Source organism: Myotis daubentonii, chromosome 1, assembly GCF_963259705.1.
Source record: "Myotis daubentonii chromosome 1, mMyoDau2.1, whole genome shotgun sequence".
Lineage (NCBI taxonomy): Eukaryota > Metazoa > Chordata > Mammalia > Chiroptera > Vespertilionidae > Myotis > Myotis daubentonii.
Window position 1 is genome coordinate 93,397,873 of NC_081840.1, and position 142,983 is coordinate 93,540,855.

Sequence of the window (142,983 nt, forward strand, 5' to 3'; positions counted from 1 at the left end):
TTTAATTATGCCCAGTCTTAAAAAGGCAAAATTTCCTACTTCTTAAATAGGAGCAAGGGGACAAAAGAAACTGCTTTTAATCAAACATAACATCTATTGTCCACTCGTAACTATATTCAAGAAACAATGACATCAAAAGTCAAGAAAAGCAAACATAAACAAGTGGAATTATTTCAAACTAACATGCTTCTGTACAGCAAAGAAAACAATCAACAAAACGAAAAGGCTATCTATCTAATGTGAGGAAAATATGTGCAAACCTTATATCTGATAACGGGCGAAAATATATAAAGAACTCATACAGCTCAGTGGGAAAAATAATCCAACTAAAACATGGGCAGAAGATCTGAACAGACACTTTTCCAAGGAAAACATACAGGTGGCCATAGATCAGTGCTTAGCATCACTAATCATCAGGCACTTGCAAATCAAAACCAAAGTGAGTTTATCACCTCACATTTTTTCAAAAGGACAAGAAATAAGTGATGGAGAGAGGATGTGGAGAAAAGGAACCTTCATGCACTGTTGATGGGAATGTAAATTGGTATAGTCACTATGGAAAATGATACGAAGGTTCCTCAAAAAATAAAAAATAGAATAGCATGAAAAAAAAAGAGGAAAAAACCGAAATGAAAGCACTATCTGGAAAATGTATCTGTACCCCACATTTACTGCAGCCTTGTTTACAATAGCCAAGATGTGCAAACAACCTAAGTGTGGACCAGTAGGTAAAGACAATGTGGTACATATGTACACAATGGAATATGCTGAAGCAGTCCTCCAGGCAACCACGCAAGGCCAAATTGGTCCATGCCTGGGGGCGCCTGCCCCAGGGCCCACCTCGGGCCATGCTGTACCCTGCGGAGGCAGGGGGGAGGCCGCCTCCATTAGCAGCATCCTCGGCAGCTCCTGCCAGTCCACGTGGCCCAAGCAGGGTGACCCCGAAGACGCCCTGAGCCAGCCTCGTAGCCCCACTCAGGCGCCTCGGCAGCCCCGCCACCACCCCGCTGCTTGCACCTCAGGTTCAGCTCCCGCCCCGACCCCGGGTGCTGCGAAGTTCCCCACCCCACGCCCACTGCGGGAGGCCTAGTGGAGGCCTGTCAGGAGCTGGCCTTCTGCTGCAGCCTCCCTGTGGGGCTGAGTGCACTGGCCTTCAGTTATCTGCACGAAGCTCAGGTCAGTGCTTCTGAAACTCAGCAACCTTCACCCCACATCAGTGTTCTGAGCCTGCAGGCCGCCCACCTGAGCAGCTCCCCTGCCCAGAGCCCCACAAGCCTGGCCTATGACTGCACAGGATGGGATCGGAGGAGCAGGAGAATGGGAGGGAAAAGGGGGGTGTGGGGAATGTTCTCTGGCTGAGGTGCCACAGGGGGTGCAGGGCAAGTGGATGGGGAGACAGGGGGCGCAAAAGGGGAAAGGGGCTGGCGGATGCACTTCAGTAGGCCCCACTATACCCTGACAACCAAGGGGTCCAGGCTGCCTGTCACCACTTGAGCCAATTAGGCAGAGACAGGGTTGACTCATATACCGGTGTTTATTCCAATAATGCCAGCAGTATGGGAGAGCAGCAGTTATCCACAAAAATCTGCTCTACCTCTCCCCATAAGCCAGCTGCTTATATTGGGTAGAAGGGCAAAGATTAGGTGGAAAGTAAGAATTACAGGCATGGGAAAGTAGGTGAGGCATAATGGTTAAGCCTAGGGGTTGCAAAGCGTAGATGCCTCCAGGACTGTTAGGTCGCTAAAGGAGAAATGCAGGAGGCCAGAATGGTGAGGGATTATGAATTTATTCGATCATCTGCACACCAGGTGGCTGAGCCTGGATGGCTCCAGCACCCAGTGACCAGAGTTAGCGGCTTTTAAAGGACTTTTGGCGGGATTTTTCTGGGCATACTCTGAGGGGAGATAATGGAATGTGGTCGCAGCAAGCGAAATGTAGTCTCAGCAAAGGGAATGTCCGTAGTGAAATGGCCTGAAAAGCCAGCTCCCGGGGGAGGGGTATCGATTCAATTGCTTGATCAAACCTAACAAGGACTAGATTGTTTCAGCCACAAGGTTGTAAATCGTTCCATAATGATAGGCAGTTCTCTGGAAAGGAGGATGGATAGCATTCCAACGTTAGCTCCTATACAACTCTCGGTCAGGTGAGAATGTGTTTTCTCTAGTCAGAATGAAGCAGAATTTTTGGACTGGAACATGCGTGTTCCCCTGGGTAGGATTGTTCCCGGATTATTTGTCTGTGGGAATCGAAGAATGAATCCACAGACATAGGTGGTGTAGCAAAGGTGGAAATTTATTGAAGAACAAGTACAGATTCCCACGTGGGGAGGGGGAAAGAATCTCACAGCACAGACTCCCATGTGGGGTGGGGGGAGAGTCCCAATGAATCTGTTTCCATCCTATATAATAAAGAGGTAATATGCAAATTAACTCTCACACCCTCACGAAATGGCTGCCTACGACCAGGCCAGCAGGAGAGTTAGTGAGGGACAACAAAATGACTGAACAAGCAGGCTGCGTGGGGCGACCAGACCAGCAAGCGGGTTAGTGAGGGACAACCAAATGACTGAACCGCAGGCTGTGTGGGACAACCAGGCCAGTGTGGGGGGGAGGGGAGATGAAGGGGGGGAGGGCATGGTGAGGGGTGACCAGGCCTGCAGGAGAAGGGCAGTTGGGGGTGACCAGGCCAGCAGAGGGGAGCAGTTGGGTGCAACTAGGCCAGCAGAGGGGGCAGTAAGAGGCGACCAGGCTGGTGGGAGGGGCAGTGAGGGGCAACTAGGCCGGGGGGGGGGGCAGGCTGGGCTGAGGGGACCACCCCCCCACCCCACCCCACCCCTGTGCACAAATTTTGTGCACCAGGCCTCTAGTGGTTTATAAAGGCTGTAGATCTTGGTGCCTTGATAACCTCTCTGATTGGTCACTATTCCCTTAGGCTAGTTACTATAGTAACTCCTGGGCTCAAAGGTCAACCTCACATGGGACATGTGAGGTTTTCCTCCCCTCTTCCTTATTGTTTTCCTATTCCCTTTGGGGTTTCTTTTTCTCTTTTTGGATGAAGGGCTTCCTTCACTTTATTTGGTAAATATAGACCTTTTGCTGTTCCCAGCTCCCTCATTCTATGGAAATGTACCTGTTGCAGCTTTCCAGCTTCCCTATTCTATGGAAATATACCTTCTGCTGCTCTGCAGCCCGTACTTCTTCCATGGTCCTTTTAATTTCCAAAATTTCTAAAATTTCCTAAATCTGTCTTTTTCACTCCTAAAAATTCCTGTTTCAAGAACAGAACCATCACAATTCACAGAGCATGATTAATATTTCTTCTAATTCTAGCTAGTCCCCTATATTCTATTTCTGCCCCTAACACTACCATGAGAGGGGCAGTGCACAGCAGCTGGGGGCCAAGAGGACATGCTCAGGCCCAGGTTTCTGTGTCAACCGAAGTAGGGCCCAGTGGCAGGGTTCCAGGGAGGAGGGAGGAGGAGGAAGAGGAGGAGGGGTGGAAGTGGGGCCAGGATGCTCTGGGGTCCCAAGTGCTGGCACCAAAGGCATGGGGTGGTGGAGAGCATACAGCAGGCGTCTGGGGGGTTGATGTGGGGGTGATAGGGGCAGAAATAGAATGTTGGGGACCAGCTATAATTGTAAGAAATATTAATCATGCTCTGTTAACCATGGTTGTTTTGTTCTGATTGAAGAAGGCACATTCTAACCTGGCTGGCAGGACCTGGGAGCTCACTTGGAAATGCAGCCCATCCTCCTCATCAGGGAGCTGCCTATTATCATGGAAAGATTAACAACCTGTTGCAGAAACCAGAGCCGCCAGCCCTTTGAAGACCCCCAGCCCTCTGCTTGCCCGTTAACTGCCATTTGGTATGCCCTTTGGTTGCTTCCCCATGTAATCTTCGTCCTTCTACCCAATATAAGCAGCTGGCTTATGGAGGGGTACAATGAAGATCTTTGTGGATGACCTGCTGCTCTCCCATATTGCCAGCATTATTGGAATAAACTCTCATATATGATTCAACCCTGTCTCTGCTTAATTGGCTCAAGTAGTGACAGGCAGCATGGATCCATTGATTGTCCAGGCACAGAGGCACAATCTAGATTCTAGAGAGGGTTCCAACTGGCATCAGGCAGGAGGGCGTGGCTGGGGAGGGTAGTGGTGAGGGGATAGTACTGAAGGTGGCCAGAAATGCCCCAGGATATTTCTGGGAATTCCCGAAGAACCACCCTCCACCAGAACCTCTTTCTTCCCTCATCTTGAGGAAGCAGCCCTGGTTTCAGGCCTCAAAGCAAGCCCACTGAGGTATTTTCTTCCTGTTGTGGAAAAAAGGGGGCCACGTGCTAACCTGACTAGCTCAGGGAAGGCCTCTGTGGCTGCCTTGCAAACTCAGAAACCTAAAGTAACCACAAAGGATGGTCTGAAATTAAAACTTTTTAATTAAAAAGCAGTTTATGGTGGGTAGTCATGTCCTAGGACAGTATTTCCCTGACAAAGGTCAATCTTTACCTTAACTGAGTCTATTGTCTTTTTGTAGCTACAATAACATAGCATTGGGATGTCAAAATAATTTTTCTTTTTCTGAACCCCTCAAAGCATTGGCACCACTTGTTACAGAATTTACCAGGCAACCGAAAAATACACAGGAGTACTTGGAGATACAGGAAAAAGCCATTTATTTCCAGATGTACTAATACCGTGACTCAGGGGAGCCTGTTTCCAAATCCTGAGCCAACCAATATGGAGGAAGCTTTCTCTTTATACCCTTTGGTTTCTTTGTCCCCCAAATATAGATCAGACTTCCAGACCTTTCTCGGGCTTTGCAAAAGGCCCAGTGTGTTGGGATGGAGGAGGTGAGACCACACCTAAAGGACTGGCCTGGAGCCAGCACTGATAACCCCCTCTGGGGGCTGTGTACTGTTCATGGGTTATGGCCTCTGTAAAATGTGAGTATTTGGGTAACTACGTCTTGCAAGACCAGATAATTAAGGAAGGGGCAGTGACTTGATTATAGGTTAACAAGAATATGCATTAGGGATACTGATTAACTAGGTACAGAGTCAGGCTGTTAGCCCTCCCCTCTTCTCCCCCCGCCCCGCCCCCCAAAAAAGTCTTATTTTCATCACACTCAGCAGAGACCACATGGATTTTGATGGACCCATATGAGTCAATACTGTCAGGCTAAACCAAGTCTAAAAAAAAAAACCTGTGAGACTGGAGGGACACCTCTGAAAGAAGTCCATTTGCTTTGGTTACTGAGCTCTCTCCTTTGTGTAACTGCACGTGTTCATTGGTTTACACACGGACCTCTTAGAGTGCAGATGCCTTACCTGAATTGTCATCACAAAATACTGGCTGTAACTTTTCAAGTTAACTGGAATTATTTTTACCAAATTGGGCCATTAACTTTCTGTGTCCACATCATTGATACAATTGTTCATTAAAGTTATTCAGTTGACAAATAACTAACCTTCCCAGCTCTGCTGTTTACACCTGTTTATTTTATTTTCTCAACTGGAAACATCTGTGGCCGGGGGGGCCTGCATTTTCTTCCGGGCATGATTTAAAGGAACTGACGGATGAGCAAGGTCTAGAATATCATGCTGAAGTATTTCAAACCTGTTCTGAAGTAAGCCAGGAGGGTGGTTAGCATTGCAAACCTGAAAATGATAATTATGCACATTAAATGTGAATTGGGCTTCTAGTTACAGGTACGGTTTTATCTATGAGACCTAACCACTGCAGAACTACTGAAACCTCTGTTGTCATTGGTGAATCCTTCATCCAAGCAACAATTTGGTTTAGACTTTTAGGAAGCGACCATAGTTTGCTATTGATACTGCGATATGCCAAAGAAAGTGAAGTATATGATAAAGCCTTCTAGGGATCAGATTGATAGCTGCCATCTCCAGCATCATGGGTATGTCTTGTTATACATGTCTTAAGAGGTAAAGGGTGGAAATGGACATCTTTAGAGAGAAAGAACCTAAGATTCTAATTTAAAATTTTTTTAGGTAAAACAATTCTGATAATAGGAAAAGAGAAAGCATTCATAAATGGAATAACAATAACGATTTTTAAAATTATTTTCAAACCTTTCTTTCAACCAACTTTTATAATCACCACCTCCAAGTAGGAAAATTAACCTCTTCATTTTCACTTCTGTCTTTTTAACCATATTAAGAAGGGAAATTGCCAACACATACAGAGGAAGAACAAAAAGTTTGAGATGATTTATACATGTATCAAATCGACCCCTGAATTATAAAAAAATTAAATATAGAATCCAATTTACATAACACATTATGTGTTTTTTGTTTTGTTTTTTATTGATTTCAGAGAGGAAGGGAGGAGAAGGAGATAGAAACATCAATGATGAGAGAATCACTGATCGACCAATTTACATAACACATGTTCATTTCAGGAGTATTTATTGAGTACCTGCTATATGTATGTATGATACTTCCAAGATATTGAGGGAAATAGAAGGAAAAAAGAGTTTCTTGCCAAACTAAAAATGGAAATCTAATTGAGAAACAAGACACATGAAACAGTTTCATAACTTGATCCTAAGGTAACTCAGCCTAAGTTTCCACTATTTATATACTTATTCATTTATTAATTTGATCATTTGTGATCAAATAGATAATAATACCCGCTATGTAGAAAAGACAGAGGTGAGCAATGGGGGGTTGGGAAACAGACAGTGAATAGGATACCTTCTTTACCATCCTTTGCTTTTGTTGCCTTTCCAGAAACCCTCTGGAGATCAAATTATAGTTTTCTCACTTCTTGGAGGGACAAAGGGAGAAAGTGATTGGCTTGATGAGAGAGGAGAACAAGCCAGAGCCAGGACTTAGGTCTTCTGTTTCACATTAATGATTGTAACACTCTGCTCCTGTGTTTGCCAGGCTTGGTGCTTTAAAAGTTATTTTCCTATTGATCCCCAGTAAGTTTGACCAAAACAGAAAATCATCAAAGAGAACCAGTAGAGCCTTTCCATCCCAAAAGGACCTGCTTTTATCACTCTGTCGGGGGATCTGCCTGAACTGGGATCTAAACAAGTTACCGAAGGGCCACCAGGAGCCAGGCTTCTTCAGAGGATAAAGACTGATTTCACAGCTGCCTCCAGCTCACTGAAAAGGGCCCAGTGCCTAAACACTGACCCAGTGAAAATGCATTGATTTCTTTAACATTTTTTCCCCTAAGAAAATCAAATTGTCTGAATATATATGAGTGCCATAAACTTGTGCAAGATTTCAATTTTCAAGTGTAATCAACAGGCAGATTGGAACAGAATGAGCTAGATATTTCATGTTGGGTTCATGCATGAGGAAATTTGATTTCGGAAAGGAAGATAAAGATATCTGAATTAGCTCCGTCTCTAAAATCTATAACAAACTTGTTTAGACCACGAGTACGGCATGATAGTTAATTATTTAAAAAATCAGAAATAGGGCAATTTGAGAATGAGAAGAAGAAGTGCTTGGTTATGGAAGAGGGATAGTAACCTCTGTGATGATGCAGAGCTTTCCCTGGACACCTATTCTCGACTATCTTCTTCAATATCCTGTGAAGTTTGACAGTGGAAACCCCAGTCCAGGGGATTCTTCTCTTTCTCCTCACACCCCCACCCAGAAATGACAGTGGGATAGGCCCTCTGGCCTTTGGATATGATGTGGACCCTCAGCAATGCTGTTCAATGAGGGTAGGGCAGAGACAAATTTATGTCACATTTTGGATTAGGCTGGACCCTCAAAAGTGCTTCATTCAGGGGGTAAAATAGGAATAATCAATTCTTGACTATTAAAGTCTCAATTATCTGGCTGCTTTATTCTCGCAATTGCTCTCTAATTTTATTTTAATTGTTTTCTAATTATAAGTTATAAATGCTTATTACAGAAAATTTTGGTAATCTAGGAAAAAAGGAAAAATAAATTACTGATACCATACCATGATCATACCACCCAGAGTGAACTATCTAATTAATAAAAATATTCACTACATTTCTTTTTAATCATTTTTCTACATATATGTCTGAATAATCATACATAGATATGATTACATTGTAATTTTATCATTTAACATTGAATGCTTATGGTGTTACAGGTAATATTTTGAGTACTTTAGACATATTAATTTATGTAAGTCTCATGTTCTGTAAAGTTGGTATTATTATTATACCCATTTTACAGATGTGAAGATTGAGTGTTAGTCAGTCAGTGAGTCTATACTGGTCATCAAACCCCAGCAGCTGGCTCTACTACATAAGGTCCAAATTACCATGCTGATGTTTCTCTTGGAAAATTTCATTTTAATGAGATGAAATGAATATAGTCTATTTAACATAGCCATTTCCTTATTTTTATACACTTATTAGTTGTAGATTTTATTATTATAGAGTGATGATTTAGTTAACATCTTTGACCAGACAGCTTTTTACCCTTTCAGATGGTTTCTTGTTAGTACAATTCCTAGATCAAAGGTATGAGTAGTATTAATGTTGTTGATATATACTGGGTTACCTAACTATTTTCCCACCAGATAGTATGAAATCCTATCCTTTCTTAGGTGGCAGACAGGAGACAAACAAGTCTAATCACAGCCAGTTGACTTTACATAAATAACTGAAGTTCATTAGGTGACACACAGAGGTAAACAAAATTTTGTCTTTTTTTGCAGTAAGATTTCTGAAGTTCTTGTGCGTTCTTCTCCTTGTTGCTGTAGCTCACTGTGAATAAGCTGTCACTGACCATCCCCATTCTCACCTATAGTACATGAACCCCATAACCCATGAGTTGCTTGGGGTACAGGAACACGAAAGTGCATTTATGAAGAGAGTCACTAGCACCTAGATTTTTCAAAGGTGACCCCCAAAAAAGTCAAGAGCCACCACTATAGAATATGACAGCATATCCTTAAATATATAATTAGTTATCCTATATAATAAAAGGGAAATATGCAAATTGGCCGAATGGCAGAATGACTGGAATGCCTGTGGCCCCTCGCCCCGGCTGGCCCCACCCCTGAGAGGGCGTACCCACCCCAATCGGGGGCAGGGCCAGCCGGCAAACTGCCCGCAGCCCCTCACCCAGCCCAGCCCTGCCCACAGCCCCTTACCCCAGCCAGCCCGCCCCCGATGGCCCCCATCGAGGCAGGCTGGCTGGACCCCACCAATGCATGAATTCGTGCACCGGGCCTCTAGTGTTATAATAAAGCTGACAAATATCAAATGCTTAAAAAGACAAAGGTAAGTTCCTTGGGCAAAATCAATGAAGGTCTTCTTTCTTTGAGTTGCCATCATGGTAGAAAAGCCCATAGTAAGGCTTTTGGATGAAACTCCTCTCTGCCTCCCCTCCTTCCCTGCCAAGGTTCAAAGAGCAACCATCAGAAATTACCATAACAATGCAATCTGTGTAGAGCAAGCATGTCAAACTCAAGGCCTATGGACCACATGTGACCACAGTGAATATTTTTGCGGCCCAGCCAATATAATGGTATGTAAGAAACATTTTAATAAAAATTTCATAACTTAATTTTTACAATATCCTGTTATACATAATTATTAATAATGAACTACAATGTTCACTAATGACTGATCACTATAATCATGTTGCATTCATTTTCCTTACACGCCTTAAGCACAGGCGCACCATTTCTCTCCACTAATACTAGCAGCAAATATTTTAGATGCTGACTGTCATTAGTCATGTACTGACTTGTTTGGTGTGTGAAACAGGAAATATTTCACTTTTGGAGAACAAGAAAAATAGATTTATTTGCATTATACTTATTAATTTGTGTAGTTATTCAGTGTCTGGTAAGTTAATGTTCAAGAAAAAATATTTTTATTAAAATGTTCTATATTTTATATAGAACAATTACTCATTTATTTGTTAACAATTACTCATTTATTTCAGCCCTTTGTATTCAGTATGTCTCTATTGAAATGAGCCTATGTTTCTATGGAAATTAAAGCTTTTGTTTTTTTGTGGCCCACATAAACTTAAACCTTGTTTATTTGGCCCGTGTTAGCCTTTGAGTTTAATGTGCTTGGTGTAGGGTGTCACAAAGCAGTGGAGAAATAAATAAGTTATTTTGTAAGCTGCAAAAATAAGTTAAAGTTCTGGAGACTTATGAGAGGAAGGGTGTATCACATGAGCAAGATTTGGGCTGCTCTCTCTGTGACAATGGTGCTGTTTAAGGAATTTTGTTTATTGAGATGACAGCAGGATGTTCCCCACCATCTATATACAGTGGGGCCTTGACTTACGTGTTTAATTCGTTCCGGGACGGAGCTCATAACTCAAATCACTCGTATGTCAAATCAAAAAGTGAACGAGTGAGACCCGTGATGCTGGGCTGATGTTGTGGTGTTCACTGTGACGTTCGCTGCGCCAACTAGCGGTGGGGTATCTGAAGCTGGCTCGTAACCCGAATTTTAGCTCTCAACTCAAAGCAAAAAATCGGCCAAGAGACAGCTCATATCTCGAAAAACTCGTTAGTTGGGACACTCGTAAGTAAAGGCCCCACTGTACATAAAAGGCTAATATGCAAAGTGTCCCCTTGGGAGTTCAACTAGGAAACCAGGAGTTTGATCACTTGCTATGACATGCACTGACCACCAGGGGTCAGCACAGAATGAAGGAAGGCCCCGGCTGGCAGCCAGAAGGCCCTGATTGGCCCTGATCACGGGCCAGGCCTATGGACCCTACCTGTGCATGAATTTCATGCACCGAGCCTCTAGTTTTAATATAATTGAGAGAGTATTCCTGGTGGTAATTTGAGAAATTACTTTCCAGACCCTTTTCTATCTTAATTTTTCAAGGAAATTCCAAATACCAGTTTCAGACCTTTATCACTAGAACACCACACAGGCACAGAGAACAGAACTATCCTGCAAACAGAATCAGCTTTGTTCTTCTGTGGAGCCACTGGGAAAGCAGTCGGAGAGGAGGGGACTGCCGGCTCGAGGCCAGGGGCTAGGAGTCAGGCAGATGTGCGTTCAGACCCACAGCCACCCCTTGTGGCCTTAGGCCGGTTCCATCTCCCTGGGCCTTGTGTCCTGATTGTAGTGTAGTGCTCCTTCCTCCTGGGCTTCTCGGGAATCAAATGGCACAGTCTGGCCCACAGTCAATATTCAATGCAAGTTCTCTTTGTGCCTGCTGTCCTTTTTCCATAGACTCTGAGACACTAATGGGGATGAAAAGTACTCTGGAAGCAGGTAAGTCATATGAAATAAACATTAATATTGCACCTCGCTCTCGGGTGGATGTGAACTGTACTAGTATGTTTGCTCCTTCAGGTCGTGATGCTGACCAGAATCACCCCATCCCCGGGATTGCCATGGTGAATTGCTTGGCCACTGCTGCTGGCTGTCAGCTGGTTGCCAGCTGTGACATTGGCGTGGCCAGTGAGAAATCCTCATTTGCCACTCCAGGTGTGAACATTGGGTTCTTCTGCTGCACCCCAGGGGTGGCCTTGGAGAGAGCAGTGCTGAGAATGGTAATCTGACCCCCTGCAGCCTCCTATCTAGTTGTAACTCTCACATGCACTGGAGGATTGGTTCCAGAATTCACTTGAATCAGTACATCCTGCATGAAGCATAACTGCAGCTGTTCATCATCAACACCTGACATTCTGGAAGGTTCCATGTTAAGAACCTATTCTCTCTTAACATAAACAAACTTTTAAAATCAAGGCTCATAATTGAGTCCTAAAAACTTAAACATTATATCATATTTGTCAAATTTTAAATTCATTTTTTAGAAGAATGAAAGAAAATGTGGCAAAAACAGAACTTCAGTTCCCAGGAAACCCAATACTCAGAACCATGTTGCATAATTGTCTAGCATGAGAAATTAAGGGGCAGGACATTATAAAATCAAAGTAACTGTTTCCTCCCACAGAAAGTTCTGGCAGTGCCAGGCCCACTCAGAAGTCGGGAGAGGATCTCTAGTGTCCCACTCAGATCCCTGCTGTGTTCCTCCTGTCCTGATCCCAGGAGGCCTCTGAATCACTAGTCAGGGGTAGTATTCTTGTTTTGAAGTCTTGCGAGTTTTTTCCAGTTGTAACACTTGTCCCTGCACATGGGGCTACTTGGAGCTACTGGAGGCATGAGACAGAGATATGATTTCAGGTCAGTATTAATGAGCTGAAATTGTAGTATGGATCATGGGAATTTAATGTAGTAAAGAGCCTTTTGGCACTCAAGGCCTTTGCCAGGTTTCTGGACTGCAGATCTTACCTGGGTGACCCCCTTTAGGAGGAAAACTGGGGATTCACAAAAATCTAAACCTGAATGAAACACACTTACCTGTTGTCATTACTTGATTGCACCCACAGGAACACATTCATACACAGGCCCATTGACTGTGTGTGCATGTTGGGCCCGTGTCCCCATGCACATCCACAGGAAAGCAAGCAGGTGCTTTTGCAAACTGGCCTAACTGGAAAGCTTGGCCTTTTTCATGCAGGCTAAGGCCACACATGTGGGTCACCAGTACTCTCTGGTGGTCTCCATGGGTAACTGCTCAGCTGTGCCAGAGACAAAGGTCTACTGGGAGCAGAAATGATGGCATGAGGCCCTGGTGTTCAAGCCAGACTGAGCCTGGGCATTAATAATTTTCCACATTTGCAAAGTGTTTCTCTCCTCTGGCATGAGTTAAATAATGCGTCTTCATTGCACCATATAAACAACCGGCCTGGTGCAGCTGCTCCCTTCGCCTATCAGAAATGTGGAGCCAGTGCCTCATTGAGTGGCACCCCCTCCCCCCCGCATAGAGCACATGAAGATTCGAACCCCCTCTTCCTTAACCAGTCATTTCTCTGCGGTAGGAACACTTGCTGCCACTGTTTACCCATGGTTACTTGTGTATGTGTAGAATCTGATTTCTCGGTTGTCTAATTAGAACAGAGTAGAACTTCCATGCTGGAAGGAGTGTTAAGGCATTGCCACTCAGCTGGTGTGCAGTTCATCGGAGCCTGGAGAAATGCAGGTCTCGGGCCCGCCCAGATCGACTACATCAAAACCTGCACTCTAACAGTGATTCGTGTGGCCGTCAGAGTTGCCTTAGTGCCTTTGAGAACATGCTCAGCATCCTAATTCACTTCTCAGGTTGCCCAGCCAATTAAATAAGCCCCGTGATCCTGTCATCTTCATTCCTCTCTGCGTCCTCCAGCATCCCAGCCCCTCCTCTGCCACCAGCTGGTTCTTGTCATCAGTGACTGGAGGGGATTGGAAGACAGCTCTGCTTTCAGGGGCCATGATCACAGAATTAGAGATTCATACATGTTTATAGCTGGAATAAGCATGTGAATAATAGCCACTGCACTTATTAGGTGCCTACTGAGTACCCCGCACTATAGTATAAACTGTACACATAATTTCTCTAATCCCGACAATTCTGTAGTAGGATGGTGGTCCTATTCCTGTTTTTCAGATAGGGAAACAGATTTAAATGGGTTAAATTGTTCCTAAAGGCAGGGGTGGGGAACCTTTTTTTCTACAAACAGGCATTTGGATATTTATAAATATCATTCATGGGCCACACAAATTTATCAGCTTAAAAATTAGCCTGCTATTTTTGGTCAAACATTCAATTAACTCACCTCTAATGCCTTGGCAGGGCCAAACCAAATCATTTCACAGGCCTTACCAGTATATGTCCCATGGGCCACACGTTCCCCAACCCCTGCCTTAAGGTCTTGTGGTTAGTAAGGGACATCCAGACACAGCTCCACTTCCTGGGGGCTGAGCCCCATTGGCCTCCAGACCTTTCTGGGGTTTTTTTTAATGCAAATAGCCCAGGAGGAGGAAGTATTAAAACACCAATTTGTTAGGGAGACCCAAGAGGTGCCCCCTAAAATGAACAAGAGTCGACTAGGGAAAAGGAGGTATTTTCTTCTCTCTCACCTGAAGTTTCAGGGGCCCACTAAATAGAAACTGAAACAGTAAGTAAAGGTTGCTGCTGGCATGCTATAAAATAAACAGGTTTTCTATTCCTTAGGGAATGCCACTCCATTACCTAATCTGCCTGGGCAAAGTCCCCAGAAATCAACATGGTGCTAAACAGTATTACCCCACTAGGCAGGTGAGGAAACTGAGGCCCAGAAAGAGGCATAAACTGGGGGGGGGGGGGGGGGGGGGTTATTAGGAAGTCGAACGTAGGCCAGGAACTCTGGTCTCTGGCCCTGACCCTACTCCAGTCAAAACTTCTTTTCCTGAGCAGCTTTAATCCCATTAAGACCTCCTTGGTCTTCTGGACAGAGGGAGAGGCTGATAGCAGGGTCCCTCCCTGTCCTTACTCCTGGAAAGATCGATCTGTTCCTGAGAACTGGGCCCAGGTTGTCAGGAAGTCAAGACACCGACCACCTCAGCAGAGTGAAGTGGAGTGGTGGGAGTCGGTGGCAGGGGTCAGGAGAGCGCCTTCATACCCGCCCACGTTGCCTCCCCCAGAAATGCTTTTCACTGAGAAGCCCATTTCCGCTCAGGAGGCCTTGCTCCATGGGCTGCTCAGCAGAGTAGTTCCGGAAGAGCAGCTGGAGGAAGAGACCATGAGACTCAAGGAGGAGAAAGATTGGCTCCTTGAGCCGTCCTGTGGGGTCTTTGGCCAAGGCCGCCTTCTACAAGCAAGCGCACCAGACCTTAGAACGGCCAACCACCTCGCCCCCCAGACCATGGTGAACAACGTGGCGCTGCAAGATGGGCAGGAGGGAATCAAGGCCTTCATCTGGAAGAGAAAACCCGTCTGGTCTCACTGAGCCGGCCATATAGGAGTATGGAGGGTGCGTGGGCTCAGTGAGCAGCGTTCAGGATGCCCCCACCCCCCGCCTCCCATCTGATCCCCAGCCTCCCATCTGATCCCCAGCCACCACTGCTGCCTCACAACCCGGCGCAGCAGGCAGACTGCTTCTGTACCATTAGTCAGATCCCCTGCAGGGGCCATATTCAAAGCCATGGTTCCCTGGGGAAAGGATGAAATGGAAAGTCAAAGGAAACGCTAATTTAAGGGAAGTGAGCACCTATGCTGGGTCAGCTGTGGTAGTGAGCCTGGAATTTGATACACTTCTTCCAGGACCTGAAGTGTGGGATCACCTGACGTGGGAGGAGGTGATGATAAAATGAGGCATGAAAGAAGGTGCCAAACTGCTCTGCTGGCAGAAATGTCCCCTACGGTGGAGGTAGATCTGGTTGCTCCAGATGCATGAACTGTTTCCAATCTCCATGAGACAGTCTCCACACTGAACATGCTCTTGGTTCTGTTGAGAAATAATCATGCCTATGGCTTTGGAATAATCTTATACGACTTTAAAAGATGAAGTATTTAGACAGACTGGTAATTTTATCTTCTAACCAGACTGTAAGCTGTCTGAGGGGGAAAAAATCAACTAATTCTTTCGTTGTATGCCCATACTGCAGACATAGAATAGGTGTGCCTAATGTTTCTGTCATAAATGTCCTGGCCATGGGAGCTACTGTGAAACCAGGACCCTGGGCTACACCTGAGGATAAAAATATGAGGAGAGGAGGGAGGATGCAGAACACAGGTCCTACCCACTAAAACGCCCCTGCTCCGGACACGCTTCCAAACTCTGCGCAGCTTCTGGTGAGAATCCACAGGAGCATCAGGCAGTTGAGTCCCAGGCTGAGCAAGGGCTTGGCTTAGGAATTAAACATCTTATTTCCTGGCTTCTGGTTCAGTATGGCTCAAGAAATGTTCTAAATCTCCTGTCCTCAAGATTGCCCAACTTATTTTACCTAAGAGTAGAATGTGGCCCTAAAAGTGTGGAGTCCACAGCCAGAGACAGAAGCATGTGGCTCTAACCAGTGGTTCTCACTCGGGGCAAGCATTCCTTGGTATGATGTCCCCTAGTGTTTTCACAGGTTTCTGTTGAGATCGGCATGTTTGGGGGTTTGGGGGGAAGGAGGCTGTTTTGCCAGTTTAGAAAGCTAAAAAAGAGTGTTTTCTTGGAAAGGAGGAGCCTGTTTTAAGAGTGCCCCTCCTAAGCGGAAAGATCATTAGACCTACCATGTGCGGGCCATCTGACATGTGCTACATTCTCCTTCATTCCTCACCACACCCGGGGAGCAGCGCTTACAGAGATCTCCAGCTCACACTTGAGTAGCTGAGGCCCACTTGGCCCCAGGTCAAACAGCTGACGCTGAGGACAATGAGGGTTCCAAACTCCCTCTGCCTGGGGAAGCCATGGATGCTTTCTCCTGGCCACACTGCCTCATGGGGAGGCCAGTCCAAAGAAGTGACTTTCCTGCTCCATGGCAGCTCTCCAGCCAAAGTAACAGACCAGGTGCTCCTTGCTACAGAACTCTGCCAGTGTGCAGGGGACATCGGATTTGAATTATTGGCAGACCACTATGGAGTTTTTCTGCAAAGCTAATAAAGAACTGCTGCAGTTCTAAACTGGGCGGTGAAGGATGGAGCTGCCAGAGGCTGCTCAGAACAGTGCTCAGTGGGGTCCCTACTGCACCCTCTCTCCAGGGGCGGGCTGTGGCAGTCACTGTTTGGCAGTGCCAGATCCCACAGCGTAGAGGAGAAGCTGTTATAAACTCTCTGAGCTTTGGAGAAAGTAACAAAGCCTCGCACACATTTGGCAAGTGAAATGAAAAGCTCACTCTCCAGTGTCTGCGTGAGCCACACGATTCCCTCAAACCCTGAAATCCTGGGCCTCTGGGCTGCCTTCCCAGCCTGTGAGCTGATGTCCCTCGGGGACTAATATAAATCCTAATAGTCTCTGTGCATAAAATAATCCAGAACAAAAGTCTGCTACCCACCCTCTGATGTCATATAATTCACCCCAAGGCTAATATAAATTTTGGGTTAATATGTATCTGCTTCCTTTCATGGGACATTGAATGAAGATTTTCTGCTAACCACATGTGATGATTGCCTCTGGAAAGTCTAGTATATTCGTCTTTCCCTGGGCCATTTTATTTCTCAGGGAGCTTTGCTGAGCTCAGCCCAGCAGACATCACCCCAGCAGTGCAGAAACTAGAAGGTCAGTGAAAACAGGTGTTCCCTCCTGCTCACCTGGGGAAGACACCATTCTGAAGGATGGCCTGAGCCCTGGAGAATATAACCATATGGAGCGAATGACTGATTAACTTTACAGGAGAGAACTTGGTGATCTAAGAGCTGGAGCTCCTGCAGGCAGCCCAGTGCAGTAGCTCTTCCTGTCCCCCTGCTATCCGGGAGTTCAGAGAAGTGAAGGCATTTGCCGTGGTGGAGCCAGCACGTGGGCTTGGCCCTGTATGGTTCTGAAGCCCATGCTCCTGACTACCACACCGGATTCCTCCCGACATGACTACCACAATGTGACTACCACACCGGATTCCTCCCAGCGTGACTACCACAATGTGACTACCACACCGCATTCCTCCCAGCGTGACTACCACAATGTGACTACCACACCGCATTCCTCCCAGCGTGACTACCACAATGTGACTGCCACACTGGATTCCTCCCGACATGACTACCACAATGTGACTGCCACACCGGATTCCTCCCGACGACCTGGAGAGAAAGACTGCAGTGCTCAAGGGAAGCCAGTCCGAAATGGCACGGCCAAAGCAACAGTTTTGCTTACCACAGAGGATTCGGAAAAGCGCAAAGTGGAACACAAAGAGCGCTGAGTCCCAGGTTTGCCGTCAACTAGCTGTGTCACTGTGTGCAGGTGATGTAACCCTTTCCAGCGCTCAGTTTCCCGGTCACAAAAATGGCACCACTGGACACTTTTCCTCTTGGTCCTGACATCCCGGGTTCTGCAATACTGGGCTTGGAAACTTGCTGTGAAACTTGAATCAGGAAGCTTTTGTTAGAAGAAAGTGCTCTTTTATGAATGCGAAGATGAGCGTGTTATTTTTACATTGAAAACACCTGATTTCATTTGAGAATGAGAAACCCATGACAGACACTCAGAGGTCTTCAGGCCACACCTGAACCTTCTGATGTCATGGCTGGGAAGACCCTCCCCAGGCAGCTCTCTACCAAAATGGGCCGTTACCTTCCCTTGTCCGGGTGCATCACCCAGCCAGTCCCCTCCTCGCTCCTTCCTCTGAGCACCCGCTGCGCTAGAGCATTTCCAAAGCGTGGCCGGTGGAAGGTCTGGACTGTCCAAGTGCTGCTGAATCATAAATTCTGGTTTGGGGGACCCCAAAATATGCATTTTAAAAAGAGATTTCCAAGTGACCCTGCCGCACACTAAAATGCGTGAACTCCTGCACCGGGGTGGCTGGGACATATCTCTCTGGCAGTGTCTACATTGGAGCCCCGGCCCTTTGTGATGAATTGTGGGCAGTTGTGTGGCCTGAGGAGACTTGACACCTGCCGGAGCCCTTTCTCCTCCCCTTGCTCAGGTGTCAGGGCCTTCCTCAGCCCTCTGCGCTCAAGCCTTTGGAAGCCCCACCCTTTGTCACATTAAACACCAAAAACACACCATATCCCACAGTCAGTATAATTCTTGTAGTTACAAAAGGAAATAGAATTATTAGCTTTTAAAGATTTTTTAAAATATTTGATTAACGATGATTATTTCTGGGAAATCATGAAATAGGTAAGAGTTAAATTCAACATTATTGAAGTTGACACATGACAATTAGTAAAATGTTAAATTTCAATCAGTCTTGCAAGGGTTTTTCTTTTGCATTTTGGAGCTCAAAATTTTTTCAGGTCCCAACCAGAGCCCCCTGAAAAGCTGTGCCTGCAGTGTCCCTCGAATGGAACACCAGCCCACCCGGTCCCTGTTAGGGAGTGGCTGTCCCACAGGGAAATGGGGGCGGGGGAGTGGTGCCTGAGGTTTATGTTCCCAGCACGCAGCCTTCAGATGTCCTCATTGATTTGATATTGATATTTCCTTCGAACCTCCCTGTCCTGCCCAGAAATGTTTAAGCACAAACCTACAAAACAATTTGCATGTATTTTTTTACATGTTTAAGAAATATCCCCATTTTATGTTGTATGTTTTCAATATTGATCTTACCAAATTCGGTATGGAGAAGGCAATCCCCAGTTTTAAAAATTTCTAGAAATTAGAAAAAGATATTTGTCGAAGCGGATTGTGACTTGGAGCTCCCGACGCTCAGGTTTGTGTGTGATTGCTCTGTGCCAAGCACTGTTAGCATTTTGCAGTGAGTAATACTTTAATCCTCACAAAAGCTCTATGAGGTATGCTTTATGAACCCCTTTATTCAGATGAGAAACAAAAACACAAGATATTAAATGTCTTCACACAGCTAACGAGGAGCTGTGTTCTGCTCAGGCTTTTAACGCTCTAAAACTGATTAGGAAATGCGGTCTGAGAATTTAAAGACCTAATGGCCTGTAGCCTGTGCAGGGAGCAGTCTAGCTCTGGACATGGGCTTGTGATTCCTGCACCATGCCATCCTGTCACCCTGTTACCTGCTTGTAGGTGACTGCTACGTCGCACCACTTTGCACATACATCTGTTCCGCATGGAGCACATTACATTACTGTGTTTAATTCACAGTCCCACGTATCATCCTCCCTGCCCCCCAGCAAAAGTGTGCGTCCCTGCAGGGCCACATCGACCCTTATCCCTCTCTTACATTCTCAGAGCCTAGAAACTGCCCAGCACCGGGCAGACTTGTTAGGTCCAGTTCATTGTGGCCAGGGTACATTCCCCGAGGCAGGCCACGTAATACAGACAGGTGTTGGTTTGTTTTCATTCTCAGACCACATTTTCTAAATCCATTTTGAGAAGTTACATGGCTGAGCAGAGCATGAATTAAATCAGCATTTTCTCTGTAGGTCCCCCGAACTTGTAACCATCTCTTTGTAAATGTAGTTCCGTATTGGGAAGTACCCTGCTCACTTGGATGAGATCAGACCCAGGGGTTCTGTAAAGCCCGTTTGCTTTCTTCAAAGCATAGCGGGCGCATGTTTTGGTGTCCAAATGATTACACTTCTGGTGATAAACATTCTTCATGTAGAGAGACGTGCGATGTATGGTTGGTTGGCGTGGGGTGAAGATATCTAATAGATTTACTCTTCATCGCATCTATTGAAGTGGTTAAAACACTTATTTGAACTTTAAACTGAAATTGTCTGATTTGTTACTGTGCTAGGCCCTATAGAATGGGTTTTTGTATAAGACAATTCCGACCCTCCAGGAACTTAGTCCAGGAGACGAGATAATCAGTGATGGCGAACCTATGACATGCGTGTCAGAGGTGACACGCGAACTCATTTTTTTGGTTGATTTTTCTTTGTTAAATGGCATTTAAATATATAAAATAAATATCAAAAATATAAGTCTTTGTTTTACTATGGTTGCAAATATCAAAAAATTTCTGTATGTGACACGGCACAAGAGTTAAGTTAGAGTTTTTCAAAATGCTGACAAAATGCCGAGCTCAAAAGGTTCGCCATCACTGATAAGTCATGAACCACATTAAAATTCAAATACAAAATAGCTATCATGGGACAAGAGTCGGACGGTGGGCTGCCTCTGAGCCCACCTTTATGACTAGCTCTGTGATGTGGGGCTAGTTGTTTAACCCCTTTGAGTTGCCGTTTCCTCGTGGCTATAATAGGGATAATGATCACACCTACCTCCTACGTGGTTGGGAGGATGAAACTGAACTACACATGCGGAGCAATGTTGCTATGACCTGCCTCCCTTTCTCCTGCAGTTGTGGTGAGCGGTTCCCACAGGTAAGAGCTTCCCCATGTTATGGACTGAATTGTGTTCCCTCAAAATTCATGTTGGAGACCTAGCTCCCCCTACTGTGACTGTATTTGGAGAAAGGGCCTCTAAAGAGGTAATGAGGTTAAATGAGGATGGAACCGTGAATCCAACCAGACCAGTGTCCTTAGAAGAAGAGGGAGGGACACCAGGAATGTATTGCACAGATGAAAGGCCATGTGGGGACACATGCAGAAGGTGGCTGTCTGCAAGCCAAGGAAAGAGACCTCAGGAGAAACCAGCCCTGCCACACCTTTAGACTTTCAGCCCCCAAAACTGTGAGAAAGTAAATGTCTGTTTCAGCCTCCCAGTCTGTGGTATTTTGTTAAAGCAGCTTGAGCAGCATAAGTCGCTCCCTTTCTCTCTGAAGGTGATTTTTGGCATCCAGGAGCTTGCTCAGCCTTCAACAGGGCAACTTAAAAACAGAGGACGTTAGGGTCTCCAGAGACACCCCTCAAGCAACAGCAGGTATGAGTCCATGGATAAATACTCCACCCCCAGTGTCTGAAGGAACAATTCTCAGATGTGTTTCCTCAGAAGGCCCAGCACGGTGGAGCCCCATTGCACACCGCACTGACCTGCTTTTTAGTGCAAACCTCATCGGCTTTTCTCCTTCCCCGCCTGACCTCGGCCCATGCCCTCACCTGTGCTTCCCGGGATCACTTTCCAGATAAATAAGCTTCACACAGCCCTTGATTCGGGGTCTGCCCCGGCAAGAACCCACACTCAGTCAAGAGCGGGTTCACATGAGCCACTCAGTGAGCATCTCCTCCCTAATAAAAAAGTGAAAACAAGATTTACCAACAGAAGACCTGCTACCATGAAGCGATAGGCTCGGTTTCTAAGTGGACACCATGGTCAGTAAGTAACATGGGACTCAAAGGGAGCGGTCAACTTTGACTCTTTGGTGAGCAAATGGGATCACCTACGTAGAGCTTTGGCTTTTCCAGCCAGACGGGGTCTTGGCTCTCAGTTAACTACAAACTGTGACATCACACAAACAAGGTAGAAAAGATAGACCTACCTAGTGTTGGTACCAAAGACAGGATCCTCTGACCAAAAGCTGGAGCACCCTCCCTATTGATATCCCTTCAAAACCCTCAGGGTAAGCCACGCCTACGTGTTCTAAGCTTCCCGGATGTGCATTTAGCAACATTCAGGAAAAAGAGCAGGTGTGGTGTCCTAAGACGCCCCTCCAGAGGCCCCTTGAGAAGGAATTTACGAGCTGCTGCAGCTCTAGTTCCTTCCTTGACATTTATTGGCTTTTTGATGAATATTAGAGCAATTTTTCTGTCAACAGCTTCTTATTACAGGTTTGGTGATGTTCTCGTGACCATTATTTTACTCAATACCATGCCTGGTCACTGTGAGGAGAAGAGGTTCCACTCAGAAACCATCCATCTTTGCAGCAGCAAATAGCTCAGATAATCCTACTTAAATACGCCTCCTGCACTGGCAGCGGCTCGGGCATGCACAGAGAATTTAGACAATGGCCAGCCTTTAATGGATGGCTCATCTTCTGGCCTTGTGCCTCTCCACTCCTTTAGGACACAGTTCAGGCTTGATTCTCTCTGTTTCTTTTTTAAATAAATTGTGGAGAACTGGGTGAAATCATCACTAGGACATTTCTTAAACACAACACGTTTGCACCATGAATGGCACGTGTGCCTTGGAAAGTCTGGAACCAGCAGGTGTTGGAAGAAGGCGTCCATTTTTCTTAATGGACTGTTTTCTTTGCCTGTCAAATGCACTGCCCTAGCACAGTCATGTCCCTGGACACATCTGGAGCCTCTGTCATTCATTAGCATCAATGCCGGCTTGCATGTGCCCTCATCCTTCCTACCGCCAGATACAGGACTCTAGCCCGGAGGAGCACCTTTTAAAGGGTTTTTACTGTGAACAATTTCAAACATGGAGAGTGTGTGATAAACTACCATGTTCACATTACTCAGCTTTAACAATTGACAATGAATGACTTACCAATCATACTGGCCAATCTTGTGTTATCTGCCCCCTTCCTACCCCAGGCTATTTTGAAGTGAATCCCAGAGTGACCTTATTAGAATTTAAACCCCTTGGTATTTTCACCCAGAAATATTAGAACAGATTCTCCTGATGCGCTCATCACTGAGGACATGACAAGGGTCTCGGGAGCTCTGCGCCAGCAGCCTGGGCAGAGGCCAATACGCACACTTTCTCTTATCTCCCAGCAACACACATGTATACCTTTCCCTCGTGTTTCCTGTTCCTACTCCTGCTCCCTGGGATCACTTTCAGAAACAAACTACTTGCATGCAAGCCTGGGGCTCAGGTTCTGCTTTCTGGGGGAACTTGAGCCAAGATACCAGCTCAAGAGCGGGGCAGAGGGAGCCCTAAAAATGGCAGCAGAAGGCAGTCCCAGGGTGACAGCTGGGCAGGAGGCAGGAGAGTATCCAGCCCAGACAGGAGAATGGAGGCCTCCTGAGGGATGTGTCTCAGAGATAGGTTGGAACGCAACAGACTTGCATCGATGTGACTGAACTTGTGGAAATTGTCCTAAGAAGCTAGAAGAAGGGAACTGGACAGCACGTACCTATTTAGGTCGCATCAAAGGTCATCACTGCTGACAAGAGGTGGTGGGAAAGTGCAGGGATGTGTTCCTGGGGTGAACAGGCAGCTCTGTAGGAGGCAAATGTGGTACGTGAATCAACATCCTTAAAAAATGGCCATCCCTCATGCCCTCAAAAAAGAACCAGAAATTGAGAACAAATGTTATAAAAACAATGAAACTGTGAAACAGTATATTATTTGTATTAGCATTTTTAAAAAGCAGAATTACTTTGAGTCCAACAAACTGTGGTAATTCTAGAACATTTGCTGGAAAGAGTATCATGAAGCCACTAAAAGTGATATGCTCCATGCAGAGTGGGCCCCACACTGTCAGAAACACGACAGCAATGGAAAACTGGCGAGATCTGAATTACATTTGTAGTTTGATTCCCAGTATTATACCACTGTTCATTCCTTAGTTGTGGTGACTATGGTGGTACAAGATGTTAACAGAGGAAGCTGCGTGGAGGAGCTAAGGGAGCTCTGTATTATTTTTGCAACTCTTTTGCAAATATAGAATTATTTCAAAATAAAAATTTTAAGTACATGGATCTGTATTAGGGTTCTCCAGAAAACCAGAACTAATAGGGTAGTTGGGTGGATGGATGGATGGATGGATGGATGGATGGATGGATGGATGGATATAGAAAGAGCTTTGTTATAAGGAATCGCTCACGCAGTTATGGAGGCTGAGTCACTTGCAGGCTGGATACCCAGGAGAGCCAGTGGTGCAGTTCCCAGGCGAGAGCCGGAGACCCGATGGTGTTGACTCCAGTCCAGGAGTGGAGGCCTGGGAACCAGGAGCACTGAGGGCAGAAGATCAAGGGTCCAGTTCATACAGTCGGGCAGAGAATGAGCGGATCCTCCCTCCCTCCAGCGTTTTGTTCTAGACGGGCCCTTAACAGATTGGATGAGGCCCACACACATTGGAGCGGGCCACCCACTTTACCATTTCACTGATTCAATGCTAATCTCTTCTGGAAACACACCCTTAGGAAATAATGTTTAACCAGCTATGTGAGCATCCTGTGATCCAGGCAAGTGGACACATAAAATTAACCACCACAGCATCCATGTTTGTATGTGTACAACCCGGTCCTGTTAAGATACCCTCAGAATGGATAACAGTGTTTGCCTCTGGGGAGAACAACGGGCGATGGGGTCAGGGTTAGAGGGAGACTTACTTTTGCACTGAAAACCCTCTTGTACAGTTCAAATTTTTTTAAAACGCGTGTACATATACTATATTCAAAAAATTAGAAGTCACAGGCACACAGGCTGTGCTCTATAGGAGGCAGATGGTGAGAGGGGATTTTGTGAATTCGGGATGTATTCAGGAAACAGCCTCCAGTGAACGCCATGGAAGATAAGAGGGGAGGCAGGACTGGCCAGAGGCAGAAGGCCAGCCTCTGATGACCCGCTGCGGAGCTCCAGAGCCGACAGGGCCCACAGAGTTCTTCCTACTGGGCGACGAAGTGGCTGGGCCAGCTGCCTGCCCCGCCAGGCCCTGGATGTGGGCTGTGCTGGGAGGGCCATAGCCTGGTCCAAGGGGCTCCCTGCCGCTGAGGCGATCCCTGAGGGGCAGCAGCAGCTGGGGCACCGAGTCCCCCCCAGAAAAGGGGGTCTGGGTGACACACCCACATGTTCCTCACAGTGACAAAAGGTGTTCATTCATGAGGACGTAGGAAGATGATTACTATGTTTGGAGAGAAAAAAAATACAGGACACAAATTTCTACCTATAGCATGTAACAACTAGGCAACACAAACAATAAAATTTTTTTAAAAAAACCCTTTATGTTCCTAGAAAAAGCACTGGGAAGAAAACATTCCAAAATGTAAAAAGTTTTTTTTTTTCCTGAAATGGGACTGCACATAATTTTTATTTCTACTTCCACATTTCTATATTTTTTCCCAAATTTTCTATGATTTTTAAGTAATCAAAATTTTCAAAAGAGCACTCTAGGATCTGCTGCTGTTGTTTCTATCATTAAGCTTTGATACTGCTTCATAAATTAATTCTGTGCTTATAGAGAAGGATGAGGAATATTTACATTATCAAATAATGTCTAAAATTTTAGGGTACTATATGAGAAATAAATTGGTTCTATAAATCAATATAAACTCAGGCTTTTTAGGCAATCGCAAGTTCAAAGAAAAGTTAGTGGCTCAAACATTTGTTAAGTTAAAATGACCAGGGTCAATTATTTCTTGTTCTCAACACTTAAAGCAGCAGTCGTAAACTTCTCCAGCAGAGGGCGATGGCAGCTTAGGTGAAGCTAGAAATCTCGGCTGCCTAACTTGCAGCCAGGTTGCTGAGACTAGAAAATCGCCTTTGCTTTGCGGTCCCGAAAAAAAAGTAACTTACTTAGCAGGTTACATACTAACATTAGTTAGTTAGTTCATCTTAGGCAGTGGAGAGCAAGTAGCTCGTAAATATAGTTGTTTGCTGTGTGTTTTTTCTTTAAATGAGAGTCAGCTGACCTCATAGTGCGCTGTAAAGACTGCTCCCTCACTTTTTATTCCAGCTGCCATAGCAAAATACCATGGACTGGTGCTTACAAACAGACATTTATTTCTCGGTTCTGGAGCCTGGAGGACCAAGATGAAGGTGCGGCATGGTCCGGTCCTGGTGAAGACTGTCTTCCTGACTTACAGGGAGAAGGAGCAGAGGGGAAGAGACGCCAGATGGAGAGGACAGGAGATGCAGGCAGAAGGGTGAGCTGCTCTGCTTTCCCTTGGGTGACCTAGGTTTATTTACAGGACAAGACAGGCAAACTCCACAGTGGCCTAAGCCATGTGGGTGCCTGGAGTGGCCGAGAGTCTCACCTGGCTGCCCTGGGGGATGGTAGGATTTGCCGTGAGGGATTGAGGTCTGACTAAGGTGGAGGGCTGGGGGGCGGGGGCTGGGGGACGGGGGGGCGGGGAAAGAATGCGAATGAACCAGTGAAAGAGGAGGCCCTAATATTCAAAAGACTAGTGAATAAATTCAGTTGTCTTCCTGAATTTTCCAAACCTCATACATTCTGGTATTAGAGGGGATGTGTAAACTTTTTATTCTCCAAATAATTTTAAATGGGCAGAGAGAACAGAAAGCTGATTAATTTCAAAAAGAATAATCTAACGGTTCAGTTATAGTTTAGAGCTAACCCTATATAACGCTACACAGCACTAACGACAATCGGTACTTTCGTTTTTCTTAGAGCCTGCTACTATGCAGGCCCCTGATAACACAGTGACCTCCTGGTTCACACTCAACCACTGAGCCACACCAGCCAGCCCAAAGCTGCTTTTAATAGAGGGGCGGCACTGCAGGCAATAACAAGAAATGTGTGTGAGAGTCCTTTTTGTTAATTAGTTGGCAAGAGAGGACTGAAGTCCCCGGACTACATCTTGTCTTCACTTTGGTAGCTCAGACACAATCGTCGGTGATTGTCAGAATTTCCTCCTGGGACCACCCATGTTAGAAGCACCTGGAATATTTCATACAGGAACTGCTGAAGCAGAATCTCTAGGCTTGAAGGAATGCAGGAATTTGCAATTTTAATAAGTTCCTCCATTAATTCTTATGCATTATATCAACACTGAGAAATATATATATATATATATTCTTTCATCTTTCTCTGTTTTTCTTTATGAAGTGACCAAGTGGAAAATTTCCTGCACAGCACAGACATGTTCACATTTCATAACCCTCCTCCAATTTTGTGTTTGTTTAGTATAGTCCCAAAGTTGCTTTAAAATATAAATATATATGTATATTTATATATATTTATATATGTTTATATTGATTTCAGAGAGGAAGGGAGAAGGACAGAGAGCGATAGAAACATCAATAATGAGAGAGAATTATTGATTGGCTGCCTCCTGCATGCCCCCTCCTGGGGATGGAGCCCACAACCTTGACATGTGTCCTGCCGGTGAATTCAACAGTGACCTCCTGGTTCACACTCAACCACAGCAGCAGGGCCCAAAGCTGCTTTGAATAAGGGAGTAATAATCCCAGCCAACTGAGCTTATTTGTTTTTTAAATGAAGCTTTGATTTCACAGTCAGGCTGTGTTTCTATTTCCCTTGGTGTCCTTCCAGAGAGTTTTTTAATTTACTGGGGTGACATTGCTTTGCCTAACCATACACATTTCAAGCGTACAACTCAATAAAACATTACCTGAACACTGCATCATGTGTCCTCTCAGGGAATCTTAATGCCAACAAGAAAATGTGTCTGCTTATCCCTTCCATTTTTTTGAGCACAATGTCCTAGGATGTCCCCAACTTTAGAATCTGAGACTTTGAGTTGCACAAAACCTTGGCTAGCCTTCATGAGCAACAGAAGAAAATAAAAAGGAAACCTCCAGGGGAAGAGGACAATAGAAAGCTATAGAAGTCAATTTCAGTAACAAGGAAAAACCAGCTGTAGTTTCCAGATGTGTTGTATTAATGACTATTCATATGAGAGGGATGCTGTAATGGCTGCTCATATGAGAGGGACGTCCACTATCTCCCTGCTCAAGCTCCTGGAGGGTCTTGGAAGACATGGACATGCCTTGAAGATGAAGCCTATTCTTATGAAATGTATAGAGCACCCAAAATAAAATCATATATAATAAAGCCTAATAGCCTAAGTGTCCAGTCCACATTCAACCAATCAAAGCATAATATGCTAATGATATGCTAAGGCCGCTCAACCACTGGCTATGATGTGCACTGACCACTAGGGGGCAGACACTCCGACTGGTAGGTTAGCTTGCTGCTGGGGTATGGCAGATAGGGACTGAGCAAGATGGGCCAGTCCCTCCCCAGCTGACCAACCTCCCTCCCCCCTCCCTTGCCCCCTTTGTGCACTGGTGGGGTCCCTCAGACTGGCCTGTGTCTTCATTGCAATCCGGGACCCCTGTGGGATGTCAGAGAGCTGGTTTCAGCCAATCCCGCAGGCCGTGCCAAGGGACCCCACTAATGCATAAATTTGTGCACCCCGCCTCTAGTACATGTTTAAAGCCTCATTTCTAACCCCAGTCATTTAAATTCTAATCAATTCCAATGAATTTTTGGTGTGTCAGAGGTTCTCAACCAATCAAGCACACAGAGTGACTGACTGTCTTCTCCCCAAAGGGAAATCAACCGCCCTAGTCAGCCTGGGGACCCAACTCCAGCTCAGCCGGTGCCATTCTGCTGGCTCCCTCCCCACCGCCCCCCACCCCTCATCCCCCTTTGGCGCCCTCTGGAGAAAACCCGCGCGCTCACTGCATGCTGTGCGCTCCCTGGCCGCCCCAATCACCCTAGTCTTGGCGCCAAGACTAGCACCTGTGGCCCCAGCCTGTCAATGGGACCCCGCCCATTCCGAACCCTCCTTGCACTGTTGGCGCCTGCACCTCCTCGGGGAGCTTGTCCACGCCCCCTCTCCTGCGGCCGCCATCACCCCCCCCCCCCCCCCAGTTATCCCGCTGGGGACTGCAGGAGCGCGCTCTCGGCCGCGGTGCACTCCCCGCCCCTCCCTCCCTAGCCTTTGGCGCAACCAATTAAGCCCCCAGCACGTCCACGCTCCACCCGCCTGCCCGCGACCCCCGCAGATGGCGCAGGCACCTCGGCCGGAGCTTGTCCACGCGCTCCAAGGGCCCCGCCCTGCCCTGCTGTGGGCTCTGGTACTGACGCTCGCCCCCTGGCCGCCCCGCGCCTTCGCTGGGGAGCCCTGGGCAGGCGCAGGCACCAGCGCGCCCGGATGCGGTGCGGGGCAAGGCGGCGCTCAGCTTCGGCACCACTGGCCTGAGCCTGTGGAGAGGACGCAGATGGGCACACGCAGCTGCACATGGAGCGGGCGGTCGAAGGCCAGCTCCAGACACGACTCCACTCGGCCTTCCCGACAGCAAGAGCCCGGCGGGGGGCTTCGCAGAGGCGGGGCGCGGGGCAGAGGAGCGCGGGCAGCAGCAAGCGGGGTGGGCGGCACCAGTGCACCCGCTCCTGTGCCGCCCGCGCTGGCCCTGGGTGGCTTCGCTGGCGAAGTGCCAGGGCCACATCCTCCTGCGGGAGCTGCACCAGATGCGACTGAGAGAGGCGGGCACGCCTCCCACCCGCTGCTGCGCAGAGAGAAGACTGGGGTGCAGCGCCGCTCCTGGCCTCCCAGGGCGGGCAAGGAGAACAGCCGCGGGGGAGTGCCCACTCTAGGCCCGGACGCCCTACCCAGCAGCATAGTGACACTCCACGGTGCAGACTCCTGCAGCGGGTGCGCGCATTGGCGCGTCCGGGCGCCCCTGCAGGTGAAGTTCTCCCCGGACTGGCCATTCTTGGGGGCGCGGGGCCCCGCCCCCGTGACGTCAATCCAGGGCCTGACAGTTGAAGCTGTTCTGATCGGTTGCTCGGGAGACCGGGGTACACAGAGAGGACTGGCCTCCGTCCCCAGGCCGAAGAGGCGCTGTCCCAGTCCCCCGTCCGCTGTCCGCTCCTGGGGCTCGCAGGCCCCGGGCAGAGGAGCCAGGTCGCCCAGAGCTGTGACCAGCGGAGAGCTTCAGGCACCATGAGTCAGAGGCAGGTGCTGCAAGGTAGGGGCTGGGGCGGCTGCCCCCACAGTAGTTGGCGGGAGCCAGGGCATGACTGAGCAGCTCGCTCCACCATGTCTCTCCCCGCAGTGTTCGAGCAGTACCAGAAAGCCCGGACCCAGTTCGTGCAGATGGTGGCAGAGCTGGCGACCAGACCCCAGAACATCGAGACCCTGCAGAACGCAGGTGAGCCCTCACCTGAACCCGCTTGGCCCGCACCCCTGGGGCAGTGTCGCCTGGTGCCCTGCGCCTTCAGTCATTAGTCTGCCCCGGTCCTCAGCCCTGCCTCGCCCATCACCTGTATCCCAGGCCAGTCACTGCCTGTGTCACTGGGCTCTCCTAGCTGCGTTCCCCGCCCCCACCCTCTCCTTCCCCCTGCCTCCTATCCCACCCCTACCCCTAGCGCTGAGTTTTGGGCAAAAGGATGGGGGCTGGAGAAATTCCTCCAGTTCACTGCGAAGGTGGTAGAAGCATTCAGTCTCTTTCGCGGGCCTTTGGGGGTGAGGCTGAGCTGGGGAAGCTTACAGTTTGGTGTGAGAGGGGCCCTATTCCCATCTGTACTGCCACCAGGCAAGTGTCAGCTGGAAAGTCAAAGCCAAACGAACTACCTGCCTGGAAGTCATTTTATGTGAATGGGAATCTGCCCTAGTCACGCCCGTGTTACTATCAGGGTGTGAATGCCTGTCACCCTGCCTTGATCACCTTCAACTTCACATCAAAGGAATTCCATTAGTTCTCATTTTGCATTAGTGAGAGAGCTTGATATGCTTGAGTATTTTCCAGGAGATTCAAAGTCGGTAAAGATCTAGTTTTGAGAAACCCTTATAATATTCTCATTCCACCCCTCAGCCCAACTCATGCAGACTATAGAGGGGAAGAGTGTGTGGGTGTGTGATTTGCTTCTTATCTAGTAACAAGGAGATAATGGTGGCTTTCCTCTCCCTTCCCTTCCCTTCTCTCATTAAGCATGATGCCACCACCATCTGAACTCAAAGTACGATAGCATCTTATCACTACTGTGTCATGAGAAGCCTTCAATTTGTAGGATATGATCTTTAAAACTCACTTAAATTAACATGGAATTCAAAGAAAATTAAGAACATTAAAATTAAGGATAAGAATGTTTAGACATAATATTTACTCTGGGTTATTTTTTAGGAGAATTACTACAGCACCTAGATCAGGGGTGGGCAAACTTTTTGACTCGAGGGCCACAATGGGTTCTTAAACTGGACCAGAGGGCCAGAACAAAAGCATGGATGGAGTGTTTGTGTGAACTAATATAAATTCAAAGTAAACATCATTACATAAAAGGATACGGTCTTTTTTTTTTTTTTTTTTTAGTTTTATTCATTTCAAACGGGCCGGATCCGGCCCGCGGGCCGTAGTTTGCCCACGGCTGACCTAGATGGTACCCTATAGTGTCCTTGGGAGGGATTTTGGTGTTTATTCCTTCTATGTTTTTATTTAGGGTCAGGAGGTGTATTAAGAATGGAGAAAGTGCATTTTATAACAGTCTTTAAAACTTTTTATTTAGGGACTAGTGCCCTGGTCCATGATATTCATGCATTGCGGGGGGGAGGGGTGCCCCTCAGCCTGTCCTGCACCCTCTCCAATCTAGGATCCCTCTCACAATCCGGGACTGCTGGCTCCTAACCACTCACCTGCCTGCCTGCCTGATCATCCCTAACTGCTCCCCCCTTCTGGCCTGCTCACCCCCAACTACACCCCTGCCAGCCTGATCACCCCCAACTGCACCCCCCCTGCCAGCCTGATTGCCTCCAACTCCCCCCACCGGCCAGCTCACCCCACCTGGTCCCTCTGCCAACCTGATCACCCTCAACTGCCCCACCCCTCCTGGCTTGATCTCCCAAACTGCCTCTGCCTTGGCCCCGCCACCATGGCTTTGTCCGGAAGGACATCCGGACGGTCTCCCAGAAGGTCTCCTGGTCTAATTAGCATATTACCCTTTTATTAGTATAGACTAGAGGCCTGGTGCACAAAAATCTGTGCACTCTGGAGTGTCCCTCAGCCCGGCCTGTGCCCTCTCACAGTCTGGGACCCCTCAGGGGATGACCACCTCCTGGCTTAGGCCCGCTCCCTGGGGGATTGGGCCTAAACTGGCAGTCAGACATCCCTCTGGCAGCTTGTGAGCCCTCAGGAGATGTCCACTTACCAGCGGGGAGCAGGCCTAGCTGCAGTTGGACATCCTTAGCGCTGCTGAGGAGGCAGGAGAGGCTCCCACCACCACCGCTGTACTGGCAGCCATCAGCCTGGCTTGTGACTGAGCAGAGCTCCCCCTGTGGGAGCACACTGACTACCAGGGGGCAGCTCCTGCATTGAACATCTGACCCCTGGTGGTCAGTGTGTGTCATAGTGACCAGTGATTTCCAGTTGCTCTGCTGTTAGGGTCAATTTGCATATTACTCTTTTATTATATAGGATAGAGGCCTGGTGCATGGGTGGGGGCCAGCTGGTTTGCCCTGAAGTGTGTCCCGGAACAGGGTAGGGGTCGCACTGGGGTGCCTGGCCAGCCTGGGTGAGGGGCTGAGGGCCGTTTTCAGACTGGCCACAACCCCTTCAGGGTGGGGGTCCCTGCTGAGGAGCCTGGCCAGCCTGGGTGAGTGGCTGATGGCTGTTTGCAGGCTGGACACAGCCTCTTCAGGGTTGGGGTCCCCGCTGGGGTGCCTGGCCAGCCTGGGTGAGGGGCTGATGGCTGTTTGTAGGCTGACCAAGCCCCCCAGCAGGGATCCTTACCCCATGAGGGTGTGGCCAGCTTGGGTGAGGGGCTGAGGGCCGTTTTCAGACTGACCACAACCCCTTCAGGGTGGGGGTCCCCGCTGGGGTGCCTGGCCAGTCTGGGTGAGGGACTGATGGCTCTTTTCAGGCTGGCCACAGCCCCTTCAGGGTAGGGGTCCCCACTGGGGTCCCTGGCCAGCCCGGCTGAGGGACTGATGGCTGTTTGCAGACTGGCCACAGCCCCCAGCCACCCAAGCTCCCAGTGGAGACTGGCTGAAAGCTGGTATCCAGGATTTATTTAGCTTCTATAATTGAAACATTGTTGCCTTTTGCAGAGGCCACAGCTGGCCAGGGCAGGTGGGAAGCTTGGCTTTCTCCATTGCCGGGACAACCAAGCCTCCTGCTTGCTCCAGCTCCGTGGCTGTCAGCCGCCATCTTGGTTGGGTTAATTTGCATATAGTCGCTCTGATTGGCTGGTGGGTGTGGCTTGGACATAGCAAAAGTATGGTCAATTAGTATCTTTGTCTTTTATTAGTGTAGATAATTGTAGATTCACATGTAGTTCTAAGAAATAGTACAAGATCCTGTATACCTGAAAACTGTGGAATGATATCACAACCAGGATTTGACATGGGTAATTCATTAATTTAATTCAGGTTCTCCCAGTTTGACTTGGACTGATTTGAGTGTGTTTGTGTGTGTGCTATGCAGTTTTATCCTGTGTGTATCCATCACAATAGTCAAGATATTGACTCTCATCACCCAAGGATGCCTCCCTGTGCTGCCCTTTTATAACCACACCCACCTCCCTCTTGTCCCTAACCCTGGGCAACTTGCACTAAACTTTTTTTCACTTTTTAAATTTCATTATTTCAAAATTGATAATCTTTTGTTCTACAGTTGTTTCGTGTGGATTAATTTACTTTCTTCTGTGTGTGTGTGTGCGCTTTTATGCATGCATGTATACTCCTCAAAGTACTTACTCAAAACAGTGCTAGACATACAATGTTTCATATATACTGACTAAATAAAGTGTATTAGAGCATAATACATTTTTAAAATGCACTTATATTTTAGGTGTTTTTTTCCTCTCTCAGTCCTACTCAATGCCCTTTGTTAATGGACACTTACTATTTACAAATATTTAATTTTTGGACAATATACTGCTAAACTAAAATGTTTTTAAAACAGGGAAGATGATTGACATTACATTAAAATTTGACACAGAAATATGGAAGTATATGTAATACTTAAAATACACAATATCATGGTTTAGTATAATAGTGGCAGGCTTTCTCTTCCCCAAAGTGTACAATGTAGAATATATTAGGGGATGTAATCAATCCAAACAGGCTAAATGATCACCAAAGTATAAGTGACTTAGATATGACATTTAATTTTTAATTATATTTTAAATTTAGAAAAAGAGGGAGAGAGAGAAACACTGATTTGTTGTTCCACTTATTTATGCATTCATTGGTTAATTCTTGTATGTGCCCTGACCAAGGATGGACCCTGCAACCTTGCCTATGGAAACAACACTAACCAACTGAGCTACCCAGCCAGGGCTATTTGACATTTTAAACAGCCACCTATTTTCACTTATGAAGGAATGGAATACAAAAGGAACATAACAATGTCTTAAAGTTATCTGCACTTTAATAATGTCTTGATGGAATACTAAGATTTTTCTTTTCCTATGAAACTTATTTTAACATATTTCATGTTATCTGGATTCAATGTAAGCACTTTTTTAGTTATTTTTAATTGAGACACCAAATGATTATTCCAGTATATGTATTCTTTTAATTTAAAAAATAACCTGTAAGCTTTGTTAAGAAAATTTTTCTTAATAGTCAATTAAGTTAAACATTCAAATTGTTTATTATTTTATTGTTTGTTTTGTTAATCCTCATCCAAGGATATTTTTCCATTGATTTTTAGGGACAGTGGAAGGAAGAAAGATAGACAAAGAGAGAGAGAAAAAAACACTGATGTGAAAGAGACACATTCCACAGGCACCCAGACCGGGATGGGGGATCCAACCTGCAACCCTTCGGTGGGTGGGCCAACACTCTATTTACTGAGCAACATCAGCCAAGGCCAAACAGTTTATTATTTTTTAAAAAATCACCTGGATTTAAAAATGCTTCTGAGCCCAGCCATGGTGACTCAGTGGTTGAGCATCCACCTATGAACTAGGAGTTCACAGTTTAATTACCGGTCAGGGTACATGCCTAGGTTGCAGGCTCATTCCCCAGTAGGGAGCAGACAGGAGGCAGCCAATCAATGATTTTCTCTCATCATTGGTGTTTCTAACTCTCTCCCTCTCCCTTCCTCTCTGAAATAAATAAAAATATATTTTTTAAAAATAATAACAAAATTAAAATGCTCTTTAATGAGCCAGTATATGTGTGCATCAATTATATATTCTGATCAAGTTTTTTTTTCAGTCATGTGAATTCATATTGGTAGCCTAAGACATGACTGCATTTTATTCCTGACTTGGACATAATTTTTGCATACTTCGGAGGGTTTTGTTTTTTCACTTTTATAATAATCTATTTAAATAAATACATATCATGTATTCAAAATTATGTGAAAACCATTTCCATATGCGTATCATGAAATTGATAGGAAGCCATTGAAGAGTTTTAATTAGAGGAACATTGGGATCTATTTTGTGTTTTACAAAGGTGATTTTCACAGTCGTGTGGAGAACAGATGGAGGGGATTGAAACGGGATCAGGGAGACCAGGTATCCATTTTTGCTGTACCAGTCTGGCTGGATAAGAGATATGCAGGACTTGTGACTTAGCAGAAGGGAGCAGGGGCAGGTAAGAAGAGAGAGGAGTTGAAGATGACTCCAAGGCTTCTGGCTGCTTAGGTTAGCGCCATTCGTTGAGGAGAAAGAGGATACAGAAGGCGGAGGAAATGGTGATTTCACTATAACAGCATTGAGTTTGTGGTGTGTCTGGGATATCTATGTGCCAGTGACCATGGTGAGCAATTTGGGTATATAGGGCTCTGGAGCCCAGGAAAGTGATTTTAGCTTAGATGTATAGACCTTACATGCTCATTAAATGTTTAGATGTGTTGAACTTACATGCTCATTTGAAAATATAGTCAGTTCATTTTTATATTTCTTTATGTAATTATAAACATGCAAGTTCCAATCATTTAATCTAAAGTACATGTAAATTGAACCTGCCATACTTGTATACTCTACATGCTCACTCAGTTAAAATTCCACATATCCAGATGGTGATGGCTGTGACCTAGTCTAGAGTCAGACAGTTGCATCAGTTTAATACAGTAAGCTTGGAAGACAGCCACAATGATGTTAATGGTAGAATAATAACACTTCAGCAGATTATACTCTTTGGTATGCATTCTAATAAACCTGGCTATAGGCCTGTTTCATTACTAAAGGGTAAATGCTATTTAAGTATATGTTAAATAAGTCAGTGAATGCATGCTGTGCTTCCTTGCCTCTTAGGAGAGTTGCTAGCTTGTTCAGAGAGTCAGTGGTCTCAGTTTCATCTTCCTGTCACCTCTTGCCACTCGAAAATGATGTATCAGGTGTGGTAGCCCTTCTCTTATAAACAACTGAGTTAACAGTGAATCACCAAACAAAATTGAGAAGATGCTAACTATAATATTAACTACAAGGAGAATAATTGTAAAAGAAGAAAATAGATTATTTTTATCATAATTTTAAAAACTATACATGTGTTTTGTGATTCATTCTGACCCTTTAAATAAATTATAAGACTTTGTGTTATAAGGGATATAACATCTAAAATCATAATTGACTTGATAGCTATGACAGTGTAAAAGTATTTCACAGAAAACAAAACAGACATGTGATACTAAAATTTATGATTTTTAATCAAATACAGGAATAGTGGCCAGAGGTATATAATCATAGAGGCTGGGAGAAACCAAACCAGGTCCTAAAAATTCTTACTGTAAAAAATACAAGGGAGGACACTTAAGTATTTTCAAGTAAAAAATGACCAGTGAAGGAAAATGCGTTGTAAAATCCATTAGTGTCATGACACTTGCTTCAGTAAAAAGTATAATCATATAAATGCAATATCTCATTATAGAAATAAAGATTTTAAATCTGCTAAAGTTGTTAAGTATAGCTGGAGTTACTCTGTGATAGAACAGGTAGTGCTTACAGTAGTAAAATCAAAGTGAGTGGTGGTTTTTAGAGCCAAGACTACAAGTTTTTCAATTGGAGCTAGTTGTATATTCAGAACTATGCTAGGTAATTTGAGAAACAGAAAAGTATAAAACAAGCTTGGCTCTAGAGATGCTTATTATTTTACTATGGAGATAAGACATTTACTCACATAAAACTAGAGAACCACATAAGATGCTACATCAAGGATGGCTGCTGTGCTTTGCATGACTTTGGGTGTACCATTTATATCACGATCAATGTGAGTGGCATCGCCTGGATTTGTGCAGTACACAGCCATACATGGTGGACCTGGGAATTATTCAGTCTTCATTTTTATTTATTTCACTGAAAGTAAGTAGTGTAAACAATAAAGCTCTCCATGGCTTCCCATTTCACTTAGAGTAACATTACAAGCCCAGCTGGTGTGACTCTATGGTTGAGCATTGACCCAGGAACCAAGAGGTCACCAGTTTGATTCCCAGCCAGGGCACATGCCCATGCTGCTGGCTCAGTCCCCAGTATGGGGCATGCAGAAGGCAGTCAAAGTTTTATCTTTCTATACTTCTCCCATCCTCTCTCTCTAAAAATCAATAAAAACAAATTTTTTAAAAAGACTAATGTAACAAAATCTTAATTTGACCTATAGCCAAATTTGATCTGGCCCAACCAAGCTCTCCAGCTTTATCTCTTGCCCCATCACCCTCCCACTTGACATTTCAGACTGGTCTGAATTTCTCATGGCGTCTTCAACAGTCAGCCACAATCCTGCATCCTGTCCAAGCCAGAAACCTGGAAGTATCACCGATTCCTCCATCTTCTTCACACTAATCAGTTTCTCTCCTAAATACCTCCTTAGGCCATTCACTTTTCTCTCCCTTTTGCCATTGCTGTTCTCCAGGCTATCTGCACATCCGGTGTAGGTTCCTACAACAGCTTCCTCAGTGGTCTCCTGCCCCCAATCTTGTCTATTTCCCCCCTTTCTTCCCAGTCTAATCAGAGTGATCCTTCTTTAGAAAGTACAAGTTTGATCCTATCACTGCACTGACACTAATGTTCAGATACAATTCAAAATACTTAAAATAGTTTATTGGACCCTTCAGGATTTTGGTTTCTGTTAATTAGCCTTCTTTCTCCAACATTCTCTCTCCCCTCTTGTACTGTGGTGATACTGCACTCTCAGTTTTGTCAGTATATCAAACTGTTTTTGGTTTTGAGCTTCATTTATATAGTTTCTTCTGGTTGGAATACTCTCCAATCCATTTACCTCACTAATCCTTCCAATTCTTTAGTAGGCAATCTGCCCCCAAAAGCCTTCAGATCTCAACTTAGATGCCACTGCTCCTCGATTGCCTTTCCTGTGTTCTTCAAAGCCTGGGCTAGATGCTCTACCATGTTTGCAGAGCACGCTCTACTTATTTCGTTGCATATATCATAATGTGTTGCATTTGATTATCTCTCAAAGCCCCTTTACAAGTTCTTTGAGGTTAAAGACAATTGTGCTTTTAATACCTTGTCTATTCTGAATAGGTATTTCTTTTATTTTAATTACAATTTACATTCAACATTATTCTATACCAGAAGCCTGATGCACGAAATTCATGCAAGGGGCTCAGTCCTCCCAGCCGCGGCAGCTTGTCTTGGCCCTTGCAGCCCCAGCTTCGTCCGGAAGATTGTCTGGAAGATCATCCAGAAGGACGTCCAGAAGGTCGTTCGGCTGCCCAATCTAATTAGCATATTATGCTTCTATTTTCATAGATTAGTTTCAGATGTACGGCATAGTGATTAGAAAATCGTGTACTTTACAGATTGGTTCCCCCAATATTTAAAGTACCTACCCAGCTCCGTAAATAGTTATTACAATATTAGTGACTATCTTCCCTAATTTACATCTCTGTGACTATTCTATAACTACCAATTTGTACTTCTTAATTCCTTCACCTTTTTCACCCATCCACCCCAACCTCCCTTTCTTCTGTCAATTGGCACTCTCTCCTCTATTTCTATTTTGTTTGTTTATTTTGTTCTTTAGATTCCATATATGAGTGAAATCATATGGTATTTGTCTTTCTCTAGCTGATTTATTTCACTTAGCACAATACCTTCTAGGTCTATTCATGCTGTCACAAAAGGTCAGATGTCATTCTTTTTTATGGCTGAGTAGTATTCCATTGTGTATTATGAACCACAGGGTTTTTTTTTAATCCTTACCCAAGGGCATGCTTAGAGAAAGAAAGGGAGAGAAAGAGAGGGAGAGAGAGAGAGAGAGAGAAAAAGAGAGAGAGAGAGAGAGAGAGAAACATCGATGTGAGAGAAACATCGATCTGTTACCTTCTGTACATGCCCCGACAAGGGGTGGAGCCCACAAGCCAGGCATGTGCCCTGATCAAGAATCAAATGGACAACCTTTCAATGTAGGAGATGATGCCCAACCAACTGAGCCACATTGCCAGGGCCCAAAATTCCACTTTAAGGTATATGGGTACACTAAAGGAATTGAAACCTGGGACTCAGATGGATACGTGTACACCAATGCTCATAGAAGCATTATTTACAATAACCTAAAGGTGGAAACAGCTTAAATGTCCATCAACAGATGAGTGGACAAACAATATGTTGTTTATACATACAATAGAATATTATTCATCTTACAAAGGTAATGAGATTCTGATACATGCTACAATAGATGAACCTTGAAAACATGCTAAGTATGAAATAAGCCAGGAAACAAAAGGACAAATAGTATATAATTCCATTTATATGAGATATCTACAGTAGAAAAATTCAAAGAGATGGAAAATAAAATAGAGATTACCAGGGACTGGGGGTATGGAGAAATGGGGAGTTGGTGTTTCATTTGTATAGAGTATCTGTTAGCAATGATGAGAAAATTCTGGAAATGATAGTGGGTGATGGTTACGCAACATAGTGACTCTACTTAATGCCACTGAATTGTACGTCTAAAAATGGTTAAAATAATAAATTTTGTTATGTATATTTTACCACAATAAAAATAAATAAAACTGAAAAACAAAAAGATAAGAAGCAACTACAAATCTTTACTATGACTTAAATGGCCTAAAGGCTGTTTATAGACACTTGTTTTTAAATAAACAAAGTGGAGGTGTTAAATATCTTTATAAACAGAAGATTGATGTAATATGTATATAAATTACATGTAATATGAGAATGAATGGGTAATTTTTTTGTCTTTGGAAATGTTTGACATTTCCTTCCTAATTTATATATGTAGTAGGCATGCACAATCAAAGTAATTAGGCCTGTGTTGCACTGAAGGGAATTAAAGGAAAGAGCTGTGGTTATTTTGAGGCTATTTTATAATCTCAACTTGATTATTAGCCTCTTGAGAGTAGAAGCTGCCTTCACTCGTGTGTAGTTCTACTCCTTGCCACTTGGTAAACGCTGATCTGTTTTTTGAGTGAATGATTGAGGGCAGGATCAGCAAGGTCGTTTCTGTTTGGGGCTTAACTGGATTGCAGTGTAGGTGTTAGCAGCAATGTCTCCAGCATGGCACTGGAACAAGAAAAATAGAAAAGGAGCTCAAAGCTATAAAGTTGGGGGAGGGGGAGGATTGTAAAGATTTATCCTATAAGTTAAATTTCAAAAATAGTTTCACACTGTTTTATCAGTTTAATATAGAGTATACTAAATTGTTTTATTATAAATATTAGAGTATAATATATGAATTATTTTTAATATTAGTATTAGATAGATCATGTTGGCTCCTTCAGTGTAGACTCCCAATGAGGTCATTAGCTGCTCCCTAGAGACCTTGTATATCAGATATTATAGCAACTATTCAGACTTCTGTAATTGATGGACTCTAAATTTTCATGCATTCGCTCACCAAGGATCAATTACTATGGATTCCTAATGGACAAGCAGGTAAGGAAAAATTTATTTGTATGTCATATTTACTTCTTTTCCTCTCTCCTCTCCTCCCCTTCCCTCAAACTTCCTCCCCTCCCACCCCCACCTCTACCCCTGTCTCTTGCATCATTATCTGTATTTTTAGGACAAACCTATAATTATAACAAAGTCTAAGAATACTTATACTTTGTATTTTTTTGCCTTATTAATGTATTTAGTATGAAACTTTAAATATATGTTAACAAATTTAGCTTTTGTTTTTTAAATGGTACATATTTATTATCAACAATGTCGAGTTATATTCAACAAAGTGGGCAAAGGACTTAAGAGACATTTCAACAAAGGTGATGTAAACAAGCACCTGAAAAGACATTCACCATCATTAGTGCTAGGGAAATGTAAGTCAAAACCACAGTGACATACCACTTCACACCTATTGGATGCTTATGAAGTTAAAACAACAGGGATAATAAGTGGTGGTGAAGATGTGGAGAAATCCGAACCTTTGCACTTTGCTGGTGGGAATGTAAAATGGTGCAGCTTCTGTAGAAAACAGTTTAACAGCTTCTAGATGGTGGTGATGATTACACGTCATTGGAAATGTACTTAGTACCACTGAATTGTACACTAAAATTGGCTTAAGTGGTGATTTTTATGTTATGTGTATTTTACCACAATTAAGGAAAAAATGAATAGAGCAAAATACAAAGAAGAGATTGACAAATTGTTTTAAACCCAACTTTCTAGGAAGAACCCATATTAACACTTGGTAATAATTCTAATACCTTATTCTGTGCTTTAAGCTTTTTGTTGAGAGATATTTCAGAAATTATCTCTAAGAAAAAAGTATAGATAATATTATAAGCAACACTTGCGAGCATAGGCATGTTGAATTGTTTAACAGGAGCTATGACCTAGGCATGAGCAGGAGTGCTTTGTGCCTGCAAAGTTAACCAGCCTGTGCAGGTTTTAAACTTGCAACTGTGGCCTTGGATAAGATGGTCTAACCAAGCAACTTAGGCATTAAATGATCACTAAATGGAGTGGGAGACTATGAAAAGCCACAGGTCACATCATCAAATGTCTCTGAAATAAGCATCATTACTCTCTGTTTATGTTATTTGGTAATACTATTTATTTTACTTTAGTCTAATCCTAAATGTTATTGTACCAGTAAATGTTTTCCTTTTATTCTATTTCAAATGTTTCTGGATGTAACATTAAAAAAGAATGTTGGTGCCCCAGCAGGTGTGTCTCGGTGTTTGAGCATCGACCTATGAACCAGGAGATCATGGTCCTATTCCGGGTTGCAGGCTCAATCCCCAGTGGGGCGTGCAGGAGGCAACCAATCTATGATTCTCTCTTATCATTGATATTTCTGTCTTTCTCTCCCTCTGCCTTCCTCTCTGAAATCAATAAAAATATTTTTAAAGAATACTGGTAACATATGCTTTTATAGATCACTGGAATATGTTTTCATGGAAAAGATGCAATAACATCAGTTGAATAACTTGCTGTAAATTACATAAAGTTCAGAAAGTCAAGGGGCGCTTTGTTCCAATTTGAGCTCCATCTTTGCCTTTCTCATAACTTTAGACTAACACACCATCATAAAGCACAAATAGCCATTGACTATTTTACATATTTTCTAGTAAGGTAAAGTTAATATAAAGAGTTGTATATCCAATGAAATGACCAAAATGCAATTATTATTTGTCTCCCTTCCCCTACCTCGTCAATTTTAACACATATTATTTGTTTAGCAATTATAAATAAAGAAATGTCAGAATTTCTAACCTTGCTCCACCACTTATTTGTTGTGTGACAATTTTTTAAACTTTCTCAGGCTAGGTGTCCTCATCTGTAAAGTAGACATAGTAATAAGGCCTACATCCTAGGTTTGTTATGAGAGGTCAGTGAATTAATATGGAAAACAACTCTTTAGAACAATGCATGCATACAAGTGCTCCATAACTATAAGCTACTTTTATTATTATTGTGAGGATGATATGCCTTCTCTGTATTCAATCCTAAAATGAGTATTGTGAGACCTGATAATACGGTATACTTTCTTATATTAAGGATTTTATTTTTTGGAGATAATGTCAGAAATATGATTCATGAATGTGAGGTCCTAGCCTAATGGCCCTCCTGCTCCCCTGGCCCTGAGGTAGGCCCTGATAAAATTTCTGTAATAAACTCTAAGTTCATTTGGAACCTGAGTGGGGGGAAAAAGACACCACACAAATGAAAGACTTCATTGAGAGGAAATAATCTGAACTGAGCCCTGAAAGACAGGATTTGTAAAGATGAGGGGAAGGGGTGTAAGGCGGGGTGGCGAATCAGCCTGTACTATGTCCTTCACAACCTTTCTTTTCCTTCCTCATGACAGCCTGTCAGGTCAGGTCACAGCTAGTATTTACCAATCAGGTATTTAAAATCCTCTCTAGCCCACAGTCATTCTTATTTCCACACTATGCTGCTTCTTTGATAATTAAAGGTTATATTCTGTGTCTTGGCCAATTATATGCTTTTAAATATCCCATTAGTTTTTAGTGGCTAATTGTTTTTGCTTCCCCCTGCCCCTTAGTTTTCATATTGGCAAAGACGAAATTGCAAATTGTATGTTTGCTTTTTAATTTAAGTTTTGCTGATTTGTGTTCTTTCATCATTTCACGCAGGTGTAATGTCTTTGCTGAGGCCTCTTCTTCTGGACGTGGTCCCAACAATTCAGCAGACTGCTGCGCTGGCTCTCGGGAGACTGGCTAATTATAATGATGACCTAGCGGAAGCAGTTGTCAAGGGCGACATTCTCCCACAGCTTGTTTATTCATTGGCAGAACAGAATGTAAGAATTTTTAAAAAATAAGTTATGTTTTTTACTTTAAAAATTTGATATTTTGGGTACATTTGCAAGCTTGTAGGCATTAGAATTAATAAGATGTTAATGCACATTACATTCAATTATTTGAACTGAACATAATATCGTTAGAGCATTCTACTTGAGGTTTTTTTTCCCATTATTGTTAATATAAAGAGAAATAGATTTTAAAACTTAATGGAATTATACATCAAGCAGTATTTCTGTGTGTGGGAGTGTTAAAATTATAGGATCAGTCTTAGGTATATAAAGCCTTAGGCAAACAAAAAGTTGTTTACAGAAATCTTTATATACAGGTGAAATTTGTTAATGGCAACTGTCGGAAATTGCTTTAAAGAGATGGGAGATAAGCATCCAAAAAAAGGAGAATGTATTTATTGGAAGGCTTGATAAAGCTTTTTTACCAAGTATGCAAGCATGTCAGGCCTTTTAAGGCTCCGTAGTTAGTAGTGACTATTAAAACCCAAGGAATTGTCTATGAATTTGAAAATTCCACAACATAAAAAGTTAAAATAGCTTAAGGTAATGTATCACCATTATTTTTACACAATTATAAAACAATCTGTAGAAAGCTACTTTAAAACTCTAGTCTAATTTTTAAAATAAATTAGTAACTATTTGGTTACTGACATAAAATTAGACTTTACAACAAATACTTATGTTACATTTAAGAAACTAAAGAAAAACATGAAATTAAAGCATCATTACTAAGTAGCATATTTCTTCTTTTGTTTTGTTTTGTTAGTCCTCACCCGAGAATATTTTTTCCATTGATTCTCAGTGGAAGGGAGGGAGTGGAGAAAGAGAGAGGAAGGAGGGAGAGACTAACATCAATGTGAGAAAGAGACATCAATTGGTTGCCTCCCACACATACTCAGATCAGGACCGGAGATTGAACCTACAACACAGGTACGTGCCCCTGACCAGAGCTGAGCCTGCTACTCTCCCCTGCTCCGGAGCTCTAACCACTTAGCACACCAGCCAGGGCTAGCAAATGGCTTATATCATCAATATATACCAGGTTTTGAGTTATAATATTAAAAATATACTTGGTATATTTTCTCTCTCATAAATTTTTTGCATCTTAATATTTTAGACTAAGTAACTGGAATGCTTTCAAAACAGGTGCTATGACACCCAGTCACTTTTTAGTAGTCACTGTAAAGAAACAGAAACAGAATCTAAAATATGGGGTTAACTTGGTTTTGTTCAAAGGAAGAGTTAGGAGACCATTGCTGCGTCATTATGTGAACCATAAAACCACAGTGAGTGTCACAGCTAAATACTTCCTAAGCATTTAATTTTCGTAGCTATATAAAGAAAATCAAGTTTCACTTTTATTTCTTAACCTTATAAAGTTTATATGTAGAAAATAGTGTAAATATGAAGCATTCACATAATATTGTCATTTGTATTTATCTTTTTTAAAAAGCATTTCTAAAAAAGGGATAAATAACATATCCCATTGTTTGACTAGATTATTTTCCAGGAAATATTTTAGAGAGGGGGAACGGAGAGCATGAGAGAAACATCAATGTGACAGTGAAACATTGATTGGCTGCCTCGTGTACACCCCTTACTGGGGACCAAGCTCACAACCAACTGGGAATCGAACAGCAACCTTTCGGTGCACCTGACAACACCCAACCAACTAAGCCATACTGGCCAGGGCTGCCAGAAAAAGTGTTAAAATGTATCATGAATGTTTTGCCTTTAAATTTAGGATACCAGAAAGATGATTTGAGGTTATGAAAGGCCTACCAGCCTTAGAGACTCAGGGCAAGCAAAGGAAATGAATTTGCCAGTTGACAGTTTAGTTTTACATGCTAACAACCCAAGAGTTCTCGTACGTCAAACAAATACCTTCAGTGTAATGCAGATACATTAAAATCTCAGTATTTTATGAATTTGTAGGAAATAAATTTGCAGGAAGGAAAATATTTTATAAAATTATGTTTTAGAATAAAACATTTTAAATGTAATATGACTTACATTGTTTTTGTTTAGTACTGAACGAAAGCAACAGGGAACATCAAAAAATTAAAATGACGCTGCAGGATGTTTTTCTTCAGTATTTAAGAGCTTTTGATCTTTATTATATTAATGTTGTTATTACGTTGGTTTTGGTCTTTTTAAACTTTCATTATGTAAGTGCTCAATTCACTTTGCGCTTTATCTATTTCATCCCTGTAGCGTTTCTACAAGAAAGCAGCTGCCTTTGTGTTGCGAGCAGTTGCTAAACACTCTCCTCAGCTAGCTCAGGCCATCGTTGATTGTGGAGCACTGGATACACTGGTGATATGCTTGGAAGATTTTGACCCTGGAGTCAAAGAATCTGCAGCCTGGGCTCTTGGATATATTGCAAGACATAATGCAGGTAATGGGGCATATTTTAAAGTGGGGCTATTTAAGTATATATTTACTAGGTAAATCTGGTTTTGCTTAGTAAAGCATAAGTGAGGTTTTAATGATACTTCTATACATTATGGGAGATAAGCTTTGAATGATGCCCAAGTTATTGGGATGACAAATTCACACACAAAAAAATCAATACACTCCAGTCTTATCTTAGTTAGCAGAAGAGAAATTTGTAGACAGAAACAGAAAGGGGATGGGGTGGGAAATGGGACAAATGAGATATTCAATCTCAAAGACCTTGATAAATTGGTTCAGTTAAGAATTATTTTAGGTTGTCACCCCTCAGGGTACGTTGAGTTTTCACTCTTCCTCCTAACCCAGGGTATTCCAAATCAGTCAGGGCCATATCATATGAGTGAGTAATGTTGAAAAGATATGGACTTAACTTTCTAGAACATGATTGTATTCAGCCCATTGGGCAGGAAGGAGGAGAAAGAGAAGGATCACCTTCTCCTATAAACTGACAGCTCAGTGCCTGGACTTCTCGTGTGAAGGCTGTGCTGACATACCTAATTAGTAAAAAATATACAGGGACCAAATTGGTCCTACCACTTTATAGAAGTTGCTAAATAACATAAACAAGTAACACAAGAATATGCAGTTTAACTAACATGTAAAAATGATCACTTTGCTGGTTATCAAGAACTGCATATTAAAACATTAGTGCAAATGTCTTTTCCCACCTGTTATTACTTGGCGGGGAAAGAGGAAAGCATAACTATAGGCAAGTGATTAAGGGCACTGTGGCATTAGGCAGGACCTGAGTTTGAGTCCAAGTTCTCTCACTTAGTTGTTATGTGACATTGGATATGACTTTTAACTTTCTGAACCTTTATTTCCTCATGTGCTAAAAGAGAGTAACTACTTCAGAGTTATTCAAGATTTGTTGTGAGGATGAAAATACATGGTCAATGCTTCATAAATGAAAGATATTAGTATTAATATTGAAGGTTAGAGAGGACTTGATAATGTGTATGCCCTACAAATTGTGTCAACATGTGGAAAGTTGTTTGGTGAAACTAATTTAAGTCACAAAAGAGTTTATGGTTACTCTAAAAAGCCTGCTTTGGGAATTCATCCTAAGGAAAGAATTTCACACAATGAAAAACTATATTCGTGCAAATGTTATTGGAGCATTATTCATAATATCAAAAAACCTCAATTATTTGGCAGGAATTTAGAGGTTAAATTATGGTAGTTTACATAATGGACTCTCATTCAACAAATTAAAAAGGCAATTGTGAATCCTACATGGTAACATGAAAAGGTGATTATAATGTTAAAAAAAAAAAAGACAAAATTGTAAATTACAGTTATAATAATTTCTCTCTATATAAAAGCCTAATATGCAAAGTATCCCCTCGGGAGTTTGATCACGCACTATGACGTGCACTGACCACCAGGGGGCGGCGCAGAACAAAGGAAGGCGCCAGCCGGCATCCGGCAGCCAGCAGCCGCTAGGAACCCTACCTGTGCATGAAGTTTGTGCCCTGGGCCTCTAGTATAAAAATAAGTTTTTATGTGGACATAATTACAAAGAGATACATGTTTGCATTACTAAAATGATAGAATTAAGGATATTTTTCTTCATTTTCCAGATTTTAATATGTATACATGTATCAAATAATAGCTACCATTTACTGAGTAATTACCATGTGCCTGGCTCTGTATAGTATACATCAAATACATTATCTCATTTTGACTGTGCTACCATTAGGGTAGGTATTACTCACCTTGTTAAACAGAGGAAGAAAATGGAGCTTAGAGAGGATGCCTGAAATTATGTTAAAGGCAGAACTGGAATTTGAGTCTAAATCTGTCTGACTCCAAGCCCATCTTAACCACTGTGCCATATAGCTTCCCTGAGTACTTCGTGAAAGAGTATTGAAGAAGAAACTCAAAACAGAAGCAGTAAGAAGTTCTCCCATGGCTATGTTAAATGTTGTTCTTAAAGTGGTGACACTATTGGAGACAAAAAGAAATAAAGTGATATAAAAGTAAATTGAGAAAGAAAACTATTATCTTGCTTAGAATGGTTCAGAATTAGTATATTAAAATTATTTCCTTCATATCTGGATTTTGGTTTCCCAAACAGGTTCACCTTAGGACTATTGCTTAACACATGTTTATTGGGGAAACTAAGGCAGTGTTTTAAATCAGAAGCTGGTTATCATGGGGAAACTACACAAATATATTTAGTAATTTTTTTTAAGCCAGAGGACTTAACGGCAAACAGATTGTAACATGAGTATTTCAAAGGGTGGTGCCAAAGAGTTTGGAGAGACAGCTTGTAGAAACACTCTCAGGCAGGTGCCCATAAGTAACCTTTCCAGACCTCCCTTTTGTTGAGTTTGAGGCTAAATGATAATAAAGAAATAACTTATAATATAGGGTCTGTTTAGGGGTTCCATTCCAATTGTTTTTGCTATCACCGGCTCCCACATGGAATCCCCCTTTAATAGTACTCAAAGGCCTGGGACCCAGAAGCTCCCAGAGGAGATGGCTGCATGGACTAAGGAAAGGGAATTGTTATCAAGATTTAAAATGGTGGCAGAGTAGGAGGATGCTGCACGGACATGCTCCCAGGAACAAGCTGGAATTACAACTGAAACATGGAAAGGCTTCCTGAATAACCAATGGAAAACTCACAGGAGAGAACCCCAATACCCAAGGACTGAAGGCAGAGACCACATAGGCAAGAAATGGCTGGCCAGGCACTCACAGACAGCAACTGAAGTCCTGGAGAGATGTCTCAGCTGTGAGAGAGTGCCACTGAAAACTCTGGGATCTAATCCCCAAACTGGGCTCCTCAGCAGAGAGCACCAAATCTGAGGAGGGTACCCACATAACATCTAGCAGTGAAAAGCAGTGGGGTGCTGTCTGCCAGGAAGTGGCAGTTGAAAGTTCAGGCACCCTCTTGAGGGCCAACGCACAAAAATTCCTTGTGGAGCCACCCACCTTGTGCTCTGAAAGAGAGAGGGTAAAGTGGACTGGAGCTATGAGAGCAGAACCCAGGACTGGGGACTCGGGGAATAGACCTCAGAAGGCAGACACCCCAAGTTTCCTGGGCTGAGTCATTCCCTCACACAGCAGAGGACATCTTTCCCACAAAGACATCTGCCTTGCCTGGGGAAAAGACAATCAACACACCCTATGAGAAAACACCTTTCTCTGAGGATAAACGTAACAATTAGCCTCCAGGCAGAAGCAACTGCGCCCACCCTTTTGAAAAAACTCTCGATACACCTGAGGATGATTGCCTAGGGGCAATTCAAGTCAGAATCCTATTACAGTGGGGACTTAACTTACGAGTTTAATTCATTCCATGACGGAGCTCGTAACTCAAATTACTCGTATGTCAAATCATTAAAGTGAACGAGTGAGACACGTGATGCTGGGCTGATGTTGTGGCGTTCACTGTGACGTTCGCTGCGCCAACTAGCAGTGGGGTATCTGAAGCTGGCTCATAACCCGAATTTTAGCTCGCAACTCAAAGCAAAAAATCGGCCGAGAGATGGCTCATATCTTTAACGCTGTCCTGCACTAGAGATTGAGAGGTGAAGAGAACCTACCTAATACATAGTCACAAACACAAATAGACAACCAAAATGAGGAGACAAAGAAACAACCCCCAAATGAAAGAACTAGAGAATTCTCCAGAAGAAGAGATAAATGAAGTGGAGATAAGAAATTTATCTGAAACACAGTTCAGAGTACTGATGGTAAAAATGCTCAACAATATGAAAAAAAGATATAGTAACTATGAAAAAAGAACGGTCTGAGATAAAGAATGACATAATACAAATAAAGAACACATTGGAAGAAATACACAGCAGATTAGAGGAAGCTGAAGATCAAATCAGTGAATTGGAAGACAGAGTTGAAAATATCAATCAGAGAACCAAAAAGAAAAAACAATTAAAAAACAGGAGGAAAGCTTAAGGGAACTGTGGGACAATGTGAAATGTAACAATATTAGAATACCAGGTGTGCCAGAAGAGGCAGAAAGGGAGAAAGGCATAGAGAAGGTGTTTGAAGAAATAATGGTAGAAAACTTCCCTAACCTGGCAAAGGAAAAAGTCACACAAGTTCAGGAGGTACAGAGAACCCCATGCAAGAAGAGCCCAAACAGGCCCTCACCCAGACACATCATAATTAAAATGCCAAAAATTAAAAACAAAGAGAGAATCTTACAGGCAGCAAGAGAAAAGAAAACTGTTATCTACAAAGGAGTTCCCATAAGGCTGACACCTGATTTCTCATCAGAAATTCTACAAACCAGAAGAGAATGGCATGTCATATTCAAGGTAATGGAAACCAAGGATCTGAAAACAAGGGTACTATTACCAGCAAGGCTATCATTCAAAATAGACGGTCAAATAAAGAGCTTCCCAGACAAAAAAAAAAAAAAAGGCTAAATGAATTCATCACCACCAAGCCAGCATTACAAGAAATGCTAAAGGGATTGATGTAAGGGACTGCTGAGAAGAAACAGAGAGAGAAACCTAGCCATACAGGATTAAAATGGCTATAAATAAGTACCTCTCAGTAATAACCCTAAATGTAAATGGATTAAATGCTCCAATCAAAAGGCATAGGGTAGCTGAATGGATACAAAAACATGACCCAACTATATGCTATCTACAAGAGACTCACCTCAAAACAAAAGACACACACAGGATGAAAGTGAAGGGATAGAAAAAAAATTTCCATGCAAATGGAAAACAAAAATACTCATATCTGACAAAATAGATTTTAAAATGAAAGCCATCACAAGAGACACGAAAGGTCACTTCACACTACTAAAGGGATCGACCCAACAAGAGGATATGACCCTGGTAAACATATATGCAGCCAATATAGGTGCACCTAAATATATTTTTAAAAAGTTCTAGAGGACTTTAATGGAGAGATTGACAACAATACAGTCATAGTAGAGGACTTTAGCATCCCTCTGACTTCACTGGATAGATCTTCCAGACAAAAACTTAACAAGGAAACAGAGACTCTAAAGGACACACTGAATCATATGGATTTAATAGACATTTATAGAACATTTTACCCCAACTAAGCAGAATATACATTCTTCTCAAGTGCACATGGATCATTCACAAAGTTAGAGCACATGTTAGGACACAAAACAAGTCTCTACAAGTTCAAGAAGATTGAAATCATATCAAGCATCTTCTCAGATCACAGTGGAATTAAATTAGAAATCAACTACAGTAAAAACACCCAAAAACATTCAAACGCATGGAGGCTAAATAGTACTAGCATGCTATTAAACAATGAATGGGTTACCAACAAAATCAAGAAAGAAATCAAAAACTTCCTGGAAACAAATGAAAATGAACACACAACAACTCAAAATCTCTGGGATACAGCAAAAGCAGTCCTGAGAGGGAAGTTCATAGCACTACAGGCATACCTCAAAAAACAGGAGAAATCAACAATAAACTATTTAACCCTACAACTTAAAGAACTAGAAAAAGAACAACAAGAAAATCCCAGAATAAGTAGAAGGAAGGAAATAATAAAGATTAGAGCAGAAATAAATAACATAGAGACTAAAAAAAAAAAAAAATACAAAAAATCAATAAAACCAAGAGCTGGTTCTTTGAAAGGATAATGAAAATTGATAAACCATTAGCCAGATTCATCATGAAACAAAGAGAGGACACAAATAAATAAAATCAGAAACAAAAGTGGAGAAGTAACCATGGACACCACAGAAATACAAAGGATTGTAAAAAAAAAATACTATGAACAACGATATTCCAACAAGCTGGACAATGTGGATGAGATAGACAAATTTCTAGGAAAACTTGAAAATCTCCCAAAACTGAATCAGGAAGAATAAAAAAAAACCTGACTAGGTCAATAATAACCGATGTAATAGAAGTAGTAATCAAAGAACTCCCACCAAACAAAAGCCCAGGTCAGGACAGCTTCATAGGGGATTTTTACCAAACATTCAAAGAACTAACACCTATACTCCTCAAATTATTTCAGAAAATTCAAGAGGAAGGAATGCTTCCAAACTCTTTTTATGAGGCCACCATTATCTTAAGTTCAAAACCAGATAAAGAAACTACAAAGAAAGAGAATTATAGGCCAATATCCCTGATGAACATAGATGCTAAAATCTTCAACAAAATATTAGCAAATGGCATCCAGCAATATATTAAAAAGATCATACACCATGATCAAGTGGGATTTGTTCCAGGGATGCAAGGCTGGTACAATGTTCACAAATCAATAAACATGATTCATCACATAAACAAATTGAGGAGAACCAAGATGGCGGCATAGGTTAACGCCGGAGTTTGCTGCTTTGAACAACTACTTCGAAAGTGAAACCAAAAAACGGAAGGGACATCACCCAGAGCCACAGGAACGCTGGCTGAGTGGAAGTCCTACAACTAGGAGGAAAGAGAAACGCACACGGATACTCAGAGGAGGCGCAGTGCTGAAGTCAAATTCTGAGGTGTGGAGTGCGGGAGCGGGCTGGCGGCGGAGGGCGCGGTTGTTGTTTTCAATCGGGAGGGAGTCGCAGACTCTGAGCACCAGATCCAGGCGAGCCTTTAGGGACCCAGACTCAAACGGGAGAAGCGGGACTGTCTGGCTTCGGTCAGAGCGAGTGCAGCTTTCTCTCCCAGCTTTGCAGCGGGTGCTGGGACTCAGAGAGGCAGAGCCCCTGGGGACAGGACTGAGAGCCGCCATAACTGCTCTCTCCGGCCCACCCTGTTGATCCTGTGCGACCCGCCCCGCCCAAGCCCTGCACAGAGGCATTTGCTGGATAGCCTCAGGCAAAGGCTAGATTAGCACCTCCCTAGAGGACAGAAGTTCTCTCACTGCTGACACAGCTGATCCTCATAGCCACTTGGCCTGGAGGTCAAACCCTCCCTGGAATTAGCTACAACAATCAAGATTTAACTATAAGACTGCGAACAAAGACCACTAGGGGGTGCACCAAGGAAGCATAACAAAATGCGGAGACAAAGAAACAGGACAAAATTGTCAATGGAAGAAATAGAGTTCAGAACCACACTTTTAAGGTCTCTCAAGAACTGTTTAGAAGCTGCCGATAAACTTAATGAGCTCTACACGAAAACTAATAAGACCCTCGATCTTATATTGGGGAACCAACTAGAAATTAAGCACACACGGTCTGAAATAACGAATATTATACAGACGCCCGACAGCAGACCAGAGGAGCGCAAGAATCAAGTCAATGATTTGAAATGCGAGGAAGCAAAAAACATCCAACCGGAAAAGCAAAATGAAAAAAGAATCCAAAAATGCGAGGATAGTGTAAGGAGCCTCTGGGACAGCTTCAAGCGTACCAGCATCAGAATTATAGGGGTGCCAGAAGATGAGAGAGAGCAAGATATTGAAAACCTATTTGAAGAAATAATGACAGAAAACTTCCCCCACCTGGTGAAAGAAGTGGACTTACAGGTCCAAGAAGCGCGGAGAACCCCAAACAAAAGGAATCCAAAGAGGACCACACCAAGACACATCATAATTAAAATGCCAAGAGCAAAAGATAAAGAGAGAATCTTAAAAACAGCAAGAGAAAGAAACTCAGTTACCTACAAGGGAATACCCATACGACTGTCAGCTGATTTCTCAACAGAAACTTTGCAGGCCAGAAGGGAGTGGCAAGAAATATTCAAAGTGATGAATACCAAGAACCTACAACCAAGATTACTTTATCCAGCAAAGCTATCATTCAGAATTGAAGGTCAGATAAAGAGCTTCACAGATAAGGAAAAGCTAAAGGAGTTCATCACCACCAAACCAGGATTATATGAAATGCTGAAAGGTATCCTTTAAGAAGAGGAAGAGGAAGAAAAAGGTAAAGATACAAATTATGAACAACAAATATGCATCTATCAACAAGTGAATCTAAGAATCAAGTGAATAAATAATCTGATGAACAGAATGAACTGTTGATTATAATAGAATCAGGGACATAGAAAGGGAATGGACTGACTATTCTTGGGGGGGAAAGGGGTGTGGGAGATGTGGGAAGAGACTGGACAAAAATCGTGCACCTATGGATGAGGACAGTGGGTGGGGAGTGAGGGCGGAGGGTGGGGCGGGAACTGGGAGGAGGGGAGTTATGGGGGGGAAAAAAAAGGAACAAATGTAATAATCTGAACAATAAAGATTTAATTTAAAAAAAAAAAAAAAAAACAAATTGAGAGGCAAAAATTGCATGATCATATCAATAGATGCAGAAAAAGCATTTGACAAAATCCAACACTTATTTTTGATTAAAAAAAACTCTCAGCAAAGTTGGAATAGAGGGAGCATATCTCAACATGATCAAGGCCATATATGACAAACCTATAGCCAACATCATACTCAATGAGCAAAAACTAAAACCATTTCCCCTAAGAACAGGAACAAAACAGGGATGCTTACTTTCACCACTCCTGTTCAACACAGTACTGGAAGTGCTAGCCATGGCCATCAGACAAGAAGAAATAAAAGGCATCCAAATTGGAAAAGAAGAAGTAAAACTGTCAGTGTTCACAGATGACATGATATTGTACATAGGAAACCCTAAAGACTCCATCAAAAAATTATTAGACCTAATAAATGAATTTGGCAATGTAGCAGGATACAAAATTAACGCCAAGAAATCTATGGCATTTCTATACACCAATAATGAACTCACAGAACGAGAAATGAAAAAAACAACCCCATTTACCGTTGCACCAAAAAAATTAAGATACCTAGGAATAAACTTAACTAAGGAGGTAAAAGACCTACACTTGGAAAACTGCACGACATTGAAAAAAGAGATAGAGGAAGACATAAACAAATGGTAGAACACACCGTGTTCATGAATTGGTAGAATCAACATCATTAAAATGTCAATACTACCTAAAGAAATCTATAGATTCAATGCAATCCCCATTAAGATACCAACAGAATATTTCACAGACCTAGAACAAACTCTCCAAAAATTCATCTGGAATAAAAAACAAAAGACCCAGAATAGTGACAGCAATCCTGAGAAAGAAGAGCAAAGTTGGAGGATCACATTTGGGGTCAACACTATATTACAAAGCCACTGTTCTCAAAACTGCCTGGTATTGGCACAAGAACAGACATATAGACCAATGGAACAGAACAGAGAACCCAGAAATCGACCCAAGTCATTATGCTCAATTAATATTTGACAAAGGAGGCAAGAGCATACAATAGAGTCATGACGGTCTTTTCAATAAATGGTGCTGGAAAATTGGACAGATACATGCAGAAAAATGAAACTAGATCACCAACGTACATCATACACAAAAATAAACTCAAAATGGATAAAGGACTTAAACGTAAGATGGGAAATCATAAAAATCTTAGAAAAATCCTTAGGCAGCAAAATAGCAGACATGTGTCGAAGCAATATCTTTACCAGTACAGCTCTTAGGACAATGGGAACTAAGGAGAAAATAAAACAAATGGGACATCAAAATAAAAAGCTTCTGCACGCAAAAGAAACCATCAACAAAACAAGAAAGCCCACTGCATGGGAGAACATATTTGCCAATGTTATCTCCTATAAGGGTTTAATCTCCAAAATTTACAGGGAACTCATACAACTTAACAAAAGGAAGATAAACAATCCAATCAAAAAATGGGCAAAGGATCTAAATAGACACTTTTTGAAAAAGGACATAAAGAAGGTCGAGAGATATATGAAAACATGCTCAGTTACTAATCATCCAAGAGATGCAAATCAAAATGACAATGAGGTATCATCTCACACCTGTCAGAATGGCTATCATCAACAAATCAACAAATGACAAGTGCTGGAGAGGATGCAGAGAAAAAGGAATCCTCTTGCACTGCTGGTGGGAATGCAGACTGATGCAGCCACTGTGGAAAACAATATGGAGTTTCTCAAAAAACTAAAAATGGAACTCCCATTTGACCCAGTGATCCCACTTCTAGGAATTTATCCCAAGAAATCAGAAAGGGTATATGCATCCCTATGTTCATAGCAGCACAATTTACAATAGTTAAGATTTGGAAATAGCCATAATGCCCATCAGTAAATGGGTGGATTAAAAAAATGGTACATCTGCACATTCGAATACTATGCAGCTGTAAAAAACAAGGAACTCTTACCATTTGCAACAGCATGGATGGACCTAGAGAGCATCATCCTAAGTGAAACAAGCCAATTAGAGAAACATAAATATCACATCATTTCACTCATTTGTGAAATATAACATACAACATAAACTAATGAACAAAAACAGATCCAGAGGGAAAACAATTTTAAAATATAATAGAAGTAATCCTGTTATTTGCAGATTTTTAATATGTCCTACAAGTTTTGTGGATATTATACTATGTTAGTATAGTTTTTGTAATATTATTATACTTAAAATTCGTTTTTTCTTGAAATATTAAGGTTTATTGCATGTAATATTATTATATGTAAGATCACTTTTCTTAAATAATTGGTGTTTATTGCATGTAACATTATATTTAAAATTGTTTTTTGATATAGTAATGTTTATTGCATGTAACATTATTATATTTGATTGTTTTTCTTGAAATAAAAGAAAGAAAATTGTTATCTAGATAGCAATAAAAGGAGTCACCATTCACATCCTGATTATCAGTCAAAACAAAGGATTTACCTCCAAATAACCTGATTTCTTTCTTTTTTTAAAATTAATAAATCTTTATTGTTCAGATTATTACAGATGTTCCTCTTTTTTTCCCCCATAGCTCCCCTCCACCTGGTTCCCACCCCACCCCATGTCCTTACCCCTGCCACTGTCCTCATCCATAGGTGTAAGATTTTTGTCCCGTCTCTTCCCGCACCCCCCCATACCTCCTTCCCCCCAAGAATTGTCAGTCCACTCCCTTTCTATGCCCCTGCTTCTATTATATTCACCAGTTTATTCTGACTTAATTTTTAGGTTCACTTGTTGATAAATATTTATTTGTTGTCACTTTGTTGTTCATAATTTTTATCTTTACCTTTTTCTTCTTCTTCCTCTTCTTAAAGAATATCCTCAGCATTTAATATAATCCTGGTTTGGTGGTGATGAACTCCTTTAGCTTTTTCTTGTCTGTGAAGCTCTTTATCTGACCTTCAATTCTGAATGATAGCTTTGCTGGGTAGAATAATCTTGGTTGTAGGTTCTTGCTATTCATCACTTTGAATATTTCTTGCCATTCCCTTCTGGCCTGCATGGTTTCTGTTGAGAAATCAGCTGACAGTCATATGGGTACACCCTTTTAGGTAACTAACTGTTTTTCTCTTGCTGCTTTTAAGATTCTCTCTTTGTCTTTTGCTCTTGGCATTTTAATAATGATGTGTCTTGGTGTGGTCCTCTTTGGATTCCTCGTATTTGGGGTTCTCTGCACTTCCTGGGCTTGTAAGTCTATTTCTTTCATCAGGTAGGGGAAGTTTTCTGTCATGATTTCTTCTAATAGGCTTTCAGTATCTTGCTCTCTCTCTTCTTCTGGCACCCCGATAATTCGGATGTTGGTACGTTTGAAGTTGTCCCAGAGGCTCCTTACACTATCTTCATATTTTTGGATTCTTTTTTGTTTTGCTTTTCTGGATGGGTGTTTTTTGCTTCTTCATATTTCAAATCTTTGACTTGATTCTTGGGATCCTCTCGTCTGCTGTTGGATCTCTGTATATTATTCTTTATTTCAGTCAGTGTATGTTTAATTTCTGACTGGTCCTTTTCCATTTTTTGGCATTCTCATTAAGATCCTTGAAGGTCTCACTAAGTTCCTTGGAGGTTTGTAGATGATTCTTGAGTAGCCTTATAACTGTGGTTCTGAACTCTATGTCCTCCGTTAGTTTGCTTTCCTCCATTTCTTTCATTTGTGACATGTTTCTTTGTCTTCGCATTTTTGGCTGACTGTGAGGACCCGCTGTGTCTATAAGAAGAACTGCTGTGCTGGAGACACCCTTATGGGGCAGGACTTGCTTCAGTGGGGCTTTGGTGTGCACTGAGTCTGATTCTTGAGTGTGTCCCTTATGGATGTGAGGAATTGAAATCTGGTATCTGACCAGGGGTACCCTGGCTCCTGGATCTCCAAGTCAACCACTGTGTGAGTCCACCCAGCAGGAGCTACAGTGATATCAGCAGATTTCTCCTCTTTGTTTGGGGTTTGGAAGTTTTGGAGCTCTCTGACCCAGCTGCAGTTTGTTAGGTTAGGCTGCAAAAGCACAGGTGATTCCTTTGTGCTTCTGCGCACAGCTTGGGTGGGGATGTAAATTGAGGGGGGGGGGTGGTCTCAGAGAATCATTGGGGTGGAGCAAACAGCAATGGCTGTCGTCAGCCTCTCCGCCATTCCGCACATGTCTCTGCAACTCCACTTCTCTGCGTCCCGAGTCCCTCTGCATCCCCGAGTCCCGCATCCCCACAGCAACAATGATCCCTGCGAGAAGCTCTGCAAGAAAGCCACCCTCGCTTTCTGAACCGCTGCAAGACAGTCCAGTTTCTCCCCGTAGGAGTCTGGGACTCCAGAGTCTCACTGTAAATGAGTTCAGTGCATTTGAGAGCTTGTATCCTCTTCTGATTGAAAAAAAACAACAACAAAAAAACGTGCACCCAGGTGCAGCTGCCTCATGCACGCCTTTGTAGCTCTGTTCTTGGCGCCTCTGACCTCCTACCCAGTCTCAATGCGCTTTTTTCTTTCCTTCTAGTTGTAGAACTTCCACTCAGCCAGCTTTCCTGTGGTAATGGATGATAGCTGCTTTGTCTTATAATTGTAATTTTAATGTTGCTGTGGGGGGCAGCACGTACAAGTTTATACCTTATGCCGCCATCTTGGTTCTCCTCCCTGATTTCTTTCTTGATAATTTCCTAAAAATGGAATACATTGAAATTAATGGGAGGACATTCATTCTGTGTTTTCTTCTTAGTATTAGTGGTGAAATGTTTGATTAGACAGTTTAAGAATTCCTGAGATGGAATTCTTCTCATATTGGTTGTCTCTTTTTGCCACACTTTCCCTCACTGCAGAATTATTGTAATCAATGTCAAATCTCTCACTATTTCTAAAGATTAGTCTTGCTTTGGAGATACAAGTAGTAAGGCGAGGACCCTCGCTGTGCTGGGAGTGAGAGGGGTGAGGCAGAAGGAAGCGTGGGTCTGGGGAGCCATAGTACTTCCACTGGGAGGGGCCAGAAAGGCCCCTGGCCTCCTGCCTGGTGCCCACCTGGCAGCCTCTGCCGGCCTGGTTATTGTGTGCAGCACAACAGCGCTGCGGAGGCGGGAGGAGTGCTTCCAGTGGACTTGTGTTAATAGTGTGGCATGCCGAAACCGGTTTGGCTCAGTGGATAAAGCGTCGGCTTGCGGACTGAAAGGTCCCAGGTTCGATTCTGGTCAAGGGCATGTACCTGGGTTGCGGGCACATCCCCAGTAGGGAGTGTGCAGGAGGCAGCTGATCGATGTTTCTCTCTCATCGATGTTTCTAACTCTCTATCTCTCTCCTTTCCTCTCTGTAAAAAATCAATAAAATATATTTAAAAAAAAAAAAGAGTGTGGCAGCAAGTAGAGTACTTGGTGAGCTGAGGGCAATAGCCTGGCTGGAAGTGTGAGGAAGGAGGAGCCATAGTAGTGTTTCTGGTATGAATGATCTTCCACATTTGGAGTCAAAAATAAGTTTTAAGTGTTTGTTTTTGGGAGCTTTAGCTGTTTCTTGTAAACTCAATCCCTTGTAAATTTTGGCGGTTCTCAAGCCTGGCGAACAGGAATACATTAGATTAGGCATTCTAAAACATTTCATTTATCAATATAATTGTCATGTTATAGATGAGGAAACTGAAGTAGAGAGGTTAAAGGATTTATTCTGGTCAGACAGCATTTTATGGTGGAACTGCTTGGCAGTTACACAAACTCTTTCAGATATTTTTCATTTTTATGGTGAGAAAGGAAAGTGTATGAGAGCACATCATTCTTCGTTTTAACCTCCTTCTTTTATTTGAAAGTCTTGCCAGATACCTCTGTTTTAATCCCCGATGGCTGGTTTCCACATGTGTGACTATTCTTTCTCCCATAGACCTGAGTTATGTCCTTAGGACCTAAGTCAAGCGAGGAGGTTCCATTGCAGCTCAGCCGCAGTTAGGAGAGGAGACTGCAGCGACCACCAATGAGCGGTGCTTCCAGGAAACGGCTGGTGTGGACACCATGGAACCATTAGTAGAGTGTATCCTATTCATTAAAGAAACAATGTAAGGAAAGAACCAGGCAGAGCTGGCCAGCCTGATTCTTTCCTCCCTTATATAGAATGATGAAAGGATTAGAGGAGAAAACAATTTTAAAATTCATAATTTTTGCAAATATTCTTCTAATGCCAATATATATACATACATACATATATGTGTGTGTGTATGTGTGTGTGTGTGTATATATATATATATATATATATATATATATATATATATATACCAATATCCTAAAATGTGTGGAACAGGCTTAAGTTTTTATTCTAGATTTTTGTGAATCCTCACCCAAGGATATTTGTCCATTGGTTTTTAGAGAGTAGAAGGAAGAGGGAGAGACAAAGAGAGAGAAACATCAATGTGAGAAGACATATCGATTGGTTGCCTCCCACACACGCCCCACCCAGGGCCAGGGATCAAGCCTGCAACCAAGATACATGCCCATGACTGGAATCAAACCAGAGACCCTCCAGTCCATAGGTGGACGCTCTACCCACTGAACAAAACTGGCTAGGGCAGTAATTAACTTTTTAAAAATCCATGTTACTAACAAATATCTGAATAAGTAAGGATGGATGGAAAAAGGCAACAAGAGGTTGGTAATTAAAAATTATTTTAAAAGCACCACAGGCCCTGACCAGTGATTCCCAGTCAAGAACACATACCTGGATTGCAGGTTCGATCCCCAGCCCCAGACAGGGTGGGTGCAAGAGGCAACCAATTGATGTGTCTTTCTCACATTGATGTTTCTCTTTCTCTCCACCCCCCACCCCCTCTTGCCACCTTCCACTTTTTCTAAAAATCAATGGAAAATATGTTCTTGGGTAAGGATTAAAATAAATAAATAAATAAATAAATAAGCCCCACAGACAACTATCTTTACTGATACCTGTATATAATGTTTATTTCTGTATCATTTTGTTCTTTTTTTTTAAGTTTCTCTTTTAAAAAATAAGTTTTTGTTGATCTTTAGAGAGAGAGAGGAAGGGAGAGAAATGGAGGGATAGAAACATCCTTGAGAGAGAAACATCATCCATCAGCTGCCTCCTGCATGCCCCCTACTGGGGATCGAGCCAGCAATGAGGGCATGTGCCCTCTGGGGAATAGAACTGTGACCCCTTGGTTCCTGGGGTGATGCTCAACCACTGAGCTACATTGGCTGGGCCCATTTTATTCTTTTAATATCTTGGAGGGGTTGAGAAACACATAAGCATAGAATCAAATGATGTTTATGTAATATATAATACTATTTTGACCCTAGTATTTCCACAAATACTAGATGTTGTTGTAAAAAGGTAAAGTGAGAATAAAAGTCTTGTCAATGTAACAAATGGTTAAACTTTCAGAGAATTTTTATGAGTTTATTTGAGCCAAACTGACAATAATTGCTGGGAAGCAAAATCTCAATGGATTGAGAAAATGATCCAGAGAATGGTAGTTTTCTACCTTGTTTTTACATACAATCAAAAGAGAAAACATAAGGAGGTTAAATGAATTCCATTGGTGATAGATTGGGGAGGTGGGAGAAAGCAAAGGGGTGGGGATATCTGGGATTGTATAAAAAATAAAACGAATAGGCATACTTCTTTTACATTTGTGGGTATAGGATAGTTAACAGTTAATAACAATAAGGGGGTTTGTGGTCTCTGCTTTGATGCATGAGGGGTCCAGAAAAAAATGAAATTACCCTGACATTCCAAAGGTATGTTATTTTGATGCACAAAGACAACAAACAAGCCCAGTTAAGGTAGAGATTAACCTTTGTCAGGGAAGGTACCAGCCTAGGACATGACTACCAGCCATGACTTACTTTTAAAAAAAATATGTATTTTTATTGATTTCATAGAGGAAGGGAGAGGGGGAGAGATAGAAACATCAATGATGAAAAAAAACAAAAAAAAATCAATGATGAAAGAGAATCATTGGTTGGCTGCCTCCTGCACACCCCCCACCAGGGCAACCCATGCAGTGCCCTTGACTGGAATCAAACCTGGGACTCTTCAGTCCACAGGCTGATGCTCTATCCACTTAGCCAAACCAGCTAGGGCAGCCCTGACTTACTTTTAGTTAGAAAGTTTTAATTTCAGACCATCTGTGTGGTTACTTTAGGTCTCTGAGTTTGTAAGGCTGCCATGCAGGCTTACCCAGAGTTTGTCCGGTTTAGTATGGGGCCCCTTTTCACCTACAGTCCCTTCTATGTTCTTTAGACATAGAAGCCAAATGTACTAAACAAAATTACATTTTAATTATAATTTTTTTTTTACTCACTAGTTGTCTAATTTGTTAGTCATTTTTAGGGTTAGTTTGTATGCTAGTAAAATATATGTTGTAAATTCTCCTGCATTTTTATTTATTGTGATTTTTAAAATTATGAACTCTTGCTTAATAAAATCTCCTTAGGGTTTTTTTTTTTTTTTACTTCTTTTTTAAGAATTTAGAATATGAAACAATAGAATTGTTTCAATTCTGTAATCTCAGATCCCTAAGTCACTGAGACCTATATATGAGGCTAGCAAACAATTTCTTTATCACTATCATCATTATAATCACCAAAAATATTTGAGACACTTAGCCCTCTACCCCACACAATACTTCCTCTATCTGATGGTACTTATTCTTTTAGTCTGAGGCTTGGTTTCCTGTCCAGTGCAAATACCTGTAAGAGAAATGCCATCAAATGTGTGTGCTGACCGAATAAAGAGAAGGATGTTGGTATCCTAGTGGCTTCATCAGTCAGGTTTGAACAGTACATCATAACATATTTTTTAAGTTTGAACAAAATTGTTTCTCAAACTTGGTTTAGTTTTCAACCTCTAGTGTTTAAATCCTCCTAACCTCTTTTAGACACTAAGGGAAAACACACTTTTATTTACATTTTGCATTCATTTACATTTGAATTTCTAGAAGTACATTAGGCATAGTGTACTTACTGAAACTTGAAAGTACTTCTCTTAGCGGCAGCAGCAGGACCGGCACCAGGTTTTGGACTGGTGGGGTCAGACTGGACCTGGGCTCAGCAGCCTCGGTACTTGAGTTCTGGCTAGGAAAGAATTCAGAGCCAAGACTCCAATGATAAGGGAACACTGATTTAGAAAATCACAGAGGTGGAAGAAGTAGTTTGTAGAAGAAATGGGCCAAGAAAACAAGGGCCCTTGAAGCTTGGCAGTGCGGAAGGTAAATGTGATGTGCTTGGATTAGGGTGGGAGGGGAAAGAGGAGGGGAAAGCGCTGGTGTGCTCCCGGGGAGAGCTTGCTGGGTTCTCTGTCCTAAGGATATTAAGGGTGGAGATTTTAGGGAGGGTTCCAGGGGAAGATCTCAATAGAATATTCATCAGCTTGCCAGGTCTGCTCTTTCAGGATCTAGACCAGTGGTTCCCAACCTTTTTTGGCCATGCCCCACCTAAGCATCTCTAAAATCCTGATGCCCCCTCTGTGACATATAATTCTTATTATTCAAAAAGTGAACTCCTATTCACGTGGAGGAAGCCTAAAAGGTCATTAACTTGGTCTAAACAAGCTTCCAAAGAACATGGCATCCATGAAAGAGAAAAATAAAGAATGAAAGGACAGTTGAAGTACTGAGGAAGAAATCACTAAGAAATTGTTTAAAAATAATAATAACATGAAGTGATATAAAAAATAGCAAAGTTTCAAGACATAATAATAGAGAACTGAAATGCATGGATATGTCACAACATATAAATTTATATTCTGTATATGAGGACCCTAGGACCATAAAAAATGAAAAAAATTGCCCTAACCAGTTTGGCTCAGTGGATAGAGCGTTGACCTGTAGACTCAGAGGTCCCAGGTTCGATTCCGGTCAAGGGCATGTACCTTGGTTGCGGGCACATCCCCAGTAGGGAGTGTGCAGGAGGCAGCTGATCGATGTTTCTCTCTCATCGATGTTTCTAACTCTCTATCCCTCTCCCTTCCTCTCTGTAAAAAATCAATAAAATATATTTTAAAAATGCAAAAAAATCACTGTAAATAACTCATTCTCAAATGCCCCCCCCCCCTTAAAAATCAAATTGCCCTGCTGTGGGGCATGTACCCCACGTTGGGAACCACTGATCTAGTCTCTACTGATTGGTCAGCTCAATGGCAGGGGGTCACTAATCAATGCAGCTGGTCCTGAGGTCAGCATTACTTGTCTGGTTTTGCTGCTTTTCTGGGCCTGGAGCTAAAATACAACTGTGAGGCCTCGATGTTATCTCTAGGGAGGAAAGGTCAAGGGGTCTAAACTGAATGACCAGCGATATGACAGGTCAGGAGGTCCAAACCATGTGACCAGTGATATGCTGGTGAGGAAAGGTCACCCTGGGACAAGGTCCCACCCTACAATTGTCCATTACTAGGCACCTGGGGCTTTCTACCTTAGTGACCTGTACCTGGCTCATCATCCTTGTTCTACTCATGTCTGTCTAACTGCTTACCACACTTCAATTAAGCATTTCACAAACATCTACATGAGACTTTAGCTACTAAAAACTTAGGACTTGCCCTGACCAGTTTGGCTCAGTGGATAGAACATGGGCCTGCAGACTCAAAGGTCCCAGGTTCGATTCTGGTCAAGGGCATGTACCTTGATTGTAGGCACATCCCCAGTGGGGAGTGTGCAGGAGGCAGCTGATCGATGTTTCTCTCTCATCGATGTTTCTAACTCTCTATCCCTCTCCCTTCCTCTCTGTAAAAGATCAATAAAATCTATATTTTTTTTAAAATGGAAAAAAAAAGGAAAAAAAAACTTAGGACTTCATTAGCATAAGAATTGTACTTTGACATAAGTCATGTTCATCTTCTCTTACCAAAATTTTTAAAACTAATGGTCTATGGGAACACAGTTGCTGTATAATTACTGTTTTCTGATTAATTTGCACAGTTAACTTGGGGGCTTACTTTTATCTGATTTTAAATGAATGAACCAGCTTGCTATAAAAAAAAAAATGTTGTATAAGTTAGTTGCTTCAAAGCATTTTGCTCAAGGCCCTGGGTGGGTACTCAGTTGTGTTATGGGTTAGCTCAGAGAGATAGACCACCGACTCAGAATTTAAATTTAAGAGCCTTTATTAAGCTGGCCAGCTGACCACAGCCCGTACCTTCCCCCTCTGGGAAGCCTCGCAGCATGTGGCAGAGACTAAGGGTGCAGTATGATCCTTTATAGCAAAACAGTGTTTAAAAATACAAAGCATTTCATTAGCTGTTCCTTAGAAGTTCACAGAAAGTTCATAAGCACAAAGGGGAGGTAAACGAAGTCACACCTAGCTGGATTTAATCATAACACATTGTTTTTCTAAGACAATCTAGCAATTTTTCTCTGCCACGGTTCCTGACCCTAACACAATCGGTAACCTTTTCCAGGCCACAGTCTCTCCCCCTCCCACATCCCATAACCCTTCCATGCCGCAGTCCCTCACCCTAGCACAAGTTGGTTAGAGCATCATCCCAATACACTAAGGTAGTGGGTTCACCCTCAATCAGGGCACATACAAGAATCAAACAACGAATGTATAAATAAGTGGAACCTTTGCAGGTGAAATTGAGTTCCTTTCATGGAGCTGCAAGGTCAGCATTCCAGAGACCCACATATAGGAAGATGTGCTCTAGTTGTAAGATTCATTTGGGTAGATAGAAGGCTGCCCCAGTTTCCAATGTCTCTTCTCTGTCCGTCCTGTGGTGAAAGAAGTGCAGCTTGTCTTCATTAGGCCCAGAAACAGGGCCAGTGTCCAGACCAGCCGTGGGCAAACTACGGCCCGCGGGCCCGATCCGGCCCGTTTGAAATGAATAAAATTAAAAAAAAAAAGACCGTACCCTTTTATGTAATGATGTTTACTTTGAATTTATATTAGTTTACACTCCATCCATGCTTTTGTTCCGGCCCTCCGGTCCAGTTTAAGAACCCATTGTGGCCCTCGAGTCAAAAAGTTTGCCCACCCCTGGTCCAGACACTTTGGTGCCATATTAAAACTTAGTCTGTTCAGCCCGTCCCCATCTGGGTAGCTTAGTCTGTCCTGGCTGCAATCTGGCTGGCTGTGCCCAGGCCCACACTTGGAGTCCATGTGGCTGCTGGCCTTACAGCTGCTAGACCCACAGGGCTGCTGGGAGGCAGAATGGGCAAATGAACTGTGCGCGCACACGTTACTGAGAGAGAGCGAGCCTCTTTGTCAAGCTTGATTTATAGTATCTCGTGCTTGGGAAGGACTAGGTGCCCTTTCAAACTAACCAATTTCCCTATCACCCATGGGCTTCTGCTGGCTCCTCCCCCTAACCAATCCATTTTCCAGATCTCAGGGTGGCGGCAGGGGGGGGCGGGGGGGGGGGGCGCCTGGGGCCTTTATCCAACCCAATCCTTTTCCCAGGCTACACTGATAGGCCTCTATGGTTGTCATCTTGGTTGCTACTATGCATCGCACAGCAGAGGAATGTCCTCTTTATTGTTCTATCCCTCCCCCTGGGGAGTGTGTGAAGCTGTAGCTTCCTAGTAAAGCAAGTCCAATATTGAGTGCAGTTTCCCAGTTTATCAGGCTTTTTATAAAAAATATATTTTTATTGATTTTATTTTTTAGAAAGAGGGCAAGGAAGAAAGAGGTGGAAAGATAAACGTCGATGTGAGAGTGATCCTCGGCCTTCTGCAGGCCCCCTACCCAGGATGGAGCCTGCAACCTGGGCATGTGCTCCGATCAGGAATCGAACCAGCAATCTTTTGGTATCCGGGAATGTACCCAACCAACTGAGCCACACCAGCCTGCTATTATGCTTCTTAATGTCTGATTCCCTTTACTCTTTTCCTTTATTAATATTTACCTATCTAGCAAATCAATGTTTCTCTCTCTCTCTCTAAAATAAAATTTTTTAAAAAGCATTTTTTCTCAGGATAGGACCTCTGGCCTTGAATAAACATTAGCTATTTAAACATTTGTGTCATAGGATATTTCTCTATATCTCCTTTGTTTCTCCACCACAGTTTAACAATATGGTAGCCATTAGTCACATGTTACTTGAATTGTGATTAGTGTACCTGAGAAACTAAATTTTTAATTTTATTTTTATAAAAATTTAAAATTATCAATTATTGGAAAACTTTTAAGCATGATTGGAACAACTTGGGTATGTGAACCTACTTTTTCAACTGTAAATTTTTTGAAATCTAAGTAGAGATTAGAGTATTCCAATGAAAATGTAGCAGATTAACTGAGATGTGCTGTAAGTACACAATACACACAGAATTTCCAAGACTTGGTGTGAAAAAGGAATGTGAAATCTCATTAAAATTTTTAAATATTAATTACATGTTAAATTACAATATTTTGCATATATTATGTTAAATAATGTATGTTATTAAAATTAATTTCACCTTCCTTTTTACTTTTTAAATATGGACGCTAGAAATTTTTCAATTATATATGTAGCTCACTTTCCTGTTGGAGAGTACTGACTTAGAATTACTGTGCCTATGCTTTATAGTTATTTGTTAAAGGACAATATGGTGGTTATATATGTGGAGTTATATATGAATATATGTAGAGCTACATATGTATGTATGTATGTCACATAGTAGCCAGCCTCCAAGATTCTCCTCAAAGATCCTGGGTCCTGGATTTCACACCCTGGTATAGTCCCCTCCCACATCGTACCAGGATGGTCTGTGTGTCCACAAGAATACAACACAAGTGATGGATGTCACTTCTGAGAATGAGTAACCAGCTATAGAAGATCAAGTCTTCTGTCATGGGATTTCTCTCTCCCTCATCACTTGCTCTAGGGCCGTGGTCGGCAAACTGCGGCTCGCGAGCCACATGCGGCTCTTTGGCCCCTTGAGTGTGGCTCTTCCTAAGCCTTAGGAGTACCCTAATTAAGTTAATAACAATGTACCTACCTATATAGTTTAAGTTTAAAAAATTTGGCTCTCAAAAGAAATTTCAGTCATTGTACTGTTGATATTTGGCTCTGTTGACTAATGAGTTTGCCGACCACTGCTCTAGGGGAAGTCAGCTAGTATGACATGAGGTTACTCAGGCAGCCTATGGAAAGCCATGTGGCCGGCAAGAAACTGAGCTTCCCAACAACTACATGAGTGAGCTTGGGAGCAGATCCTCCCCAAGTTCTGCCTTCAAATGACTGCAAGCCCAACTGATAGTATGATGGGAACTTAATGAGAAACTAAGCTAAGGCCATCCAGCAAGGCTGCTCCTGGAATCCTGACCTGCAGGAAATGAGATAATACATGATGTCGTTTTAAGCTGCTGAGTTTGGGTCATCTGTTACGTAGCAGTAATAACTAATACATAATCTTAAGGCACTAAGAGGTTCACTGTACTGTACTTAATAATGGCCAAAACTACAACAACAACAAACATAAATGTCCTAGAGGAGGGGAATTGTTAAGTACATTTATGGCATATTTACTCAGTGGAATAATATTCAGTTATTAAAAATGTTGGACTGGCTTCATCCTCAGGGATGAAAGTGGACAGTGGAAGCCCACGTGTAGCTTCAAGGAACTACTCAAAAGGAGTAACACCAACTGCTGACCAGGGACCAATTCTATGAAAATACCGTGTAAACTTACTAACCATCCACTGTCTCGTTTCTGTCTCCCTTGTCTGTTCCTCCTTCCTTTGCATGTCCTCGTAGAGAGTTCCACCAGGGCACCAATGGCCCTTTACCATTTGGCCTCCTCCACCACCTGAGCTCCTTGAGGCAGGGACTTACCTAAAACTCGGCTGGAGCGAAGTGTGAATGCCAGTGAACTTTGAATGATAAAACATGCATTTTCCACTTAAGTGTTTTTAAAGCAGAATGCAAAATTGTAGATAGGGTGGCTCAGTTGGTTGGAGTGTCACCTCCTACCCCAAAAGGTTGGGGTTCGATTCCTAGTCAGAGAGCATACCTACGGTTCGAATTCCATCCCCAGTTAGGGCACCTACAGAAGGCAACCGATCGATGTTTCTCTCTCTCTAAAATCAATAGAAACATATCCTCCAGTGAGGATTTAAAAAAAAAAGTGTTATTTTTATAGCTGTTATTCTTGGACACACAAATAAATCAACATGTATATTCAAAAAATGTTTATTTCTGAGAGGTAAAATGGTTATGGTAAATTTATTCCTTATCTAAATATTAACATTTATATATATATTAGAGTATGCTGTTTAGTTGTAGACTATGTTTTGAAAGTATTTTTATATGTACAATAAAAATGCACCTTTTTATTTTGTATAAAGTTTGTTTGTTTTTTAATCTTGGGATTTTTTTAGAGAGAGCGGAAGGGAAAGGGAGAAAGAGAAACATGATCCAACTGAGGACCCAACCTGAAACCTGAGCATGTGCCCTGACTGGAATTGAACCGGTGACCTTCCAGTGCATGGGTAGATACTCACACTGCCGAGGGCTTTAAAAAATCTTTTTAAAATACTGTAAGATGAAGAGATTTTTTAAATCGACATTATTAGCACAAGATTCATGTTAATCTTTACTCATGTAAATAGTACAAAATACTGCCTAATTTGTGTGGTTGGTAAATTTTTGGTACTTTTATTTTTCTCTGTTATTGTAAACCATGCATAAGATGCTTGCCTACTAGCAGTGCAGAATTGTCAGAGCTTCAACAGCTGGCATCTGCTTACTCTCTTAAAAACAAACAAACAAACAAAAAAAAACAAGCCATTTTAGCCTAATCTAACCTCAAACGTGTTCATGTAAATGGAGGGCCAGCTATTGACCTGTATTCTTTTCAGCTCCAGATTGGTCCACATGGTTTATGAAACCAATACAGATGTCTAGACAGTGAACTACCTCCCCTTTTTTTTTTCTTTGCTGTGTCTGTCAGGGAGAAGAATGGCTTGCACAAGGGTCAGTCACCCATACTCACTTCCTTTTCTTGATCCACAGAACTGTCACAAGCTGTGGTGGATGCGGGAGCAGTTCCTCTGTTAGTGCTTTGTATCCAGGAGCCGGAAATTGCTTTGAAAAGGATTGCTGCTTCGGACCTCAGTGATATTTCGAAGCATTCGCCAGAGCTGGCACAGACAGTAGTGGATGCAGGAGCTATTGCTCACTTAGCTCAGATGATTCTGAACCCGGATGCTAAACTGAAGGTATTTAAAAATAAGTTAAAAAACAGGCTTCTGTTAATCTAAGAAAATGGAAAATGTGTACAGATTCATGTATTTTCAAAAATAATTTGTAAATTATCGTTGAAAACAGATATGACTATGTTATGTGTTTGGTCTTTTCATATGTGAAAAATATGCTGTAAGGATTGCATAATAAAGACATGACTGGGGAAAATCTGGGCAGTGCTAAAAAGTAGAAGTAGCATCAGTATTAACATTAATCACTAAAATAAGGAATCACAAAATGATTGAATCTCAGAGTGGGAAGGCACCTAAAGGTTTTTAGCTCACCACTGTATTTGTTTATTATGAAAATTGTCATATATTTATGTTTATCTTTTTTATAGGTTTCTAAATCTGATTTTCAGTTAATAGTCTCCAATTATACTTTTATATGCTAATAGTTAGTTATATCTTTAATATTTTAAAATTGTTAATGTTAACTAAGCAATAGAAAGTTCTTTGAAATATTGTTGGCATCATGCCAAACATAAGATGTTCTTTCTGCCTGATTTTTTTAAATCATTTTTTTAACATATTTTATTGATTTTTTTACAGGGAGGGTGTGTGAAACATCGATGAGAGAGAAACATCAATCAGCTGCCTCCTGCATACCCCTCACTGGGAATGTGCCCGCAACTAAGGTACATGCCCTTGACCGGAATCGAACCTGGGACTTTTCAGTCTGCAGGCCGGCACTCTATCCACTGAGCCAAACCAGTCAGGGCTGCCTGATTTTTTTGTACTGTATTACAGTTTAAGTATTACATAATTAAGAAACAGTATTTATCCAGAGGTCATATTCTTGATCATCTGTGAAAGAGATTTAAATAGACCACAGAAAACTATGACATTTAATGTGGAAATTAGGGAATTCAAGAAATTGAGTATTTAGGTTTAAGACTAGGATGTGAATGTCTCAAGACTCAAAAATCTTATGTTATGTTACATATGTAGTTGTTTTTTCTTTTTATAAAGGAATTTGTATTAAGCTGCTTAAATTATATCTGATCTCTGCAGTGGACTCTATGTAATGCTTTGTTTCATTTTGGTTTTTGCTCAATAGCGTCAGGTCCTTTCAGCTCTCAGTCAGATTGCAAAACATTCTGTGGATCTGGCCGAAATGGTGGTTGAAGCAGAGATTTTTCCAGTTGTACTTACCTGCCTAAAGGACAAAGATGAATATGTGAAGAAAAATGCTTCTACTTTAATTCGAGAGATTGCAAAGCATACACCCGAGGTAAAAAAAAAAACAACAACAACAAAACACACACAAAAAAACCCAGGTGCTGCGCCACGTGGTTTGGTCAGGGCAGGGCTGCTCATTGTGAGCACGGTGCAGTTTGCACTAGATAATTCTTTGCTGGGGGGTGGGGGGGGGTGGGGGGGGCTGTCCTGTCCTTTCACTAAAATTTAAAGTCCTCATTCTTTATTTCACCTAACATCTTCACTTGCTTGAAATTTTTTATAATTGAAGTGTAATAATCACTGTTTGCAAAGGGGGATAATTAGGCTAAGATATTTCAAGTCTGACATTGTCATTCAGCATTCAATGAGTAATCTGCTTCATACTCACTAATTGCGATTGGGGCTTTCAGTAGTTAGCAAGTTAGGAACTAGCCCTAGACTTATTAGTGTCTGGGTGAGAAATTTTGACATCCATTAGAATAGGTATGAAAGTTGTGCCATCGGTGCATGAAAATTGAAGCACAGCATAAACTCCACAGAGTGACCATATTTGTACATTCAAAATTGGATTAATTATAGATCAATGGAACAGAACAGAGAACCCAGAAATTGACCCAAGCCACTACGCTCAATTAATATTTAACAAAGGAGATAAGAGTATATATTGAAGCAGAGACAGTCTCTTCAATAAATGGTGTTGGGAAAATTGGACAGACACATGCAAAAAAAAAAAAAAAATGAAACTAGACCACCAGCTTACACCATACACAAGAATAAACTCAAAATGGATAAAAGACTTAAATGTAAGACTTGAAACCATAAAAGTCCTAAAAGAAACCATAGGCACCAAAATGTCAGACATCTCCCATAGCAATATGTTTACCGATACATCTCCTAAGATAATGGAAATTAAGGAGAAAATAAATGGGACTACATGAAAATAAAGTTTCTTCACAGCAAAAGAAACCATCATCAAAATAACAAGAGACCCCACTACATGGGAGAACATATTTGCCAACGATACCTGGTAAGGGGTTAATCTCCAAAATATGTAGAGAACTCATACAACTTAACAAAAGGAAGACAAACAATCCAATTAAAAAATGGGCAAAGACCTAAATGGACACTTCTCCAAAGTGGACTTACAGAAAGCTAAGAGACACATGAAAAATGCTCAAAGTCACTAATCATCCAAGAGATGCAAATCAAAACAACAATGAGGTAACATCTCTCACCTGTCACAATGGCTATCATCAACAAATCAACCAATGACAAGTGTTGCAGAGGATGTGGAGAAAAAGGAACACTCGTGCACTGCTGGTGAGAATGCAGACTGGTGCCGCCACTGTGGAAGACAGTATGGAGTTTCCTCAAGAAATTAGAAATGGAACTCCCATTTGACTCAGTCATCTCACTTCTAGGAATATATCCTAAGAAACCTGAAACACTCATCAGAAAGAATATATGCACTCCTATGTTCATAGCATCACAATTTATAATAGTTAAGACTTGGAAACTGCCTAAGTGACCATCAGCAAATGAGTGGATAAAAACACTATGGTACATCTACACAATGGAATACTACTCGGCAATAAAAAAGAAAGAATTCTCACCATTTGCAACAGCATGGATGGACCTGGAGAGTATTATGCTAAGCGAAATAAGCCAATCAGAGAAAGATAAGTATCACATGATCTCACTCATATGTGGACTCTAATGAACCAAATAAACTGATGGTCAAAAATAGACCCAGAGTCATAGAAGCATGAACAGACTGTTGAACCTCAAAGGAAAGTCAGGGGAGGGTGAGTGGAAGAGATCAGCCAATGAATGTGTATGCATATATGCATAACCCATAGACACAGACAATGAGGTGGTGAGGGCCTGGGGGAGGGGCGGGGGGGGGGGGGAGAGGAAGGGGGTGGGCTGGAAGAGGTTAATGGGGGAAAAAAGACCTATGTAATATTTTCAACAATAAAGATTAAAAGAAAAAAAATCAATGGAAAAATATCCTTGGGTGAGGATTGACAAAAAAAATGGATTATTTTATTTGTATGTTTTTAATAAGTATAGTAATTTCATTAAATCATATTTCAAATTTTACCAGGTGTTTTCAGGTCCTAAGTAAAAATGTTTGACAATAGTAATGTTTAAAGATCATCTTACGCTTTACAGTCACCTTCCTTTCCCTCAGCTCTCACAGCTGATAGTGAACGCGGGAGGAGTCGCGGCCGTGATTGACTGCATTGGGTCTTGCAAAGGAAACATACGGCTGCCTGGCATCATGATGCTTGGTTACGTGGCGGCTCATTCTGAGAACCTGGCGATGGCGGTGATCATTAGCAAGGTTTGTTCTTGCTTGGTTTTCTTCTAGTTATTCCAGTGAGATATTCTAAGACAAACCATAGTCATACTCTCCCACCGATTATAAAATGTAACTGACCAGAGAGAAAGAAACCTGGAGAATTATTCAGGGTTCATCAGTAAGTTTCCAAAAGCAGTGCTTGAAGTAAGGTTTACTTTTTGGCAGTTTAAAGTTTTATTCAGTATTTAATATCTACAAAATATCAATACCTTGAGTATTAGTGTTACCTTTATTGACATATTCAGTGTATTTGTATCCTGAAGGATTGACTATATACTTACAAACATGTGAAGCATACTTTGACTAAAGGCTATTGTTATAAATTACATGCCCAGTGGTCATGCTCCCCTTATCCTCCATTTGGGCAGGAGATGACAATGGCTAGGACATCCCTTTTTATCCACTATCCTTCAGCTTTCATGAACTAATTTCTCTTTTTAGATGTAGGCAATTCAGAGCACATATCAGATAGTGATGTTTTGTGTCTTTGCGCTACGAATTTGGCCTCATTTCAATTTACAAGCTGGTATTAACACACCATACAGTGTAGCCCTGGAACATAATAAGTGCCCAGAAATATTGATTAAATTAATAATTATTGATCTCCTGAGAAACGCTTCAGAGGCTGTGTGCTTACAGTGTCTCCAGCAACCCTCTAGGGTGCGGGTTTCTTATCAGCATAGAAAACCTACTGCTGTATGTTAAACAGAAGTGTGGATATTTTTTTTATCCCTTGCAAATCCTCAGAATAAAAGGGAGCCTCAGATCTTTATTTCCTACCTATTCCTTGATAATTTTTTGCTTAACTCACTTTTTACCCTACGCTTTTCCTCTTGTTCTTCTATTACCAAAAACTATGACAGTGACGAGAACAGGAGCGCTGCTTTCTGAAGGGTCACTGCGGGGTATCACTGGGATTTCTGATTCTTGGTTCTTTTGTGGATCACAGAAAGCTTAAATATACGCAGAATGAGGAAAGCAGCAGCAATTGCTTTTGCTTCCTGTATTTCCTCCCCAAACTAACCAGGAGGCGCCCTGTCCTTCCCCCCCCCCCACCCCCACCCCCCACCCCCCGCTTTGGTCCAGGGCTGCTGCCGGCCTCTCCCACCTCGCTGTCTCTCAGTTGAAGGTCTCAGTTGAGAGAAACCGCACAGGTATGTGTCGTTCTTCTTCCTGCATAGGACTCTAAGGACTAATAGCAGCGCTTCACATGTAAATAATGCTTCATAATTGTCAAAGCACATTCATGCTTCTTATCTCGTTAGCCATCCGTAACAACTGAGGCTGGGGGGAGGAGGCTGACCTCCTTTCCTCCTGCTTCTTCAGTCTTGATATGTCCCAGAGCACGGGCTTTCTAGAAGGCTGCCTCATTCTGAAGACAGGTCTGACCTTTTGTATTGGCAGGTAGGCATTTTTAGCTGGAAAAAGAGAAGCCAATGAAGAAATATGGCAGGTCTCTTGAGGAAATTGGTCTTAATAATCAAATTTAAAGGCACAGAGGGGAAAAGTGTACATGATCATTTGGATTTTGCTATGGTAGCATGATACTGTGACATTAACTTTAGTGGTACTAAATTTAAGGTGATAATTATTACCAGTATAGTCTCAAATTAGTTAGAAAGTTATTCCTATACAGAATCTGGAATTATAATTTGATTTGGCATTTTGATTCTTCCTTAGCTATAGAAACAGATGTATTTGAGGCCTTTTAGTTAATTCTGTTTTGATTATTTAGATAAAACTAAAGCCTGAAATGCAAAATGCAAGCACGCACTATTTGTGTAACAAGAGTAATAATTTCTACTTTGACATTCAGTCATGTTAAAATGGGCAAAACTATCACTTAAAAGTTGACCAAGCCCTGGTTGAGCATCATCCCATACACCAAAAGGTCACCAGTCAATTCCTGCTCAGGGCACATGCCTGGGTTGAGGGCTTAATCCCCAGCACGGCATGCAGGAGGCAGCCAATCTATGATTCCTCTCTCACATGGAAGTTTCTCTCTCTCTCTCTCTCTCTCTCTCTCTCTCTCTCTCTCTCTCTCATTCCCCCTCCCTCCCTCCCTCCCCTCCCCTCCCATCTCTCCTCTCTCCTCTCCTCTCCTCTCCTCTCCTCCCCTCCCCTCCCCTCTCCTCTCCTCTCCTCTCTTCTCCTCTCCTCTCCCTTCCTCCCTCCCTAAAATAAATTTAAAAACATATTCAAAATAAAATAAAAGCTGACCAAATTGCCCTGGCCGGTTTGGCTCAGTGGATGGAGCGTCGGCCTGCGGACTGAAGGGTCCCAGGTTCGATTCTGGTCAAGGGCATGTGCCTTGGTTGCGGGCGCATCCCCAGTGGGGAGTGTGCAGGAGGCAGCTGGTCGATGTTTCTCTCTCATCGATGTTTCTAACTCTCTATCCCTGTCCCTTCCTCTCTGTAAAAAATCAATAAAATAAAAAATAAAATAAAAAGCTGACCAAATTTAATGGACATTTATTTACTAGTTCAGGAAAGGTCTTAGTAAATAGATTTAATCTAAAAGTTACTTAAGTAGAATTCTGGCTCATATTATTCATTGGATTTCAAATCTCTAGTAGTTATTTTGTTGTCAGATCTATTATACTTAGTGAAAAGGCCATTTTAAAGGATTCTAAATTAAGTTTTTTAGCAAAGTAAAATAAAAGATTTTAAAATCTAAGCATTCAAATTTGTCACAGTGGAATCTGGCTTTGTCTATACACTAATCTGTGGCATCTATTGTTTGGTTAAATACCTCTGTATTTGGTGAGTAAATGCTAGCAGAGATAGTTTAGTTGGATTGGAACAGATAATTAAGGTAAATTTGTTCTAGTCATTTTATTGACTTGAAAAATGACAGCCCCTGTGCTGTGCTCATTTATTGAACCATCTAGGGGAAAAGATCAAGGCCCAATGATTTCTTCTAATGTTTGAGAGAAACGGGAGACTATTTAATCCTGCTCTGGATTCATAACACTTGCTCTTTTGATCAATGCTGCAGGGCGTGCCCCAGTTGTCAGCCTGCCTGTCAGAAGAACCGGAGGATCACATTAAGGCTGCCACCGCCTGGGCCTTGGCACAGATCGGGAGACACACTCCGGAGCATGCACGGGCCGTCGCAGTCACAAACATTCTGCCAGTGCTGCTTTCTTTGTACATGTCGGCAGAAAGCTCTGAGGATCTTCAAGTAAAAGCAAGTGCTTAATTCTTACTGTTTCGTGAAGATTTGTTAGATTTTGACTCAATATGTAATTTAAAATATCTTAATTTTCATTATGGACAATATTGCTTTTGTGAGTCAAGCAGAAGAACTGAGGAGAGTCTTCTCTGAAAATGGGTTACCCTTGTCTCTAAACATCAGTGATATGTTTTAAAGAAAGATCTCTGCAGGTGCAAAGTTGTGAATGTCAAATTGTGGTCTTCTACATTCCTCTTGCTCTTTTCTTATAGAATAGGCATTGAAGAATAATAGAATCTTGGAGATAGAATTGGCTGCATAGTAAGTCCATCTTACATTACAAGTTGAGTCCAGCCAACTGGTCTGGCTCAATGATTGAGGGTCAATCTATGAACCAGAAGGTCATGGTTTGATTTCCGTCAGGGCACATGCCTCAGTTGCAGCTCAATCCCCATTAGGGGGCGTGCAGGAGGCAGCTGATCAATGATTCTCTCATTATTGATGTTTCTCTCTTACCCTTTTCCTTCCTCTCTGAAATCAATATAAAAATATCAATATAAATCAATATAAAAATATATATTATTTTAAAATTTGATTCCAAAAGAATTTAAGGTTTCAAATGTAACTGGGCAAGGGGTATTTCTGAAGCCATGATACACTTCTCCTAACTCCAAGTCTGCCTGTTTTTTTTTAATTATATGTTTTAAATTTGTTCCTTAAAAGAAAAATGTTCACAGTATTCACTAAATTAAACATTTTAAAATATATATTTTAAAAAATCAAGCTTTCTGAAAAAATATTTCTAGCTACTAAAATGATTCACAAAACATGACTATAAAGTAGGTTGGGTTAATAGTTATAGAATTTCAAAGAAAGAAAATACTACCTCATTTGGAAAAAGTTATTTTTTGAAAACAACTTTTAGAATTGAGCTGGATTTAAAGAAGTGCACAGAAAAGACAATAATTCAAAATAAAATTAAGAACTGTTAAATTATATTTAATTTTTAATTAAAATAAATTAACAAATAGTGGACAAAAGTAGGTTTACAATTATAATACAAATAAATACAGTAATTTATTATTATAATTAATAATACAAGAATAAACTTTCACATACTCACAACTGTAAATCTACTTTTGCCCACCCTGTATTCTTTATATACTACCAAGTTTATATAACTTGGCTTTAAATAAATGATAATGATACTATGATGTATAAATATTACTGGAGTAAAATGTAATTTTTATTGTTTTATTTTAACAAAGGTGGCTTTAGTAAAATATTTAGGTTTAATACTAATAGAAGTTAAGGGTCCTCCTGCCTACATTTGATACAATATTTACTTTCAGAAAATACACTAGGTATTAAATTAAATTCTATCAATCATTGTACTATTAGCAATCTTCCAAGGCTTTAAGTCAAGCATGTCACACTCAAAGGCTAACATGGGCAAAATAAACAAGGTTTAAGTTAAGTGGGCCGCAAAAAAAAAAAAAGCTTCAATTTTCATAGACACGTAGGTTTATTTCAATAGAGACATGCTGAATACAAAGGGCTAAGTGAGTAATCATTAACATAAAATATTTTATGAACATTTTAATAAAAATTAATATTTTTTCTTGAACATTGACTTACCAGACTCTGAATAACTGGACAAAATTAATAAGTAATGCAAATAAACCTATTTTTCTTGTTCTCTGAAAGTCAAATATTTCCTGTTGTGCACACCAAACAAGTCAGTCCAAGACTAATGACGTGGCAATCGGCTGCTAAAATATTCTCTGCTAGTATTAGTAGAGAGAAATGGTGCGCCTGCACATAAGGTGCGTAAGGGAAATGAATGCAACACGATTATAGTAATCAGCCATTAGTGAACATTGTAGTTCGTTATTAATAATTATGTATAACAGGATATTGTAAAAATTAAGTTATGAAATTTTTATTAAAATATTTCCTCCATACTGTTTTATTGGCTGAGCTGCATAAATATTCGTTGTGGGTCACATGCAACCTGTGGGCTGCGAGTTTGACATGCTTGTTTTAGTCCATCCAAATATCTTAATGTAGAGCAGCGGTTCTCAACCTGTGGGTCGAGACCACTTTGGGGGGTCGAACAACCCTTTCACAGGGGTTGCCTAAGACCATCGGAAAACACATATATAATTACATATTGTTTTTGTGATTAATCACTATGCTTTAATTATGTCCAATTTGTAACAATGAAAATACATCCTGCATATCAGATATTTACATTACGATTCATAACAGTAGCAAAATTACAGTTATGAAGTAGCAACGAAAATAATTTTATGGTTGGGGGTCACCACAACATGAGGAACTGTATTAAAGGGTCATGGCATTAGCAAGGTTGAGAACCACTGATATAGAGACTTGATCATCCTTTTCTTTTTCTTCCCCAAGGCCTCTTGGATTCTGTAAGTTGTTGGGTGAGAGATCAAGTCTGTTTGATTTGACATTATCTCAGTAGGGAAAAGGCAACCAAGAGCTTCAGAAACTGTCCAATGGTATTTCTCATTCGTTACTCTGCGGCAGCTTTCAAATTATATAAGGCCATGTTTAAGTTTATTTTGTCCCAAAGGCATGTCAACTTCTGTAAGCATTCTCTAATTGGTTCTGGTCCAAGAGAACCAATGAGCAACCCCTTGGAATCTCTTGCATATTTTCACATAGCCTTACTATCTGCCTGTACATGTTATTTCAAATACCTGATTAAAAACTGAAAAAAAATACATCTTTTTAATAAGCTACCCATATGTATTTTTTAAATATTCAGGCAATTGCATTTTCATTTGTTTTGATTTAGAGGCATCCTATTGAAATGTTAGTTTTGGCATTTGAATAAGTTAATTCTATCACCTTAGTTATAAAACTATTTCTAATTTAGTTATTTGATTTATGTTCTTATCATGATGGTTCTTCCCTTTATTTTTTAGCAGCTTTACTGACATATAATTCATATACATATAGTTTACCCACTGAAAGTGTCTAATTCATTGGCTTTTAGTATATTTACAGAATTCTGTAACCACACCTCAGTCTAATTTTAGGACATTTTTATTCCGCCATTAGCCATCATTCCATATCTTCCCTACCTAGTCTCAGGCAACCATTAATTTACTTCCTGTCTTTGTGTATTTGTCTCTTCTGGACATTTAATTTAAATTGAATCATACAATATATGTGGCCTTTTGTGCCTGGCTTCTTTAACTTAGCATAAGTTTCAAGTCTCATTCCTGGATAGCATATATCGATATTTGTTCCTTTTTATTGCAAAATGATATTCTATTGTATAGATATACCACATTTTGTCCAATAAAGCTGTTAAAAATCTTAAATCCAGAAATTGACAAGTAAACAAAATCTTAATATACCAATATTCCTTTCATGCTGGACAATGCAGCTGATTAATCATGACATACATTCCTATCTAGAAGTATGTATAAACATAAATCTGGTATATTTCTTGACAAAGGATAGTAAAGCTCAGTGAATTTCTAGTGTCATTAGAAGTTGTAATCCTCCCAGTTCTTGATTAATAACTCAACAGTGTATCACCAATTTGGTTCTGTTGGAATTAGAATGAGGCTGTCTGCATGGTGCGGTGAATGTGACCTCTGCTATACTGTTAGTAGCCCTTGTCACCAGTTAAGGTAAATATACTGACCTGCTAAAGCCACCATGATCCTAAGATGGTTCTTCACAAAGGTATGTTAAGAACTGAGAGTTTAATTCCAATTTGTTATACTACATGTGGAAAAAAATTGTGCTGCATTACTTAATTTGTTGTTGTTTTTAAATCTAGCTTATAAAACAATATTTGAGAACAAATATCAAGAGATAAGAGATTACAAGACTGCTTAGCCTGGGTCTCTGGGAAACCATAAGTTCAAGAGTTTCTTTGAGAGCACAAATGTGATTGAAGTTTTTGTAGACTACATGTATCAACTATAAAATTCATGATGTAAACATCATAATGCTCTTTGACATTCAAGAGCATTGCTAACTGTTGAATAACAAGATTCCAGAAGACCAAGTCAGCTAAGGTCTCAGAGATGGGACAGGTGATCGGTTGATCAGAGGAAGGAGGTACTGAAGCACAAACCACAAACATACAAGCAGATGTGGATTTCCAGTGGAAAATATCTGTAGATAAACCCCATTGTGAAGCCTTCCAAAGTGAAGGGGCAGCTTTCATACAAGGCAACAGAATCACAACCAGCCATGGCCTTGGAGCTGGCTGCAGGGATGTGCTACAGTCCATCAGGGCTCTTCTTCAGCTATACTTTTGGCAGCGGGCAGCACCACGTGGTGTCACCATGAAATACAGATGCTGGGGGAGTGTAGGAAAGGTGCCTGCAGGTACCTATTCTTTCGCTGTGGCTGAGACACTCCCTAGTGTCGAGTGTTCCTCTCTAGTTGAGTAGATTCTGTTGTGCCTCTGTGAGTGGGGCAATTTCTACCCGTGACCTACAGTAGCATATCTGCAAGTGCTCATTGAATATTGCACACAGTAGGATATTTCTGACTCCACATCTATATGCCATGAAGCTGTTTGGTGAACACAGAATGCCTGATAATGGCACTCTACAGTAAACTAAGTATTTTCTCATATTTGTTGATTAGAAGGAATAGGACATTAGTTATCTCAGTTTCACATATACAAATTTTTATACTTAATAAAATATAATATTTTTAGTCCTTAGCTTTATGATTTCTAATTCAGTTTCCTCATAGGTATTTTAAGAGCTCAATAACACACTATACATTTTAAAATTTGGCACGAAGACAACTGGCAGGGTATCTATCTATATATATATATAAAAGTCTAAGCAACCCTTACAACCGGTCGACCGAACGACCAGTCAACCGGTCACTATGATGCACACTGACCACCAGGGGGCAGATGCTCAACACAGGAGCTGCCCCCTGGTGGTCATTGTGCTCCCACAGCCAACCTCCTGCAGTAGACCAACCTCCCGTGGTCCCTCCCCCCTGGCTGGCCAACCTCCATGCCCTGATTGGCCCGATTGAAACTGGGTGAGACCGAGACCGCCCCAATCACCGGCCAGGCTGAGGGACCCACCTGTGCCGGAATTCGTGCACCAGGCCTCTAGTTCTATAATAAAACCAATGAAAGATAGTAGGAGTTTTTCTGACAACTATTTTTTTAAAATGAAACAACTGCAGCTTAGACCAGGAAATTGATTTTATTTTTTTCAAATTCCAGGAACATGAGAAATGAAATTTGGTCAAGCTTTAATCGATTGCTTACTTTGATATGTATTTTGCTTTGTGTTTTAATAGTGTAAAAAGGCCATAAAGAGTATCTTACAAAAATGCACCTATTTACCAGCCCTGGAGCCATTTCTCTATGATGCTCCTCCCAATATTCTAAAGCATGTGGTTGGACAGTTCAGTAAGGTAAGAAGTGCCCTTAGCCTGCAAGTAGGGGAAGAAAATGAAGATGAATTAACTTGTTTTTTCTGGTGGATCAATGTTTTCTATAAGATGGTGGCAGGGTTCTCCTACTTTCACTGATTGTATCGACAGGGGTGGTAACATAGATTAATAAAATTCACACATACATAATCTACATTTCTTTCTCACAGTCTCTTAACCATCTTTTTTAGTGTTCTTGGGAATAAATAGTATGTCAACACATAAAACGCTCATAATATAATTTATATTGGTAAGTAGCTTTTAGTAATTCCCTTGGTGTCTGTTGGACTCACTCATCTGGGAACACTGCAAAGATCTTATAAAGAAAAGAACGGTCTCTGAGGCACGGAAATATTCTTCCTAAAGGTCATGCAATTACCGGAGACGCTCTCAGTCATTTAAAGTTAATTGAATTATTTTATGAACAATTTTAACAAATGCAGCTGTTATATTTCTTAGATTATTACAGATTAAAAATAGTAAAGTAGGAAGGTCAAGTTGTTAGCAGTGGGCAGCAGCCAGCAGGACTGATAGCAAAGGCTGAGAGAGAATGGCCGCATTGCCACAGCCACTAATGGCCAGGATGGTGACCCTAAGCCAGTGGTTCTCAACCTTGGCTGCACATTAGAATCACCTGGGAATCTTTTTAAAATCCTAATTTCTGGGCCTCATCCTCCAGAAATTCTGTTTCTTTGTTATGGGGAGGGGCCACAACATTAGTAACAAAGAAACAGAATTTCTGGAGGCTGAGGCCCAGAAATAAGGATTTTAAAGATTCCCAGGTGATTCTAATGTGCAGCCAAGGTTGAGAACCAATGCCCTAAGCTACCAAGAACTGGTTAAATTGTGCTCAGGAGCCTTGATTTAAGAAAAGTCAGTCACTAAAGTAAGTAAAAATAAATCAGTGAAATTTACAAAAGGTTCGACAGCCAAGATAAAGACAATATCTCATATTATGTACTCCTATAAATATGCCTATGGGAATATTTGCTTCAGGCAGAATTTTGTGTTTTCTTACTCTAAGGGTACCAGAGCATTAGAAAAAGATGGGAAAGCAAGGCAGAAGGTAAAAAGATAGTAGCTTACTGTGGCTGGGGACAGACAGAGGAGGCATGAAAACTCTCCAGACCAAAAGAATATTTAAAACTGATGTATCTGTGGGCCATTCCCTTTTAAAAAATATATACTAGTGTAATCTTTCACTGTCCAGGTCAGGGGTCCTCAAACTACGGCCCGCCGAAAACATTTATCCAGCCCGCCGGGTATTTTTGCTGCTGCTGCCTGTTGCTTAGCAGCCGACTAGTTTTTTTTTAAACTACAGTCCGGCCCTCCAACGGTCTGAGGGACAGTGAACTGGCCCCATTTAAAAAGTTTGAGGACCCTGGTCTAGGTGATGTGTATTAACATTCTATTAGCCTGATCCTTTTGTAGTTTTAAGTATTTGTTAAATGCCTACACTGACCCTGTAAAGCTTTGAGAGATAAACAAAAAGAATAAGACAATGTTTGTCTTCAAAGAACTTTGTAATCTAGCTGGGGAGACCAGAAGAAACAATTAGAAAGTACTTCAGTGTGTGAACCTTCATAATACACTCTTCTAAAAAGAAGGACTAAGTGAATGTAGTCTGGGGTATTCCTGGGGGGCTTTAGTGGAGGAAGTGCAAGTGAAAAAAAAACTGGTTTTGAAGAAAGAGTACGAATGGTGGGGATAGAAAGGGTGTTTGTGTCAGAGGGAATAGTAGCGAGGACCACGGAAGAGTGGGAATCCCCACATTGAGGGCCCCCTTTCCAGGACCTTCCTTGTCTGGTCAGCTGTTGTCAATTCCTTCACCTGCACTGGCTCTTTCCTCTCAACACACAAACACCCGCTCTCAAATCCAGTGACTTTCTTTAGTTCTTATTGGTTGCTTCTTAAAATCTTCTAACTTTCCTGATTCTTCCACCTCTTTAACATCTCCTCAATTTCCTTTTCCTGCCTACTCCTTAGTATGTTCCTTCCTTTGTTGAACATTAATTGAGCATCTATTAGGCACCAGGCATTAGAGAAATAAATGAATGTACAAATTCTGCCTTCATGATATTTATGTGTGCAGACATATAGACTTATAATTAAAATATTTTGTGGCAAGTGCATGGGGCTTAACACAATGCCATGAGAGAAGAAAAGTACCTAACATCCTGGGATAAGGGAGTAGGGATGTTTCACAGGAAGTTTCTTAAAGGAGGTAACACCTGAGCTGAATCTTAAAAGATAAGCAAGAGTTAGCCAAGAAGTGGGGGGAGGTGCATGGAAGATGGAAGGGCATTCTAGGTGAGGGAACAGCATGAGCAAAGGCAAGAAATGGCCTGTCATGTACCCCTTGAGGTTATTAAACAAAATTTGGGATAGAGATTGGTGGGAAAGGAAGCTGGAGAAGTATTTAGTCGCTGGGTCACAGAAGGCTTTCTGCACCGTGTTAAGTGTACCTTTAATTTTGTAGGCGGTGGGAAAATGTTGAATGGGTCTCAGCAAAGGAGAGACAACACTTTATGTTTTATGTACACGAGTGGATCTCCATTGCCTTTGCTCATATTCATAGCCTTTATTCCATATGCACAACATAAGAAGTTCATAGATTTCTAAAAAGACTGAATTTTACTTGTAATCATCAGCAAATTTAGGCTCATTATGTTACAGGTATGGTAGACACACATTCTCTCTTACATTTTCTCGTATATATTATTGCTTTTCAACAGTAACACTTCAACTTGGAAAAGCAAATCTGACATCTTAATGTGCTTCACTTTTCAAGGTGCTGCCACATGACAGCAAAGCTCGCCGACTGTTTGTAACAAGTGGTGGACTTAAAAAGGTTCAAGAGATAAAAGCAGAACCTGGGTCTCTTCTACAAGAATACATCAACAGCATTAACAACTGCTACCCAGAGGAAATAGTAAGGTGGGAAAAAATTGACTTTGAGAAGTTCAAAATTAGAATGTGGTTTTTGTTTTAAAATCTATATTTTATATCCACTCTGTCAAAATACTACATGAGACCAGTGTATACCTTCACCCCTGCTCTTGATCACTTTTTCCCCACAAATTAAGTAATGTTCTGGTTGACACACATTTCCAAATTAAACTAGAATGTCATTTAAGACATTTATGTACAAATTTAAGACATGCTTCACTAAAGAATACCCAAATACAGAGTTCAAATTAATCTTTAATGTGAACCTGATTTAGAAAAGGGCCTATGGATTCTGATTTTCATAGTTCCCTGAATATATTATTAAGCTCACGCGTCTATTAATGGGAATATTACAAATAGAAAAAGAGATATGTTGAGTGTCAAAAAGAAAGTTACAATCCATATTTGGAAAAAAAAAACCTGAATAAATAATGTTGTCTATGATATGCAGGTGCTTTATAGTAATGTAGGAGGAAGCTACTTTTAAAATTAATTTTTTTAATGAGGTTGATTTGAAGATGATTAAACCTAAGCCCCAGACCTTGTAAGCCTAAAAGAGAACCATATCACTAACCCCAAAATAATTATGTGGAAAAAATGCCCACAACACATGCAGAATTAAAGGCCATATTTTTCTAATCCTACACTTATTTCTTACTTTCTCTAATATTAGAGAATATAAATTCCAATTTTAAAACTTGTTATCCTAGATAAAAAAGGCTAATATGCAAATTGTCCCCTCAACTGGGAATCTGAGTAGGAGTTCAACCGGAAGTTCAACCAGAGGGCGGGGCAAGCTGGCCAACCACCCTCGGCCCCTCACCCCAGCCAGCCCCACCCCCGATCGGCCCTCCACTTGTGCACGAATTGATGCACCGGGCCTCTAGTAACATAAATGATTCTTCCTATTTAATATTGGTGATTCTTAATATATATGGTAACATTGATTCTAAAAACAAAAATAATTTTAAAATTAAAGTGTTTTCTATTCACATATGTTCTACAGATAAATTCTTTCCCAAGAGATAAGTTTATGCACTTTTGAAGGTTTATGAGAACTCCTTGACCAAAAGAGTTCTAATAAGTTAGCTTTGAAAATATTAGTACATATAAAATATACCAAAGGAATAATATATTATAAAATGTATAGCTATTACATATAATGTACAAAAAATTTTTGATATGCCAAAAAAGTTTATATAACATTAGAGACCCGGTGCATGAATTCATGCACCAGTGGGGTCCCGAGGCCTGGCCTATGGGATCGGGCTGAAACTGGCTCTCCGACATCCCCCAAGGGGTCCCGGATTGCAAGAGGACACAGGCCAGCCCGAGGGACCCCACCGGTGCACAATCGGGGCCGGGGAGGGACATGGGAGGTTGGCCAGGCAGGAAGAGACCACAGGAGGGCTCCAGGGCATGTCCAGCCCATCTCATTCAGTCCCTATCGGCCGGACTCTAGCAGCAAACCTACCGGTCCGAGTGTCTACCCCCTGATGGTCAGTGCCTATCATAGCGAGCAGTTAGCATATCATTAGCATATTATGCTTTGATTGGTTGAACAGCCAACCAGTCAACCAGACACTTAGCATATTAGGCTTTTATTATATAGGATATACAATATGTGTAAAACTACTAAATGGAGAAAATATAAAAATCTTTTTTCAAGGGAAAAAAATAGTTAATTTTTACACATTTGCACATCCCTTTAGGAAGAATATTATTTTATGTAAGTTTAAAATAACTTTCAATACAATTTTCTAACATAAACAAAATTATAGAAAAAATGAAAACTAAAGGGCCCCCTAATAGAATGGCCTATTAGAATTAACCAATGGTAAAGAACTTTCTTGTCTTTCTATACTTTTCTAAGATTATTTTACAGAGCACGAAGGGACAGAAAAACTCTGTCATGCTAGAACCTAATTTGGTATTTTGTCAAAATACCATTGTAATTTTTTCACTTCTAACATTCTGTGATCTGGGATTTTATTGTTAAAACTAGAGGCCTGGTGCATGAAATTTGTGCACAGGTAGGGTCCCTAGGCCTGGCCGTCATTCAGGGCCCATCGGGGCCTTCCGGCTGCCAGCTGGGGCCTCCCTTCCCTGGCTGCCGGCGGCCGGCCAGGGCCTTCCTTCATTCCGCACTGCCCCCTGGTGGTCAGCACACATCATAGCGAGTGATCAGTCTCCCGGTCAAACTCCCGTGGGGACAATTTGCATATTAGGCTTTTATATATCTAGATTGGCTAGTCATCATGAAGAATTTTGGTTAGCTGACTTGTTCAAATTTCTGATATTTTTAAAGCATTAGGATCTATAAAATGGTGTTTTATAGAAATCTTTGAAACATTGTTTATGAAGAGACCAATATAACCTTTAAATGGTTTTATTTTTACAATCATATTTTTAAGAATCACTTAATGTCTCTTTTAGAACTAATTCTTTATAAGACAAATTACCAATGATCACATTCTCTCTGCTCTTTTTAGCCTAAATATCTACTTCATATTGCCTTCCAATTTTAGTAATCTTTAAAAATTTCTAATGAAGGTAGTTGGTATGATGAGAGAGAAGGCACCCAGGACTAGAGGTTAGAAGATTTAAGTTCTAGTCCTTGTCCACGCCACAGCCAGAGATATTTTTGGAACTCTTTTGTCTTCTTAACCTCTGCCTAAACTAGGAAGGGGAAGATGCTTTTAGAATCTTCTAATTTGGGGAGAGAGGCGTGCATATAAGTCTTCCACTTGACACATTTCTGATATGAGAACTGTATAATAATCCAAATCCAACATGGATCTATGGTAAGGTTAATTCAATTATATTCTTAACGCCATAGAGAGCCCTAGCCAGTTTTGCTCAGTGGATAGAGCGTCAGCCTGTGGACTGAAGGGTCCCAGGTTTGATTCTGGCCAAGGGCACATGCCCAGGAGGTGGGCTCAATCTCCACTTGGGGGTGTGCAGAAGACAGCCAATCAGTGATTCTCTCATCATTGATGTTTCTCTCTCCCTCTCCCTTCCTCTCTGAAATCAATAAAGATATCTATGTTTTTTAAGTTTGAACAACTATTTTTTTAAAAAAAGCCAGAGAGATAAATTGGAATAACAGTGGTTGATGGAGAGAAAAAAAAGGAATTTCCTGTTTTTTGGAGGTTCAATTCTTTTATAAGGAATATATGGTTAGTACCTACCATATAGTAGCACAAATTTTTAAAGTTTGGGTTTTTATTTGTAATCTACTTCTTGCTATTGACATTAAAAAATACCTTTCTTGCCCTGACCGGTTTGGCTCAGTGGATAGAGCAGGGGTCCTCAAACTACGGCCCGTGGGACACATGCAAATACAAATATTATATTTGTTCCCATTTTGTTTTTTCACTTCAAAATAAGATATGTGCAGTGTGCATAGGAACTTGTTCATAGTTTTTTTTAAAAACTATAGTCCAGCCCTCCAAAGGTCTGAGGGACAGTGAACTGGCCCCATTTAAAAAGTTTGAGGACCCCTGGGAGAGAGCGTCGGCCGGCGGACTGAAGGGTCCCAGGTTCAATTCCAGTCAAGGGCATGTACCTTGGTTGTAGGCACATCCCCAGTGGGGGGTGTACAGGAGGCAGCTGATTGATGTTTCTCTTTCATCGATGTTTCTAGCTCTCTATCCCTCTCCCTTCCTTTCTGTAAAAAAAATCAGTAAAATTTAAAAAAAATTAAATACCTTTGTGTCTGACATATTTATAAGGTCTAGGAAGGTGAGGCCTACTTTAAAATTTGTGACTAACTCAGAGAAAGCAGTTGTGAATACTTTGAAGAGATCCACTTGTTGAAGGACTTTTCCAGAGTAGGCCTTTAGAGAAAAAGCATTCTTTAAGGTGGCTTTTTACATTTGTCTGTATGCATCTGTTTAACTATGGCTACCTATAAGAACACACCATTGAGAAAATACAGCTCTGTTTTGTCCTATAACTTGACAAATTATGGAAGAAATTAGTATACTCTCAATTATGAATTTTTAAGTCAAGCATCCAAGGATAAAGATAACTAACAAAAGACAAAGCAAGTCTCGAACTTTACGTTTTATCTGGAGAAAACACCTATTTGTTATTTTAAGTGTTTTGGAAAGTTTTAAATTACAATTTAGCTTTTTATTCATTTATTATATTCTAGAATGTCTGCCAAATTTTATTTGACATATTTTATATGCATGTAAGTTCTTTCCATGGTATATGAATCATCTTATAATATATCAATAAATATATTTAATACCTTTATACTAAATCTTTTATAAAATGTTCTATTTATAAATTTATAGATGCCCAAGAACAAATGAAATCAATTAACTTCCTAGGTATGTAGCATGGAATAGTTCTAAAACACTTATGAAATAGTTCTATAATATGAATTATACTCCCCAAAATTTTTTTATGTGACCAGACCTGATTAAAACATGCATTGAGAATAATCCCTGAGACAATCTGAATGCAGTTGATTAGTAATGATAGATTATGTTGTCTAACTTATGAAAAAAAAATCTATTAGTTATGATCATTAAAGCAACATCAGTCACTTAACATAATAAAACAAGTTGCTTTAATAAAATACTATCACTGGGTCCAAGTAACTTACTTTGAAAATATCCATTCTTTGCCACTGCACTGATAGCCCTTAAATGTCTTGTTATGTATTTAGCACAGTCGAGTGAGTTGGTGTTCTTTCTTTTTAATCCTCACCTGAGGATATGTTTAGAAAAAGGAACAGAGGAAAGAAGGGGGAGAGAGAAGAATCAATCGGTTGCCTCCCATATGGACCGCACAGGGGATCAAGTCTGCAACCTAGGTATGTGCCCTGACAGGGAATCGAGCCTGAAACCTTTTGGTGTATGGGATGCCACTCCAACGAACTGAGCCACATGGCCAGGGCAATGTTCTTTTCTTGATAGGCTCTAACCTTGTGCACAAGCATTACTGGAGCATAATTATTCAGAGGTTTGATTCATAGAATTATTTTAGATAAAAACAACCTTTTCTTGAATCTTTTGTGCCTACTGGGCTAAATCTTTTCACCAGTATCTAATAAAAATTTTCTTTTTCAGGTATTATTCTCCTGGATATTCAGATACACTTTTGCAGAGAGTGGACAGCTATCAACCACTTACTAACTAAGCAAATTTACATTTATATATTCAAATTCACAGCAGAATAATTATGAATAATAGTTAAATAAAGGTCTTTCTAAATATTTGAACTAAGTATACTCTAGATTTATTCAATGTAAAGTACCTCTAGGTAATATTTTCAAATTTATGTAATACTTTAAAAATTAGTGGCTTGACTTTGTGAGAAACTATTCATTATCTTTTATAAAGGATTTACTCTAAAAGTAGATATAAAGACATTAAATAATTTTAAGGCATTTGTTATTGCTCTATTAAAAACCACACACACACACACCTCCAACTAGAGACAGATGATAGTATTCAAAAACTCAGTTATTTTGGCCAATTCTTCATAGGCATAAGCAAGGAAAACTGGGCTTAAAATTCTACAGGTTATAGAAGGGAAGTAGTTGAAAGAGGAAACTGATGACAGAAGCAGAAAGACTCGAATGCTGGTGACATAGATGCACTAATCTAGCACACAGACTCTGTGAACAGCCTGTCAGAGATAACCTTACGAACTTAGGAAACTCCTGTTCATCCCGTTTCCCAAGGTCTTTTTTTACCCTACCTAACCGTTCCTTACCTTCCTGGCCGGAGAGGATAGAAGGTCAACATTAAGCATTATGCTACTGCAGACAAGCTTTCCATTTTCATGGAAAGGTTTCTTAGTCTAGCTCTGCTCATGAATAAACAAGGAGGCAGGCATGTAAAATGAGCCATCAGTATTCCTTTGTCCTAGCCTCACCTTCCCAAGTCTCAAAGTCACATTTTCAGAGATTTAAGACACAATTTGGAAAGAACACCATCAGGCTCAGACTTTACATGCATCTTCATTCCCTTAGGGAGCTAAAATGGGATGAGAGGGGCGTTCAATACAAGTTTAAGTAACAGCAGCATTAGAATTGTCCCTTTCATTTTTCCTGTCTAGTGTGCTTCTGGTCTTGGGGATTATGTGATTAGATTTAGGAATCTTGGTTAGTTGGTATGTGTGTATCTTTTGATCTAAAGGAAAAGTCCTGACATGATCATCTCTGGGAAAGTGGAAAGCAGTGGATGAAAACCTGGGAGCACCTAGGCCTCGGTGTTTCCAATCTGGCTGGCTTTCAGGTGTCTTTCTCAGACTATTTTTATTGCTTCTTTACTGGGTCTATAATATTTGGCCTTCCCTTTGTTCCTTTCCAGTTAATTAATAACCAGGTTATTACAATGGTATCATTCCCCCCCGAGGGGGGAAAAACAAATCCTGTAATCTTATAAAGGAGAAACAAATCCTGTAATCTTATAAAGGAGAAACAGACGTGTCCGTCTTCTTGTAACTGCTTCCTGCCACCAAGGGGTATAAACCTACCTGTCCCAAGGTTCAGAGGCTCTCCCTGTCTGCCAGAGGAAAGGGGAAGCACAAAGGAAAGGAGTGCAGTGCAGAGAAGAGGAATTCTGCAAAGTCCAGGTGAGTCTGGTGTCCCCTGGGAGGTGACATGGGTGATGCCCAGGAGGATGACTCTTTGGACAAGCTGGCGCCCTTGTTGTAGTCTGGAAATGACCAATTTGACAAGGTTAAAAAGCACAACTGAACAGTGAGGAAACTTATAACAACTAAAGGTATAGTGAGAGGCAAAACCCATTTGATAAAGGGAAAGATTAATTAGTCTCCCCGATTAGGTCAGAGGAGTGGCTTCCCTGGAGGTAGGTGTGTTGTAACTGTCTGAAGTCTTTTTGTCCTCCATAGTTAATCTAAATTAAGCTAAGGAAATATTTGAAGGTTTCCCCCATGAGAAACTGTGGGCCTTCTCTGTCTGACTTGTTTGGACAGAAAAGGGAAAGCAGTTTCAAGTGAAGCCGTTAGACCATTCATCTTTCACTGACTTAGCCATAAGTCCAGATGGCTGAGTCTCATTTCAGAGGACGGTGATGCAGATGGTTTCTAAAGTGAGGTCTATATTTTGTGAGCAAGCAATCAGGTAAATATGGACATAAGCACATATTCTATGATAACAGAAGCAAGAAAGGTTCATGTACACAGCAAATCATAAACCAGTTGTGAAGATTTCCATATGCAAGGCTTTGCTGGAATGAAAGCAGCGACCATCTGATTGCAGTTAGAACATCTCTGGTGGTATCATCAGATGCTGCATGGCACACACAGACACAGACTTAAACACAAAACTTGGAAGACAGTTAACTGCACCCGAGTCCAGCACCCACACTGGGCGTTGCAGTTTTCATTGAAACACAACTTTTCTCCCTCATGTTTAAGGAGACTGTATTAAGTCCAGTTTTAGTTTGACTTGTTTGCATAAACACTACAAGAGTAGCAATTGATCAAATTTGTTTAGCTAGAATCTCACTTATTCATAAGGAATCTTTAGGTTGACTTTTAGTCAGCAGTCAGCCCCTCACGGCAGAGGAGCCAAGGCCCATTTGCCATTAGGCTGTGCCCGGAACACCTATCAAGTCATTACATCCTTGAGGTCCCCAAAGGCGTTCTGAGGTTCATTTATTGTTGTATTTCAGGAAAGCAAGCTTCAGTCCTTCCCTGGAAAGACTGCCGTGAACCATGTGACCAAGCAAGGTGTCAGGCCATTCTGCCAGTAGCTTTGGATTGGCTTCGGTCAGTTTGAGTCAGTCTCAGTTCTGTAAGGCATTCTGGTGACATCCAGAATCCAGGCTTGTCTCTCTTAGACATGTCATTCCAGTCAAAGTCTTGGTCGGTAAGACCACATAGTTTGGAACTGGTCTTACTGGGTTTATGCAAAGAAATGTATTACCATGACTTACTCATTAAGCACTGCCAAATTCTGGAGGGACATGAAGGGAGAAAAGCTAAACGTGAGCAATTAGCATTCCCTAGATTGGCAAACACATTCCATAACTTTTAGAAACAAAGGCTTTTTTTTTTACTGCCAAACATACTGACACTTTAAGAGACATACTTCCATGGTAACAGGTATACAGCAAAATTCACTGATTCAGCAAACCACAGGTGACCTGGATTTGACTGACTGACTTAGCTAGCTCAGGCTCAGATGAGATTTGTCTCTCTGAGTCTGCAATCCAGCAGACGACTCAGATAAGCCTACTGGGGACTAGGTGTCAGCATTACAGAGGCAGGCAGTTTTTCTGTTTCTAGACAAACCCAGAATAAAATCCCATTCCAGGGTGAGCACTCTTGAGGAATAGAAGTTGTATTGTTGATTTCATAATACAACAAGGAACTGAAAACAAAATTATTTGCTCCCCTCCCCAATCTTTAAATGGAAACATGCTTTAAGCAGTGGTTCTCAACCTTCCTAATGCCTCGACTCTTTAATACAGGTCCTCATGTCGTGGTGACCCCCATTTCATTGTTACAAATTGAACATAATTAAAGCATAGTGATTAATCACAAAAACAATATGTAATTATATATGTGTTTTCCGATGGTCTTAGGCGACCCCTGTGAAAGGGTCGTTTGACTGCCAAAGGGGTCGCGACCCACGGGTTGAGAACCGCTGCTTTAAAGGTTCTGTTTCTTTAGGTAAATGTGGAGGTGCTTGTCAAACTTAAGCCCTGGAGTTAAGGGGTTGTGGGTATCACTGGTTTCTGAACTTCGGAGCAGAAGACAGCCACCTGCCTCACTAAACATAATGAAACACATCAACATTTTGAATATCTGCATAACTCAGTTGAACCAATACTTTCAAATAACCAATGAATGCATAAATACTTTTAAAGGTGGTCAGTTTTAACTTCTAATACAGTAAAAATATCGCTAATCATGGAATCCTCAATGATTGTAAGTTATTGTTATGGAATAAAGTAATGGAGATCAACTTAAGAAAGTTCCCGAATCACGTAATTCTTTTTTCCTCTTTCTCCACGGTTTCAGCCGTCCTTTCAGAGCGGACCAACAGCTGCGTGTATGGGGGCGGGGGGCGTAATATAAAAAACAGGCTTATCAGTAGGAAGGAATCGAAGATTTTTTAAAACTAATTCTAATCTTTAAAAGCCCTTCCTTTAAGTTTCCGATGGGCACAAAGCCTGAGTGAACGGCCAGAGGGACGGGCAGAACTCCCAGAACAGCGGCAGGGGGGCTGGGAACCTGCGAGTGAACAGGGGCAGCGGGGGTGCTGCCAGCACCTGGAGTGTCCCTGCTACTCCCGCCTCCTCCCGCGTAAGACGTCTGGGGAGAACCGAGGGACGGCTCCAGGAAAAAGGGGGGGGGGGCCTCTAAACCCCACGCCGCCCGCAACCCCCTCAGACCTCCGGACTCGGGTCCCTCTCCGCCGCCCCCCACACACCGCGCCCCCCACCAACAGGTCCCGGTCCTCCCCCTGCTGCTTCCGGAGGGTCTCCGCCTTCAGAAGGTCCACATCGTAGCCCGGGTTTAAGCTCGAATTTCCCTCTCCAGTTCCTTGGCCAAGTTTCCCCAGGCCCGGCACGGAAAATCCACCAAAAACTGAGAGCCCAACAGAGGCCGCTTCCGGCGGAAGCTGAGGTGAGCGACAGGAGGGAAGAGAGCGCCCCCGGCGCCAGTTGTTGATGGAGCCGCCGTAGATGAGCGCCCCCTGGCGGCGCCCTCCGGAAGCGCACCTGTAGTTTCCATCACTACGGGTAGAAACGAACGTGGACTGGTTGAAACACGAGTCTTGAGTCCTGTAGAGGTCCACATGCTTCATTTTAAAAATATATATATTTTATTGATTTTTTACAGAGATGAAGGGAGAGGGATAGAGAGTTAGAAACATCGATCAGCTGCCTCCTGCACCCCCCCCTCCCCCCACTGGGGATGTGCCTGCAACCAAGGTACATGCCCTTGACTGGAATCGAATCTGGGACCTTTCAGTCCGCAGGCCAACGCTCTATCCACTGAGCCAAACCAGTCAGGGCCCAAGTGGAATTTCTTGAGATAAAAAATACAATATCTGAAGTTTAAAATATACTGATGACATTAACAGCAGATTAGACATAGAAAAAAATGTCAGTGACCTTGAAGACATCACAGTCCTTATGATCCAAAGATGAAATAAAAAGGAAACATTTTTTAAAAAAGAAGAGAGCATCAGTGACCAGTGGGGCAGTACCAAGAAAACTAATATATCTTTAATTAGAGCATCGATAAGGTCTTTGGGGGAGGGGCAGATATTTCAAGAAATAATGGCCAAAATTTTTCCAAATTTGATGGAAACAAGAAAACACACAGATCCAAGGAGCTCATGAGCCCAGCAGAAAACTACACCAAGGCACATCATAATCAAATTTCTGAGAAGCAATGATAAAGGAATACATTAAAAACTGCCCCCCCCCCAGTTATTATATAATGACCAACAAGAAGAGTAACTACAGACTTTCTATTACAAATAATGCAATCCAGAAGACAAAGGAGTGTCATTTTTAAAGTACTGATTTCCACATATCACCATCTGTAATTGTTGGATTAAGTAGACAGAAAATCAGTAAAGTAATAGTAAGCTTGAACACAATCAACTAATATGACCTAATGTAAGTTTATGAATCACTCCATCCTAAACTTCAGAATGCATACATGCTCTTTTAAAATCCATTTGAAACATGCACTAAAACAGATCTGGGACATCAAACAAATCTGAATAAATCTAAAAGTATTAGAAGCATACAGTGAATGTTCTCTGATAACAAACAAATGGAAATAGAAATCATCACAAAAATTCCCAAATGCTGGAAATTAAAAAACACAATTGTAAATAACTCACAGAGTCAAAGAAAAAAATACAAGGGAATTTAGAAAGTGTTTTGAACTGAGTGGAAATGAAAACACAGGGTATAAAACTCGGTGAAATAAAAACCGAAATCTCCAGGCCCTGATAAACTGACTGGAGAAGTTACCAAATATTTAAAGAAGCATTGAAACAAATTCTGGACAGTATCTTCCATAAAATGGAAGGTGAGAGAATACTTCCCAACTTGTTTTATGAGGCCAGCATTGCCCCAAACCAGTCAGGCTGCAAAGAAAAATTACACACTAATATCTATCATGAACCTAGACACAACATTTCTTACAAACTACTAGCAAATTGCAACCAACAATGTATAAAAAGAATTACATGTCATAATAAAGTGGTATGCAAGGGTGGTTCAATACCTCCAAATCAATCACTATAATCCACCATATTAATAGGCTAAAGAAGATAAGCATGGGACCATACTAAAAAGCATTTGACAAAATCCAACACCCACAGCAAAAGACAACAAACTCAGAAAAAGTATTTTCAAAAACATAAAACGACCGTAACCGGTTTGGCTCAGTGGATAAAGCGTCGGCCTGCAGACTGAAGGGTCTCAGGTTCGATTCCGGTCAAAGGCATGTACCTTGGTTGCAGGAGGCAGCTGATCGATGTTTCTCTCTCATCGATGTTTCTAACTTTCTATCCCTCTCCCTCCCTCTTTGTAAAACATCAATAAAATATATTTAAGTAACAAAAAAAAAACATGACCCTATAGTTAAAATCATATTTAGTAGTGAAAGACTCAGTGGTGCCCCACTGGGTTAAGGAAATAACCCAAATGTATATCAACTAATGAATGGATAAGCAAACTGTGGTATGATACATTCAAAGGAATGCTATTCTGCAATAAGAAGGAATCAACAGCTAAGACATGCAACAGCATGAAAATGTCTCAAAACAGTATGCAGGTGAAATATTCTAGACACAAAATACCACACACTGCATAATTCCATTGATACAGATTCTTTAAATTAAAACTAGAGCAATAGAGAGCAGATTAGTTGTTGCCAGAAGCTGGGGCTTGGGCTAGAAAATGACTACAAAGGAGCAGGAAGGAACTTTTTGGGGTGAGGGGTGGAAATATTTCTATATCATGGACTAGTATAAAAAAGAATGGTATGTTCCATACTCCTCTGACCGCATCCACCCTTAGCACCCTCTACCACCCACTTCCCTGTGCTAACCACCACACCCAAAATACACACTCCACCAGCTTTTGGAGGAAGGTACTATTTGTGACAGCAGCTACTACAGTTCATAGCACCTGAAAGGAGGGACAAGACATTGCAAGTGGGCAATAACGATGATCATGAGAAAAGCTGGCTATGAAGAGCCCCAACTGTTAGAAAAATCTATCAAAACACACTTACATGCTATATTTCATCATTTTAAGATGCTTTCTTTTCACTTAAACTTCTCTGAAATAGGGATGCATCTTTTGGTTGATGGCACCATGCAATTATCATTGGGTGTATTTATTTTTCTTAGCAGTAAATTTTTTTAAACATTGCATCTTAGAATTAATGGTAGAATTCTTACTCTGAATTCCCACAGAGGCAATAAACTGCAGAATGACTGGTCACAGGAGCCATGAGATTTTGCTGTGGATAAAGGAGCAGAGATGAGAGCCAAGGCAGAATCCAGAGGACCAGAACCCATACCTGGGCTAGAGTGTCCAAGTTAACGTTATAAACTAATAGCCTTGCCCACACCTATTCCTGTCCTTAGTTAAGGCTGAGGAAGTACTCTGGGAAGTGATACCACAGACTTTGGAATGAGGAGTCATTCATAAAAATGCTGGAAAAGATAGTAGTAGGGAAAGATTAACAAAGCAGTCCCATCTCCAGCAGGTGGTACCATAAATGGACAGACTAGCTTAGGCCTGGTTTGCTCAAGGAGTATGGTTGACCAGTTACACTATGAAATTCGGTAACTAAGGAACTTGCCACGTGCTCCTGTTGAACTAGAGAGCAGGGCCACAATACTATAATTACTTAATCTTTCTGGATTTCAGTTCTTCATCTGTGAAATGGGGGATCATAACACCTACCTAATAAGATGAGTGTGTTGATTAAAAAGAGATAACATGGCCCTAGCCAGTTTGGATCAAAGGATAGAGCATTGGCCTGAGGACTGAAGGGTCCTGGGTTCAATTCTGATCAAGGTCACATGCCAGGGTTGTGGGCTCCATCCCCAGTGTGGGGAATGCAGGAGGCAGCCAATCAATGATTCTCTCTCAACATTGATGTTTCTCTTCCTCTCTCATCCTACCTGAAATTAATAAAAATATTTTTTTTAAAAGATAACATGTAAAAAGAACTAAAAGTAATAGTGCCTGACATATGGTAAGTATTTAGTAATTTATGTATCATTATGGTCATTTCCATAAATATTTTTAAATTCATCCATCCATCCATTCAGTCATTCTTTCAAAAAAACATTTATTTAGCAGCTACGATGCTAGGAGCTGAATGGTTTATTGTATTTCATCACTGTTCTTTAAGTCTTACCATCCTCAATATATTTTATTTCTGCTCCATCATCCTTCCAGTTAAACAATTAGTTGACAACAGGGCCAGAGTTTTTACTCTTTATATTAAAACCAATACTATAGATTCATCATAGAAGATATCAGATGTTAGCATACCAACAAATAGTTTCAGGTGTACAACATAGTGGTTAAACATTTATATAATTTGTGACGTGATCCCCCAGATAAGTCTAGTACCCACTTGGCACCATATATAGTTATTATAATATTATTGATTATATTCCCTATGCTGTACTTTACATCTCACAACTATTTTGTAACTAACAATTTATACTTCTTAATCCCGCCACCTTTCTCACTCATCTCCCTAACCCCACCCTCCATCCGTACTACCTATGAGTCTGTTTCTGTTTTGTTTGTTCATTTATTTTGTTCTTTAGACTTCAGCCCTAACCGGTTTGGCACAGTGGATACAATGTTGGCCTGCAAACTGAAGGGTCCCAGATTTGATTCTGGTCAAGGGCATAGATTTTACATACAGTGGGGCCTTGACTTACGAGTTTAATTCGTACTGTGACTTAGCTCGTAACTCAAATTACTCGTATGTCAAATCTTAAAGTGAATGAATGAGACATGTGATGCTGGGCTGATGTTGTGGCGTTCACTGTGAAGTTCACTGCGCCAACTAGCAGTGGGATATCTGAAGCTGGCTCATAACCCGAATTTTAGCTCACAACTCAAAGCAAAAAATCGGCCGAGAGATGGCTCGTATCTCGAAAAACTCGTTAGTCGGGACACTCGTAAGTCAAGGCCCCACTGTATAAGTGAAATCATATGGTATTTGTCTTTGTCTAATTTCACTTAGCATAATACCCACTAGGTCCATCCATGTTGTCACAAATGGTGAGATTTCATTCTTTTTATAGCCAAGTAATATTCCATTGTATATATGTACCACCATTTTTAATCCATTCATCTATTGATGGGCACTTGGGCTGCTTCCATATCTTGGCTTTTGTAAATAATGCTGCAACAAACATAGTGGTGTGTGTATCTTCTCAAATTAGTGTTTTGGATTTCTTCAGATATATACCCAGAAGTAGAACTATTGGGTCATGTGGTAGCTCTATTTTTAACTTTTTTGAGGACCCTCCATACTGTTTTCCATAGTAGCCTCACCAATTTGCAATTCCACCAACAGTGCATGAGGGGGTCCCTTTCTTCACATCTTCCACATCATTTGTTTATTGATTTATTGATGATAGTCATTCTTACAGGTGTGAGGTGATATCTCATTGTGGTTTTAATATGCATTGCTCTAATGATGATTGAACATAAAGATAATACTCAACTGGTAGAGATTTTTATGCCTTTTTTATTTCAGAGAGGAAGGGAGAGGGAGAGATTGAAACATCAATGATGAGAGAGAATCACTAATTGGCTTCCCTCTGCACACCCCACAGTGGGGATGGAGCCCACAACTCGGGTATGTGCCCTTGACTAGAATGGAACCCAGGACCCTCAGTCCGCGGCCAACGCTCAATCCACTGAGCAAAACTGGCTAGGAGTATATGCCATTTTTTATGGTCTTGATTAGAGGAAATTATCCAAGATGTGTTAGTGCCCCAATGTTACACCTAGAAGCTGTACATCCTACTTCCCAAGTTTGCATTTCTCCCCTTGAATTCTAAGCCCCTTAACCATTCGAAAGTGAAAACTTACATACACACCAGAGGTTTCTCAAACTTGGCTGCTCTCTAGAATTATCTGAGAGCTTTAGGAAAATACTAATGCCCAGGTTATTCCAGACCAACTGTACCAGAATCTCTCAATGTGGAGTCTGGACATTAGTCATTCTAAAAGCTTCCCAGATGATTCTAATGTGCATCCACCAATTGGGAATCACTAGTAGAAAATTAAACACCAGTTCTACAGTGTGAATATCACACATGTATTACAATACACTTTTCAATGTCATCTCTCCCAAAAGGACTTTGTCAAGTACATACATAGTCCATACAAGGTATAGCACTAAGTGTTGACTATCATGGCATCCTTTTTTTTTTAAGTCCCCATAACACTTTATTTATAATGTTGTTGTGACCAATAGACTGTCTTATTGTGTAGCTATTTTTGTACATATTTAAGCCATCTTTCAGAATATACCTTTCTTAAAGGCAAGAAATATGAAAGTGCCCTTTAATGTCAGTACTTTGTTAACTGATTTTTTAGTTGCCCACCTTATAATTTCACCTTGGAATGGCTCTGCATCCATCTTTCTAGCCTTCATTCCCATCATGCACCTCCCCTCTATTACACCAATAATCTTTTCCTATATTCAATTCTCACCTCCACACACTTTATTTTTGTTCTCATAGATTTCCATTTACCAATCATCCTCATTCTTTCAAGTGTTTAATCCCCAAATATTACTGGAACAGCTTGACAATCCTTCCTCTCCCTCCATGGTTCATCCTACTATCTCTTTGCCTCATTTCTTTCCCCTATTAATTAACCACCTTCTTCTAACTTCCCCATTGGGGTATTAGCCCTGTTCAAAGGAATCAGCTGTTAAATGGGAGGGGCATTCAGGAGCATGGTTTCTGGTCAGTTTTGGTGAAGTGTTCAAAGAAAGCTAGACCTTGAAACAGAGCAAATGGTGGCAGTTGGGGGAGAAGGACCTGATCATTCCACATTGAGTAAGCAGGATGCGGGGGAGGCGGGGGAAGAGAATATGGCCATTGTTAAAATGCCAAGTGGAAGAGGTAAGCCAAGAATATAGCCAGCAAGTTCAAGGATCCAGCCAATATCCAGACAGGTTACAGTGAGGCACAAATAGAGAAGAAACATAGGTAACACAGCGCAGAGATCAAAGTCCATTAGCAAGACAATTAGATAAATATGCATTTATAGCTGCCTAGTTTTAATGGCACTCCACACCTCTTTTTTTACTGCACCCTGTCAGTCTTAAGTGTTCATACTTAAATGCATTCTGACTGCTCCCTAGAGACCTTTCTCCAGAGTGTTACCAGATTGGGACTTTGTGGGACAAAGAAGTGAAAGTTTCTATGAAGCTGTAGTCATTACAGTAGATAATAGGCTGGTATGTTAGTTTCTTTTTTTTCTGATAGTAAGTTTCTTATATGTGGTTCCTATTAACAGGGCTGGGGTAGAAATACCTGCCATTAGTAGGTAATGTCAGGTGTTGTTGGGGCTGGTATGAACCAGGCAGAAGTGTCAACTCAGAGAGGTGGAAGCAGAGATAATATTAGGGGTAAATGCAAGATGTTGTGAAGAGAAATCGGAAGTCCGTGCCCCAAGAGAAGAGTACAGTAGGAGGCAGGGGCAGGGAATCAAGAGCCAAAGAGAGCCAAACTATTTCACGTAGCAGAGTGCAATCATGAAATAAACATTTGGTACTCCAGGCTATACACAATGTATCAGAGCAGCCATCCATTTACTTTGAGCATTGGACTGATGGCTGGGGGAATTGGCCAGTTTAAAGACATAGGATCAAGTTAGTGTCCTCAAATAGATCCCTCCTATCAGACAGGATAGGTCCAGAGTTGTCCATCTGGGTTTTCTTCACGGAAGGTGATTGCTCTTTGAGGTATATGTGAATACCCTTTGAGGATCTTTCAGTGTGTGCCCCTCCCATTGGATCAGAGTTGGAACTTGTCTTGGAGGTTGTGCTACATCAACCTCACTACCTATTTCTTTGGGACCTCATATAAGATTGCTGGGAGAGTCTGTAGAGTGAGTAAAAGAGGACAGGTGCTGATAATTTGAGGTACAACATGTACAGAGGGAACTAAATATGGACGGCAATCAGAGCTATAAACTTTGTAATTACCAAGGGCCCTAGATCCTCTGGCAAAGACCGATGGGAAGAATGGTAAAAGGAGAACCAGGAGATCTCCCATCTGAATCATTCCCCCTTGCGATTTTGTACTTAATGATGATGGCCTGGTACTGCCATGTTCCTTGTGGTACTTGAGGTTGTGCTGTAGGTGTTTCTTAGCAGCCAGAATTCCTACATAGATTTGACCAGCCGCTGGGTTCACAGAGGTTCTGGACGATACCAGGAAGACGTGGTGGTAAAGCCATAAATGCCACAAAAGGGAGTATTCGGGGGGGTTGAGTTCAGAGAGGTATTATAAACAAACTCAGGGGTTATTTCTAGACTATTCACTTATCTGTTCATCTTTGCTCTCATTAAGGTGGACAAAGAGTGCCACATTCTTAGCCTCCTCTGAATATTGCTGCTCTCAATAAATTCTGTAGCTCAGCCAGTGTGACTCAGTGGTTGTGCATTGACCCATGCACCAAGAGGTAACAGGTTCAATTCCCAGGTTGTAGGCTTGATCCCAAGCAGGGGGCATGCAGGAGGCATCTGATTGATGTTGATGTTCCTCTTTCATCGATAAAATATCTCTCTCTCTCTCCTTTCCTCTCTCTCTAAAGCCAATAAAAACATTAAATAAATAAATAATAACTTCCGTAGCTGCCTAAGAATATCTGGGCACTGGATGATGGTGACTTTCAAACTATCCCAGGAGGATCATTCCTGTAGACAATATTTCAGAGCCCACTGAGTCACAAGACATTGAGCACAACCCTGCCCTACCCTCCCCCAAATGTGGGGCACAGGACCTACTCAGGGGCCAGAGCCCTTCGCCCTTAGCAGTAACTTGGTGGGGCTGAATGACAACTCTATCAATAGCTCTTCCTTGGCCTTGTTAGAACCACCCTCCAATCCCACAAGGTAAATAACATCACCCCTGAGCGAACAGAAACATGGCATGATTAAGTAACTTGCCCACAGTCACACAACTATGAGCGGGAGACACAGAATTTGAACCTGGGTATGCCTTATTTCAAAGTCTATGATCTCATCGAGTATGTTAGTACTGTGTCAAGGTAGGTACAAAGAAGCACAGCTGAAGGACAATGGTTAGGGCTTTTGATTTCTATATTAATTCCCATCATGGCCAAAAGGGAAGGGAAAGTGACGTGTATAAATTATGGGCACCTGGTGGCCTAGAAGGGCACTGAAGCCCAGTTACGCTAGAAATCAATATACTAAGCCCAATGTGAAGACTTTCAGTAAGTAGGTCTTCCTTGGGGTGCTTAGAAATAGATGTTTTGATTGTTGTTGTTGTTTGTTTTTATTTTTTCATCAGGATGAAACCTGCTATTGGTGGTTAAATAATGACTTGCTGGAAATGGCTACATTTATATTCACTCAAGGCTTATTCCAGGATCTAGGATACATTAGAATACCAATTAATTTATCAAAATAATCATTTAAATAAGAGAAGGAATTAGTCTAAATAGGAAGTAAGAATTACATAATCTTTAAAACCAATATAATCATATTATAGATATTTGGAAAACATAAAATCACACAATTCCAACTCCATCACACAGTCACTGTTACCATTTGATACAATTTATGTATATATTTTATGTGCATATCTATAGACTTTATAATAAGTTTGTGCATATTATTTTATATCCTGCTTTTTTTCTTAATATTATACATGCACCTTCCCCTTTTGATTAAGTCTTCATAAATTTGTTCAGTTAGTTACATAATCTTTCATTAAGTGGGCTATAACCAACATTTATTTAAATCATTCCCTTGCTGTTGGATATTTAGGTTGTTAAAAGTTTTTACTATTATAAATTTGAACATCTTCATGCAAATAAGATTTTATTTGCATAAAATATTTTAGATTCATTACTTTTATGTTCACTACCTCTCTAGGCCAGATCTTAAGCACCACACACCTCAATTAATGGATTAACATCCTGGCCAGTTTCCCCTGCTTTTATCCTGTATAACACTAAGACATTACTCATCCTAAAATTCTACTTTCATCATGTCACTTTCATACTTAAAATATACTTATCAGCCTATCTTCCAAGTAGTATGATTTGAGTATTCTTATAACCATATAGACCAAAATGTAAAACAGATCAGGCCTCCAAAGGCTAAGTAGTGGATATCAGAAAATAAACTGGAACTAGTGAGACTAGATTTAGGATACACCAAGTGAAAAATATTGGGCCCCAAGATACATGCTACAGTGTCCACTGGACAAGAAAAACTTGGGCCGTTTCAAGTTGGATCCACCGAGAAGGTCTCATGTGGTAAGTCGAGGGCACAGCATTGATGGTCCCTGAGTAACGGTAACATACACAGCCAGGTAGAACCAAAAATGAGAGTCCAAGAGAAATTTTTCCAGGATGACCTAGACTTCGAGTAGAGTGAGCAGTGTCAGACACCCTGGGGCACAGCAAAAACTAGACAGGGAATCAAAGCCCAGATGAATAGGTCTAGGTTTGTGGCATGGCTCCAGAAAGATCACATTGCTAGATGGAGCCAAGGCAGAAGCCCAGTTGTATGAACTAGGCCTTCGTGGGGAACAATAGGGAAGGCTGTGCCCATATGCGGCAGGCAGGTTTGTAAGCAATCAGATTTTGAGGGAATCAACACAGTAGATGTCCGGTTGAGAGCAGTACATCTGGAATTCATGGACAAGGCTTCTTAATCTATTACCCACGGACTGAGAAAATCTTTTACTCAAAGACTGTGAAGACAGCCTGCTGATGTAGGTACCCACTATCTGTAGGTAACAGAGACAGACAACCAGGAAGATCCTTCAACAAAGACAAAATAATTAAAACACACACATATATATGTATGTATGTATGTATGTATGTATGTATGTATAATCAAATGCTTGTATGGTACAGTCCACCAGCTTTTTAGCACTCATTTCTTTCGGTATGAAGGCACTATACTGTAAAAAACATATATAATGCTCTATCAATTTCAGAAAAACAATACCTTAATGTAAATTACCTGTTTCTCCACAAATTGAGAATTAGCTGAAAGCTGATTTAGGTTAACAGGAAAGAGGGGGCAAGAAGGATTCAGAATAAGTAGTGAATTATTGGCCATTGTATTAGCCAAAGAATGAGGGTTCTCCAGAGAAACAAAACCAACAGAATATATACATATGTATCTAGAAATATATACCTAGAAATATATGATATATATATATATAAGAGAGAGAGAGAGAGAGAGAGAGAGAGAGAGAGAGAGAGAGAGAGAGAGAGAGAGAGAGAGAGATTTTAGGGAATTGGAATTAGTACAAGCAATTGTGGGAGCTGAAAAACTCTGCAGCATAGGCCAGCACATTGGACCCAGGAAAGAGTTCATATTGCAGTCCTGACTCCTAAGGCAGCCTGGACGTAGAATTCCTTCCGTTTTAGGGAACCTCTGTCATTTTCTCTTAAGGCACATTATGAAGGGTAATCTGCTTTATACAGAGTTACTGCTTTAAATGTTAGAAACATTGGACTACTTGGAGAGAAACCTTATAACCAAGGATGTAAAGTGTAGACCCCATAGAGTCTGGTAAGAAGAGTGGAAGTGACCAAGATGGCGGTGTAGGTAAATGCCTGTACTTGCCACCTCCCACAACCACATCAAAATTACAACTAAAATACATAACAACCATCATCCAGAACCACCTGAAAGCTGGCTGAATGGAAGTCCTACTACTACAGAAGCAAAGAAAAAAGCAAATTGAGACCAGTAAGAGGGGCAGAGGTGTGGAACAGGCTGGTCTGACCCCCATGTGTGGTGTTGTGTTTTTTTTTAATTGGGAGGGAGACTGTCTCTGCAGAGGCCCCCTGTGAGGAGCAAGGGATCCGAGCTCCACACCAGACACCCAGGCCAGACTCCCAGAGCTGAGAAGAGAAGTCCCCATAACTATGAGCTGTAAAAACCAGCAGAGATTGGAGCTCAGTGACACAGAGGATGCTGGAGACCCAGGTGTTCCTCTTAAGGGGCCTGCACGTGAACTTATTCAGACTCACTTCCTCTGAGCTCCAGGGCCCAGTGCTAGGCTGCAGCTCTGGGGGACCCAAACACATATGGGGAGGACCTGGATTGTCTGCCATCAGGGCAAGAACTTGGGGTGGCTTTCTCCCAGAAGGAGGTGTTCTTGTGCTGGGATCTCCTGGTCTCAGGGCTGACCTGCAGCCATTTCTGTTTGCTCTGCCCTGGTGATTTGCTGAGACCCCACACCATCCAATTTGCAGCCTCACCCAACCTGTGTGCAGTGGCTTTTGCATATGAATGGCATGTCCTTGCTCAGGCCTCAGACTTTGCTAAAATATCTCAAACAAGCAGCAGCTGGGTCAGGGTGCCACAAACCTATCAATAAAAGACCCAAGACCCAGCACTAGTACCAGCCTACCTTGCTTCACAACTGGGCCTCACCTGGGCACTTCCAAACCCAATACAAATAGGAAGAATATGAAGATCTCTTTGTAGCTCCTGCCAAGTAGCCCCAGGGAGTGGTTGACTTTGCATCTCCCTGGGGACCTAAGAGCCAGTGCACCCAGTGGTCAGTGTCAGATCATACCAGATTACAACTCTACGCATCCATAAGTGACACACTCAAGGGGCAGACTCAGTGAGCGCCAAAGCCCTACTGAAGCAAGTCCTGCTCCATAAGGGTGCCTCCTGCACAGTACTGGTCCTCACAGCCAATTGGCCTGGAGGACAATTCCTCCAAGTGACACCAAACAGCAATCAAAGCTCAACTACAACAAGACTCTGCACACAGCCCACAAAAAGGTGCACCCAGAGTGCCCAGCACAGGTGACTGGGGAGGCTACATTACTGGGCCCTATAGGACACCTACTACACAAGGCCACTCTACCAACTCAAGGATACAAAGACGCTCTACCCAATACATAGAAACAAACACAGGGAAGGAGCCAAAATGCAGAGACAGAAACATGTCACAAATGAAAGAAATGGGAGAAAGCAAACTACTAGATATAGAGTTCAAAACCACAGTTATAAAGTTACTCAAGACTCTTCTTGAGACCTCCAAGGGACTTACTGAGACTTTCAAGGATCTTAGTGAGAATGCAAAAAAAGAAAAGAAAAAAAAGACAAGTCAGAAATTAAGCATACACTAACTGTATGAAATAAAGAATAATATACAGGAATTCAAAAGTATAGTAGAGGATTCTGAGAATCAAATCAATGATTTGAAATATGAGCAAGCAAAAACCACCCAATCAGAACAGCAAAAAGAAAAAATAATGCAAAAATATGAAGACAGTGTAAGGAGCCTCTGGGACAACTTCAAGCATACCAACATTCATATTATGGAGGGGCCAGAAGAAAAGAGAAAACAAGATATTGAAAACTTATTTGAAGAAATAATGACAGAAAACTTTCTCTATCTGGTAAAAGAAATAGACTTACAAGTCCAGGAAGCACAGAGCATTCCAAAACAAGAGGAACCCAAAGAGGACTACACCAAGACATATCATAATTAAAATGCCAGGGGCTAATGACAAAGAGAGAATCTTAAAAGCAGCAAGAGAAGAGCAGTTACTTACCTCCAAGGGAGAGCCCATATGACTGTCAGCTGATTTCTCAACAGAAACTGTGCAGACCAGAAGAGAGCAGCAAAAAATATTCAAAGTAATGAATACCAAGGACCTACAACTCTGATTACTCTACCCAGCAAAGCTCTAATTTAGAATTGAGGGTCATATAAAGAACTTAACAAACAAGAAAAAGCTAAAGAAGTTCAAAGTCACTAATCATTCAAGAGATGCAAATCAAAACAACAATGAAGAACCATCTCACACCTGTCAGAATGGCTATCATCAACAAATCAACAAATGACAAGTGCTGGCAAAGATGCAGAGAAAAAGGAACCCTCGTGCACTGCTGGTGGGAATGCTGACTGTGGAAAACAGTATGGATTTTCCTCAAAAAATTAAAAATGGAACTCCCATTTGATCCAGTAATCCCACTTCCAGGAATTTATCCCAAGAAATCAGAAACACCAATCAGGAAGGATATATACACCCCTATGTTCATAGCAGCACAATTTACAATAGCTAAGATTTGGAAACAGCCCAAGTGTCCATTAGCAGATGAGTGGATTAGAAAACTGTGGTACATCTACACAATGGAATACTACGCTGCTGTAAAAAAAGAAAGAAATCTTACCATTCGCAACAGCAGGGATGGACATGGAGAGCATTATGGTAAGCAAAATAATCCAGTGAGAGAAAGATAAATATCACATGATCTAACTCATATATAGAATATAATGAACAGCATAAACTGATGAAGAAAAATAGATCCAGAGACGAGAAGCATTGAACAGACCATCAAACCTCAAAGGGAAGGCAGGGGGCAGGGAGGTAAGAGATCAGCCAAAGGACTTGTATGCATGCATATAAGCCTAACCAGTGGATACAGACAGTAGGGGAGTAAGGGCATGTGCTGGGGGGTGGGTGTGGCCAGGGAGAGGTCAATGGGAGAAAAAGGAGACATATGTAATACTTTAAACAATAAAGAATTTAAAAATAAAAGAAACAAAGAAAGAACAAAATCAGGAACAAAAGAAGCAAAGTAACAACTGACACCACAGAAATACAAAGGATCTTAAAAAAATACTATGAATGACTATCTACCAACAAGCTGGACAACCTGGATGAAATGAACAAATTCTCAGAAAAATACAATCTTCCAAACTGAATCAGGAAGAATCAGAAAACCTGAATAGGCCAATAACAACTGATGAAATTGAAGCAGTAATCAAAAAACTCCCAGCTAACAAAAGCCCTGGTCTGGATGTCTCCACAGAGGAGTTTTAACAAACATTCAAAGAACTAATACCTATCTCCCTCAAACTATTCCCAAAACAGTCCAAGAGGAAGGAACACTTGCAAGCTCTTTTTTACAAGGCCAGCATTCTCCTAATCCCAAAACCAAATAAAGACACTACAAAGATACTACAGGTTAATATCCCTGATGAATATAGATGCTAAAATCCTCAACAAAATTTTAGCAAATCAGTTCCTGCAATATATTAAAAAAATCATACATCATGACCAAGTGGGATTTTTTCCAGGGATGCAAGGCTGGTACAATATTCACAAATCAATAAATATGATACATCACATAAACAAACTGAAAGACAAAAATCACATGATCATATCAATAGATGCAGAAAAAGCTTTCGACAAAATCCAACACTATTTTCATAAACACTCTAGGCAGAGTGGGAATAGAGGGATCATATCTCAACATAATAAAGGTGCTATATGACAAACCTACAGCCAACATCATACTGAATGGGCAAAAACTGAAAGCATTTCCCCTATGAACAGGAGCAAGACAGTGATGTCCACTTTCACCACTCTTATTTGACATAGTATTAGAATTCCTAGCCACAGTGATCAAACAAGAAGAAATAAAAGGCATCCAAATTAGAAAGGAGGAAGTAAAACTGTCATTATTTGCAGATGACATGATATTGTACACAGAAAACCTTAAGATTCTACAAAAAAACTACTAGGTTTAATAAATTAATTCAGCAATGTAGTAGGATACAAAATTAACAGCCAGAAATCATGGACATTTTTATACACCAATAATGAATTCTCAGAAAGAAAAACTAAACGAACAATCCCATTTATCATTGCACAAGAAAATTAAGATACTTAGGAATAAACTTAAATAAGGAGGTAAAAGACCTGTACTCAGAAAACTACAGGACGTTGAAAAAAGAGATAGAGGAAGATATAAATAATTGGAAGAATATACTGTGTTCATGGATTGGTAGAATTAACATCATAAAAATGTCCATACTACCCAACGCAATCTACAGATTGAATGCAATCTCTATTAAAATACCAAAATCATATTTCAAAGATCCAGAACAAATACTCCATAATTTTATATGAAACCAAAAGACCCTAAATAGCAGTAGCTATCTTGTGAAAGAAGAACAAAGTTGGAGGGATCACAAAGCAGATATTAATTTATACTGCTAAGCCACTGTAATCAAAACAGCCTGGTACTGGCACAAGAACAGGCATATAGATCAATGGAACAGAACAAAGAATTCAGAAATTGACCCAAGCCATTGTGCTCAATTAATATTTGACAAAAGAGGCAAGAGCATACAATGGAGTAGAGACAGTCTCTTCAGAAAGTGGTGTTGGGAAAATTGGACAGGTACATGAAAAAAAAAAGAAACTAGACCACCAACTTACAGCATACACATGAATAAACTCAAAATGGATAAAAGACTTAAATGTAAGTGGTGAAAACATAAAAAATCTTAGAAGAAACCATAGGCGGCAAAATCTCAGTCATTTCCCAAAACAATATGTTTGCCAATACATCTCCTAGAGCAGTGGTTCTCAACCTGTGGGTCGCGACCCCTTTGGGGGTTGAATGACCTTTTCACAGGGGTTGCCTCCATCGGAAATCACATATATAATTACATATTGGTTTTTTTTTTTCATTTTTTTAAATTAAATCTTTATTGTTCAGATTATTACATTTGTTCCTCTTTTTCCCCCCCATAACTCCCCTCCTCCCAGTTCCCGCCCCACCCTCTGCCCTCACTCCCCATCCACTGTCCTCATCCATAGGTGCACGATTTTTGTCCAGTCTCTTCCCGCATCTCCCACACCCCTTTCTCCCCCAAGAATAGTCAGTCCATTCCCTTTCTATTTCCCTGATTCTATTATGATCACTAGATTATTTATTCACTTGATTCTTAGATTCACTTGTTGATAGATGCATATTTGTTGTTCATAATTTGTATCTGTACCTTTTTCTTCTTCCTCTTCTTAAAGGATACCTTTCAGCATTTCATATAATGCTGGTTTGGTGGTGAACTCCTTTAGCTTTTCCTTATCTGTGAAGCTCTTTATCTGACCTTCCGTTCTGAATGATAGCTTTGCTGGATAAAGTAATCTTGGTTGTAGGTTCTTGGTATTCATCACTTTGAATATTTCTTGCCATTCCCTTCTGGCCTGCAAAGTTTCTGTTGAGAAATCAGCTGACAGTCGTATGGGTATTCCCTTGTAGGTAACTGGGTTTCTTTCTCTTGCTGCTTTTAAGATTCTCTCTTTGTCTTTTGCTCTTGGCATTTTAATTATGATGTGTCTTGGTGTGGTCCTCTTTGGATTCCTTTTGTTTGGGGTTCTCTGCGCTTCCTGGACCTGTAGGTCTATTTCTTTCACCAGGTGGGGGAAGTTTTCTGTCATTATTTCTTCAAATAGGTTTTCAATATCTTGCTCTCTCTCTTCTTCTGGCACCCCTATAATTCTGATGTTGGTGCGCTTGAAGCTGTCCCAGAGGCTCCTTACACTATCTTCGTATTTTTGGATTCTTTTTTCATTTTGCTTTTCTGGTTGGGTGTTTTTTGCTTCTTCGCATTTCAAATCTTTGCCTTGATCCTTGCACTCCTCTGGTCTGCTGTTGAGAGTCTGTATAGTATTCGTTATTTCAGTCAGTGTATGCTTAATTTCTAGTTGGTTCTTTATCATAACATCGAGGGTCTCATTAGATTTCGTGAGGATCTCACTACATTTATCGGCGGCTTCTAGACAATTCTTAAGAGACCTTAAAAGTGTGGTTCTGAACTCAATATCCTCCATTGACAGTTTTGTCCTGTTTCTTGGTCTCCGCATTTTTTATGCTTTCTTGGTGCACCCCCTAGTGGTCTTTGTACGCAGTCTAGTTGTAGTTAAGCCTTGATTGTTGTCGGCAATACCGGGGGTGATTTGACCTCCAGGCTAACTGGCTATGAGAGTCCGCTGTGTCTAGAGTGGGAAAGCTTCTGTGCTGGATCTCTAGGGCAGTGCTAATCTAGCGTTTGCCTGAGGCTATCCGGCAAATGGCTCTGCACAGGGCTTGGGCGGGGCGGGTCCCCGGGGATCTACAGGGCGGGCTGGAGCGAGCAGTTATGGCTGCTCTCAGTCCCGTCCCTAGGGGCTCTGCCTCACAGAGTCCCAGCAACTGCTGCAAACCTCGGAGAGAAAGCTGCCTTCGAGTTCCGACCGAAGCCAGACAGTCCCGCTTCTCCCGTTTGAGTCTGGGTCCCTAGAGACTCGCCCGGATCTGGAGCTCAGAGTCTGAAACTCCCTCCCGATTGAAAACAACAACCACGCCCTCCACCACCAGACCGCTCTGCGTGCACTCTGAACCTGAGTATTTCACTTCAGCACTGCGCCTCCTCTGAGTCTGGGTATGATATTCTCTTTCCTCCTAGTTGTAGAATTTCCACTCAGCCAGCCTTCCTGTGGTTCTGGATGATGTCCATTCCATCGTTTAGTTGTTTTTTGAAGTGGTTGTTCGAGGCAGCAATCTCCGGCATTAACCTATGCCGCCATCTTGGTTTCTCTATAATTACATATTGTTTTGTGATTAATCACTATGATTTAATTATGTTCAATTTGTAACAATGAAATTGGGGGTCACCACAACATGAGGAACTGTATTAAAGGGTTGCGGCATTAGGAAGGTTGAGAATCACTGTCCTAGAGCAAGGGAAACTAAGGAGAAAACAAACAAATGGGACTAAAAAATAAAAAGCTCCTACACAGCAAACGAAACCATCAACAAAACGAAAAGTGTGCCCACCCTATGGGAGAACATATTTGCCCATGATACATATGATAAGGAGTTAATTTCCAAAATATATTAAGGAACTCATACAACTTAACAAAAGGAAGACAAACAATTCAATTTAAAAATAGACAAAGGACCGAAATAGGAACTCTCCAAGGTGGATATACCTGATGGACAAGAGACATGAAAAAATGCTCAAAGTCACTAATCATCAGAGAGATGCAAATTAAAACAACAATGAGGTATCACCTCACACCTGTCACAATGGCTATCATCAACATATCAACAAATGACAAGAGCTGGTTAGGATGTGGAGAAAAAGGAACCCTAATATACTGCTGGTGGGAATTCAGACTGGTGCAGCCATTATGAAAAACAGTGTGGAGTTTCCTCAAAAATTAAAAATGGAATTGCCATTTGACCCAGTGATCCCATTTCTAGGAATATATCCTAAAACACCGATCAGAAAGAATATATGCACCCCTATGTTCATAGCAGCACAATTTACAATATCTAAGATATGGAAACAGCCTAAGTGCCCATCAGTATATGAGTGGATAAAAAAGTTCTGGTACATTTATACCATGGATATTATGCAGCTATAAAAAATAAGGATCGCTTACCCTTTGAGACAGCATGGAGGGCTCTGGAGAGTATTATGCTCAGTAAAATAAGCCAGTCAGAGAAAGACAAGTATCACATGATCTCACTCAGATGTGGATTCTAATGGACAAAATAAAGTGACAAACAAAATAGATCCAGAAGACACAGAAGCATGGAACAGACTGACAAATATCAGAGGGATGGTGGGGGTGGGTGTTGGGTGGGGAGGGATTAACCAAAGTATTTACATGCATATATGTATAACCTATTGACACAGATAATAGTGTGATAAGGCCTGGGGGGGGGCGGGACATGGTGGAGGCAGTCAATGGGAAACAAAAGAGGACTTCTATAATACTTTCAACAATAAAGATAAATTTAAAATAAATAACTAAATGTTAGTAACATTAAAAAAGTAACATCAAGATGAGTTTTTGACCAAACAACTGGGTACCATACAAGTTACATTTTACAATAATTATGTTATTTATATTTATGCTTATTACATATTATAGTATTATTATTGTTATTATATATCTGTTAAATTTTATAGTTACTAGTGGCCCAGTGTATGAATTCATGCACATTGAAAGGAAATTAATTAGAAGAAATATTTTAATATCGCTATTCACCCTTTCTCTATAATAGAAGTGTCAACCAAATTCACGATCAACAATGACAGATCGAAACACATGTGTGCGATTGGCACCAGTGAGAGCTTTATATGTATCGCACATACATGAGTCAACTTAGCCTTTTATATATATAGAATAAACTTGCTTAATTAGACTTGCTCTCAGATGTAGCTAAACTTTTCCCAGCCCAGTGAAGCACCCCAACTTCTCTTTCAGGTAATTGTCAGCAACACAGCAGTAAATATCAACATGAAGCAGATTATTATTGTAGATCACACAGGGAGAACAAAGGATAAAATATTTAATTGCAGCAGTGTTTGACTATATTCTGTTCAGTGAGAAAACCTGAAGCCATTTTCAAGGTCCACCATTTCTTACTTGTTTTCAGTCAGGTCAAGTTTCTAAACTTTCTAAATCTCTGTTTTCCAGGACTTCTGTGAGGATCAAATGAGATGAGGCACAGGAAAATGCTTCACAGATATTTGGTTAAAGTGTGAAATGTTTGCACTTGGCTATAAAGCAAGTTGTATTCCTGGGCTGAAGAAACTCCAAGGAGGCTAGTCACTAGGGAGAGGAAGCCGGGTGTTGCTACATGACATCATTACCCAGCGCCCACAGCCACCATTTCTGGGCTGGACTCGGCTGTGGGCCGCATTTTGCACCATAGGGTCTCAGCAGTATTGGCTGTGATTTGGTGGGCTGTCACTCCAGGGTGGTGGCGGGGCCTGTGTCCCACTTGGGGGAAGCCGAGTGTTGCTTTGTGGCTGCCAGGTCCGCAATGCCAGTGCGCATCATGGCAGCTCCTGCATTGAGCATCTGCCCCCTGGTGGTCAGTGCATATCAAAGTGACCAGTTGGATGGTCAGACACTTAGCATATTAGCCTTTCATATATATAGATAATTTTATGTGCCACATAAAATTAACACATTGTGTACCGCATAGAAATCTCTAAGACATACGCTAGGGACCGCATGTTTTGGGGCAAACTGCACATTATTTAAATCATCATAATGCACTTTAGGTGTTGTTTTTCAGTAATTATAACATTTTTATTTACAAAAACAATTAAACAATTAAAGTTCCTAGTACTTTTTTAACGTATGGTACTGCGTAAAACATTTTCCTCTATGAAGAGGGACCAAACAAAATTTACATAAGTATCTAGATTCGCTCCTTTTTCCATGGGCGTGAAAAACGAGAACACTCGTGAGCCGTCCTTAACAGATGGCGTGCGAAACACGAGAAAACTCCTGAGCAGTATGAAATGTGTTAAGCATCACAGTGAAACAAATCAACGTCATTGAACTCCTGAGCCTGGGAGAATGATAAAGACAAATGTGTTTCCTACCAATTCTTCCCAGATTGTGACCAACCCCAAATTTCTCATTGTTATATCTAAGGACTTAAGGACTTATTTCTCATGGTCCTGAATACAAACCTTCACTCACTGAGTCAAGCCAGCTCTGCCTCTCTCCAGTTCAACACCACTCCCCAGTGGGCCATGGCTACTCCTGCTTTATGAATCCCAATCTCTGCTTATCCAGATCTTCCGCTTCTTTCAAGTTTATGCTCAGAGCACTGCTTCTCAACCAAGATTTTTTTCATACATGTGCTCAAATGAGAGGGGCATTTCCCTTCTGACTAAATGAAAAAGAAAAGATATAATAAATCATCATCAAAAAAAAAGTGCCACAGTTAGAGAAATGAAACCTGGAACCGAAGTTTTTCCCTCTGCATATCAGTGAACCCGAAGGAGTCCGCCTCCACAAGGGTCTACATTTGGGAGAGCTATTCTCTACCATTCATGACACTCAAGAACGCTGCAGCTTCTCTCAAGATAAAAAACATGTATTAATAGCTGTGTTTTTTCTTAAAGAATTATTTATTTATTTTTTCAATTAATAGAATATTTCTAGAGCAGTTTTAGGTATATAGTAAAATGGGCAAAATACAGAATCCCCATACACCTCTCTTTATTCCCTGCACTGAGTTTCCCCTATTATTAACATCTTGCATGAGAATGGTACATCTGTTATAATTGATCAGCCACTACTGACACATTATGATGAAGTAAAGTCCAAAGTTACCTTCAGGTTCACTCTTTGTGTTGTACTAGTACATTCCATGTGCTTTGACAAATGAATAACAACACGTGTGTACCAGTACAGTACCCTACCGTATAGTTTTACTGCCCTAGGGATCCCTTGTACTCTACCTCTTTCCCGCCCTCCCTCCCCCTGACATTTGGAAACTACTGATCTTGTTATTGTCCCCATAGTTTGCCTTTCCCAGAATGTCATATAGGTGGAATCATACAGTACATAGCTTTTTCCCAGTTGGCTTCTTTCACTTAGCAATATGCAGTTTAGCTTCTCCCATGTCTTATCATAGCTTCACAGCTCATTTCTTTGCATTGCTCAATGTTCATTGTATGAATGTACCCCAGCCTGTTTATCTGTTCAGCTACTGAAGAACATCTTGGTTGCTTCCAAATTTTGGTAATTATGAGTAAATCTATAAACATTCATGTGCAGGTTTCTGTGGACATTTTTAACTCATTTGGCTAAATATCAAGGAGTTTGATCGCTGGATCTTAAGGTAAGAGTTTTTACTTTGAGGTTGGGGGTGGAGAACTGCCAAACTGTCTTCCAAAGTACTTGTATTCTTTGGTATTACCACCAACAATGAAAGAGTACCTGTTGCTCCCCATCCTCACTAGCATTTGGTATTGTCAGTGTTTTGAATTTTAGCCATTCTAATAGGTGTGTACTGCTATCTTGTTTTAATTTGCAATTCCTTAAATACATGATACCAAGCACCTTTTCTTTTTTTTAATTTTTAAGAGAAAGGGAGAGGGAGAGGGAGAGGGAGAGGGAGAGGGAGAGGGAGAGGGAGAGGGAGAGGGAGAGGGAGAGGGAGAGGGAGAGGGAGAGGGATTGGTATGAGAAACATTGATCAGCTGCCTCTGGCATGTGCCCCAACTGGGAATGAGACTCATAATCTGGGTATGTGCCCTGACCAGGAATCCAACCTGCCACTTTTGGTACATGGGACAACAGTCCAACCAACTAAGCCAAACCAGCCATGGCTTGAGCACCTTTTTTCATAATTATTTGCCATTTTTATATCTTCTCTGGTGAGGGGTCTGTTCAGATCTTTTACCCATTAAAATACAAAAGAGTTGTTTGTTTTCTTAATGTTGAGTTTTAAGAGTTCTTTAGATATTTTGCATACCAGTCCTTTATCAAATATGTATTTTGCAAAGATTTTCTCCCAATTTGTAGCTTTATTAATTCTTTGAATGGTGTCCTTTGACGAAAAGAAGTCTTTTAATTTTAATGAAGTCCTACTTATCAGATTTTTCTTTCACAGATCATTTTTTTTGGTGTTTTATCTGAAAAGTCATCAGAAACACCAAAGTCACTTTGGTTTTCTCCTAATTTATCTTCTAGGAGTTTTGTCATTTTGTACATTTAAGCTCATGATTATTTTGAGTTACTTTTTGTAAAAGGTGTGAAAGTTATATAGATTCATATTTTTGCATGTGGATGTACAGTTCCAGCACCATTTGTTGAAAAGACTAGTTGCCTTTGTTTCTTTATCAAAGATCATCTCATATAATAAAAGCCTAGGTGGCGTCATGTGTGACATCATCACAAGATGGCCACCACAAGATGGCCAGCAGGGAAGGGCAGTTGGGGGCAACCAGCCCAGCAGGGCAGGGCAGTTGGGGGCAAACAAGCCAGCAGGGGAGGGCAGTTGGGTGCGACCAGGCTGGCAGGGGAAGGCAGTTGTGGATGACCAGGCCTGCAGGAGAGGGCAGTTGGGGGTTACCGGGCCTGCAGGGAGGGCAGTTGGGGACGATCAGGCCGGCAGGGGAGCAGTTAGGCATCAATCAGGTAGGCAAGGGAGTGGTTAGGGGCAATCAGGCAGGCAGGCAGGTGAGCAGTTAGGAGCCAGAAGTCCCAGATTGTGAGAGAGATATCTGGCAGTCGAACATCCCCCAAGGGGACCCAGATTGTAGAGAGGGTGCAGGCTGGGCTGAGGGACACCCCCCATGCACAAATTTCATGCACTGGGCCTCTAGTTTAACTATATTTGTGTGGATCTATTTCTTGGCTTTTTATTCTTGGACTAGAGGCCCAGTGCATGAATTTGTGCATGGGTGGGGTCCCTTGGCTTGGCTGGCAATCTGGGCCGAGTAGGAGGGCCGACTGCCTGGGGGGGAGAGACCCTGGGAGGTTGACCAGCAGGGGGAGGGACCATGGGAGGTTGGCCAGTTGGCCTGGGGGAGGGGCTGCAGTAGGTTGGCTGGCCGGCCAGGGGGATTGGCCTGCAGTGGGAGCGCCGCTCATCCTGGTCAGCCAACTGGCTGTAGACCCACCCTCTGAGTGGCTATTCCCTGGTCCGGCATCTTCTGTGGAGCCAGAGCACTTGCCTCTCCAGGGGACCCGGCTGGGGCTGGGGCTGGGCCCAGGGACAGTAGCACTGAGAGGTGGCGGAGTAGGCCTCAGTCTCGTGGCAGCCATGAACCTGCCTCCCTGCCTCCCAGCCTCCGGGTCAGTTCTGCGAGCCCAGTGGTGGTGCTGCGTGGCCTACGGGCATCTGGAGGAGGCAGAAAGGAGCAAGGAGGAGGAGCCCTTGGTGAGGAGGCAACGACCGCAGCTCAGGTTCCTGCCCATCGGCCTGGGGTTCGCAGTGGGAGCGGCACTCCCACTGTGGTAGCATACTGACCATCAGGGGGCAGCTCCTATGATGAGTGTCTGCCCCCTGGTGGTCAGTGCGCATCATAGCGACTGTTCGACCAGTCGTTCTGGTACTTCTGCCATTCGGTTGCTGTGCTTTTATCATATAGGATTGGGATTGCAGTGAGTCTATAGATCAAGTTGAGAAAAACTAACATCTTAACAATATTGAGTCTTCCTACCCATATGCATGGCATCTCTGTCCATTTATTTATATCAGGGGTGGGAAACCTTTTTCTGCCAAGGGCCATTTGGATATTTATAACATCATTCACGGGCCATACAAAATTATCAACTTAAAAATTATGCCCGACCAGTGTGGCTCAGTGGTTGAGCATCAACCCATGACCCAAGAGGTTAGCAGTTCAATTACCAATCAGGGCACATGCCCAGGCTGTGGGCTCAATCCCCAGTAGGGGGTGTGCAGGACGCAGCCGATCGATGATGTTTCTCTCCCATGGATGCTTCTATCTCTCTCTGTACCTCTCCCTTCCCCCTCTCTCTAAAAATCAATAAAAACATATTTTTTAAAAATTACCCTCCTATATTTTGTCAAACATTTAATTAATTTACCCCTAATGCATTGGCAGGGCCAGACCAAATGATTTTTCGGTCCCTATATGGCTCAAGGGCTAGACTAGACATTCCCCACCCCCGATTTAGATCTTTGATCTCTTTCATCAGAGTTTGTCATTTTCCTTGTATAAATCTTATACATATTTTCTTACACTTATATCTAAGTATTTCATTTTTTTTGGTGTGAATGTAAATGGTACTGTGTTTTTAATTTCAAATTTCACTGTTTGTTATCAACACTAATAAAAGAGAAAAATGGTAATTGGTGTACGAGCTACCCTTTTCATTGGCTAATCAGGGCTATATGCAAATTAACTGCCAACTAAGATTGGCAGTTAACTGCCAACTAAGATTGGCAGTTAACTGCCAACAAGATGGCGGTTAATTTGCATATGTAGGCACAATGCAGGGAGGCGAAAGGGAAAGCAGGAAGAAGTCCCCTGCCACTGACAGTGATCGGAAACCCAGGGGGGAGCTAAGAGCTGGGGGGCAGGGCAAAGGCGGCCCTGGGGCCGCCTTTGCCCGCGCCCCAGCCATGATCGGAGAATCAGGTGCCTTTTCCGCCCTGGCCAGTGATAGCAGGAAGTAGGGGTGGAGCCAGCGATGGGAGCTGGGCACGGTCGAAGCTGGCAGTCCCAGGAGCTAGGGGTCCCTTGCCTGGGCCTAAAGCAGAGCTCACGATCGCGGGGCCGCTGCAGCTGCGGGTCCCCGCTGCCCGGGCCGGATGCCTCAGCCAGAGGCGTCAGGCCTGGGCAAGGGGCCGATCCTGCGATTGGAGGGTGATGGGGGTCAACGCCTGAGGGCTCCCAGTATGTGAGAGGGGGCAGGCTGGGCTGAGGGACACTCCCCCCCACACACACCCAGTGCACGAATTTCGTGCACCGGGCCCCTAGTTGTTATATAAGAAAGCGACTGATTTTTGTGTATTAACCTGTATTGTGCAACCTTGCTATAATCATTTATCAGTTCCAGGAGTTTTTTTGTTGTTAACTCCTTGGGATTTTCCACATAGGTGATCATGTCATCTGCAAGCAAAGACAGTTTTATGTCTTCTTCCTTGACCTACATTCCCGTTTTCCTTTTTCTTACCTTATTGCATTAGCTAGGACTTTTAGATGATCTTGGATGGGAATGGTGAGAGTGGACACCTTTGCCTTATTCTCAATCAAATGGGAAAAAATCTAGTTTCTCACCATTAAGTATGACGTTAGCTGTAGATTTTTTGTAGATTCCCCCCTTACCCATGGAGGATATGTTCAAGACTCTCAGTGGATACCTGAATCCATGTATAGTACCAAACCCTCTATATACTATGTTCTTTCCAATACATACATATCTAAGATAAAGTTTAATTTATAAATTAGGTATAGTAAAAGATGAACAATAACTAATAATAAAGTCGAATTATAACATCCTATCTAATAAAGAGAGAATATGCAAATTGACCATCAAGCTTTAACAAGATGGCTGCGCCCACAATGGAGGCAGGGATTTGGTAATGAGCCTTAATGAGCAATCAGCAGGGACCTGAAGCTGCGTGGTGCTGGGCCGGGGCAGGGGACCTGAGGCTGTGCCCCTGCCGGGTGGGGCTTGACAGGGGACCTCAGGCCGTGCCCCCCGCCCCAGTGCCAGGCCAGAGGACCTCAGGCCATGCCCCCCACCCCAGCGCTGGGCCGGGGGACCTCAAGCTGTGTCCCCTGCCCAGCAGAGATTGACGGGGGCCCTCAGGTCATGTCCCCAGCCTGGTAGGGCTTGACAGGGGACCTCAGGCTGCACTCCCCGCTCCCCCACCCCCCGCCTCGGCGCCAGGCTGTGGGACCTGAAGCCATGTCCCCTGCCCAATGGGGCTTGACAGGGGACCTCAGGGCGCACCCCCTGCCTGGTGGAGCTTGACAGGGGACCTCAGGGCACACCCCCCACCCTAGTGCCGGGCTGGGGAACCTCAGGCCACATCCCCCGCCCCAGGCCAGGCCACCTGAGGCCGCACCCCCCCCCCCTACCTGGCGGGGCTTGACAAGGGTGGGGCCGGCCAGGTCTGGATCTAGCCCAATGGAGGTGGGGCCTCTGAGTCTTGCGTGATTTCCAGGCACATGTGGGTGGGCGGGGACTTGACTCTGGGTCCTGTGGCATGCCCCAGACTCTGACAGGAGGAAGATTTTTATATACATTTTACTAATTTTCTTTAATCTCTGACACTTCTATTATAGAGAAAGGGAAAATAGCAATACTAAAATATTTCCTCTAATTAATTTCCTTTTAATGTGCATGAATTTCATGCACCGGGTCACTAGTACACTGTAATAAAAGTTATTGGGCCATTATTAGGTAAAATAAAGGTCACTTAAAAACAAGCACTGCAATACTGCAACAGACAATCTAATAACTGAGACAGCTACTAAGTGACTGACAGTTGGATAGTATATATAGCACTAGAGGCCCTCGCACCCCGGCTTCATCCAGAAGGTCATCTGGAAGGATGTCTGGTCTAATTAGCATATTATGCTTTTATTATTATAGACTAGAGGCCCGGTGCACAAAATTCATGCATGGGGGGCGGAGGTGTCCCTCAGCCCAGCCTGCACCCTCTCCAATCTGGGACCCCTCAGGGGATGTTCAACTGCCGGCAGTCAGACATCCCTCTCACAATCTGGGACCACTGGCTCCTAACCACTCACCTCCTTACCTGCCTGATTGCCCCTAACCCTTCTGCCTGCCTGCCTGATCACCCCTAACCCTTCTGCCTACCAGCCTGATCGCCCCTACATTGCCCCATGCCAGCCCAATCACTCCTACCTTGCCCCCCTGCCAGCCTGATTGCCCCTACCTTGCCCTCCCTTGCAGGCCTGATCGTCCCCAACTGCCCTCCCCTGCTGGCCTGATAGCCTCCCCTATTGTACCTCGACCCCAGTCTGGTCTCCCTCTGCAGGAGGTGACCTGGCAGATCAGGGGAAGGCACCACCCCCATTACCCCGCTGCTGCTGCCACTGCCAGCCTGAGCCTCAGCCCTTCGCAGCCGCTGCGGCTGTCTGGAAGGACGTCCAGAAGACATCCACTCTAATCTAATTAGCATATTACCCTTTTATTAGTATAGATTTGGGGACCATTACAACCACACAGAACTTAAAACACATGGCCCTGGCTGGTTTGGCTTAATGGAGAGAGCATCGGCCTGTGGACTGAAGGGTTCCAGGTTCGATTCTGGTTGGGGACACATGCCTGGGTTGTGGCTCAATCCCCAATAGGGGGGCCTGCAGGAGGTAGCTGATCAGTGATTCTTATCATTGATGTTTCTATCTCTCTCTCCCTTTCCCTTCCTCTCTGAAATCAATAAAAAAAATATTAAAAAAAAAAAACACATGATCTTCACTTTGGGCTTTGATATTTTACAATATCCTTTATGCAGTATTTTAACTTCCCTCAACTTTCCTTTCCCACCCTTAAAATGCAACTTATTTTGGGGAAGATGATCAGGAAAGTGATTCTAGTGGTTAGAAGTTCTTTTTTTTGGAGAGGATGGGGTCGTTAAGATATTTAAAAATTGAGCATGGTGATGGTTGTAACCACTCTGAATTTACTTTTAAAAAGCCAGTTCATTGTACACTTTAGGTGACATGTATAGTATATGAATTATATCTCAACAAAGCTATTCTTTTATTTCTTTTTAAATAAAGACCAGTCTTATAATCAATTGCAGATGCTTTCAGAGCCCCCCCAGGATTTGCTTACCACATCCCAAACCACGGCTGCGACTCCCAGTTGCCTCCAGTCCTGGCGGATCTGGATGGTGTGGTTTGCAAAGGAGAAGGTGGCAAGAGGCTTGTGGAATTTCTGCAACCCCATTCCTGCGGTCTCCTGATAGGGCACCAGGGCCATTTCCACTGTGCCAGCTCTCTGCTTCCTTTAACCTGTTGGGCAAAAGAATCCTGCATGCTCTGGCCAGAAAGTGCATTCTCTCTTAGGTGGCCCGATTGTTTTTTTTAAGGTTGTTTTATGGATTCAAAAGAATACACAGAGATGTGGAAAGCTTTTGTCGAGTTTCTTTTACATGGTTCTTCCAGTCTCAGGGAAGTGAAATGTGGCTCTGAATTCATCCCAAAGGGTGTCTTTGGTCAACAGCACCCAGAACAGCACAACTCCTGCAGGATGCCTACACACTTCGCTGTCAGGACTCAGGGGGGCTTGAGGGTGAGCGAGGCAGTGGTGCCAGCACAGGACCTGGGAGAAGGTAGCACTTTCTACACTGCCCAGGCCCACATGGACTGCAACTGTACCCGCCGAGGTGGGCAGGGTGTTCCTGCTGTTTTGTTTTGGTCTGTGGACTGAAGGGACACCCAGTCAGCCACGGACCTGTGCCTGCACTGAGACTGTGAGCGGCTCGATGGTCCTACTTTTGGTGGACAGTGGATGCACTCCCACCTCCCAGAGACTGGCAGTTAGACACTGGCGGCTTCCGAGTCGTTTGCAGGGAGAGCCCGGCCCTAGGTCCAGAACAGACTCGGGCGTCCTTGGCCAGGAGGCCTCCTAGGGGTAGGGGCCACCGCAGTTTGAAGGCCGGCCATGCCCCTGATCAGGGCGGGGTCTAGTCGTCTGTCTGGTTGTGACGGCCCTAGTCTATTATTAGTATAGATCAGCGGTTCTCAACCTGTGGGTCGCGACTCCTTTGGGGGTCGAACAACCCTTTCACAGGGGTCGTCTAAGACCATCGGAAAACACACATATAATTACATATTGTTTTTGTGATTAATCACTAAGCTTTAATTATGTTCAATTTGTAACAATGAAAATACATCCTGCATATCAGCTTTTTACATTACAATTCATAACAGTAGCAAAATTGCAGTTATGAAGTAGCAACGAAAATAATTTTATGATTGGGGGTCACCACAACATGAGGAACTGTATTAAAGGGTCGTGGCATTAGGAAAGTTGAGAACCATTGGTATAGATGGAGATGCTGGACAAAGTGATGATTCATGCCCTGGGTGGGATGGAGTGGGAGAGTGAAGATTTCATCACATACTCAGAATAGCACCCAATTGAAAACTTACCAATTATTTATTTCTGGAATTTTCCATTTAATACTTTCATACCATGGTTGAACACAGGTAACTGAAACCAAGAAAAGGATAATTGTGGAAAGAAACCACATATAAGTGGAGGGAACTACTCTATTCTTTATCAAGTTAAGGAAATTCCCCTCTATTCCTACTTTGTTGAGAGATTTTATCATAAATGAGTGCTACATTTTCTAAAACTATTTTTTCTGCATCTATTCATAGGATCATATGACTTTTCTTCTTTAGCCTACTGAGGTGATGGATTACATTCATTGATTTCAAATGTTGAACCAGCCTTGCATAGCTTCAATAAATCTTATTTGGTTGTGTTATATATTTTTTATACATTATTGGATTCGATTTGCTAATATTTTGTTGAGGAGGAATAGATTTTTAAGCAACGCTAAAACAAATATTATTTTACAGTAATCCACTTGGAGTCATGCAAAAAACATTCTTTCTTTTTAAACATTCTTTGCATAGGAAAATTATTAAACAGGCATGTTAACTGGGGCTATATATTTTAAATATGAAGTAAATGGGTTGTGTTTAAATGATATCTATATATCTTTTTGTATTTTTCCCCCATCTCCACCTAGAGCTTGTCTCTCCATGAGCTATAACTGAAATCCCTGCTCAATTCTTTCAGTTTCTAGTTGCCACTTTTCCACTGGGCACTTTGTGGTCTCCCACACTGATGCATCTTCAATGGTTAGACCAGAATCTGAGCAGGGTTTCTATGCATATTTGGAGACTCACCACCTCCATAGCTCCCTTCCTTCTAGGGTCCCTACTTTCTTCCCACTTGCTCTTCTAGTTCTGACCTCTGTATTCTTGATCCCACCATCCAGTGAAGCTGAAACTTCATTCGGAGCCACCTAGTGGGTTGGTGAGCATCTCCGAGCAAACACTGCAAACTAAAAAATTACCGTAGTGCAGTTCCAGTCTTTTAAGTGTAGACTCCTCTCCAATTTCTGCCTGCTTTCCATCTCTGTTCAATGTGTTCAGAGTCGATCTGCAATATTTTTATATATACTTTACCATTATTTTCTATGGGAAGGTTAGTCCAACTAAGTTATACCACCATTACCAGAAGCCAGATTTCCTGGTGTTACTATTTTGCTCCATTCTGAAATCACGCTCCTGTCTCCATCCATTTTTGTTGTTGGTGGTGTTGGTAGTGGTAGAACAAGGATTTTGTTCAAATGTCCATCCTCCTCCCACATACCTCTGGGAATAAATCCTGATTAATCTATGTCAGTGCTGTAACTCATTTCCCTTGCATCAATGATATGTTTAGGAAGGGTCATCAGTCAGGGAACCAGAAACTACTCTTTAGAGTCAGGATATACAGGATTTTTAAATAAGAAATTGGTGGCTTATCCAGAGAAAAGGCCTAAGGGAGCAATGGTCAGAAAAATCACCACTGACCTTCTCAACTGGAAGCGCTGAAGCAAGCTGTTATCAAAACTCACCTTGAAGTTCCTAGGAGTGTCACATCCACTCATGATTCTGGCTCCAATTAACTAGAGAATAATAATCTCTCCAGCAGACTGGCTCAAGGGTGTCTCTCATCAACACACTCTAGCCTGAAACCACACGACAAAGGGAATTCTGGCAAAAGCTCCTAGCTTTTCCTCTTCAAAGCAAAGGAGACCTTAGAAGGGGTAGTGGTGATGCCAACTCAACACTGATAATCTAGCACAGGGCATGTGACCCAAATTAGCCAAGGGCACAGGAGGGGAAGCAGCTGGAGAGCCTCTGAAGATTTATTTGCTGATAAACTAAATAAAACAAAGACTCACAGGAACAGTCTCTCTTCTTCTTCCACTGGATTTTTCTTCCATGTGACTCTTGGAACCAAATCATGAATCTTGTGATCATGAGAGGAGCCCACTGAGATGGAGGCAAACACAGTCTGAAGCCTGTCCAATCTGGACTTATTATGTGAGAATAAGTGCTATTACTTAAGTCATTTTCAATAGTTTTTTTCAAGTACAGCATATTATTTAGATCATGGAGGTTAAGCTCAGAAGAAGCCATTTAAAGGAGTGAAAGTAAGAGCCTTTAAGAAGAGTGGGGATGATGAAATGTGGTGTTTATTCGCCTTTTGCTATTTTACATTGTCAAGATATATGCACTACTCAAATAAAACATTAAATTAGAAAAGAGACAATCTGACAACTCAGTCCCATCCCCACAGCATGCTTTTCTTGATTTACTCTGACCTACAGTACAAAAAGAAATGGCAGCTAAATGCAACAGTTCTTCTTCACTCTTATTTCAGCCAATCACAATTCTAGCTGTCTCCTGAAGAGTTCCTAAGTGAAGCCCATCTTCTTCCCCTTGATCTACTATCTGTCATCAAAATAATCACTCCAAAAGGGCAAATATGATTGCATCCTCTTCTGCTTAAAATACTTACTTGGACTCAATGGTCTCTACAAGACCCAATCCAAATTCCATAATATGGTACCCTAGGCTCTTCGTGATCTGGCCCCTGACCCTCTCTTATGTATATATTCCAGATATTCGGAAACTCTTGCTTTTCTCCATATACCACACTTCTTGGCACACACTGTTTCTTTGGTTTAGAATGTCCATTCTCACTAATCCCTTTTCAGCTACCTCTTTGGTAAAGATTTCTTACTCCCCTAGTCCTTCTACTATCTCTCCAGATACATATCAGGTACCCAAAGCCTCCATCAGCACAAATTACATTACATATAAAAAATTACTTACTGGAGTCTGAATTCCAGAAAAGTCTATGAAAACTAAAATATTTTTGGTAACTCATTTGATGGCAAAAACGGAATTGAACCACTTAGATTTGTAATTTGAATTTATTCTACTTTGTATGAATGTTCATTTATTTTGTTGCAGAAATATTAATGGGTTTCATTACAGAGTGAAGCCTCAGACCCATATGTGGTATTATGCAGGTAAATGTAGCATATGCACCTGTGGCCCATTCCAAAAATGGCTACTGCAATATTTCTCATTCCACAAATTCTAGAACTTTCACTACTCATCAAGTGAGGTCTCTATCTCCTTGAAACTGGGAGTGATTTTATAACTGCCCAGATGAACAAAGCCAGATTTTTTTTTTTATGACTTTTTATGACTTGCAAGGCAAAGTCATAAAAGGTGGTAAGCCTGTTTTCCTTCCTTTCTCAAAATGCTTGCCCTGGGAACCCAGTCCCCATGTTCTGAGGAAGCTTGGCCACCTGGTGAGGCCACGTGCAGGTGTCCTGGCCCACATACCCACTGAGGTCTCAAACATCAGCCAGCATCAATCACTAGCCAGCATCAATCACCGGCCAGCATCAATCACCAACCAGCATCAACTGCCCGATGTGCAGGTAAGTGATGCCTTCAGGTGACGCCTGCGCTCAGCATTCAGGAGCCCCAATTGCTTCTGAATGGAGCAAAGATAAGCTGGTGCAAGCAAGCTCTACCCAAAATGCACATTTATTAGAAAAATTATTGTTTTGTTGTCTTAAGGCAAAAGATGTTGGGTTCTGCTGACATAAAAACCTAAAATTTCATCATGTAACTTTGCAAAAAATGCAAAAACCCATCAAAGGTTTTAGATAAGATATGTACCTAAATTCCAAAACCCATCAAAGGTTTTAGATAAGATATGTATACTCTACTTGTGCATCCATATATCAATTATTCAACAGAATTAGAAGTTCTTTGAATACTTTGAGAACTAAGTCTTTTCGTATGATATTCTCAGAGCCAATGTCCAAGATTGGGTGAGCCTTCAAGGCCAGCCTATTGAATTAATGTTGAATGAATAAGTAAATAGTTATATTTTGAAAGACTATAGTTTCATTCTACTCATGACTGCTCAAAACTCACTTAGAATGACTTATTTTTATAATTATCTTCAGTTGATGAGCTATATAAAAATTTCATTAACTTTCCTATCTTTAACTGGGTGTTTCTGTTTGATTTTTCCCCTAGATCTGGCAACCCTAATTTATGACCATCAGTGAGAGGACTATCAACCGTAGGCTTGAAAATGGGAATTCTTAGGTATATACTGAGTTACCCACGAACAATTTACCTAAAACACGAAAACACCAAAAAAGCGGTCTCTAAATCAGCAGGATGAGACAGAAGCAGTCTGGAGCATTAAGATGCTTAAGTAGCTAAAGTGTTCTATTGGTTTACTATAGACAGAGACCAAGTCAGCTTGTCCTTGAAGAGTCTATGGTTCTGTAGCCACATGGAAATTTACTTGTCAGCACACCCTGTATAGATGGGCTCAAATATGTTCTCAGTTCCCGGAGAGTTGGGAATTTTAAAGCAAAGTGTTTATAGGAATGTTTAAAACTCAGAAAGATATCTGCATTGCCAAATTGAAGAAAAACATAGATCAAAGATCCCACAATAAAATGGAACTACACTACCTGGAAAACTTCAATCCTGATCATTCTCATAAAAAAGAAAAAAAGAAAAATAGAAATTTCACCCAAATTCTTCAGAAATGGAAACAATTGCGGTATCGTGTAACTTCATAAGATTAAATCATTATTCTAAAAGACAATGTGGAATATATTTACATTTTATTTGTTATATAACTATAAAACAGTTATATTAGTAAAAATTGTTAAAAGTACATAAATGGTTTGGGTCGATTTCTGGATTCTCTATTCTATCCCATTGGTCTATATGTCTGTTCTTGTGCCCTTACCAGGCAGTTTTGAGAACAGTGGCTTTGTAATACTTGATATGTAAAAGCTTGATATCGGTATTGTGATCCCTCTAACTTTGTTCTTCTTTCTCAGGATTGCTGTGGATATTTGGGGTCTTTTTTTATTCCAGATGAATTTTTGGAGAGTTTGTTATGGGTCTGTGAAATATGCCATTGGTATTTTAATTGGAATTGCATTGAACCTATAAATTGCTTTGGGTAGCATGGACATTTTAATGATGTTGATTCTACCAAACCATGAACACAGTATGTTCTTCCATCTGCTTATGTCTTCCTCTATTTTTTTTTTTTCAGTGTCCTGTAGTTTTCTGAGTATAGGTCTTTTACCTCCTTAGTTAAGTTTATTCCTAGGTATCTTAATTTTTTTGGTGTGATGGTAAATGGGATTGTTTTTTAAATCTCTCTTTCTGTAAGTTCACTATTGGTGTATAAAAAAGCCATTGATTTCTTGGCGTTAATTTTGTATCCTGCTACATTGCCGAATTCATTAAGTCTAATAATTTTTTGATGGAGTCTTTAGGGTTTTCTATGTACAGTATCATGTCATCTGCAAATAATGACAGTTTTACATCTTCTTTTCCAATTTGGCTACCTTTTATTTTTTCTTCTTGTCTAATTGCTATGGCTAGCACTTCCAGGTACAGTCATTGTGGAGAACAGTATGGAGTTTCTTCAAAAAACTAAAAAACGGAACTCCCATTTGACCCACTGATCCCACTTCTAGGAATATATCCCAAGAAGCCAGAAACACCAATTAGAAAGGATATATGCACCCCTATGTTCATAGCAGCACAACTTATCATAGCTATGATTTGGAAATAGCCTAAATGCCCATCAGCAAATGAGTGGATTAAAAAATGGTGGTACATCTACACAATGGAATAATACATTGCGGTAAAAGAGAAGGAATTCTTACCATTTGCAAAAGCATGGATGGAACTGGAGAGCATTATGCTAAGCGAAATAAGCCCATTAGAGAAAGATAAATATCACATGATCTCAGTCATTTGTGGAATATAATGAACAACATAAACTGATGAACAAAAACAGATCCAGAGACAGAGAAGCATCGATCAGACCGTCAAACCTCAGAGGGCAGGTTGGGGGAAGGTGGGGGTAAGGGGGAGAGAGCAACCAAAGGACCTGTATGCATGCATGTAAGCCCAACCAATGGACACAGACAACAGGGGGTGAGGGCACGAGTGGGTGGGGGGGGGGGTTGGGGGTAATGGGGGGATAAGGACACATGTGTAATACCTTAATCAATAAAGAGAGAAAAAAGTACATAAATGTATCTATATAAATTATTAATTACTAAAAATAAAATTTTAAAACCAGATAAATCAGCATATCACCCAAGTTCCACGGCAGATATCAATTTATTTATTTTTCCTTTGCTGTTTTTAAAAACTACATTACCCCCATAAGATACTGGGCTCATCGAAGCATTCTTGAGCAAAGGTTCTACTACAAAGGATCCTGCAGATGAGATGAGATGAACAGGGCATGTGCTGTTCAGAGGCAGCAGCCTCCATAGAGGCAGATGAGTGCCTAGCCGCCTCCTGTGCTCACAGCTATTCCCTGTTGCTCCAGGGGTTTGGGAATTCCAGGGGTGCGGGTGTGGGGGCTGGGTCAATGATGAGATTCCACCTGAATGAAAGCAGAGCTCTGAGAACAGAGCAGGGAAACAGAGAGAGGCACTTAGAGTACATCAGAGGAATGGGATGGGACAGGCTTTGGAGTGAAGCCCCAGGCAGCCACAGGTAAGACTGTCCTGCTTATACCGCCTCTGAACAAGTCCAAACATTGTTTCCCACTTTGAATTCTATGTTTGAAAGGAATGCTATTCTGCTAAAATGTGACATCATGGTTGTGATGGTTAAATGTTGTGTGTCTAGCCCAGCCGGTGTGGCTCAGTGGTTGAGTGCTGACCCATGCACCAAGAGGTGGCTGGTTCGATTACAGGTCAGGGCACATGCCCGGGTTGTGGGCTCGATCCCCAATAGGGGGCATGTAGGAGGCAGCCAATCTATGCTTCTCTCTCATTGATGTTTCTCTCTCTCTCTAAAATCAATAAAAACATATATATTTTTAAAAAGGTTATATATCTACTTGACTGGCCATGGGACACCCAGATTAAATGTTATTTCAGATGCTGTTTCCAGATGAAATTAGCAGTTGGATTAGTGGACTTGGTAGATGGCCCTCCCCAATGTCGGTTGGCATCATCCAACCCGCTGTGGGCCAGAATAGAACAAAAGGGCAGGGGAAGGAGAAATTCCCTGCCTTTGCTTCTTACCTGCCTGCTTGAGCTGGGACATCAGTCTTCTGCCCTTGGACTAGGACCAACACCATCGTCTTCCTTGGTTCTCAGGCCTTTTGACTCAGATTGGATTATACCAGCAGCTCTCCTGGGACTCCAGCTTGCAGATATAGGTTGTGGGACTTCTCAGCCTCTGTGAGAAAATTCCTCAAATGAATCTCTTTATCTATATCTATGTCTTTTCCTATGTCCATATCTATATTTATATCTCTCCTATTGATTCTGTTTTCTGGAAACTTTATTCAAGACTAAAATCAAGTCCATTGAACATCATAGATGGAAATAAACTTATCCTCACCCAACCTGGCAATCTCCTCCTGCACACACCCTCTCCCCAACACCCACATACCCATCTGAACTCCATTTCTCACTTTACATTTACTATTTAGAAGCGATGACCTATATGAAGACAACAGCTCTTTCTCATTTTAGCAACTAACTAAACTATACAGTGACTGAAGGCAGGAGCAGTATCTCAGAGATCTATATTTCCCACAGGGCCTAAACCCAGAAGCAAGTGCTCTGCACATAGGTAGGAGTTTCAGTTAATTAATGAATTCAACTTTCAAATGAAATACTAATATTTAAGAACACTAATATTGCACTATTAAACTCAAAAATCAAATTAGACGGAAAGACATAGAGACCACCCTGCCTTTACAGTTCTCACCCAGAATCCTTTAGAATGAGACTGAGTACAAGTCAGGACAGTGTAGAGCAGACTGCAGTCTTCAAGTTATTGATTTGGCCCCTTTCACCAGCATTAAATTAGCCATGATAAAATGAGTGAAAGTCCTGTCAGCATGTTACACAGCAAAAAGAACAAATGAAGTCACTTTTTATAAAAATACTCACCCGAGAATGTTTTTAATGATTTTAGAGGCAGAAGTAAGAAGAAAGAGAAACATTTATGTGAGAAACATTGATTGGTTGCTTCCCACCTCAACCAGGGATCTACCCCAAAACCTAGGAATCACACTGCAACCTCTGGTATACGGGAAGACGCTCCAACCGAGCCACTTGGCCAGAGCACCAATGACATCATTTTGACAAAATCTGTCTCTTTTCTATAGATCACCTGATCTTTATCCCAAACCTTATGATAAACCAAAGATTGAAAACTGAAGACATGAGACCCACACAAACTTAGATGATGTAGTCCACATTTTAGTCCAAATGTACTAGAATGTGTTCCCTATAGAAATATTTTCTATAACTTTGTCTAATCCTTTTCCAGTAAACTTCCTCTAAATGTTTTATAGTCTTCTGAAGAGCTTCTTCCAGTTAGACACATCTTAGATACCTGACAGTTTTTCTGAAACTTCTGTTTCAACTTGCCTTATTTAAATTTTGTCCCATTACTTCTGGTTAATCTCTTTTCCTGTCACTATATTGTAGATAGTGTTCATATTCCTTCTTAGGCATAATTTAACCATGCTTCACACATTAACTTGAGTAGACAGGATATGGTATAAATTACAGAAAGCAGAGATGTACAAAGACATTTTGTGGTGAATAAATTAAAGGATTAATTTCAGTCATATCAAACTAACACTTTTTTAAATTGTGGTTCCTGTGATTTTCAGGCCTGTTTCTAAAGTTTGTGGAATGGGGGAATTAAATGGAAGAGATTAGTTGAAAACTTCTACTTTTATTTCATAGGTTGGAGATCAGCCAGTGCCATGAATATTTAAAAGAGGAAACACATTTAAAAGAGAATTTAACACGGAGGCCTGCCTCAGACTTAAGATGCTGACAGTTACCTAGACAAACAGGTGAAGAAGACTGGCTTTAACAACTCCTCAGACTTAATCACAACCATCTGGCACTTAAAAGAGTATTAGGCTACTGCTCACTGGGAAAGAACTTTATCCCCCCCTCAAGCAATACGTGCAGCGTGGAACAATAAACCTGAACTGACTGAGGAAGCGAACATGTTTATACTGTAAAGGGGAGATTTAAAACAGGAGAACCTAACTCAAATTTAACCAAAATCTCTATGTGGAAAGGGAAACATTCCCATCACAGGCTCTCCTGGGATCCTGGGTTTCTGATTTCCACAGGAATACACACAGTACTGGAACCAAAATACACACACACACACACACACACACACACACACACACACACAATCCTTTTTTTAAAGTAGTGAGACAAGAAAAAGGATCAAGTTTATCCTCATTCTCAGTTTTATTTTTCTCCATAAATGGATCATTTATACCATATTTTCATATTCATTTTGCTTATTGTCTATCTCCCCTAGCTCCCTGCCTAGAATCCAAGTTCCACGAGGACAGAAATGTTTTGTCTTGTCCACTTCAGTATCTCAGGGGCCTAGAACACTGACTCATAGCAGGCAATTAATATACACTGAAGGAATTAACTTACTTGGCACTGACTTCTCTATTTAAAGACTCAAACAGAAAGATAACATAAATACTTCTCTGCTAAAAAGAGCTAGACCTCCCCCCTTCAAATTGTTATATTATTAGAAGTCTTTGCATTACTAAAGGTAGGTTTTGAGATAGTATTAACCCTTAAAATATAACCCATGGAGCATCTCAAATCTGACCATCTAATTAAAGGTGCTAAAGATGAAGCTCCATCAGGGCAGAGGCAATGACCCGATTTCCTATCGATACCAGCTTGTGACATGGGCTTGGTGTGGGGCAACAAGTAAGAGACAATTGGAAAAGTTGACTGTGCTAGCCACCAACCTAGGCACTTACATGCATTCATTCACTCACTTACTTTTTATAATCATTCTATGTGAGAGGTACATCATGATCCCTCATTTTCAGATAAAAAACACAAGGCATAAGTGAATAAATAACTGTTAGCAATGTATTGTCTCTCAGCTCCAAACCCACCCCTCTTTGCCCTTTGTACTCAGGAGCAGGCGGGATGTTAGGCTATGTCAGAGGGCACCAGAGGGACACTGCAAGGCTGCATCCCCAGGAAGACCCTCTGTTACAGGTTCTGACCCTCCAAGGTCTTTATACAACGCGGGAGCCCAGAGGCCAGCTTGGGGGAGTCCCAGCTACACCTTTGGCCACACTGATTACTGCTTCTGCAGACCAACTCTGGCCCCATTTCTTGAAAGTCTTTTGCTACCAGCAGGCTACATGTCCTTCTAGTAGCCACAGCTCCTCTGAAAAGGACAGAATCCCAGCCTTGGGATGGGGGGTGGACCCTCCCCTCGTCCTTAGCTCCTTTATTGTCCCTTCTCCCTCAGCCAAGAGGTAGAGGTGCTATACTATGCCTCTGTACCCCTTAGACACCTTTACCCCCTTTTAGCACTTTTACCCCTTTCTACTAGTTAACAATTCTTTATATTAATCGTCCCTGGATATAGTTCTGGGAGGGTATCACTTATATCAGTCCCTGAATTGCCCAAGATTGTGCCAGTAGAAAGCAATCATGCTGGACTTCAAACCTGGGAAGTCTGATACCAGAGGACACACTCCAAACTACGATGCTACACTGTCTTAAATATTTGGGATAAAATCCAGGCTAACTTCCCCTGTGCCCTGGATGCCTCTAATGGCACAGGAAGTACTCACCTACCTAGGAATTTCATTTATTGGCAAAAATGTGAATTTTGATAGCTAGGTAAGATACTCAATTTCATCTTCTCAAGTATGGCATGGAGTAATACTACTAAATTTTAGTATTTCAAATCACTTTTACATGCAGGATTTCACCAAAAGAGCTTTGTAGAATTGATAAGGCATGCTATTATTTTTACAGATAAAGAAACTGACACCCACTGATATTAAAATTTTGACTGAGTAGTTTCACTCTTTCTAAACTCCCAGCCAGTGTTTGTCTATAATATAACTATCTTGCCTTGAGATTTAGTTACTTTGGAGGCAATATGACTAGGAGACTTAAACATGGATCTCCAAAACACCCACATCCTAATCCTTAGAGCCTGTGATATGACCTTATATAGAAAAGGGTCATTGTAGATGTGATTAAATTAAGGGTCTTGAGATGGGAAGATTATTCTGGATAATCAAGTGGGCCCTAAATGACATTGTAAGAGTTCTTATAAGAGAGGCAGAGGGAGACTTCACACGCATAGAGGAGGGGTATTGTGAAGAAAGAGGCAGAGACTGGAGTGATGTGGCCACAAGCCAAGGAATGACTGCAGCCTCCAGAGCTAAATGAAGCAAGGCACAGAAAGAGGCAAGGAACGAATTCTTTTCTAGAGCCTCTGGAGATAGCACAGTTCTGCTACCACCTTGATTTTAGTCCAGTGACAGTGGCCTCTGACTTCTAGAACTGAGAGAGAATAAACTTATATTGTTTTAAATCACCAAGTTTGTGGTAATTTGTTATGGAAGCCTTAGGATACTATTACACTGACAAATTCAAGATTAAAAAAAAAAGTATGCAGAAGATGGCGGCATAGGTAAACACCAGAAATTGCTGCCTCGCATAACTACTTCAAAAATACAACTAAAAGACAAAACTGACATCATTCAGAACCACAGGAAGGCTGGCTGAGTGGAAATTCTACAACTAGAAGGAAAGAGAAAAGCACATTGAGACTCAGAGGAGGTGCAGAAGTAAAGTGCAGAGGTGCAGAGGTACAGAGGCTCGAGCGCACACGGAAAGGGGCTGGCAACTGAGGACATGGCTGTCTTTTTCAATCGGGAGGGGTCTCAAGCTCCTGACTGCTCTGAACATCCGAATTATTGGTGTGCCAGAAGAAGAGAGAGAGCAAGATACTGAAAACCTATTTGAAGAAATAATGACAGAAAACTTCCCCTACCTGGTGAAAGAAATAGACTTACAAGTCCAGGAAGTTCAGAGAACCCCAAACAAAAGGAATCCAAAGAGGACCACACCAAGACACATCATAATTAAAATGCCAAGAGCAAAAGACAAAGAGAGAATCTTAAAAGCAGCAAGAGAAAAACAGTTAGATACCTACAAGGGAGTACCCATACGACTGTCAGCTGATTTCTCAACAGAAACTATGCAGGCCAGAAGGGAGTGGCAAGAAATATTCAAAGTGATGAATACCAAGAACCTACAACCAAGATTACTTTATCCAGCAAAGCTATCATTCAGAATTGAAGGTCAGATAAAGAGCTTCACAGATAAGAAAAAGCTAAAGGAGTTCATCACCACCAAACCAGTATTATATGAAATGCTGAAAGGTATCCTTTAAGAAGAGGAAGAAAAAGAAAAAGGTAAAGATACAAATTATAAACAACAAATACACACCTATCAACAAATGAATCTAAAAATCAAGTGAATAAATAATCTGATGAACAGAATAAACTGGTGAATATAATAGAATCAGGGGCATAGAAAGGGAATGGACTGACTATTCTCAGGGGGAAATAGGTATGGGGGGTGCGGGAAGAGACTGGACAAAAATCGTACACTATGGATGAGGACAGTGGCGGGATGAGGGCAGAGGGTGGGGTGGGAACCGGGTGGAGGGGAGCTATGGGGGGGAAAAAGAGGAATAGCTGTAATAATCTGAACAATAAAGATTTAATAATAATAATAAAAAAGTATGCAAGCCCTGGTCAGGTAGCTCAGTTAGTTCAAGTGTCGTCCGGATACATCAAGTTTTCGGGTTCATCTCCAGTCAGGGCACATACAAGAATCAACCAAGGAATGCATAAATAAGTGGAACCAAAGATCAATAGTTTGTTTCTCTCTCCCTCCCTCCCTCCATTCCTCCTCCCCTCCCTTCTCTCTCTAAAAATTAAAAAAAAATAATTAAAATATGCAGATAGCCCTGGCTGGTGTGGCTAAGTGGTTAGAGTGTCAGCCCACACACTGAAGTATCGGGTTCAGTCCCAGTCAAGGGTACATACCTGGGTTTCAGATTCAATCCCCAGCCCTGGTTGAGGTGCGTGCAGGAGGCAACCAATTGATGTGTCTCTCTCAAATCAATGCCTCTCTCTCTCTCTCTCTCTCTCTCTCTTTCTTCTCTCTCTTCTCTTCCCTCTATCTTTCTTCCTCTTCCTCCCTCCATCCCTTCCACTCTCTCTAAAAATCAATGGAAAAAATATCCTTGGGTGAGAGCTAACAAAAATAAAATAAAAAGAAATATGCAGATAGAAAATAATTTATTGAACATAAAATTATCTATAAGCCCAGCTTCATAAAAATTCAGAACTTTAAGAACATTGAGAATGAAAATACAAGTTACAGATTGGAAGAAGATATCTGCAATACAAATATCCTACAAAGGACTAATATCCAGAACCCAGAATATAGAAAGAACTCCTTCAAATTAATAAAAAAAAAAAGACCAACAATGTAAAAATTTTTAAATGGGCAAAAGACTTGAACAGGCCCATTACAATGAGGATGCCCAATAATCAATAAGCATATTTAAATGTGCTCACCATCACTTTTGAATCGGAGCATCACATTAAAATCCCAGATGAGACAGTGATCTACCACTACACCCCTAGTGTAGGTGAAAATATGGAATAGCTAAAACTTTCATACACTGCTGGTGGGAGTGTACATTGCCGTAAGTGCTTAAGAAAACTATCTGACAGTATCTACTAAAGCTAAGCATATGTATATGCTACAATTCAGAAATTCCACTCATGAATATATACACAAGATGAAGTATGTTTATGTCCACCAAAAGAAATGAACTAAAATGCACAAGGATATCCATCAACAAAATGGATGAAAGCTTGTGGTATATTTCTATAATAAAAGTATAGCAATGAAAAAGAATGAACTACTACTGTACCCAACAACATGAATGACTCTCACAGACATAACGTTGAACAAAAGAAACCTGACACAAAATAGTACACACTGTATAATTCCATTTATATGAAGTTCAAGAACAGGCAAAATCAAACTATGGTGGTAGGCATTAGAACTGTGGTTTCCTTGGGGTTATCTACTGGGAGGGACCACAGGGGTGCTGCTGGTGTGCTGGAAATGTTCCCTTTCTTAGGGAGTAAAGGGGGTACATGGATGTGCACATAAGCAAAAGAAATTGATTGTGCTGTACACTTAAGATTTATGTTCTTTACAATATATGTTAGATCTTAATAAAAAAGAACATTAACAATTTATGTTAAAGAAAGAACAGAAATGTATTAAGATTAATGCATCACATTTAAGATAGTGAGAAAACCAGTGTGCCACCCAAGTTTTGTTTAAAAATCATCTTATGAAAACTGATTTTCTTATTTGCAAAATTGGAATATTAGTATCTACCAACCTCATATTAAATGTATTCAGTAATGTTTAAATATTCTCATGTTCCTTTAAGAATAGCCCCACATAAATATAAGGTAATATTATTTTGAAGCATTCCAAGGTCTCATTTTTACTTATGTAATCTCATAAATGCTGCTCCCTTTTTAAAAAATTACAACCACTAAAACCCATAAAGCAAGTGAAAGTGGAAACTTGAGTTAGGCCAAAAACAAATTAATAAATTGGGACTAAAGTAGGGCTATCTAATCTTTCCATGACCCTTATGATGGACTACTGTCATAAAATTGAAATGTTAATATTTATAATTATTAAATCTCCCAGAAGGATACTAGAATCTACTCAGTAACAGGATTCTCATCTCCACAGACTCCAAAGATTTATAAACAGCCTCATGTCCAATAATACCATACAGCTTATCTCTTCCATTTCAAGAATTATTGACAAAACAATTAAACAATAATCTGGTTCAAATATCTATGGATCAAATCATAGAATTCTTCTAAATCTTAGCTGTCTAATATGGTAGCATTAGTCATGTGTGGCTATTTGGCACTTGAAATATGGCTAATCTGGCCCAGCCGGTGTGGCTCAGTGGGTTAGAGCATCATCTTGTGTACCAGAAGATCTCAAGTTCAATTCCTGGTCAGGGCACATACCTGGGTTGCATGCACCCCTGCCCCAGTCAGGGTGCACAAGGGAGGCAACTAATAGATGTCTCTCTCTCTCTCTTTCTCTCTCTCTCTCTCTCTCTCTCTCTCTCTCTCTCTCTCTCTCTTTCCCTCCTTCCCTCCCTCCCTCCCTCCCTATGTCCCACTCTCTCTGAAATCAATGGAAAAAATATCCTTGGGTAAGGGTTAAAAAAAAATATATGGCTAATCTGAATTAATGTATTCTCTAAGTATAAAATACACACTATTTTCAAACCTTCATAACAGAAAAAGAATGTAAAATATCTCATTAATATTTTATATTGATGACATTTCAAAATAATATTTTAAATATACTGATTAAGTAAGATATATCATTAAAATGAATTTCACCTGATTATAATTACTCTTTTTTTAAATGAGGATAATAGAAAACTTTGAATTCCATATATGGCTTGGATTATATTTCTATTGGACAGCAGATCTCTAAATAAAGGTGGAAATTTTCATAATGCTATTTCTTTCAAGACAGTTTTCAGAAAGAGTTTAAAGAATGAGGGTTAACATTACTTAATGTTGTCTAGCCAAATTACCTGTCGTTATCCAAGATAAAAACCTGCATTGAAACTTTATCTTCAATCAGCTGAGTTTTAGAATGGTCATATGATACCAGGTTTGGCTTACATGAAGTCATAGAATATTTTACATATATATTGACCTGAATATTTAACAACATGCAAACCTTCAGTTCTAAAACGTTTGAGGGCTTTGAACTATAGAAGCAGAGAAATGACCTTAGTACATCTTTTACAAGACTTCCCAACACAAAAACTATATTCAAGTATAAAAACACTACTGATATGGACTGAATTTTGTCCACCAAAATTCACGTTGAAGCCCTAATTCCCAATATGATAGTATTTAGAAATGGGACCATTTGGAGGGAATTAGGTTTAGATAAAGTCATGGGGATGGGACACTGGTCATGGGATTAGTGTCTTTATAAAAAGAGAGAGATCAGAACTCTTTCTCTTTCTCTCTGCCATGTGCAGACACTATGAGAAGTGGCCATTTAAAAGCCAGGAAGGGCGCCCTCACCAGAAACTCAAACTGCTGGAGCTTGCTCTGGACCTTCTCACTTTCTGAACTATGAGAAAATAAATTTCTATTGTTTAGGCCACAGACGTTTGTGTTTTGTTGTGACAGCTCAAGCAACTAATACAGATCCCTACCACTTGAAACAATCTCTTTTTATTAAATATCATAATTAACATTTACTTAATGCTTATTATGAATACAAACATTTTTGCTATAGTCAGGTAATGTGATTTCCAAAATGTGGAGAATAAATAAATATCTGTTGATATTCTCTATGTCAACAGTACAAACCTGACCTATGGTGTCTGGAGATCAACTGGCTCATACACCATCTTTGGAGAGCCAGGGAAAAGATTCAAGGAAAATGATTATTACTTTAAAACATTACTAATTTGAAATATTTTCTTAACTATATCACAAATATTTTCTTCAGTAAATGAAATTCATATTCTCATTTGAACTGAAAATGCTAAGTTAATATCTTCCCTAGGGATTTGCTTCTTGGTATGGCACCTTCAATCATTTCACCCTAGTTTAAGCGTAATAAAACCTCATTTATGCTCTAAGGCAGTGATGGCGAACCTTTTGAGCTCGGTGTGTGAGCATTTTGAAAAACCCTAACTTAACTCTGGTGCCGTGTCACATATAGAAATTTTTTGATATTTGCAACCATAGTAAAACAAAGACTTATATTTTTGATATTTATTTTATATATTTAAATGCCATTTAATAAAGAAAAATCAACCAAAAAAATGAGTTCGCGTGTCACCTCTGACATGCGTGTCATAGGTTCGCCATCACTGCTCTAAGGCATGAACGATCCTAAATGTTCCTCAATCAGTGAAGGAAGGAAGGAAGGAAGGAAGGAGGGAGGGAGGGAGGGAGGGAGGGAGGGAGGGAGGGAGGAAGGAAGGAAGGAAGGAAGGAAGGAAGGAAGGAAGGAAGGAAGGAAGGAAGGAAGGAAGGAAGGAAGGAAGAAGAGAGAGAGAGAGAGAGAGAGAGAAAGAATGAGTAAGGAGTCCCAGAACAAAAGAGCCCGGAGTTCTATGCTTTGTTTCTTTAAAAACATTCAAAACCTCTTCAAGTTTTTTAACTGCCTTATTTTAAAGAATGAAAGCCAAAAAAAGGTAAGAGAACCAAATAGAGTAACCCCTTCTATCCCCATTTGAAGCTCCACGGGATCTACAAACTCCAAGAAATCTATACAAAATTTTGTTTGTCCTATACTAGTACATATTTTCTAGGGAAAAGGACATGAGCTTTGAATATAATCTCAAAGGAGACAGTGACCAAAAAGGTTAAGAACCTCTTAAGGGTTTGCTTTAAGGAACTGGATGAACAGGTCTTCTGGCACCTAGCAGCATAGCACCTAAGACCTCAGCATGCATACCAGGCCCTGCTTCTGCTACTTGGTTGGCTACCTTGTTCCTTAGTTTTGTTTCCCAGCTTGTGTATTGTTGCTACTTGCCTTCAACTTCCCCCTTGCTCCCAGCTGTCCTACTCTGAATATCCCTGTTCACCAACATGGACCCTGAGTGGCTGTCTCATTTCAGTGAGACTCACAGTGGTACCGACCACATTTATCAACATACCCTTTTCCCTTATTCCTCTTTTTACTCTTTGGGGCCACCTGAATTTGCCGCCGTGGTGGATGTGTTTGTTGTCCATTTCTTTACTCTCTGTATTTGGGTCTAGACATGATCAGTTTGGCCAGGTGCTTTTAATGATCACTTTGGCTGGTTATATCCTGTACTGCCATTCCCAGGTGGTGTAAAATTCTTTCCCATTCCCACCTTAAAGATATTAGCTCCCCAGAAAGGAATATTAGATAAAACTGCCAACGCATTCTGTTCATGTCAATGATTGTGGCACTATTACATCAAGTGGCAGAGTCTCATGCACCTGCCTGGCCCGTTTCTTCCCTAAGAGTCAGTAGGGCGATCAAGTACCCACACACTTCGCACTTCACCCTTCCACCCGCTCCAAGTTCTCTACTTAAATTTAACTCTGGATCTTCCTACATCCCTCCTTGCATTGGGGTAAAGAAT

At 41.5% G+C, this 142,983-nt stretch overlaps 1 protein-coding gene, 1 long non-coding RNA gene and 1 pseudogene across 3 annotated transcripts; 2 read left to right on the forward strand and 1 right to left on the reverse strand.

Annotated features, from left to right (window-relative positions):
• The first annotated feature begins 2,099 nt into the window (after positions 1 to 2,099).
• On the forward strand, positions 2,100 to 14,760 carry LOC132230319 (enoyl-CoA hydratase domain-containing protein 3, mitochondrial-like; annotated as a pseudogene).
• An 8,529-nt stretch (positions 14,761 to 23,289) lies between these two features.
• On the reverse strand, positions 23,290 to 29,347 carry LOC132242188 (uncharacterized). The gene is made up of 3 exons (XR_009454547.1): positions 28,889 to 29,347; positions 23,984 to 24,113; positions 23,290 to 23,376 (listed from the first exon to the last, which is right to left on the reverse strand). It is a non-coding gene; the product is annotated as an uncharacterized LOC132242188 (long non-coding RNA).
• Positions 29,348 to 29,492: 145 nt separating this feature from the next.
• Positions 29,493 to 90,666, forward strand: SPAG6 (sperm associated antigen 6). 2 transcript variants are annotated; one of them, XM_059711086.1, is made up of 11 exons: positions 29,493 to 29,841; positions 29,929 to 30,024; positions 43,339 to 43,505; positions 45,732 to 45,915; positions 70,068 to 70,273; positions 71,358 to 71,531; positions 73,674 to 73,826; positions 76,842 to 77,033; positions 82,347 to 82,463; positions 85,273 to 85,418; positions 90,515 to 90,666. In XM_059711086.1, the coding sequence occupies exons 1-11, from the start codon at positions 29,817 to 29,819 to the stop codon at positions 90,582 to 90,584; spliced, it is 1,530 nt and encodes a 509-aa protein (XP_059567069.1). In that variant the 5' UTR covers positions 29,493 to 29,816; the 3' UTR covers positions 90,585 to 90,666. The 2 variants fall into 2 exon arrangements, with proteins under 2 accessions (XP_059567069.1, XP_059567077.1); XM_059711094.1 differs by lacking the exons at positions 29,493 to 29,841; positions 29,929 to 30,024 and adding an exon at positions 40,621 to 40,672.
• Positions 90,667 to 142,983: the final 52,317 nt, after the last annotated feature.

Coding starts and splice junctions, on each gene's coding strand:
- SPAG6 (XM_059711086.1), top strand. CDS start 29,817: ATGAGTCAGAGGCAGGTGCTGCAAG. Junction 29,842..29,928: donor TCAGAGGCAGGTGCTGCAAG/GTAGGGGCTGGG, acceptor CTCTCCCCGCAG/TGTTCGAGCAGTACCAGAAA. Junction 43,506..45,731: donor ATTCATTGGCAGAACAGAAT/GTAAGAATTTTT, acceptor TCATCCCTGTAG/CGTTTCTACAAGAAAGCAGC.